A 135,377-nucleotide genomic window follows, 5' to 3' on the forward strand; every position below is an offset into this window, starting at 1 on the left:
ACGCACGCGGTGTTCGTCCACCATAAAGTTCACATGGCGCGAGTTGGGATCAAATCGAGGACCCCACGCACCAGAGGTAAACACTCTACTACTGAGCCACCGCGGCCCTTATAGGTCTAGAATAAAACACATTTGACATTTACAAAACCAAACAAATATAATAGAACTTAAAGTAAAGCATTAAATAAGTGCACACGTAAAAAATCAATAAGTACATAAGATAAATTATTTTTATAAAGTTTACAAGGAAGTCTAAAATTTATATAAACACAATTTAAAGACCAATTAAAAACTGAGCCTCAGACGAATATTGCTAAGCAAATACCTGTAAATATTATGTTTCTTATTGATTCCCATATAAAACGTTTAGAGTTAAATTTTCATATAGAGATTTCATATACTTACTTACACTCCTATCTGTTCAATTTCATGTTAAAAGCAATCATGAGTTTAGAAAATAACTTACTGAGTTGCCGTTTTCTCTTAATTGATTTCCACTCAATTATAATGTGATCTTCACTACTTTCCAGTGACAATAGGAGAGAAAAAAATATGGTGATCGTGAAAAATGTCGAATTCGATATTTCAACGGATTTACATGTTTCATGGCCCCTACATACCGAAAAAGTGATTTCTAAATATCCATCGTCCGTTCGTTCGTCTCACGTAAACATAATCTTTCGCCTAGAGACTATATTGCAAGGATCCCCACATCATGACTAGAGCACATGTCAACACAACACGTGCTATTGTTTGAAAACAGAGCATATCAGACGAGAAGCCGACACGAAAAACTCCGAGGAACGCCGAAAGAAGACGGACCTCACGGAAGGACCCGAAGAGGACAGATAAAAAGCGGACCACCGAGGGACCCAGCATCAGTCGACCAACTGATCGTAACCTATCCTAAACCCTGGAGGCTGCTATGAAGCTAAGAGGTTATCCTAACCTCAACTAATCCCTGGAGGCTGCTATGAAGCTAAGAGGTTATCCTAACCTCAACTAATCCCTGGAGGCTGCTATGAAGCTAAGAGGTTATCCTAACCTCAACTAATCCCTGGAGGCTGCTATGAAGCTAAGAGGTTATCCTAACCACAACTAATTCCTGGTGGCTGCTATGAAGCTAAGGGGATCACCTTGAATACCATACCTTGTGAGGGCTGCTATGAGCGGAGGTTCCTAAAACCAAATCCGCGAGAGTCGCAGAGGCTGCACTGAAGCTAAGGAGTTGTCCGTACAGAACACTATAATCTGTAACCTTGGTCATTGAAGAGATATTTTATTGTTAGAACTTCTGTAGACACAAAAGACTTAATTTTATAATAAAATTGGTGAAGGGATAAATCTCGGTTCATTATTGACTCTACCAAAGTCATTACAATATCTTCTACATATCCCCACCAAATTTAAAACTTACAAGGAACGGACATGAACCTGTCATGCGGACATCCGAATCAAACTTAGTCCATTCGATAAATATAACAAAGCTATATGTATGTAGAAAAAAAATAGGTGTCATGGACAACGGAGTAAGTCCCTGGGTCCCATAAACTAGGTTTTTCATTTTTTCATTTCATTTATTTTCATCCCTAAGTCATACACGATGCTCGAAAGAAGACGAGCGTATGAATCGGACACGTCAGTAAATAAGTAAGATACAAAGAAATAGTAGCTATTACATACATACTAGAAAACAATAACGAGACAAAATATGAGACATGTTATATGAGACAAAATTACACAATACAATCTACAAGCTACATTTAGCAGACTGGCATTCATCTACTGAATAAAAACAATTGCCCAATAGATGATTCTTTTAACTGATTTAAATACATTCATTGACTCAATGTTACGAATATCTTTATATAATGTTGAACCTAAGTATATGGGACCGTTTTGAAACAGTGCTATGTGGTGATTTTGAATGTGGAGAGATGTTCCCTATATCTAGTATTACTGTATGACAGTGAAGGTTTTCTTTATCGGGAAAGAATGTATTAAGATTCTGGCACGTGAAAATTAATAACTGTAATACATAAAGATATGGCAGTGGTAATATTTGTAGTCTTATAAAAAGTGTTTTACATGGTTCGTTTAAGCTTGCATTGGCTACTACTCTAACAACTTTTTTTTTTAATGCGGAAGATTAATTTACTTCTTGAACCATTTCCCCAGAAGATAATGCCGTACATTAACAAAGATTGAAGGATACCAAAATAAATGCTTCTACAGCTATTTATATCCAAAATATTTTTAATAATTTTCAAGGCATAGAAAACATTATTAAGTTTTTGTGCTAACGATATTATGTGGGTATCCCAAGTACGGGTATTACTTATATGGAGACCTAAGAATTTTGTTTAAGTTACATACTTTAAGTCAGAATTCATGAGTGATACATTTATGTCATGAGTATCTTTGTTTCGTAAATGGTGAAAGTTCAAAGCCACCAATTTTTTTGTATTTACTTTTAAACCGTGTAAAGTAAACCATTTTTGTAATTGATTTTATTATTATTATTATTATTATTATTATTATTATTATTATTATTATTATTATTATTATTATTATTATTATTATTATTATTATTATTATTTCCTATTGCAGTGTATCATAATTTTCACCTGTAATGAGAATACTTGTATCATCTGCATATAGCGTTGACTCCACTGAAGTGAGTGAATGTAGTTAGGAAGATCATTAACGTATAGCAGAAAAAGGACAGGTCCCAAAACCGATCCCTGTGGAACACCGCTTAAATTTAGCTTGAAATATGACAAGGAATGACTACGGGATGACGTTTCTTTATCCATGTATATTATTTCGACCGATTGAGTCCGGTTTTCCAGATATGATTTTAACCAGTCATTTACTATTCCGCGTAAGCCATAGGCTTTTATTTCCTCAATTAGCATATTATGGAGTACTAAATCAAAAGCCTTTGACAAATCCAGAAAAATATCTAAACACTTCTTCCCATTATCCAATCCTTCCCGTACCTGTTCAATATATTTATACATTGCTGTAGTTGTTGATTTGTTCTTTTGAAATCCATGCTGTGGCGTAGAAATAATGTACTTGGAAAGAAAAGCAACAAGTATTGAGTCTTGAGATTGGTCTAAAATTATCTACATTTGTTTTTGCGCCTTTCTTATGTAGAGGTTTAATTTTTGCAGACATCGTATACATTACATAAATGTACTAAGTTTTGAACTTGTAGTTCATTCAGGTGTTCCAAAGGGTTCAAGCTTAGGACCTTTACTGTTTTTGTTAGTGCTCTCAACGGGTCGGGTCGGGTTGAAGACCGACCCGACCCGACCCGACTGACCCGAACCGTGATCCGACCTGATTGACCTGACCCGACAACCCGACCCGAGATGACCCGATTGACCCGACCCGATCCGAGTCGGGTCGGGTCGGGTCAACCCGATCCGTTTGAGAGCACTATGGTCACGACACTGGGTGAACGCCAAAATGCACTCCCATTGGGAATTAAACCCGGACCACGTGTACCGAAGTCTTACACGTTAACCACTAGCTAGATCAAGCGGGACATTTGTATATGCATCTTAATGAATATTTGGCACTTTTGAGGTTTGGTTATTTCTTTTTATAACTGATACCAATGTCCGACGTGGGAGAAATTTATTTTTTTCTTGCTTTAGTTCTATGTGACGAAATTTTTATTCAAGGTCAGTGTTCTCACCTGCTTGGACGGCAGGGGGTCTTCTCGGAAGGTAGTAGCAAGAGTCTCTTGGCGGAGACAAAAGGAAATCGTTTAACTACAATGATAAGTGTTGAGGAAACAGGAGAACACCTGTGATTTTTTCCAACCCTTCAACTTTCATTCCAAAATAGGTTCTTATGGTTCCGGGACCCGTGACTCTTTGATTTTTCTTTCTCGGTAATTAAAACGTATTTTACAGTGTACATAGTTGCACGTAAGAAGATACATAATATGAATTTTGTAATTTAAAATTTAAAAATACAGTACGATATTTAATTATAAAGTACTAATTTTATTGCATCACTTTCAGCAACAAATGAAATTCAAACAATTCGCTCCCTGGGTCTTGGTCATCAATACTGCGTCTTATTTTTTGTCTTGCAGTCAAGTCTTGGTCCTGCATTTCGTAGTCTTGGTGGACTTTCATGCTATACAAGAGCCAAGAATGCTCGCCTCATCGGTACAAATGAAGACCAAGTGTGATTTTGATGATGGTCTTTCATGCTATATGGAAAGCAAGAAAATATGCTCATCGCTATTTGGTGATCACCAAAACAAGGCCAAGAGCAAGATTACTATGCAATTCGTCTTGCATATCCAATCTTTATCTTGTTCTTGTATCGATGTCCTTGGGCTTGGTGAAATAAAATGAAATATTCAGTTTAAGGTCCCTCGATTCTGCACCGAGGCTAAGTGATATGGTGACCATGAGAAATGAATGAAATGGTGGAATGAAGAAAGTGAGAGGAAACAAGAGAACCCCGAGAAAACCCACTACACGGCGTTTCTCCACCACAAAACCTACTTAGCACAAGCTGGGATCGAACCATGGACACCATACCCCAGAGATGAATTCTCTACCACTGAGCCACCGCAGCCCTGCTTGGGCTTGGTCGTCCATATCCAATCTTTCTTTTGGCCTTGCTTAAAAACTTCTAGTTTTGTTCTAAACCCAGACTCCATATTGGCGTAGGTATTAATATTACAGTCGATTGGTAAAATCAATCTTCCACATTTACAAATTAAAGTACACACAAGTACAAAAATAAGCATTTACCATAAAAACACTAGCTGCAAGTGTTCAAAATAGATTTATGGCTTCTATAAAATCAATTGAAAATTGCTATTTTTAATTAGGCAGCTTGTGAAAAACAGCAGCTTTCAACTCCAGCGAGTTTAAGCTCAACCTAAACTCAGTTGACCAAAGTGAACTGACCCGACTGAGCCGACAACCCGACCCGAACAACCCGACCCGAGCTGACCCGACTGACCCGACCCGTTTGAGAGCACTAGGTATAATAGAGTGACAAAAGCTGTTATATGCAGATAATCTTACTGCATCATGTGTCCAGAGAGGAACTGCATCAGTTTGTAAAATGACATTAATGCACTTTTTAATTGGTGCAAAATAAACAAACTACGGTTAAATACAGAAAAGTGCAGTGCAATGTATTATACAAGAAAGAAGAAGTACTTCGAATTTGAATACCAATTAAATAGCATACAACTGAAGAGTTGACCGTATAACTGACCTTGGTGTGTCAATAAAATCTCTGGTTCGATACTCATCTGAATTGGATTGTAAATTAGGCTTTTAGAAATCTCGGGTTTGAAATTAGATTTGGATGTGAGCTTAAGAACAGTAATGTCCTTAAAATTCTGTATAATGCATATGTACGTCCAGTAGAGCCATTCAAATCATGTGACAATCAGTTCTATGATTATTAGTATTTAACGAAGTGAGTTGACTTGACTTATAATATTAATATTATTACGATATGATTATATTATTATTTATTTATTCTAATGATACAATGCTACTACTAATACTGACTAAGTTTTTATACGCATTGATATTTTGCATATTGATTTTCAAAAATAAGACAATACTAAAGAATTATTATCTTTTTCGTAAATACTGGATCTAGAGGTGAAGAGACACTTAACAATTGATTTCCTGGAACCTCAGAAATTTTAACAATAGGTTCGGGTGAACGGACTGAATGACACCACTGTGTACATCCCAAGAGTATACGCGGTGTTATTTTGGAACCCATAGTGCCTAAAAAATACGTATACTATCTATAGTGAATTCAATCCAAATTTATGCGTTATTTAATATAGAAGGATACACGAATATGAAAAACATGTTGTCACATAATTATCAGAAATCTCCTATCATGTCACGAACAGGAAAATACGTTCGTGGTCACGAACTTTTCATAAAGTATCATAGTGTACGAATGTATTGGGTATATCACATATTAGAAGAATATATACTTTGGATAATACTGTCCAAATAGGAAATCCTTCAATTACGGTGTTATGCATTAATTGACCAAGCGTCAAAACATGGTTCTGAGATATTGAAGGAAATACAAACATGTTACTATTACGATCCAGTTCTTGGCGCTTGGTCGAATAGCTTTTCCTGAACGTTTAAGCAAAGAGTAGGGTTTCAAACATTTTTTTTTTTACATTATTTACATTGTCTCCTACACACTGATGTAAAAATCTCGAAAATCGGAAAATGGCGCTTGGTCAATTGATGCATAACATCGTCCTAGGCTTAGGCCTATAATTGAAACAATAATTTGAACTTATAATTTAGTATCTAATTTAATTTATGAATTGTAACAATTCTTTTATCAATAACTGTATCACTTGAAACGAAGTGCCTTCCTAGCTTTTAATAGCTGGCTTTGCATAATTTGTATCGAGGATTAAATATATGTTTGTTATGGTTTTGTTAAATAATCGACATCACGTGGCGAATTATTTACTATTCCCTGTGAAAGGCATTGCAAAATCTGCTCATAAAGAATCATTGAGAAATTGCAAGTGAATTAAATAATTACTTACTACCATATATGAGCATAACGTGCGCTCTTAGGCAGAGCAGCTGTTGAAAGCAAGATTCGGACGCGATAATCGCAGTTTCAACGTGTTCTACTTGGTTACCCTATGAGACATTAGAAAACAATAATATTTCTATCATACACAACAAAGCTTGTGTAATATCCCACTTTCACCACAGTGTAGAAGGGTTATTACATTTCGTAGTTTTTACATTTTAGGTTCTGCGTGTTGATGGAGACTTCCACAGTAAAGGATATTATGTTTTCTACTATCCATATCAAACGTACATGCAGAATATGATTCCTTGTACTATTTACTGGATGATATTCAATAAACAACGTGCTAGATATACTTAATTAAAGATTAATTCGGTTACTCTTTTATCAGCCTCTTCATCAATTTACATATTATTATTATTATTATTATTATTATTATTATTATTATTATTATTATTATTATTATTATTAACATACACATATAATCACACTTATTTCAATATTTATTCCATTATTATTATTATATTTATCACTTTATATTGTCAAGGGCTGAATTTAGTAATAAGGCACTAGGATCACATATCAACATATACATGTAGGCATCATCATCCAGCTAAATTATCCATCATACCGCGTTATTAAAATTACTCATTGCACTATCTGATAGTTCAAATTAAATCACAAATATCATATACAAATTACAGTTGGGATAGCGTCGATGTTCGATCCGAGGCTTACAAATTTTAAAGATACATTTCTACACAATGCATGTTAACTTACTCATAAAATGTCTTCTTTACTATGATATTTATCTCAGTTCGTTTATCCAAAAACGATTCGAAAAAATGTAATTTCTTTTAGATTTGGAATGTTTTAAATCATCCCGTACGGACCCCTATCCCTTAAATATTCTCAAGAACAGTTTGTAATGCGTCGCTCAGCTATACAATAGCGGCGCATTACACTTGTTTAGAGTCTTAGTTTACGATACCATGTTATTCAACCACTAAAATTCTAGAGGGTGTTGGGAGGTGTGGTGTGTGAACTATCTCATTTACCAAAGGGATAAAATAGCTGGCGTGAGATCCGGAGAACAGAGTGGCCACGGAAGAAAGCATAGTCTGTTGCATAGCCAATCCGTTTGTGTGTGTAAAAAATATCATTGAAGTGCACTTGCTCATTCCTTTTAAAAGTGTGATGATAGTGGATGGGAGAGCTCCAAAGTGTCGGTAGCGCATCTCAAACTTGTTCAACTGTTTTTCCTGATAGTGAATATTACACTTCTTCAAGGATAATTTGTTCATCAAGGAGACCCATACATTCTTTTCTGAATACTCTATATAACTTGCATATTAATATTTTAGAATAAAAACTGTAATTACGTGTAGGCTTATGTTTGTCATGAAAGACATGAAATTACATGTGTCAAAAAAATTGTACATTTCTATTTGGATTCTTTATTTAGTCTTGTTCATGAAACAGTGCAGAGCTAGAAGAACAACCATTTTTTCTTTCTTTTTTGTTTTGTAAGGCCACAGTTTACCTTCCAACACCCAATTTTTCCTCCCGTACCTCACCTCTTCCATTTTTAGCATAACACGCAACCCGCTCTTGTGTTGCTAGCAACAGAACCCGATACGATCTAGAAGAACGAGAAATGTGTGGGTTCGTTCCACTTGTATCGGAACACCACAGCGCAGCGCAGCTGAAGGCGGGTTGTTCGGTGAAAAAGTCCCTCAGCGTCAAGACGTCGCGTTTCCGTGTTACACCTGGGGGTCACGAAGCACTTGTCTAACTGACAGGATAAAGTGTCATCTTCACGTATTAAAACACTACAAGAAACATACTTCTCTCTTCTACAAGTGTAATTCGGTTTATTTTTAGTTACTTTGTCATATGTTGAGTTTTACGGAGGAGGCAGGAAATTGCTGTAAGTATTTAGTTTATTCATTTTCTTTTTTCTTTCTTTGTCTTTTTTTGTATTTGTTTCTGGACTGAATTCACACCTCGGTCTTTTCCATGGTTAAACTTCGTTTTTACTACAGTTTTTAATAAGAGTAATTAAACTGGTAAATCCCAGTAATTTATTTTTGTATTATGGATGTGGGGACTTGGTGAAACCAGATATAGGCATAATCATTTTAAAAAGTGCTACGCATATTTATTTTAAACTATTTTAACTTTCATCTGCTTGTGTGTATATCCTATTTAGATATACAAGCTAATAATAAGAATGCAAAACAAACAATCAAGTATCTTTTTATGTAATATTTTTGAAGGATCCTAGGATAGTTTTTTCTTGTTTTTTTAATGGAAGCTGTATTGTTTCCTTGTATTTCTGTATTTTTCTCTAATTTGATTAAAGGTGGCACGGTGACTCAGTATTACAGCGCCCCATATGGTGTGAGAGGTTCTTGGTTCGATCCCCGGCCATATTAGTTCGTGGTGGGCAATATCTTTTCTGTATTTTTCCCGAGTTTCTCTCGTTTACTCTCTCATTCTCATTCTACCAATACATTTAGAATTATTCATCTGTCTCCTTTATCATACAGGACAATCGTAAGACATAAAACTAAAAATTTCATTTATGTAGTGTATATAGTAAGATTTACCATACGCTATTTATAAAGGATAAATAATTTGGTTAAATTTCTGTAAATCTCAACTATTTCAGTGTTATAAACTCAGTTGGCTAGACTAATTATTACTTTATTACATGAGCCTGCATAATCCTGGGACGTAAAACTAAAAGATTTCATTTCATTTTACATGATAGATCAGCAGCCTCATTACGTATTAACAGATTCAAAGATTGGTGCGTGGCTGAATGGTAGAGTGTTTACTTATGGTTCCAGCTCACGCTAAGTGGGCTTCGTGGTGGACAACTTGTGTACGTGGGTTTTTTCAGGGTTTTCCTCGTTTCCTTTCAATTTCTTCACTCTACCATTTCTTCATTCTCATAATTACCGTCTCCTTTAGCCTACACTACATAACCGTAGGACGTAAAACTGAAAGTTTTCATTTCATTTTGAAATCGACGCTGTGTCTAATTGACTAATCCCCTCGAGACGAGAAGAGGTATAAGGTTTTCTAATCTCGTCTCATACATTTTGTAGAAGTCTCGTCTTGTTTTGCAAATGAACAAAATTTACGCCCTCTTTGCTTTTCTTAATTTCGCCTAGAAGTTATTATAATCCTTCCGCGTCACGAGAAGTCTACGAAGGGTTGGATAGCCTATACGAGATAACATTTAAACCAGGGATGGCTAATTCCGGAATTTTTACTTTTCGGAATCCGGAAAGTAAAATCGGAAAAATTCCAGAATTCGGAAAATTCTAGATTTCGGGGAAAATCCGGAATTTAGAAGATTCCGATTTCGGAAAAATTTCGGATTTTTTCTCAATTCTGAAATTTTCTAAATTCCGGATTTCGGGAATGAGAAAATTCCGATTCCGGAAAATTTTGGCCATCCCTAATTTAAAGCTTATTTATTATTGTAGTATACTGCGTAATGATTTGAGTATCTCTAAACGTTGATAAATTTTCTTCATTATGTTCTTACAATCATTTTATCAGTTTATAGTTTTGATATTATGAATCATGGAATCATGGGCGGCGATTAGGGGGGGCAAAGGGGGGCAGTTGGCCCCGCACTTTTTTTAAGTAACCAATTAATGTATATAGTTTCATTTGGAAATGTAACGATTTTGTATGTGTTACTGATTAATAGGAATAAATGCTGCCATATAATATTTGCTGTTGCGTGAATACGTATTGGTTGTCTTCCCGTGGAGTAAAGAAAGCTACAGTAATTGAATCACTGATTGGAAAAAGGGAATAAGTGCATCAGACCTAAGTTTTCAAAAACGCTAAAAAACCTTCCAGAGGCGTTGTTTGTACTTGTTGCAAAAAGTGTATAATTGATTACTTGTAGCAAAAGAACTAACAAACACTAAGACAAGAAGGAGAATCTTGTATTGCAGCACTGCAATTGGTTAAATAAGCTTAAAAATGGAAAAAATATTCCCTTTTTCCAATCAATTAGAGTTGGACGCAATTGTAATTGTGTGTAGGGCATGTAATGTGCAGTTTATGATAGAAGGCTATGAAAATATACATGCTGAATACAATGTTGTATGTTAATCTTGGATATACGTATCCGAACTATCACGTATGTTAGGCTTCTAACAGTGTTATTGTCACCGTTCGGTTTTTTTTTTTTTTTTTTTTTTTTTTTTTTTTTTTTTTTTTTGTAAAGCACATGTTATTTGTACAGCAAGAAAAGTAATACTATAGACAGCTGGAAAAACACGTAGCAAAATACGTTGTCAAAATAGAATGACTTTACATAGGGTCCTATCCGTCTGCATCTTCGTCTTCTGCAGTTTCTTGGTCAGTGGTTTTCCATGAACAAATCATCCTATAAAACTTTTTGTATTGGTCAGGTATGCATTTGATGATTTGTGAAGAATCGTTTATCTTTTTCTGATTGATCGGGACTTGCCAATCGTATGCCTTTGACGTCGGCAGTGGAACGTTTGTGACATTACTTTTGAGTAATCGAAAAATATCAGTTCTTAGTTCATTGATAAACTTATGAGCTTGCACATAACCTAGAGATTCTCCTTTATAAACAGAGTCTCTATTTAATTACTTGGAATTTCACTGGTTTGTCCACAATGCTACCTGAAGATTTCTTGTAAAACGGTTACCACCAATGTTTAAAATCTAAGATTTCTTCATTTACACCTTCGTAAACCTGAAATGGAGTATCAGTATTTCTTGCATTCGTAATCATGTGGTTATACTGTGCTGGTAAATAAATGCGATTGTGTCGTTTGAGTTCTCGTTTGATTATAACAAACTTTCGGTCACATGGTAAAAACTGTGACCTCTGACAGGCAAATATTGCTGTATAGTGGTAAATCGTTATGACACGATCACACTGAAAAGCATTAATGTCATTGTATGATTCCAGTTTTGGTATTGTATGATCAGCACTTGTATCACTGAAAACACGTAAATCTGTAACTGATTGGGCCAAATATTTCTCTATAGATTGTGCAATGCGAAGACAATGCGAAGTATCGTAACGTCAGCAGAGGGCTCTAATGGTTGTCTACATACACACAGTCTCACAGTTGTGGTGGTATCCTATAGTGATTGGAAGAAGGAAATAAGAAACGTAGTTATTCCCTGTTTCTAATCAGCCAGATATTTTGTCTTCTACATTGGCCATATAGAGTTGCCCAAACATTCCTATTTTCTACTGAACGATGTAACTATCTCAAAGGAACACATCTGCTATCTCAGGTTAAAATCGCAAAAAATTGTACTTATTCCCTTTTTCCAATCAGTGGTTCAATTGCGTTTTAATCGCCACAGAAAATAACCCCAAAAAATAACCTATTGGAGCACAATTTCAGCATACTTTCATTTCTTCTTACAAGGGCTCGATATGTTAGTGAGCCGCTTTGAAGCTAATCGAAAGAACATTATGCAAAAAAGTAGGGCCTATTTCACAAGTTATTCTTTAATTGCACAAAAATTGACAGTTCCTAAAATGTCTTTTCTTCTTTCTAAAGTAAGGAATATCGATTAAAAAGAGCGTGATAAGAAACAACTTCTACCTTTTCCATTGTTTTGTAGTGTAATATACGAGTGAAGTGGTGTGTTTAAGGATGTACGAGTGTATATACAATAACATTTAGTAAATTGAACATAATTCTAGGTTTTAAGTTTATTTTGTATAACTGAAGTGTGGATTGTAAGTATTGTTGTGTTTTGATGTGTTCCAAGAAAGTGAAATCTGCACCTAATGGCAACGATCATATTTCAAGAAGTTGCAAAAGCAAATATTTCTTTAAATGTCATAGCATATGCTTGTAGTATTTACTGTCTTTCATTTTCTAAGAGTAATAACATACATTTAATAGCATGTGTGGAATTAAATATTAAGTTTTTCATTAATCCTCAGTTTCAATATAACTTTTGCAAAGCAAGCATCATTATTCATTACTATGATTAATATTATCCTTTCTATTTATTTGTTTTGCAAATTTATTAAATAATCTAAACACAATTTTCCAGACAGAATTTTGAGATGTTCATGAGCAAGGAATCAAATCTCTTCTTACACTTTCGTTGTTTAAGAGTACAAAGGGCTAGTATCTACTTGCGTAGTTCTTCTCAATTTACTTAATAAACTATTATATACGATATACGGTATTTTAACTGAAAATATAGTATCCTATTAGTTATACAACCTTTCGTCAAACAAAATGTTAGAAACAACCAGGAAAACTAACATTTATATACAAATATTCAGATCATGTCTTGCCCCCTCACTTTTAACGTCCAACCGCCGCCACTGCATGGAATACTAAAACAGAGATTGATATCTAAAACTTGGGTGAACTAGTGTTGCTCCAAGACTCATGAAATTTCTCATCTCGTCTCGAAAATTAGATAGATACGTCTCCATTCATCTCGTTTATGAGATGAGAATTAAGTAGGGAAAAATTAATTGAAGCTTGTTTAATGTCCTGTTTCAGCACCGACACTATGTGTGACAGGACTTGCTGCATAAAGTTCTTGTGAATTAAAATGAACAAATTGTCGTCGACAATGCATCCGGAGTTCAGTTGAGCACCCTCGTGGCTAAATGGTTAGCGTACGCCTTTGACGCGGGAAACCTGGGTTCAATTCCCGACGAGGGTTCATGTGGTTGGGATTCCACGTTAACTAGTAGATTCCGTCTCATATAGTCTCGCTGCTGAAAGGGGCATTAAACTCAAAATCAACTCAACTCATCACTCCAAAAGGCAAAAACAGATTATAGTCTGTAATACAGAAACACACACATAGGAAACTTCTAGTACAATAAATTGATTTGTTTTGTAATATATAAAACGAGAGAGTGGGAACTAAGTATGCCGCCACTAACATGGAAACTGAATGCCTCTCCATAGGCTCTGGCCTCCTTAGCCTAGGCGTTAATCCGGGTTTATAAGATACAATTAACCTAGAAAGTCTTACTATTTCGTTGTCTTCTTCTTCTGAAATCTTTTTGCATTTAGCTGAATTCGGCTTTACGGATCGCTGACTAGCACCTTTCTCTATCTTGTGTCATATCAACTGAGATACCACATTGCTCCATATCTTCCTTCACACAATCAATCCACTTCTTCTTTGCTCGACCTCGCGCTCGTTTCCCATTCAGTCCTACAGTTACATATCCCCAAGGTCTTCTTCTTATATGCCCTTACACGCGCCTCTGGCGTTGAAAACCCGAGTTCGATTCCTTGTGGGAACTCATATGGTTCGGATTCCGCGTTAAGCTGTAGGTCCACGTCTCATATAGTCTCGCTGCTGAAAGAGACGCTAAACTAAAATTCAAATCAAATCAAATACATGTTCATACCATAGAAGTCTTCTTTCTTGCAGCTTTTCCACTACTGGCCTTTTTCGGATCACTTTATTCGTAATTTTGTCCTTCCGCGTCATTCCACACATCATCCACTGTAACATCATCTCAGCAGTAGGGAACTTATGTTCCTCTCTCTTCTTCATCGTCCAACATTACGGCCCGTATAATATGACACGTCTCACTGTTGTTTTGTGAAGCTTTTCCTTTAAGGTGTATTGGTACCTTATGATCACACAAGACCACTGCCGTTTTTCTCCATTTTGTCCAGCAACTACAAATTCTGCTGTTTACATCTTCCTATATTCCTGCCTTTTCCTACAGTGTTGATAAGGAATATTTGAATTTTTTCGTCATTATCATTTCTTCTTCATCCAGTGTATTCTTGTATATCCGATTATATCTCTGCTGAATGGGCGATGTAGATATTCTGTCTTGGTTTTACTAATTCTAAGCCCTTTGCTCTCCAAATATCTAATTCCTCTTGGCTTCACTCACCAGCAACAACCGTTTTTACCATTCATATTTAATTGAATGGAAGGTAACATTAACCCAAGAACAAGTTTCATTCTTTCTTCAAGTAAGTATTGCTATATTGCTGGGTTTTTATTTGTACGCGTACTTATTCGCGTATATATGCCGCTCCTTTCTGCGGCTTATACATGCTAGGTAGGTAATAAAATGCCCTATACAGATCAAACTATTTATGAGAAGAACTGAATCAATTCTAACGGAAGTTAACAAAACATACCAATATACAAATGATGATTATTTATGAAATTATTATTTATTAGCGAACAATGACTGATATTTTCAGAAAGATATTTGAAACTATCCATGCATCTGATGTACTCGTGCAGGAGTTATCCTGGTAATTGGTTCAATTTATTCAATATATATGTGTAAACAATTCTAAGGACTTGAATCGATTACATCAATTTTTTTAACGCTCACACAGGTTTATAAAATTAGACTAGTTGCGTTTAAAATTAGAGGAAAGGGATTGCATACTATTATGAAGTTGTAATATATGGAAAGTATTTATTTCAGTTTGCAAATAAGACACGGCTTATATAAGGCGAACTTCGAAAAGACAGGAAGAGAAAAATATCCTGTATGCGGTGCAGAAAAATTCTGGGTGAAAAGCGAGGACGACAATTTTTCAAGGAGGGTCCTGAGAGAAAATATTTTGCGTGGGGATTACTATTTCTTTACTGCCCTACATCTATAGTATTTTTCTTAGAATTTCAAGCATTTTCTTATATTTTGTGTTTGGTTTTTGTCTCTTGTCTTAGGCACAAGAGATAAGTTTAAAAAGGAAATAGCTAGATGCTAAATTCTCAAAGCAAACTCTGAGAGACCCGGGTTCTTTTCCTGGCGAGAGCTCATGTGGTTCGGACCTCACGTTAAGCTGTAGGTCCACTCTCATATAGCATCGCTGCTGAAAGGGACGTTAAACTCATATCAATTCAACTCGAAGCAAGCTCGATTACATTCTTATCAAGTTATTTCTTTGAGAATAATGGAATCAGAGTCGTACTTGTTTATGAGCGGTCGTTTGGAGCAGTACAGATTGTAAAGATAGATATATGCCATTTTATGTTAATCCCTACAAGATTGTTCTAAGACTTTTTTCTCGAGCTCTCTCGTTGCTGAAGGGATAGTGTTTTATATTTTAGTACGGGAAACTTGGGTTCGATTCTCAGTAGGAGACCATATGACTCACATCTCACGTGAAGAACTTCATATTCCTTGGTATTGAAAAGTCACTAAATTCCAAACAAACACTAAGAGTTTGGTTTATTTTTAGAAAAACCCTGTTGATGTTTTTCAGAAGCATATTAATCCTAGGCTGGGATTCTTTGAAAGATTGTGTTTAATATGTAATATTTTTTTCTTCGTTCTGTTGAAATAGAACGTCTTTTTTCAGCACCGAGACTTATGAGACGTGGACCTACAGTTTAAAGTGAAATCCGAATTATTATAATGCGTTCAATGTTCTCCCACCCGGAATTGAACCAGGGTACACGTTCACCAACGCGCGCTAACTACTAGACGAACGGATGTTCTAAAGCATGCATTATCCATATTACGATCGAGAGCATGCGTTCAAACAGACACTTGGCACTGCATGCAGATAACATTTAGCAAAACACAATTTATAAAGCAATATCCTTCTTTTTCTCTTTATTTAGGCTTACTTCTGATTTTGCTTTTTTCCTGCTATTTCTATAACCTTTTCGTTGTTTTTTCGTTTTACCTAGCTAGTTTTTCTGTATTATCCCACACCCATGTTTTGAAAGCTTCTAGCTGTTTTTTTTTTTTTTAAATAAATTATTCGTAATATTCATGAGTTTCTTTTCCTTATAGAAAATTACTCCACATGAAACATTTGATGAGCCTTCCTTGTAACTATGATATTTTTAGCTAAGAATGCAAGCGGCTACAGAGAAAAAAATCCGTTAGGAGGTGTTACCTTAAAAAAATCGTTAGTAGGTCTTGAAATGCTATTTTATCTTATATAAACTTAAAAAAGTTCGGAGAAATTTTTTGATCCTCTAGTTATCCCTCAGATATGGTCTTGTGGCCATTGCTTACTTAGCTCAATGAAACGAACAAAACAAAATTAAAGCGTTGAAAAAATGATGACGAAAAGAATTAGGGATTATATTTCTGGGCATTACTAGCATTTATCGCCTATCTAAGGCCGTCTTGTATGAGGGATGAGTCTCTGGACGATCACACTACCCGGAAAAGTGCGGAACAAAGGAAGCGGCATGGGCTCATTATGTTAGATACCATTCCAGCATTTGCCTGGTGTGAATGAGAAAATCCAGGAAAAACTACTTAAGATGGCTGCCCTGATAAAGCTTTTATATCTTTCTGACCAAGTATTCCCACCGGGAATCGAACTCATAACGCTCGCACCAAAGATGAGTAGTATTGTGAAGGCCTGGGGAAAAAACGGAAATTTTGGGAAAAACTGACATTTTCGAATATTTTACTACGTTATACTTTTCAAATGAAAACTATTTTATGTTTACTAGTTTACAGTTATGATAATTGAGTCTTATGTTTCTTGTATTAGAATAGGGAAAATTTGTGGCAACAAATACAGGTGCACCACTCCTTTAAAGTTAGCATCGTGATAGAATGGAGTTATGGCTACAAAATATACTAAAATATATTTCTAGTTAGATTAATTAACATTGACTCATTTAAATTATATTAACCCTTACGATACCAATGTGTTTTCTATAACGTGGCTCGTTGAGCCCATAGAGGAAAATTCATTTTCAAATAAATTCTCAGATGTTTTATTAAATAATCAGTTATAAATGAAATAGTGTCCCCGGTGGATGAGTGATTAAGGTCATCGCCTTGCAATCATGGGTTCAATTCCACAAATGGGAACACAAGTGGTTTGGATCCCACGTTAAACTGTAGGTCCCGTCCTCTGGACGTCATAATCATCCCATGGAAGGAAATGGCAAACTACCATGGGTTCGACTGGGTTATACAAATAGGTTATATTATTTTAGGCTACAAATAGGTTATTTTAGGCTACAATATTCGACTTCAGAATATTAGCACTGAAGCTACGAAAACACTGCAATGCTATAAATCAAAACATCTAACAAACCGTTTAGAGCAAAATCAAGCAGGATTCTTTTCTTAACATACCATTATACAATGTTAATTTTTTCGATTTTTTTTTTTTTTTTTTTTTTTTGTCCACGCAGAGAAGCACAATTCACAATATAATTGGCTGTGGGTTCGACGACCCCCTCCCTTGATACCGAAAGGTTTAATATAGACGCATTTAAATTATATTAAGCAATCTTACGAAGTTCTCGCTTTAAGGCAGGGAAGTATTAAAATAATGGGGCCAGAATCATTTTAATTAATACCAGTATGTTAAATACATATTTTATGAAGATACGTATCTTCCTTGTGCTGTGCAAAATATCCGGAAATTTTGAACCCATTAGATTTTTTTTTTTTTTTTTTTTTGTTCGGAAATATTGGCAAAAAACGGAAAATATAATTTAAAACTATTTCTTAACCTGATGCTAATCTTATTTGCTGTAACATGTCTACAGCATACATACAATGTATTTCGCTAGCGGGAAAAATACTTAAAGCAACAGGTTTTAGTTTTACTTTTTAGTTTTCTGATTTCTCGAATAACTCAAAAAAAAAAAAAAAAAAGAGATGATCAAATTTACACATACACACATACACCGCACAAGTACGTAAATTTGAGCAATGAGAAATATATTAAAGAATTTAACATGTGAAACTTCTGTTAAAGACTAGCAAAATACCGCACGGGGAGAATACATTTTGGACAAAAAGGGCACCAAAACTGTCACCAATGAACTGGGACCCCAAATAACATGAATTCGATACTAATATCTATTAATTTCAATTATTTTTACGTCACCCGCCCCCTTTAGGAGTATTAATGGGGGCTGAATTTTGATTTAAACGACATCGAAGTGCTATTGTTCATCTCAGCGACCTCAAAAACTATGAATTTGGCACATTTTTAATTTTTTTATGTGTCCCCTCTCCCCCACCCCCAAATTACGAGGATGGATTTGAATTTAAACGGCATCGGAAGTGCTACTGTTCATTTCAGCGACCCTAAAAACTATGGATTCGACATTAATATCGGTCATTTTCGATCATTTTTATATAGTCTCCCCTCCTCCACCACCAAGCTGCGTGGATGAATTTGGATTTAAACGGCATCTGGTGAGTCACTGTTCGTCTCAGTGGCCCTTAAAACTATGGCTTCGACACTAATACCGACCATTTTTAGTCATTTTTATACATCTCTCCCTACCCAAGTTGCGGGTCTGAATTTGGATTTAAACGGCATCGGAAGTGCCACTGTTCACCACAGCGGATCTAGAGCATATTCTGGAAAAGTTACGCTGCGTGATTGTGTTCTACGCATCGAGGACGCGTGTATAAATACAAGAGACAACCAAGAGTTGACAGTTCCATATTTTGAGTTCGGAGCGACAAGTGCGAAAGCAAAATATAGTGCGACTAGAGGGTTTTGTGACTATAGCTTCTTAATGAAAATAAAGTGTTTGAGTAGGCCTGGGTAAGACCAGTGCATTCTATTTATTTAGAACCTCGGGTTTTGATTCTGAGTTACGTGTCTTTTGTGTGGATTTGTATAAATATGAAAAAGAAACGAAAGATGGATAAAGAACAAGGGAAATATCAATATTTCGTGATTGAGTCAAATAATAAGACAATGTATCTAATTTGCAATCATTGTGAGACTAAACATTATCAGAATTACTCCAAATTTACAGGAAGCTTACAGTAAGAGAAATATGAATCTTTGAAAAGTGGGTTGAAATCTCACTTGTTGTTTAAGAAGTAAATGCTGAACAAAAAACAACTCATGCTACAGAGGTTTATTCATTCATATTGAGCCGAAGTCAATGTGCAACTGTACCGCACCTGCGCAACTTATCGCCGTGAGATTGCCACAAAGCAAGCAACAGTATCTTGTTAATCACGTAGTAGAGAAGTGTAGTCGAGTGTAGTTTGCTGCCGCCGAAACTGAAAAGATTCTAGAAGGAATTCATTGTGACACCTTTCCGACACGTACGACGGTGTTGTGCGTCGTAGAAATGTGTCAAGTACGTAATTCTCGTGTAGATCGTGTCACTGTGAATTCTATTGTATGGAAATATATGCAGCTCAGAGTCCTGGGCCCACCACACCGACGCAAGCAGTTAGAACCCTCCCCTAAAAGAGTTCATTATTGTGGTCGCTTTCTCGTACAGGGGCAAACTGCATCTCCGAAAAATAGAATGATACATCAAAGTCAATGCTCCGTACTACTAAATTTATGTCCTGACTGAAATGTACCAGCACGAAATTTCAGCATTGTATGGACAAGAAGTGAACCAGATTCAAGGTGACCAGACGTCCCGTTTTAGCCGGGACAGTCCCTTTTTTCCACCGTTTTTTTTCTGATTCTCGAACGGGACGCTTAAATGTCCCGGTTTTAAGTAAAAATGACCTAGGTGTCTCGTAATTATTATTCAAAATATAAATCGCCAATGCAAATTCTCCCTTCCGTACCGCAACTCGTACAAGGTTCAGCCGTGAACTTCTGAATTTTCAAATGGGAATTGAGTATTCGTGGTTCAAGTGAGAATTGAATGGGAATTCTGAGTGTTCAACTAGTTTAAAGAATTGTTGGGTAGAACTTGCAATCGGGAACCATTATTTGTTGTGTGGTACACGCAAAGTTAGAAACGGTGTGTTATCACTCTGACTTGTGTATTTTGTAAATTGAGAACACTGCTGAGCCCCAAAATGCAATCTAGAAGTCAGATATCCCCCCCCCCCCCGTAGCAGACTCGTGTGCGTCCCGTTTTCGCAAGTGAAAATTCTGGTCACCTTGACCAGATTGAACTCACCAAAACAAGAAACAAATATAGCTAAGTCATACGGGAAAAGCTCACTGAGATTCTATCGCCGTGTGAAACAGGAAACTGGAATTTCGGCAATTACCCTCTCTGATACTCCTGCCAAGAGTCCAGATGCCAACCCAATAGACTATCATGCCTTCAGATTCCTCAAGTGACGCCTGTCCCATCTTCGAGTCCGCATCATTACCGGCCTTTGGAAAGCCTGTAAATAGGTCTGGGATGCAATATTCGTGGTTCAGCTGCAACTCATTCATCTGCAATGGAAACTCCTATGCCAGGCAATTGTCAGTAAAGGTGACTGCAGATCAAACACAACCGATGTTGGAAACACGGCATTTCATAGATACGTGGCACATTCAAATTCTGCTCAATATAAGTGACTAAACTTCTGTAGTTTCCGTGTGGCTCATTCGATAGCGAAAAATGGGAAACCACTTACTGACGGTGAATTAATGAAGGATTGCATAATTGCAGCAGCAGAAGAAATGTGTTCGGAAAAAGCTAATTTATTTAAAAAACATTAGTTTGTCAGTAAAGACTGTGTCTCAAGGAGTAGATTATATTGCAGAAAATATAGTAGTAACTCAATTGGCTGATAAAAAAAAAAATCACACTCAGGGTGGTTCTCTCTGACCTTGGATGTGTCAATAGATGTTTCAGATACTGCCTAGCTATCAGTTTTTATTTGAGGGATAGTTTAAAATTATGAAGTGTGTGAAGAGTTTCTCGAAATTCATAGGATTCATGAAACGACCACTGCAGAAGATGCTTTGAAAAGAACTTGAGAATGATGTTCAGAAAAACAATATTCAGTAGAAAAAAAAAAAGTATATCACTATTGATGGTAACAAAAACATGTGTCGAAACAATAAAGGTGTCATTGCTCTCAATCAAAGGCAGTAGAAAATGATTCAAAACCATTAATCGTATGTTTTTGTGCATTAAATACTTGGATGTATCAGAAGTTTTAACGCTAGTCATGTCAGCTGTTACACATGCGCTCAATCATCGTCAATTTCACGAATTTATTGAAGAGATTGAAGAAAATGGTTTACCATATTACGCTGGCTTAGCTGCGGAGAGGTTCTACCGCGATTTTTTTTTTTTTTTTTTTTTAAGGTCCGAACAATAATCGAAATTTTGCGAATGAAAATAATAGTTTTCTGGGTGAGTTACACAACAATGAGTTGTTATGAAAGCATTTTGTACAGAATTAACTAAACATATGGATAGCCTTAATTTAAAATTACAAAGAGAAAATCAGCCTGATTTATACAGTCACATTAAGTCCTTTCGACAAAAATTGTTTTATTTCAATCTCAATTTTTAAAAAATCACGAATTTTAATACATGCCAAACGTTCAATCAGCAAACTGAGACTCAATTTCCAGGAGATTTCGCAATTGAAGCTTTGAATGCTTTAAAAATAAATGTTGAATCTCGTTTTTCAAATTTTGATGCAATTGCAAACAGCATCAAGATTTTTGAAAATTATTTTAAGCCCAACATAGAAGCCCTTGCCCCAAAATGTCAAATGGAAAGGATTTATTTGCAGTGGAGCTATTTTTTTTTTTTTTTTTTAAAGAAAAATATCTAAGTTCATCGTTGCTGGAATTTTATAAGTCTTCCATTCACAAGGTTTGATCAGTTGCATAAATTTGCTCGTAGCATTCTTTCCACTTTTGGAACTACTTATCTGTGTGAAGAAAAAAAACTATCCAAAATGAAATGTACAGGTAAATATTTACAGATCCAAGTTAACTGATGAGCATTTGAAGTCATTGTTGATAATTTCCACTAGTAAACATGATCCACAACAGCAAACAATTGTCAGTGGAAAATTACAGTTACATAAATATCATTAATCATATTATTATAATCTTAATTTCATATGTAAATTATCTATCTTGCTATGTCACTTATTTTAAGTTTTTAAGATACATTTCATATCTTTAATTAGAGATAAATTTTTAATTTCATTATATATGTCAGTTATTGTGCTTCTTAATTGGTCGTATAGAAACATCTCATATTATTTTGTATGATTTACTTAGAAATTTACAATTTAATCAAAATGAACTGTGACGGGCCGGATTGATAATACTTGCGGGTCGTTCTTGGCCGGCGGACCGTAGTTTGGATACCACTAACGAGTAATGTTATTAGAGTCTTATCAAATTCAAAGTCTGTCCTTTGCATTGACGAAAGGACAGATCTTCATATTGCATTTCATAGAGAAAAGAGAAACGCATGAAAAGGTAGTTGATTATACTGTCGTGTCAATTGTACTTAGTAAAATGTTCTATCTTGCTATAATTACATTGCCTGTCGCCTGAAAGCGTAAACACATTAAAATTTCAGACATTAGCTATTCAATTCTTGCTATTTTCCGCTGTCACAAAAGGTACACTACTAATTACCAATTAAATATTCAGTAAAGACTCTTTTTTACACAACATAACGCCTGAAAAGACATATATTGTCTTTTAGAAGTAGATGTACATTTAATCCTTTTATGATACTCGAAGAACACTATCAAATATGTAATATGCAAAATTAAGTTCATATTAGTGATCAAGGGTTGTCGGCAGAAACTATGAGGGATGACCATTTCGCCCCACTCACAAAACGTCTTCATAAGGGAGGTAAATGGGTGCAGTGGTGTACGCAGAATTTCGTCAAGGGGAGTTCAAATATTCAGTTTCGTTTCATTTTAGGACAAGCATTATTTTTGCACATAATCTTAATATAGCAAGTTTTAACTTTTCCATATCTTCCTCAAGGGGCGAGTGTTAAATCCCGAAACCACGTAGCGAACGCCTCTGGGCAGATATCAGTCCTTCAAAAATAACGATGATAAAATAAGGTAACAGCCTGTTCTTTGGCTCTGGATAAGCTTATGTAATTCTCTTTGCATCTCTCATAAATAGCAAATAAATGCTTAATAAAAAATACTGTTTGTCACCTCTCCTTGTTTTACGTTGGTCATAAAGAAGATTGTTCAGAGCACAAGGGAATCAAGTCCAAGAACTAAAGTTTGAGTGAAAAAGAAGTACACGGAAAAGTTTATATAGCATTTTTCTGTTTTTACGTTATAAGACATAGTTACAATATTTGGATATGAATCTCTAAGTTCTGAAGGGAGCTACAGATAGAGATCTTATAGATCAAATGTGTACAAAATGACCAAAAAGCGGACTTGGTTCTCTTGTGCGCTGAATGACTGTATGTAGAGTACATTTACTTGTAAAATAACCTGTAAGTTCGTGCGTCTTGTGTTGTATCAACTGACTATGTATTATCTGCGTAAAGATATTTATTTCATTATCAATAAGTAATAATAATAAAACCTGCTAACAGAAGTTACATTTTAGTGTTTTTATTTAATTAGGCTTATTATAATATAGATTTCTATCCCTTTTATTTTTTCTCGAAGGTTATCCACATTAAATCTAAGTAAGAAAAATATATTTGTTGCTGGCAACGTTGTGTCAGTGGGTTTTCACTGTTTTTCCCGTTTTCTCCCGCATTCTCATTCCACAAATTTTTCATAATGATTTACTTTCATTAATCATCCGTTTTGTTCAGCTTGGGACATACGACTGATAGGTAAAGCTTCCACGAATTACATTTTTTTCTGATTGTGTAATACTTGTTGTTTTATGATAAATTATATATTTATCGGGGATCGTATTACGTATAAACATAGTTCATTTTCGATGTCTGATTAACCTGTTCTAAGGGGGATCTTGAGCTGGGTTAGTCCCCCTTTCAATATCTTCGTCATCGGGATGCTCCTTAGTCTAGTAGTAGCTGAGCAGACGCTGAGATTCGTAAAAGATTTCCACGATGTACTTTTTCTTCTAAAATTGTTCCAAAAATTAAACTCTTCTATAGATGATACGCTTATATTTCTACCTTATGGTATGCTTTTACACCGGTCTAATTTATAAATAAATTTAATATTGTATTCCAGAAATATTTGCCAGTCATAAAATAGCTTACGTGTGTGCCGTATATAATTACCATGACACTTTCCCTAGTGCTAATATTGTTTCATTAAAAATTTAAAAAAAAGGAAGACTAAAAGAAAGAAAGAAAATAAAACTACGTACGGAAACTGTGAAGTCTTTAATCATGCTATATTAGATTTCGTGTCGTCTTTCTTCTTCTGCATGCTAATCATTAAATGCAAAAATAAAGAGCAGACTTTAGAGATAATGTTTGCAAGCTTCATCGAAGCAACTGCGTTCTCTTCCGCATTCTAGCCACGGAAAGTGTAGATAAATTCTAACAGCAAATGTAAATTATTAAATCAAGTGAAATAGACTGTTTATATTGGATTACACAGTCTGTGTATAGTAGAAGTAATATTAACAATAATTTTACTTTGTTATCGCTTATTTCTCGAATCGCCATGTATCTTATACTCTGAATAAAGATCTCACCGTTGGACTAGCGGCTACCGCATATGCCTTTCGTACGCGTGCTTCCGGGATCGATTCCCGGTGGGAGAGCATTGAACGCTTTACGCTGCTTCAAGTCCACCTTAAATCGTAAGTCTACGTCTCATATAGACTTGTTGCTGAACAGGAATTTTAAACTTCAGCAAACTAAGAAACTTGTGTGATTAACACCAATTATGCTAATTCTGGACTTCAATCAAAAAAGAACCACTGTCAGAGCCGATCCATTTTTCATCGAAAGTGATGGTTCGATGCAGTTATTCCTTACACTCAGAGAATTGTATGCCTCTAGAAGACGATTCTTATTGGTTGTTGTCAACTCATGTGACACGCATAAGCTCGACTTTTTTTTATCTTATCGATTGTACAGAGCTTCCGAATGACAGTGTTATATAATATGCCTAACTCCTCTATGATCATATGAACAATTTTCTGACGGTCCGCCTGCACAGTGTCCTGAAGAGTGCTCACGCGGCTCATTTTGCAATACTGTGTCACCGGAACAAAATGTAACCAAATCAACGGCGAATTGTGTGTTCACTTCCCATTCCTGGCTCAAATACTCTGTTAATATTTTTTGCGACTTGCTGGGCACATTATCCCAGCCTGAATTCATAAACAGAAAACACTTGAAATTTTGTGTTCTCCATGATCCACTTTTGTACCATCCCTTTTAAGAATGTACTGCTTCCTGACTCTCGTACCTCAAGCCTTTACTGTATGTGCACAGAGTTTGTGATGCTAAAAGCGTGACTATAGTTCATCCATCCCCTGTTGTGTTCCTGAAGTGAGTTGGCTACGGGCCCGCAGCTAGCACGATTTCTTTAGGGAGGCAGAAGGAATACTTAAAGCTCAATGACAAAAAGGTAAAGGCAAAACACTTTATATATTTATTATTTTTGGCATATATGAAAGAGTTGTATCCTTTTACAAAAGATATGCTACAATGACAAATATTATGGTATTCAAATCCAAGACTACGAAGGTTCATCATTATGTAGGGGAAAGAAAGTACAAATGGTATATAACGTAATTCAATCGCATTTTTTCTTTGGTTACAAGAGAATATATATCTAACAAGAAGCACATTATTTTACGTAGAAACAAGTAAAATGAGTTAAATTGAATTAAATTTGACACATAAAATTGCAAGACTTTCATGCCTAACTTTGAGTTAATTTAAAAAATATCTACAACGTTCTGTTTTAGAGGGAGGAAAATAATTTAGGTCGGACATCGCGACTCTAGCTTCTCCCTAGCTACATCTCTGGTTCCCACACGGTGTCAAAGTGGGCATTTTATTTGCACCAATCTAATATTATTCGCTGTTGTATTATACATCTTGTCACACTGTACTAAACACTTGATGAGAAGTATGAAAAATATATAGGATACAGATACACAAAAGTGCGTTAAGGAGTTTGAATAGAATTAAGAAACACATGTATAATTAAAAACAGCTAAATGCATAATGTATTAATATACGGACAAACACAAAGTACTTTCGCCAACATACGAAAAAATAAGTTTTGAGAAAAGAGAACTTGTGCCCACCCTGTATATCATCGTCACATTATCATCATAGGTATTCTACCATTATTGGAAGATCACTTGCCGCAACTGAGAAGCTTGTATGTTCCACGGTCTTCAGCTAACCTCTTCGTCTTCATCTACATTTTTTCTGTTTTGATATTGTCTATCAATTGTAATCTCCTTCTCCCTATTACTCTCTTTCCTGTCACCATACTCTCTAGCATGTCCCTCATGATACAGTTTCTTCTTAGCCAATGTCCCAACTAGTTTCTCTTCCTCTTCTAAATAATATACAAAACTGATCTTTTGTCCTCCACTATTTCTAACACCCTCCTCTCATTTGTTTTCCGCTCGACTCAAATAATTCTCTCAATTCTTTTCCACACCCACATTTCGAAAGCTTCCAGTCGTTTTCCATCATTTTGCCTAATGTCCATATTTCTGTACAATACTCCACACAAACATTTTATGAGTCTTTTCTTAACTCTTTATTCAATGTCCCACAAAATAGTCTTTTCTTCCTCCTAAAGGCCCCTTTCGCATTTTTATCCTTGCTTTTGTTAAAGGTTCACACTTCATATCATCACTAAAAATACTGCCCAGGTATGAAAAACTAGTCACTTTCTATTTTCTGCTCCACTATTTCTATATTTGACACCAACCGCTTCGTTCCAATCACCATGGCTTTTGTCTTTCTAACATGTATTTTTATCCCATATTCTTTCCTGTATGTATTATGATGAATGTTTAAAATGCATCATATGGTATATTTACAAGTATGTGAATCACTGTCAGGTTTATGTGAATTATTCTTAGGCTTATGTTAATCACTGTTAGGTTTACATAGATCAATGTTAGACTTATGTGGATCAGTGTTAAGTTTGTGTGAATCTTGTTAGACCCTAGGTGAATCACTGTTAGATTTATGTGAATCACTGCTAAGTTTATATGAATCACAGTTAGGTTTATGAGAATCACAGAATTCGAGTCGAGATACACTTTGTAAAATTCGAGACGAGTCGAGACAAACGTATTTCTCGACTCGAATTTTCGAGTTGGGACACGAGTCGAGTGGAGACTGCCCGTAAAAATCTCGACTCGACTCGAATGTCTCGAAAATCTTTCTATAATTCTTAATATTGTTTTGAAGAACGTATTGTCAGAAACAGCCTCTAGTTTGTATAAAACTATTGCTATAAAGTGAACTTCATAAATTCTCTGAATGAGATGGAAGGGTGCGAATCCTTCGTGTTCCAAGGAAACAGCTCTTTGACACCTGTACTGCGGGATGGAGACAAGCTGGCGGCGGCTCAATTATGCTCTGGGGAACATTCACGTGAGCATATGTGTGTCTAGTGGAACTCGAGCAAGACACCATGACGGCCGAGGGATATCACACACTGCTTGCAAACTACGTACAACCCTTCATGACGACCATGTTTCCCAACGGTTGTGACATTTTTCGACAAGATAATGCTCCATATCACAAGGCCAGAAGTGTGATGAAGTGGTTCGAGGAACACAGGGGCGAGTTCAAAGTGATGTGCTGGTCCTCTAACTCGCCGGATCTGAACCCAATCGAAAACATCTGGGATGTGATTGAACGTGACGTCAGAGCGCATCGCTCCCCTCCCCGGAATTTACGGGAATTAGGTGACCTGTGTGTGTACATGTGGTGCTAACTCTCTCCAGCGACCTACCAAGGATCATTCCGTCCATGCCAAGACGCATCGCCGTTGTTATCCGTGCCAAAGGTGGACATTCTGACAATTAGGTAGATAGTCATAATGTTCTGGCTGATGTGTGTGTATATTGTACGGTAACTCGTTTATTTTGTCTCGATTCGAATTTCGAGACGTCTTGTCTCGAATTCGAGTCGAGTCGAGACAGAAACTGTCGAGTCGACACAAGAATCCAGACAGAAACATATTTTCGAGTCGAGACAACATTTTCTCGAGACGAGTCGAGACAGGCTTAAATCTCGACTCGACTCGACTCGTGCGCATCCCTATGAATCACAGTTAGGTTTATGAGAATCACAGGTTTGTGTGAATCACTATTAGGTTTATCTGCGTTACTGTTAGATGTATGTGAATCACTATTAGGCTTTTGGTAATCTGTGTTAGATTTATGTGAATCTCTGTTAGGTTTGTGTAAACTACAGTTTTGTTTTGTGAATAACTGTTACATTTATTTGAATTACTGAGGTTTATGTTAATCACTGTTTTTATGTGAATTACTGTTAGGCTTATGTGAATCACCGTTACGTTTATGTGAATCACTGTTTTTATATGAATGACTATTAAGCCTATATAAATCACTATTACATTAATGTGAATCACAGTTAGGATTATGTGTAACCGTTTGAAGAAGATAAACAACAATAGATATAATATGCTACTTAACTATGGTTGCCAGACGTCCGTATTTTGTACGGATAGCTTGTAATTTAAGACGTATCCGTATTGTACTTTTAAGTAAGTGACAAAATGTCTTTTTTTTTTTTTTTTTTTTTTTTTGGATTCGGTTCCATACAATACATGGTGCAAAGGCCGACATGCAACAATGAGTTTGGACTGTTTATTATATTATAGACAACATTCTTGTCATTTTGTAACCCCCTTTTTTTTAATTGAAAAGATAAAATCTAGTAGTAATAATTACGTAACATGATATAGCATTCATATTTTTCCATAGGAAAGCGTCCGTATTTTTGTATTCAGAAACCTGGCAACCCTATACTTAACAGTTTATTTGCATATGTAGCTCATGTTTCAGAAGAAAACAACTATCAATCATTATTGGCAACGAATGACTCACTTTTTAGCACCATATTTTTTTCAATTTTTCTCTAAAAGTATGCATGGGGTTTTATACTTACTCATATCATTTTGTTCACTTCAATGAGCTCTATCAATTGGTATAATGTCTCATCTTCGGACAATTTTCCCCGTTAAATGCTAATATTGTAAAATTTAAACTAGAAGTCTTGATGATGTGCTTAGTTGTGAATTCTGATATGGGTTTATGGTTAAGTAGTTGCGAATAGGGGAGAGGGGGGACATTGGCACACGGGGCACATATGTACCAGGTAGATATTTTTCCACTGTGAAGAGATAAATAGACAACAGTTTGATGTTGGCAACACTGGTGACAAACGAACATCGTGAGGCACAGCTGATGGATGGACACAGCGTTCTTTTGTCTGTGCAGAAAAAAAAACTTGATTTCTTAGAGCAAAAGTAAGTTTTCACTTATATCTCTGTAAGTTTATATCTGTAATAAGCACTAGATTTTCGAAAACTTATGTATGTTGCATGAAAGTGTAATTCTTTACAAATAATTTCATTTATGTTCAATTGCCCTAACACCGACGTGGAGTAATTTTTCAGTTATAGGAATTAATGATCCTGAAGTTCGGTTGGGGCACATTAGTACACATGCATGTGAGGTTGATTGGTAAGGACCAATGTGCTCTCACTGCTCTGTATCAATCTACCTTTTCCATTTGTAATTATAAAGGTAGACTGCTCTTTGTGCATTTCCCATGTATTACAATTTTCATTGTGATTAACATCAAGTAGAAAAAGTTACCAATAATATAGGTTATCTCTTGTGTGATCGCTTGATATCCGTAATCAAAGCATAAAATAAATTAACCAAAATAATATGGAAAACTTTCCTATTATCATATTTCCGACCTTGCGGAACTATAGATATAGCCGATATACAAAAACTTTCGAATGGAAAATTGTTTAACCATTTAGGAGCAATGATAGGAAAAATGTTAAGATTCTTCCCCAGGCCATAACATGCGAGTGATTTTAATAGGCACATGTCTAACAAAATCAACCTCAAATATATATTTGTACATGGACGCTAAATCCAGCATGTAGTAAGCGTCTTATTTATTGACTTTCAGCAACCTATTTGAAAGTTCTTCGGCGATGTTCTTGAAGCTTTAATATTATAAAGTAACCAAGAAAGTTCTGTCGCTTTTTGTAGGGGTCTGCGTTCAATTGGCCCCTCACACCGTGAGTTGAATGCGAATAAAGATAAGGCGAAGGTCAGTTGTTGGCGTACATATATCCAACATACTACCAGATCGTGGCAGTTCAGTGACATAGTGAACTTGCGTAAGAACACAGTGAACATGGGACCTCCACAGAGGGCCCAAAGGGCGAGTATGGTGTACGAGTTCAAACTGGGGTCAAACGCCACTGTAGTAAGGGAGAATATATGCCAGACCTTTGTTAAGGGTGTCGTGATTACGCGGACAGTGCAACTGCGGTTTAACAAGTTTAAAGACGGTGACGAAACACTGGAAGACGCACCACGTGCCGGAAGACCAATACATATACAAAATGAAGATCTTCAGGCAGCAATTAAGCGAACAGTGGCCTGGAACTGAGACTACAATTCAGTGTGAGGGAAAAAACCGTTCGGCAGCACCTCCATTAACTTGGAAAGCACCACAAGTTAGGTCGATGGATCCCACATGATTGGATCCGGGCCAGAAGGCAACGCGAGCAGATACTTGTATTTCTTTGCTGTCTCGACTGAGGAAGGGTCCATTTTTGGACAGGGTGTTAACATATGATGAGAAGTGGATCCTGTACGAAGCTCCACGGCGCATCATCATTGGTTAGCACCCCATGAACCGGTTCCAAAACAGCCTAAACCAGCACTGCAACAAAAGAAGGTCATCCTGTGTGTTTGGTGGAATGCTCGTGGCATCATGCATCGGGAACTGCTACCAGCTTGTCAGAGCATTAATGCAATTGTGTACTGTCAGCAGTCGGTTTGTAGTCAAGAACAACTCAAAACTCTGGAGCCAGCACATCTGAATCGCAAATGGTCCTCCTGTTACAGGACAACGCTAAGCCCCACGTGGCTAGGATGATCCGGGACACCATTCTATGCCTTGGCTGGGAAACACTACTGCATCCGCCATACTCCCCGGACATTGCACCACCAATTATTACCTATTCTACCGCGATGGAATCCATGGCCTTCCAGAACGTTGGCAGAAGGTCGTCGATGCTAATAAGACTATTTTTGAATTTCCGAAACGTCTTAGGAGACGTATTGATGTTCGAAGGTTGTGGGTGAAAAAGTGACTGAACTTTCTTGGTTACCTTTATAATAACAAAGCTCCGCCTTCTTTGGAGACAAGGGGACACTCGAACCAAAATTATAACATCTTTTCCAGTTAGTAGTTGAGGATGAAAGATTTCAAAATTTTGTAAACTGTAGGTAGCCCTTGGATTATTTGCTTCTATTTTTCCTTATAGAGACAGAAGCTCATTTATAGTACGTTTTTATTTTTGTAAATGGCTTGTGGAACTTTTAAATTTTGATGAGAACACAAGCAAGCATTGGACTTTTTATTTTTTATATTTTTGTAACAGGTTGAACTAGATCTGTTGAATTACTAAAGATTCTTACAAATCTTTACATTCTTTTTATGAAACGTTTTTTATTTTGCATTTTTGCTGCCGTAGGCCTTAAATCTATTGTTAAAATACTTAAGTTTGTGGAAGTTTAATAGAATATTATATCTCAAATTATTTCATGGAAGAATAAAACAAAACAAAAAAATACGTCATCTCTATTATCAAAAAGTCTTTGTGATATTTCACTTTGCTCGTACCAATCTCCCACAAGCCAGTACCAATCTGCCCCTACATGGGGAAGATTGGTACAGATTGCAGACCTTTCGTAAAATGTAATTTACTCCAGGTACGACATTAGTAGAGACAATATTGTACGTTGTATATGTAACTAAAGAATCACAGTTTAAGTAGGAAAAAAAAAATCATGTTTCTCAAGCTGACGATATGTTCTAAAATCTCGGGTAAGTAAAAATCGTACCAATGTCCCCCCCCCCTTTCCCCTACGGATTTTTGACGATAAAAGTTTTTGTACGCTGAAAGCGATTAGCTACTTGTATAAAGGAGGACCTGACAGTGAAGTAAAGAAAGTTCCAAATTGTGAGAGTTTGAGCTGATACACATCATCCAGTTTAGATATGGGGACAGTGTCCGAGGAACAGATTCTTTCTTTGATCTTATTAATATATTGTAATCAGTAGTTATAAATGTACAATTTAAAATTTTAATATTGAATTGATATAGTTTGGAAATATACCGTAGTTTCACATCTGAAACGAAACCCACTGCTGTTTTACATCGAACTAAGACCAAGATCATGGAAACAGCAGCCGTGATACCTAAAGTTACTTACACCGTTTGAAGTATTCGGAACGTGTATGAATTTTTCTCTATGTGAATTTACATTCTTCATTTTTACAAAATTTGAAACTACGTATCTACTATATTAACTTTAATTTATAAATTACGGAAATGAGTTTAAAGCTTGAGAGCAAGCACGGTCACAGAAGAGGTACTAAAAAAGAGTAGGGCACAACTCTTTTCTACACTCATGACTTTGACCGTGAATTTAACATGGTTTATTAACTTCGAGCATGAGGTGACAGAGCTCTTTTAAAAACTGAGGTTAGTCAACCTGGCTTCATTGTCATTTGTTTAATTTTGTTTTAGTTTTATGTCCCAGGATTACACCCTCGACTTTAAAGGAAATGGATGATTAATGAAAGTGATTAGTAGAGAATTGTTGAGAGTAAAAAGGTGGAAGCAAACGAAACTCCAAGAATTACACGGTCTGGGATCGAACCAGGGTTCTCTCAAGCACTGTGCCACGTAGTCACCGTTCCAACTGTTAAAAAGCTCGGAAATGGAATTGATTATCTGTGAGATCCTGTGTATCTTTCTCGTTTCGAACGGCGTCACTTGAAAGTAGGGACATATAATACGCCTTTGTTTCTCTATTTTTTTTCTTTTCTTTTGGTAAAGTTTCGAGACCTTGCTCCAGTGTAAATTTGCATTCTTCTCCAAAGACAAATAAGTTTATATCTTGATGGTAAATGTCAAGTGTAAGGAAACGCTTATCGACCAGACTCCGTTCTGATATCCATCAAGACTTCTCGTCATTAGTATGGAGATCGCGACATATTCGTAATGTCGAGATAACGAATGTTTCCCCAGCTTTTTATAAAAGTTGTGGCACGCTAAATTGTCTTTAGTCGTGTTTCTTTTCTCCCAACGGCTTTCCCTTATAGATTTCCGGGTTGAAATGCTATTGATTTATTAGTCTTAAGAATTACCTTCATCATTATAGTTCTATAGCAGTAGTCACAAACGAAAAAAAAGAAGAAAGAATCAACTTCGCTTGTAAATCCAGTTTTTCTATTTTTTTTTAACAGAATACGGATTAAGTTTTTTTTTCTTGACCTCGTTAAACCTCGTTAAACTCCAAATAAATAAACATAAAAAATGACTACTTAAATGGACTGATTAAGCTGTGAATTAGACGACCGCAGCTTAGCTGAAGTATTAACGTACTTTTTTTTTTTTTTTGTTAAAGTGGAAATTCCTTTGCAATCTCCGCCCTAAGCACAATATTAGTCTATAAGACATAGACGGAGTGCTAAAAAATTCCGAATAAAGCAGACTTTATAAATGGCGTTAAATATGTTTACCCTGTTTTAATTATGAATTTTGAACCTTTATTGTCGAAATTTATGTCTACTGTATTGTTAGAGATGTTTCAAACAAAATAGATAAGAAAAATAGCTTTTATCTTTAACGGAAAATATAGAGCATTCTTCGATGAGTAATTCATTCTTTTCCGTGCGCTGTCTCTTTGCTCCCTTTTAACTAGTGTGATATGTATTAAAGATGACAAAAGAAAAAAAAAAACTAAGGTAATACATGCTTACCAACGACTTCGATAAACGAACTCCCTCGTGTTTTTACGCTTAGGATACATTCCTTTGACCCTAGTTCGATTCCCGATGGAAGTGGTTAGGATCCTTTATTAAATCGTAGATCTACGTCTCACATAGCATTGCTGAAAGCGACGCTAACTCCAAATCAACAAACCAAGACTTCAATTAACGAAAACTATTTTCTCTCTCGGAAGAAATCGTATAATAAAGCAAGTTTTTTTAATAAGTTTATTTGTAGTTTTACAACTGGTACCATTATCTCCTATTTTTTTTCAATCTTTGTTCATCCTTCCTCGGACCCCGTGTCGCCAATAGGCGACATGTGAATTATACATGATGTATACACTGAGTACCCATGTTGCCTATAGGCGACATACACTCAGCGGACAAATGACAAAGATATAAGAAAGAATAACTGAATATTGGCTAACAGGGTATACAACCTAAGGTAACTATAATATTGGAACATAACATTTCTACCCCAAAAAATTGCTGGGACCGAGGAGGTTAAATGATTCTGATAAAACAATCTCTCCGCCTTTTTCTTGTAGAGCATAGGACCTTACTGACAAGTAAACCTTGCGTTTGGGTGAATCGAGTTGCTGACTGAGACACATATGAGAAAGTAGTACTAAATGTGGTCAGTATTTCAGTGAAGTTGTAGGTGCGAAGCTCCAGGGGTTTAGGAGATACAGCTACCAGAACATCACATGGAAATACAGAATAGTCTTCATACAGTTGGAGGTAAAAGCTCTGTAAGACCTCTTGTAACGACAAAAGGTGAATAACAAATATATGGGTATGCATTAGGACTAGGGGGAGTCATATAGTAAGGGTATACCTGACGGCGGCCATCTTGAAATCCGCCATTTTGAATTAAGGTTAAGTTTTTAAAATAGGAATAGGGTCATATGATACATGATTTAAGGCGCAAATTTAATCAGAAGAACAATGGTGACGTTAATGTTGATTTACGCGCAATTGGTAAAAAGTTACAGCGAAATTAAATATTGTTGCAGTATACACAGTGTATGATTCGATGTGCTTTCAATCAGGCTGGATATTTGAATGAAGAACCTGGACGTTGGATCGCTCCTTACGACTACTGCTTTGACGGAATTGTTAACGACAAATGTGTCAAGTGTAACTCGATTGCCTTTGTCAGGTGTGCTCACTGTGAGCAGAGCATTTGTGCAAGTCATGCACTCTTTTCTGAACTACATATTGATTGTACTAATTGAGGACTTTTCTGGAAGAAAGACCCAAGTTCAATTATGACTCAATTCCACTTTGGTCATTTTTCCTTAAATTAGCAACTTGTTTATGCGATAACAAATGCTGGTTAATGACGAAGCAAAAATGGTTATACCGTTGGATTTATGGTAAAATTTGCTATTAATAAGGTGTCAATGTTATGCGCTTTGTTTAAAACTTTTGTCTGATTCAAAATGGCGGATTTGAACATGGCCGCCATTAAGGCAACTCTTACCATAGACCTAATATTTATCCACCTGCTTTTTATTTAATTATTATCATTAACACATAATTTGCAAGGTGGGGTAAAGGACTAATACATTTGCTGCAACAATATTTAATTTCCCTGTAACTTTTTACCAATTGCGCGTAAATCAAAATTAATGTCACCATTGCTCTTCTGATTAAATCTGCGCCTTAAATCATGTATCACATGACCCTATTCCTATTTTAAAAACTTAACCTTAATTCAAAATGGCGGATTTCAAGATGGCCGCCGTCAGGTATACCCTTACTATATGACTTCCCCCTAGTCCTAATATGTACCCATATATTTGTTATTCACCTTTTGTCGATACAAGAGGTCTTACAGAGCTTTTACCTCTAACTGTATGAAGACTATTCTGTACTTCCATGTGATGTTCTGGTAGCTGTATCTCCTAAACCCCTGGAGCTTCGCACCTACAACTTCACTGAAAAACTGACCACATTTAGCACTACTTTCTCATATGTGTCTCAGTCAGCAACTCGATTCACCCAAACGTAAGGTTTACTTGTGAGCAAGGAAGTGTGTGAATGGTATGTAAAAATATTGCAAATGGCGGATTGGTCGATTTTGGTATATAAAAATGTTTCAACTTGTTTGGATGAATTTTTATTTCAAAACTAGAGATAGGCATATGTGTGAGGTTTTTAAAAGCTTACAGATATACCGAGTGTATCAAAAGTTCTGGGACTTAAGCCAACTTCATTACGGGTAAAAATATGAAAAAAAAAAATCAAAATAAAGATAGGGAAGTTGTTGGAAAGGGTTATTTTTTAATCTAAAACGGTGGAAGTTTTCCAACTACATCAGCTATTTGGGTTCCGCATTGGCAAGACGTCCTGTTAAATGGAGAATAAATATTGCCAGTTCAGCCAGCAGGATGTTCCTTTGAGTTCTCAGTATATCAACAATATAGCATTGTTGGAAAAGGATTTGAGGTGTTATAGGTTCCCTCGCGCAACAATGTGTGCGTTCATCGTGTTATTTTTCCGTGCTTTACGTTCTGTTTAAACAGCCTGCTGAACCGGATTTTTTTTTTTTTTTTTATTTAACATAGAGCGCCTCACCAGTGTGGAACCCAAACAGCTGGTAGGGTCTACAATTGGGAAAAAATCACTCATTTTAGACTGAACTTTCCTCTCTCTCTCTCTTTCCCTTTCCATTTCTTCGTATCTCTACTCATAACGGAGTTAGCCTATGGTTCTGGACTTTTGATACACCCGGTATATAAGTAGAGATAACACTTTTTGTGCGATATAATCGCCAGCAAAAGTACGGACCTCTACCTTACATCTTGTTTTAGAGACGTAGGTACACAATTAGCGTCTTGCTTAGTGCTTAGAAAGCTGGTGGTTCGAATCTGGCGGCAGGTCATTCTAACTGAAGTTATTCAAGGGTTTTGACTCTCACCTCGTGAAAAATGCTACAACGATACATTTGAGTATAGACCCTAACCGACTTTCTCCTGAGTTTTCTTTCCATTTACTGTTGTTAATGTTTCTAGTGTAAAATGTCATCGTAGTTCTATCTGGAACTTGTTGAAATCTACAAATAAAATAATTAATTTCGTAAGAAATAAACTAAGTAATAATAGTGTGATTGCTAGTAGTAATAGTGTGGTTTTCAGTAGCTTGCAGAAAATTATACGTTATAAACTCAAATTCTTCGAGCTATTATATAAGTACTTCTAAGTGTTTGAGGATGCACGAAAATCAATTGACGATAACCTTAGATTCAGTCATCTATCCATTTCAAACCCAGGCGATGAAATTGCTAAAGATCGTGAATCAGTCTGATCACGATTGACTAATGCTTGCATATGTAATGGAAAAATGTCAGATGCGTCAGCAAGTTAAATTTTCTTCAGAAAAAATGTTTTTTTTTTTTTCACTAGGAAGGGAAATTACTGTATATCTTTCCTTAGTGGTGCTTATTTATGATCTTTATTGTTGGGTGACACGATTTGATAGTTGGGCTGTAAATGGAGACCAAAAAATAGCACAAATTGGCTGGAAACCGCAATAAGTCGACCAAAATAGTTCCTAATTGGACCCCGCGTCTCTTAAGGTCGACCCTGATTCTATCTATCCGTGACTCTGATTGTCTGGCTGTGTTCGTCCGGGAGACACAAAATCTGAAGAACTACTTTTTGGATCCCATTAATTTTGGTCAGAATGTAGAGCGTCCAAAGTTAGGAATGCACATACAGTATTAATTTTTATAAATAAGATATAAAAATGATTGCTTGTTTGTTTGTTTGATATAAAAAATCCTCTCCGTTGGCTTGGCATACTTCAAACTAGGCCTAATATTATCGGAGATACCATAGTTTGGAGGAGATCGTAGGCTATATACAGGGTGTCCAATATACAATGCAACCCGGAATTTGGGATAGTAGAACCTTTTTAACCTGAAGCGATACACAAATAATGGCTATACCGAAATGAAGCCTTGTTCATGCATATATATTTTTAAACTACGAAGCAACGATTGAAGTACACTAGGAACCACACAGTGTTGTCAGATGTAACCAAAGTTTGTTTTTTTGTTTTTTTGTTTTTTGGAAAACATGTAAATTGACTCATAACTCATACGTGTGGATGTTCTGTCATTAATTTTCAGTTTGCCTAGTTGAAGTACGATGAGGCTTCTGTAAGGGGGACTAATCGGATGAGGCCTCTGTAAGGGGGAACTAGGAAAATCGTAGTTTTCATGAATTAACACTCTGAATTGGCAACTCTGCTGATGTTTCAGTGCATCAGAAGGTGTGTTAAAGGTCTGTCTACATTATGCAATTCCTGAAAAGAACGAAAAAGAAACTTTGAAATTATCATGATAAAACTGTTACTTACATGCACCCGGTAACACTGCTACTACCATGCAATGAGTTATCAGCTCTACAAAAGATGCTGGAAGTACCCATTGTTTTGATTCAAACACATGTTCACACGTTTCGCCATGTTGGCAACAACTTTACAAAGAGTAGAAATGTTAATGTTCTCAATGGTACTGCGAATGTTCGTTTCCAGGTCTTGTATAGTTCGAGGATTGTACTTCTATACCTCTTGCTTTAAGTAACCCCATAGAAATGAATAGCAGCGTTGCCGGGTGCATGGCTATTTATTTTATTCAATTCTTTAGTTTGGACAGGTCGATTCCTTACCTTTTTGACAGGGGCAAGGACTAAGGCTCTTCGTTATTGCTCTGCTCAGTTCTTTATTTTCAGATGTTGTGTATGAAGATTATTTTTCTCTGCAACTATTCAGCTATATAAAATAAAATGAAAAGAGAAGAACTTCCTTCACAACTTATTCCAAATTCTTATTATGAAAATAACTTAATTCAAAGTTTGCTGTCTGTATGTATTCTTTGTATGCAGAGCTTTTTTGTTTTTTGTTTTTTGTCCTGTGCTGACACCTAACAACATATCCACATAACTTTTACTTATCAACAACTATTACGTCGAGCCATATGCCTGACAAACCATATATTCTAGGAATTAATTGTAAATCAATATGGAACTTCCCTTGTGTATATATAGTTTCATACCACAATGTGTGTTTAAGGTCAGTTGACGAAAGGTACATACAATACAAAGAAACAAGGAAACAAAAAAAAAAAAAAAAAAAAACACTATATTTTGACTAATATGCAAATGTAATATAACCTAGTTTATTTTTTCTTCCTCAAATTATCCTCGAATACCTCGAATAGCACGTAATTACACAGGTTATATACAATGATAACACACAATGAAATATTGAGTAACCACGATTTAAAGTATACAATGAAAGAAAAATAACATTTTGTAATCAGAAGAAATAAAAAGTAAGAGAGGAAAATCTGAAAGAACAATTTTCTTGATTTAAATGCATTCACTTTCACTATTAATTTTTCATAGTATCCTAAAATAACATCTGCTTATAAATTAGATGAATTAGCAAGCAAATAACATGAAGGATAATGAAGTTCTATTTTCTTTAATTCTTTTATGAAGATAAAAAAATAATGAAAGCACAAGTACCGTTAAATAACAAGAAATAATGCAACATAATTTGCATTTATTATGACGCTTAAGATGTATGATGTTTCTTCATTGCTCTATTAGTGTCAGAAAATTTGTGTTTGCTACGTGTAAACATTACCTATTAAAAAATCAGGTAAGTAAAATATGCTTTATTGTACTTCTATTTTCTGTTAGTTTTCGGGACAGGCGCATTACATATTTACGCTTAGATTAGAGTTGCTAACTTTGAAAAATAAAATTGTTGGCATCCGCTTATAATCCTCAAGACATAAAGAATAACTGTACTTTAAATCTTGAAATATTTAGTTGAGACTGACAACAGTACTGATCAGTCGGAAAAATATCGATTAGTTGGCAGCCCTAGCGTAGATGAGTGTATCTGGAGCTGAAGAAACGTTCTGACTCTTTCTTCATATACGAGTGTTTTAGATATACTACTAAAGATAACTCAATTGTTCCCTATAGGTTCTACATCAACTTGACCCTTCTCTTCCCATTTGCCCCCGTGAGTGCGCATTGGAAACATAGCCCCTTATCGTTAAGTCTTGATGTTTTATTAACTCATATCGTGTGGTAATGTTTCATTTTACATAACATATTATTTACCATTTTTGTAGTTATGCGTGAAGCTGCTGCTACAACACACTAAAATTTAAGCATATAAAGTCGCTTTACTCATCGTATTGAAATGAAATGAAATCTTTCAGTTTAACGATCCACGATTATGCCCTTTAGGCTGAGGGTTACGATGATTAAAGCAAGTGAGTAATGATGAAAAAATTGGTGGAATAAGAAAGTGGAAGGAACCCCGAGAAAACCCACGGACACGATGTTGTCCACCACAAACTTAATGGGCCGGGGATCGAACCAGGGACCCCACGCACCAGAAGTAAGCGGTCTACTACCATGTTCCCCTACTAATAGTAAACATAGGATTAGTGTGACATATAGATCTACTTAGGACTAGCCTAACAAGTAACAGCAGCGAGTTTATCATATTTCTCAAAATTGCAAATTTTTGGAGTCACGAATCTAAGTTTCACGAGTTCAGATATTTTTATTTCATTTTACTTATTTATTTATTCGTAGAAAAATTCCAACTACAGTGTAATTTCACAACTCAATACAACTAATTTCTGAAGTTAGATTACATCCTGTAATTATACCATTCTATTAATAATAAACTAAAGATTTTTATTTCGTCATTCTCCTATTTCTTCAAGTGTTTCATTTTGTTAACGATCAAAATAATTAATAGTATTTGTATAGTTATTTAGATAATGTTATTTTTATGCTTTCAATTCAGACAACCTTCACTTCAATTTAATGCAATAAATTCAATTCCCTGACAACAAAATCAATCATTTCTGTCGAAACAACTGAATAGTAAAGGATGAATTGTTAAAAATATCGGATAGCGTACATCATCGTTTTGAGAAACAAAAATTCTATAGAGTATTATTATTTGTAGAGAAGTTCAGATTTAGTTCAACATTTTAATCTGCTTACAGCAGAAAGTTTTCAGATTTTGATTAGAAAAGAATTATTATAGAGCGCACACAAAAATCGTTTTTTTTTTGTGTGTGTGTTTGTTTGTTTAATCTCAATATTTCAAATATGAGATCGCTAGTTTGCATTTTTACGTAAATCATAAGAATATAGCATTAAACTAGCAGTTTGAGAAACAGAATCTTATTGGTTAAACTTCTCCATGATTTTGGAACATTAGTTTCATGGATTTGTAGCCGGTATTTACGGCTACGTTTATCAAAACTTACAAGTTTTATATGTGATTTTTTTTTTTTTTTACAAACTAGGATAATAGGAAATAAGTCATTTGAATATACTAGAGCTGTTCTCTCTGGAAAAATATATTACAGTAGACAAATGAATACAGTTCTTTCTTTAAAAAGCTTTTTTCTTTTTCTTTTTACCTATTCTAACTAGTTTTACAATGAGGCCATTGCCTTTTGTGAAACAGACACATAAGAGACAAAAACTACTAGAAGTCTACAGGTTAGTATTACTGTTCCACGAATGTTATAGTAGACAGTGAACTATTTTTAACATGAAAAAATCTTATAGTTTTACGTCCCACGAATATACCAGTTAGTATTTTAAAAATGTTTTGGATGGTTATAGCTATACCAAGAATATTCTATGAAACTGAAATATTAATTTGAAAAGGTGTTGTGTAGGTATATTGAAAAGAAATGTGAATTTGGAAGCACTCGGTAGCGTCATTGTATAAGACTTTATTGCCTCCACTGGCTCGTCTATACTTTACATGGCAACAATGAGTTAATCTACTTTTAATAAAATATCAAACTAGAATCTAGTTTTCTTTGGCATCTGTGTATGTGGACATGGTAATCCGGAACTGTTTGAGATGCAAAAAGGAAGTGTGCGTGAAGTCAAACGATTTGATACTGAGCTTAAAGCCGTAAGCGTGACAAAGATATGAATTTATTTTAAATCCGAAAAGACCTCTGTCCTATTTGTAGGATGCAAATTAGCATAAAAGTGTTACTGCTTCTGTTCTTCGATAGCACGTAAATTCAGAAAAATGAAGAATTATTTGTAATCAGAGAGTTGGGTAGATAGGTCAAGTGATGTGATATATTGATATGAAAGCACTAATTTGACTGCGTTTAAAGTTCAAAAACCCACTTCCTACTTTTCTGTTTCTGTTACAATTTAGCAAAACCATGTTTGTTTTCATTACAAATAAATATAAAGAATTCTAAAAATGCTTTCGCGATGCATGTAGCCATGGGCGCCAGCAGGATTTCTTCCAAGGGGGGGCAAGATATATATATATATATACACGTGTATCAGAGCCTAAATTTCCGGTGGCCAATGGCGACTAAAAATTTCTAGCTGGCGACCAGTGTTCAGTAGAAATTGTTTCTCCCTAAACTCACAGGACTGTGCAGTTTCTGTTTCGCACGAAAATAATTGTCACTGGCTGAGAGAAAACACCGAACGTGAAGTCTTCATAAGGTTGTAATTCACTCCTCCTTTCCTGCCCTCAGAGTATCTTAGCAGAGTGGGTAGAATATAAACTTTGTTTTCTTCACTGACGTTGAATCAGACACTGAAAAAGATTTACAGTGAAAACTTGATTACGAGTTTCCCAAATCTGCTTCTAATTGTCACATTTTGTGCAGTTTTACCTGTGAGTATGCTTTATTCTTCATGTGTGAGAGGCTTCGGGCGTCTCAACAGAGTTAAGATTGCCTACAGGAATTCACTGAAGACCGACACTGGATGATTTGCTGACAATTTCCATCAATAATCCTTCATTTAAGGCCTTTGATCCGAGAACTCAATCGACAACTGATACTTCAGTGCAGACAGAGAAAGGGCGTTACACAAACGTGATATTTTAAAGATAATTTTTGAATATGTATATGAATTGTCCAATTCAAAATTGATTATCCTGAATCTATTTGTCTGGTTTTGAAATTTTATGCCCTGATGCAAATCTCTTTCTTTGTCAAAACAAAGTATGCCTTGGGAGGGGGGAGGGGACCTCTCATAATTTGTACGTGATAGATACTGACGACCATCATTTTTGGATTGGCGAGTGCGTTTGACTGAAATTTTGCGCTCTGCATATATCCCACTCTCCGTCACACAATCACGTTAAGAGACGTGTGCGCATAATACTTCATATCAAATTGAACAATTATTTTAGCACATAGTATAACTTCACGTTTGCAAAAGAAACAACAAAGGGTGAAATAATCTTTTCAACTCAACTGACTGATACTATCATTCGAACTACTTTGCCATTGCATTCATCAGGCTGAATATAATCATTACTGAAAAAATGTAAAACATCACACGGAGGAAGGGAATAGGTTAAAATCTTGGGGATGGGCTCGACAAAATTTTGTTACTCCTAATCATTTATTTGAATGTTGATTTTAAAAGCATGCTTTTGTCACCAGAAGAGTCTATAAATGTTAACCTCGTTCGAAAATTCAGGGAGGGGCAATTGCCCTCTCTTGCCCCCCTCTGTGGGCGCCCATGCATGTAGCTTACACAACTATGGAACCGAATAGTGGAAAGTATTACTGTTGGCTCAATTTTAATAAACTATATTTCAGTAATTGTATTTAAAATCTTTAAAGGTTACTCGAATTTATATACAATCCTCAAATAACTTAATTTTACTTGAGAGTACACAAAAACAAAATTACGCCAAAGGAAAGCTTGACGCACAGATATGTGTCATATGATACTCTTCATTTTCTGAGTAAAATCAAAGGACAAGTGTGTAATAATAATAATAATAATAATAATAATAATAATAATAATAATAATAATAATAATAATAATAATAATAATAATAATAATAATAATAATAATAATACATATTCTGTCACTATTTGATGTTGCTTGTGAGCTTAGAATCCCTTAATTACGCCATTTTTTTTTATTTTGACGTAAGAATCGCATTTTCTTTCTACCTAGGTAATATGTTGAACAATTTCAACCTTCTTCCTTTCTCAATCTTTTACCTCATACCTTCTCAAATAATAGTTTAATCGATTTATTTTCTTCTTTCTAACCGCTTCCACAACTCGTCTATTTTTTCTAACTTGTGCTGGTGACACTTCTTCAGGAGCGCACCCACGAGGATCCACTGGTTGCGGACCCCCCAAACTTCCTTAACTGAACATATATTTTTACACTGTCTCAATAAAATTATACTTGTTTAACAGAGAAATGATTGATGTGGTATGAAAATTTGATCTTATACATCGTCTGTCTATCTCTTTCTCTCTTATATATATATATATATATATATATATATATATATATTAGGGTGGTCCTTAATTACATGGCGAAATTCTTTTTCCGAATTTCTTTGCTCCCAACCCCTAAATTGGTTCCATGTCGGACCCAATTTATCCATGAAAAAAATGGGCTCAATCGAAGAATATTTAACCGACCCCCAAGCGACCTAAAGTTTGAATGCATATCCAATATGTCAATATATAGGAAAAATCTGGAATAAACCCTTCTTATTTTAAAGCGGCTGAAGGGAATGGGACCAAATCTTGGATATAGGGATTAGAAGTAATCCACATCTGACCCTGAGAAATAGCATGATGGCGGCCATTTTGAAGTCCGCAATTTTGTATTCGGACCCAAATTTTAAATGGAAATGATGTTTTGTGACATCCCTTTTGGGTAACCTTTCATTATAAAAACATATCTTCCTATATTTTCAACTTATCTCTGGTCATTTAATTCTTTTTAGCTTTGAAATAATAGTTTATTATCTTTCAATATTGTTTTTTTTTTCTTTATAGGTTACTGAAATATTAATAAACTATTACATACATGTAACAAGGAAATAATTATATATGTTGTTATATAATTACATCCCGTTGAAATACACACCAGCCTATATTGAAATTATTTATATGAAACGAAATTACATAAATAATATAATGAATGTTTAAAATGATAAAAGAAGCTGAAGGCTGTGGATAATTAGCCAAATTTCACTGCATCATTAAGCCAATTTTTTAGCATCTGGATACTTTTTTCTGTGTTCACTGACTACCTGCAATATGTATTATTTCTCTTTTTCGTTCTTTGTTAAAATGTTCCCGTATTCTTGTACCAGTTTCACACCTCTCTCTGCAACATCATTCACCACCACAATGTTTTTTAATATATTCAACCCACGTTGAAAGTTCACATCTTCTTTCCAAGTAGATGGGCATGTTTGCAAAAAATGTGTATTTATCGAAAATCTTGAGAAACGTCTTCGAATCTGTAGAAACGAAGTCTGAGAATTCTTTTTCTCTGAAGCTGTTGACTTCTGCACTATTTATAGAGTATCGCTTTATTTGGTTTCGTGCATCACATTCTTCTGTACTCCCCTTTATATTAAGGACCATTTTTTCTTTCACATGTTGTGGCATTTCATCATCAAAGAATGCAAATGCCGCAGTTTCTGGTTTAAAATTTTGTGCCTGAATCCAAGATGGTGGACGTAAAGATATGCCTCATTTCGTTCACTACTCAGTATCAGGTATGGATCTACTTCTACAACCTCTATCCAAGACATGATTCCTTTCCCTCAGCCATTTTTAAGTTACAAGAGTTTATTACAAACTTTTGTCATATACTATACATTGTAAATGCATTCAGATGTTTAGGTCGCTTGGGGGTCGGTTAAATATTCTTTGATTGAGCCCAATTTTTTTCACAGATTAATTTGGTCCGACATGGAACCAATTTAGGGGTTGGGAGCTCCCAAAGAAATTAGGAAATCGAAAATTAAGGACCACCCTAATATATATATATATATATATATATATATATATATATATATATATATATATATATATATACTGTAGAGGTCTTAGCTTAGGAAAACTACCCACTCAGTTGCCTGCGGGCCATGATAGAGTGAGGATCGCGGTCAGTGTGGTCAGTTCATTAGTCATATCGAAAACAAAGATGCATCGTTTAAAGAAACAACATTACGCGATCAAATTTTGCGTCAAATTAAAAAAAAAAAAAATCCGGCGTTGAAACGTTCCATATGGTCAAAGAAGCCTTCGGTGAAGAAGGCGTCACAAGCTATGATATACTGTTGCAGAAAATGTTCCGGAGAACGTCAAGGACAATCAAAGCGCTGGAAGTCCGTCAAGATCACAAATTAATGAAAATGTGGGAAACGAAAAGTGAGGCGAATCGATACCTCGTGTCAGAATGATAGAAGACACGTTTAATCTACCGAAACCTGTTGTTCATCGAATTCTGACAGAGAATTTGCACGTGAGAAAGGTGTATGTGCAAGATCATTGCTAAGGATTGTCTGGTGGACAGAAGAAAATCTGTGTGTTTATTTCGTGTGAATTGTTGGAAATTTGTGAAAGTGAGACTCAGTTTATAGACAATGTGGTAACTAGCGACGAGACATGGGTGTTCTAATACGATGCAGGCCTGTACATCCCAGACCTGGCACCACCGGCCTTTTCGTGTTTCCAAGAACCAACAGGAGCTTGAACAGATATCATTTTGGAACGATGGGAGGATTTAAAGCGGCTTCGACGCGTTGTTTGAAGAAGGCTTTCATCGCCGATTTCCAGAAGGCGTGCCGGGAGTAGCAACAACTCTAGCAGCGGTGTGTCTATATACAAGGGTGTCACTTTGGAGAATTTTAGTTGTTTGTATTTTGATCTCTAATAAATCTGTTTTCCTCAATTTTTTCTCGATATTTTTGGGACAGACCTTGTATTTCAAACATTCCCAGTTACTTTTCATTACTCTTTCGTAATGTCGACATATATACTCCACGTTGCACAATGCGCCACATGTGCATGAAAGCATCTCATAACTTTTTTTCATTCTTCACTTAACTTTTCTTTTCTTTCTTTAATCAATCACAAGGAAGAGTACAAAACTCACCCATTATTAACCGAGCTTGATATGGTGGTAGAACTTGAACCATTTAGTGTGCGTATGAAATATTTTCCTACGAAAATCTTTGGTTCCCAAGTCATTGACCACCACAAAGCTGGGATTTGGACTTAAAAACAAATTTTCGGGAAGAAAGGCCCTAATATCTTTATATATATTTATATCTATATCTATCTATCTATCTATCTATCTATCTATCTATCTATCTATCTATCTATCTATCTATCTATCTATCTATCTATCTATCTATCTATCTATCTATCTATCTATCTATATATTCCCATGTGACATTTCTAATTGTACTTTTGTTAGGTTAGATGGTAGAGCACCCTACGGCTGAACCTCGCCTCATGAATAAAGGCATTTTCAATTAAATTAAATTAATTGCTCTTCAGATTGAAGTGTAACATCCCTTTCAGCACTTAGGCTATATAAGATGTGGTAACCACATAAGCTACCACCGGGAAGAAGAATTAGAGAAAAATACACGGAATGAATGATTATGATTTAACAAACCTCTTAAACGCTAATTTCGAGTTAAATTCAATGAATACTTATAATAAAGATTTTAGCTATAAACTCAACTAAAGATTTTATAAACTTTTTTTTAATTCTTCCCTATAAACTATCTATCAATTACTCTAAGTAAATAAGTGACTTCTGTTGTGCTCTTTTTCGTCATAAACTAGTCTTTAAACTAGTGGTGGGCACAAAAACCGGTTTTTGAAAATTTTCAAAAAAAAAACGGTTTCGGCTTTTCACCGAAACCGGTTCGGTTTTTCACCTGATCCGGTTTCGGTTTTCTTCAAAAACGATTCCGTTTTTTTTTTCAAAATTTGTTCTATTTCTGACGAATGGTGTTTCGTTGTTCTCCGGAAACCGAATCCATTTCCACAGAAATAGTCTTATGTGTTTTCGAAAAGTTTTCACCGAAACCAGTTTCGGTGAAAACCAAACCGGTTTTGGAGAAAACCGAAATGTTGGTTATTCGGGTTTCGGTTTTTATAGAAACCGGTTTTCGGTTTTTATAAAAACCGGTTTTGCCCATCCCTACTTTAAACCCAGGCTTGGCTTCGTCAACATAGGAAATTCAGTGCCACCAAATGGAAATGAAAATCGGAACATGGCGAAAGCAAGTCGCACATGCTAAGAATCAGAAACATGGCTAGTATTTGAGTGTTCCAAAACGGTGAAGGAAACCTGACTTCGTTCTTTAAAGAGAGTTTTTCTTCAGATCTAATAAAGGCTAAAGAAAATAATTTGAATCTTAGAGCCTTTATAATATACTAGCAGAATAGCTCTTCGCACGGAAAGAATACGTTTCGTTTTGGACATAAAGGGCTGAATTTGGATTTAAACAACATTGGAAGTGTCACTGTTCATCTCAGTGACCCTGGAAATTATGGATTCGGCACTAATATCGGCCATTTTCAATCATTTTTATATAGAAAAAATATATATATCTTCCCCTCCCCAATTTGCGGGGCTGAATTTGGATTTAAATGGCATCATAAATGTCACTGTTCATCTCAGTGACCCCAAAACTATGGTTTCAACACTGATGTGGGTCATTTTGGATCATTTTTAAACATCTCCCCCTCCTCCTTCCCTAAGTTGCACCCTCAAATTGAAATGACAAAAACCATCCCAGGCCCGAACCTCATATGGCAAATTTGATCAAGATCGGTCTCATCGTTCAAGAGTTATTAAGTCACAAACAGTCACTTTTATTTTTGTATACGTATAGATACATTTAACACAAGAAAAGAACAACGAGAACGTTTAAACATGCCTGCATAGAACCGTAAGACTTCATTCTCTTTATTGCAGTTTCTTTTCTAATATACTGTTCATTTACATAATATGCGTTCTTGACTTTCACTTAAAGAGCAAATTTACTTTCAGTAAGTTTCATTCAAAAGAAATTTCACTGCGCAGAACATTCTACCGGTAGAATACAACCCATTTGAATAATAGTTGCCTTGTAAGGTGGGTAATCTCATCGATAAAGTGACATTTTACAACGGCATACGATTTCTATTGTCAAGCATTTAAAAAAGCTATTGACTTCAATTTTTTGAAATGAGAAATTTTCATTTTTTTTATTATTTAGACAAAGAAATTGGGCCATAGAGAAAAGGGCTTCTTTCATATAATATATTCCTCTTTCTTGACTGACTGAAGGTCGCTTCTATAAAACCGCGAAAATGTCACTAAAAGGTGAGTTGCAGATGAGTTATGGATCGCTGCTCTTTGGTGGCCAACCAATTCCTAAGTTTGTTTGTGTTAGCAGTATGGTCTTTCAGGATTCTTGTTTGTCACAGTTTCTCGTTTCTTTTTAGTACTCATCTCTCAATCATTTCTTATCAAGTCATATTAGAAAAACTTGTATCATACCTCTTTAAAGAGTAAATTCTATATTGTTAGCGTTTAACGAAAAAAAAAAAGTCCAAAGATGAGACAAACCAATCCATAGATACTGAGCTGAATAAAGTTATAAAGATGAGTGTAAATCTTCATGCGTAGTTTACGAGAAAATAAAAAGAACGCACTTACGGTGCTATAAAACGAAATGAACACACAAAAACATAATACTAATAAGAACCGTTAGTGGGAGAAGGTGAAGAGTTCTGTAATTTGACATATAAAATTGCCATATATTATAGTGAACTGTAGATCACCTTCTAAACTTTAAAACTGTCATAATGACATATTTGATAGTTCAAGAAAGTAAGTGAAGCACTGATACCAAGAACTGGACATTTTAGAATCCGTAACTTTTATGAAGAAAAGGAAGCCTGAGTTGAATTTATTTAAAAACATAATCTTAATAGCTCAGAACATGTTTTTTCTTTCTTAAAAAAAAAAACAGATGTGGCTTGAGGCTTTTACAATGTTTTTATGTTTTTTATTTTCTTTTTTTAAAATCTAATCTATGAATGTGAATTTTAGACTTTCCGATATTTTATATCAACTTTGAGTTGCTCGTATTTTTCGTCCTTCCTTGATTTTACCCCTAAAAATCAAGGATACTATATATATATATAATATATATATATATATATATATATATATATATATATATATATATATATATATATATATATATATATATATATATATATATATATATCATCCAATCTGGTTAAAACTTGATTTGTTATACAAACTTGTGAAATATCACGGTATACAGGGTTTTGGTTCCCGAGTATCAAATGTGGGATTCACTGAAATTTCGAAAAATAAATAAATAAATAAATAAAAGTAATGAACACAACCTTTTTCCGTAATTGGGAAACTGACGCTTACATCATATGTAACATATTACACTGTCGTTTATTTTTGTCTTGTTTACAAGTTGCATTTTCAGTGTCTACTTTCTCAGCACCAAAACTTGCTTGGAAAATAAAATACTTATGATCTGAATTTTGAGATGGAATACTTGGATGCAGCCTCTAACAATGGTTTTATTAAAGAAAGAACACATAAGTTGGTTCCTAAGACACTAACCAATTAACAACTTGAGAAGACAATATATGCTCATACAAATATGAGAACCAAAGTTTCAAAATATAACGCAAGAAAATATTGCACAAAATTGCCAAGGGAATATTGAAATGTACTGTAATTTTAGTCGCAAAGAATAGAGATACTTAATGCTTTCAACTGATGCCGCTATACTTCTTCTGGAAAAGATTCAGTAATCTCAAACTCGCTTTAAACCCGCCAATCAAAAAAATAGCAACTTATACTTGATATTCTTATCCAGTTTGATGTATTCATACACAGAATGGAATTATGATTTTCAACTTGTAATGTTGCACTTACAAATGCCAATATAATATATTGTAAAATACCATTAATTGAGATGTACAGCAGAACATTTTTCAACTTAGTGGGAATCTTAAGATAATCGTGTGTACTACATAGGCGAAATTTCCGTTCGCCAGGGCGCCATTGGCGACCAAACAGTTTGGTGACAGGTATTTGGCAATTACTTTGTATGCCAAATGACGTCCAAATTCTCTAATCTGGCTACTGGATTCACGTCAGACCTGAAATTTCGTGTCCTGATGTATGCCTTTACTTAAGGTTCAGCCCTCAGATATCAACAAATGTATGTAAGAGAGAGATTTATCCCACTTGTCATTTTGATAAAACGGAGTACTATTTTGAAATCAGGTAATAATAATTAGAGATGCAAAAAAGCCGGCTTTTTTGAATTGATGTTTTTTTTTCACATAAAAAGCCGGCTTTTTTGAAAAAAAAACACGAGAATTTTGGAAATTTTGGCTTTTTTCATTTTCATGATTTTTCTATCCAAATAGCTTTCTTATAGTATATTCTATAGTTAGATAAGAATTCCATGACCTGAATGCCATATTTAGCTCTGTAATTCACCATCAAGATGGCTGGAGCACATATTTTACTAATTAAAGCTAACATGAAGAATGTAGTATTTGAGGGCAATTTTACAGGCTATTTAACTTTATTTTAGCTTTTGAGTTATCGACATTTTTTCTTCTCTAGATCATTTTAGTTTGTCATCCGTGTTTCATTTCTAAGAGCTTAGTACTCTAGCTTCTAGCACAAAAGTTAAACTTACGTTTTTCTGTATATCCGTCAAAGCATAAGTTTTTCAATATGTCCGTCAAACCGTACTTCTACATTTCTGTTATAATGTAGTTGTGTAATGATTTAGCAATAATTTTACAGATACAACCTTGAATACCGATTTATACAAATAATCAATAGCGGATTTAGAAAAGTACTTTGGGAGGGGTTTCTCTGATTGTTTCGTTTTCTAAAAAGTCCTAATTTTATTTGGGAGGTGCTTGAAGTTTATGAGTACAGGCATAACTAATGTTTCGTTTCGTTTATATGTTTAGCAATAATCTTCCGGATACAACCTTGAAGATCATTTTATACTGAGAATCAGTGGCGAATTTAAAAAAGTGTTTTGGGAGGGGTTTTCTTACTACTAATGTTTAGTTTTTCTAAACATTCGTACTTTTTATTTGACGGGAGCTTATGAGTAAAGTCATAACTAATGGATATTTCGTTCGTTTTAGACATTCCGCAACTTTGGGGAACAGGCTTCAGTCCGAAAGACCGATCCTCTAACCTTCGCAAAACCGTCACTGCTGGTAATTAGTAATAATAACGATTTAGAAACAATAAGAAAGGAAGTAGGCCAACTCCTACACTCCTACTCGGCCAGTACACGCACTATTTCTACATTCACAGATGGAATGAAGGAAGGCTTTGTCAGAATGGTCGAATGCTGGGTTGAATCCCGGACTTTCCGATAGAAGCGCAAAAGCCAACCACTCAGTCATGTTTGTTGTGCAGTTGTATTTAGCTTAACTTAAATATATTCCGTAGTCCTTTTTTCTGGGGGAGTTCCGTAATGATATGTTGAATCACTCTTGTTAAAAATTCAGAAAACTTGAGGACTGGGTAGACCGTGATGGTGGTCAAGGGCGTCCATGTTGTGGTTTCCAAGTAGGGGCAAGTATAAGCGACGTTTCAAAAATAGTTTCAAATTTTGCTGTAACTAATGTAAAAATTCTATTGGATTTTCAATATTCTGAAGTGCATTTTCCTCTAGGGGGGGGCGAGCGCCCCCTTGACCCCCCCTGATGGGCGCCCTTAATGGTGGTTATAAAAAACTTGACTGTAGAATTTCAAGAATATAAAGAACCAAAAGTTCCAGATGTGCAGCCTTTAATTGCATCATATAAATCTAAGTATTTCTCTTATGTTTTATTTTAATTTTATTTTGTTTCATAAAGAGGGTATGGGATATTTTGAAGTAAAAATACTACATACAATTTTGCTAGTTATTTGTATATTTTTTTTAAAAAGAAGTTTTTACTCTTAGGGTTGGCTCGTTTACACCAGTTTTTTTTTAAATAACTGGTTTAAACTAAAAAAATAAAAAGAATAAAAATGCGAATCGTGTGAACTTCATGGTGACGTTTCCATATGTCAAACCATCTGCATTAGTCTTATTTCCTTTTCACCTTTTAATCAAGGTGCCCCATGTTCAGTTCTCGGTCGAACCACAACCCTTCTTTCATGTGTAAACCAAGTACTCTTTCGGATGTCACTTTAAGCGAAAGTCTTCTCCTTGATAACCTCGGTATTACGTAAGGATGTTAAGCCTAAACATACGAAACGAAAGCAAATTATATATTTCTGGATGCCTGTTGTTTTATAGAGAAGTCAAGGTTGCTTAAATATATTGATTGAAATTGGTAAAATTTATCGATTGCCTACGTACAGTAGTTTCCAACATTAGCTTGGATTGGACTTTCAATGATATCTACATACTAAATTTGTAATTTAATACCTCGGTTTTAGCGTACTGATTATAATACGTTGACCTTTAAATTTTACGTGCAAATTAAATTTTACAGGATTTTCCTGTTATTGTTTTACATTTAAAAGAATGACGGGATTTTCCCGATGGCTAGGGCGGGAGTTTCTCAATTTAAGAAATTTACTGACCGGACTTCTTTAAGCTTATGGGACCTCTTCCAGCATAACCCCGTTGTTGCATAATAACACCAAGGCGAAACAAACTTATTTCTGTGAATATCTAATATAAATACATAAAGCAAAATATCTAAATTAAAAAACCTGGTTTAAAACCCAAAAAAGCCTGGTTTAAATTGCCCACCAAAAACGGGTTTTTGGCATTTTCAGAGACAACCATGGTTCTTGCCAACTCTGCTTACTTCTGTATATAGTAGGATAATATTTTTTATTATATACATTGGTTAATCCTTTGGAATTCATAATGTAAAAATGTTGAAGTAAAATTGTTTAAAATATCTTTTCGAAATTCATGGCTTATTTTCGATGTTTTATATTATTATCGGCATCAACCACTAATTAAATGACTTTTTGTGTTAGAGAGAAGCGAAACAAAGTTTGCTTTATCAATTTAAAGCAGAATTTTGAAAAAAAGCCCAAAATTTCCCAAGCAAAAAAGCGAAGCAGAAAAAACCGAGTTTTTTTCCAAAAAAGCCGTTTTTTCCGAGCCCTTGCATCTCTAATAATAATAATAATAATAATAATAATAATAATAATAATAATAATAATAATAATAATAATAATAATAATAATAATAATAATAATAATAATAATAACCTTTAGAGCAGGGCGCAAAATTTCAAAGTCAGACGCACTCGCCGATCCAAAAAATGATGGTCGCCAGTATCTCTCACGTACAAATTATGAGAGATCAGATCTCCCCCAACGGCCTTTGGTTTGACAAAGAAAGAAATTACATCAGGGCATAAAATTTCAAAACCAGACAATTAGATTCAGGATAATCAATTTTAAATTGGACAGTTCATATATATGATAGAAAAATATTTTACCTTAAGACTTCACGTTTGTGTAACGCTCTCTCTGCACTGAAGTACCAGCTGTCGATTGCAGTTTTCGGATCAAAGCTCTTAAGTGAAGGACCATTGATGGAAATTGTCAGCAAATCATCCACTGTGTCAGTCTTCAGTGAATTACTGTAAGCAGTCTTCTTGAGACTGTTGAAGCTTCTCTCACATAAAGCAGACTCACAGATAAAACTGTACAAAAATGTGACAGTTGGAAGCAAATTTGGGAATCTCGTACTGAAATTTTCACTGTAAATATTTTTCAGTATCTGATTCAACGTCAATGAGGGTGGGAAAGGAGGGGCGAATTACAACGTTGTGAAGACTCACTTTCCATGTCCGTTGTGAAGACTTCACATTCCGTGTTTTCTCTCTCACTCAGTGACAAATATTTTCGTGCGAAACAGAAACTGCGCAGCCCTGTGAGTTTAAGCAGAAACCATCCCTAGTAAACACTGGTCGTCAATTCTAAATTTCTAGTCGCCAATGGCGACCGGAAATTTTGCGCCCTGCTTTAGAGGATGGCCAGGGATTTAGAAAAAAAAATCGTAGACCTTCAAGTTAGCGGCCCTAGTAACTCTGTTAATTGTCACAGGGACATGAAGGATACCTCGTTCGAAAGCTTATGGAGCACAGATTCCAAAGAAGTAACTTTTATGCCCTCGTTTCAAACCCGTAGAAGAAGAAAAGAAGAAAATGAAAAATGAAAAATTAATATTTTCATGTAAACTTTTTTTTTTTTAACTTTTCTGGGACTCTAGCAACCCTGTTCGCCGCAGTACGTCGAAAAAAAAAAGTCTGACACGTAGCTTAGACATTGGGTACAATCATATAAAAATAGAAGATCGTAGGCCCAATAGCAAGGAAGATAAAAATTCGGAGCCTCATACCTCCGATAGTCACCCTGTATAGTTTTTGTTATTGGACTGTGGTTTAGCCTCATGTTGGCAACCCTAGCGACGACCTAATTGTCCCAGAGACATGAACTATGGCTTGTTGGAAAGCGTATGGAACACAGATGCTAATGAGAATACTTTTGTGCTCCGCGGGGCAGACCCGTAGAAGACGAAGAAGAAAATCGAAAAATTATATATATATATATATATATATATATATATATATATATATATATATATATATATATATATATACACGTGTGTGTGTGTTTTTACTTTCTTGAGACCCTGGCAACTGGGGCGGATCCAGGACCGACTTCTGGGGGGAGGCAGTGGGTTATCATATTGCTACTCTTAAGGACTCCAAACTTTGGGATGGGTTTTATTTATATATGTAAAATAAGAAAGTTTCCTCTTCTGGGGGGGGGGGCGATTGCCCCGATCCCCCCCTGGATCCGCCCCTGCCTGGCAATACTGTTATTGGTTGTAGGTTTCAAACAAGGGCACAAAAGTTACCTCGCTAGAATCGTTGTTCCATAAGCTTTCCAACGAGGTATAGTTCATGTCCCTGGGACAATTAGGGGCGTCGCTGCGGCTGCCAAAATAAGGGCAATCACAATCCATCGAAAAATATATACAGGATGACACGTAATTACGAAGTCAAATTTTTTCTCCCTTGCTATTGAACTTATACCCTTCATTTTTTATATGATTGCACCCAATGTCTGTCCTATATGTTAACAGTTTTCCTTGCGTAGGATAATGACCAATGTTGCCAGAGTCCCAGAAACGTCAAAAGACATGTATTTTTCTTCTTTTTATTTCTTCTTCTTGTTTTTCTTCTTCCACACGTTTAGAACAGAGAGTCACAAAAGTTACCTCTTTGGAATCGTTGTTCCATAAGTTTTCCAACGAGGTATAGTTCATGTCGCTGGGGCAATTAGGGGCGTCACTAGGGCTGCCAACATGAGACTAGACCACAGACCGTACAAAGAAAATACAGGTGACTATAGTAGCTACGAGGTCCCGAAATTTTATCTGCCTCTAAACTGGATCTACGTCCTTTCTTTTATATAAGTTCATTGCGTCGAATATGCGCCCCGGGGGAAATGCAAACTTCGTAAGAAAACGGACGGCATGTGGCAGAAGCTCATATGTTGAGTTGTTCTTAACAGACAGGAGGACGTTCATACCGTTGGTATGTGTTGCTGCACAAAAAGGACAATTTCGCTCACAACTACATTTATGTTGTTGACAATTTATTGCATGAATGTGTCTGTGTGGCATTAAAAAAGTGCCTGATGTAATATTGAGTGTTTGTGTATTGTGCTTTAGGAGAGAAAGAAAAGTAAACAGAATTGCGACTGCGGCAGCCGTCGTGAAAGCAATTCATGGTTTACACAGGGAGCTAGCAATTTTTGGAGCAGCGTGCTAGTCTGGCTGCAAGGCGACATATATATATATATATATATATATATATATATATATATATATATATATATATATATATATATATATATATATATATATATATATATATATATATATATATATATATATATATATATATATATATGTGTGTGTGTGTGTGTGTGTACTGTATTTGGGGAAATACGCGCCCTGCTATTTTGGGGAAAACGTACACCCTGTAGAACAATAAGATATATTTGCATATAGAACTGCAAGACGACTACATTTGTAAGCAGTACGGGAGGTGGAATTAACCTTAAAAATCCACTAATAACTTTTTTTAAAGGTAGATTTCAAAAGAAATGCTACCTATTACAGTCGTGACCATATTACGACTTCCGGAAAATTTCTAGGTAAATTTTCGTTTTGTGGTACCAGACCTCCCTAGACCTCAAAATGGGTTGCATAACGTGAGTAGCACTTAAATCTATATGTTTTTGTAGTATAGTCAAAGAGATAAATCTGCAACTGTTGGTACGGCACTCAACGCTTTTCGTGCAGTTGGTACTTTTTCGTTAAACGCAGATGCTGTTCCTGCATATGCTTACAATCCATCTGCGGGTTTACAATCTTCAACAGAAGAAGACAATCGCGAATGCCATCAGGAGAGCCAGCTTGTACGAAATGTGAATAATAAGAATGCACTATTGCCTCTAACTGAATAAAACATGTTATGCAGCTTCATGTGTTTTCGATGACAACAGCTTCACATCTCAACGGCTATTGCCAACCGTGTCATTGAACCCATTGCTACACAGTGACACATCATCTCCTGCTACTACGGGAAGAAAACAGGGACCCCCTGTGTTGGCATGCTCAAATGTCTTGTGGTGGCTAAGTAACCCTCAGGGGGAGATAGGTTTTCAGGAGCAGCGTGAGAATACACTTAACTCATCTATCCTGTGTCAAAAGCTGACAATGTTTGCTAGTTGTTGGTGCAGGATAACAACTTACCGGCGGAGGTGAGGCCTTGGTCATCCTCCGAAATGGGCGACTAACTCGTGCCATTGGATCTGGGAGAGTACGTGTGACTTCATCACGTTCTCAGTGAGATAGGTAGTCGTGAACTGCCGCCCCTACCGGCAGAGGTGAGCCCTTGGGTATTCTCCAAAAATGGCAACTAGGTCGTGCTCTTGGGTCCGGGAGATAAGTCTACGTCGTACCCAAGACGTATGAAAGAGTGGGTAGCTGGTGTGTGCAAAGTGTGGGCGGATCCAGCGCCCTACCGGGAGGATGATGTAGGTACTGACCTCAAAGAGCGTGTAGTTTGTGCTCTTGGGTCCGGGATGGGATACTTAGTATCCTAACGCAGAGTCGTACCTCAGGAGCGCTAAGGGAGTGGGCTAACTCCTTTGTCCCAGTGTTTCGGTGTTGCCACTGGGTGCAGGAGCCACGACCCTACCAGGGGAGCCGCCGCTCCCAAATGGCCATCGTCTTTAAAGGTAGATAGTCTACATCAGCCATGGGGTTTGGTAATATACAGTTACCTCTACCATAGCTAGAGGTAGTTCCGTTTTGTTTGAACGGCCCTACCGAAGGAAGGGTGTGGGTGTCCCTTCTAATGGTGGTCTACATGTACCATTGGGATTCTAACAAGTACCTTTGCTACAACGTGTACGTGGTACCTAAACATGTAAAAGATAGGTAGCACCGTATTGTTTGGGCGGGCCTACCAGGGGAGACATGGCTCCAAAATGACAATGTTTGCCTTGAGCAAATGATCTACATCAGTCATTGGCTCTGGTAATACGGTGTACCTCTACCGTAATTAGCGAAAGTCCCGTATTGCTTGGACGACCCTACTGGGGAAAAGGAGTGTCGGCTTCCTGCCTGCTGGGGAACTGAACGGAGGTGGGGGAGGGGCCAATCCCAGGTATCTGGGCAACGATTCTGATCTTGCAGAAGGGAGGAAGCTTAGTAGGATATGGGTGGACACCAAACTCAAATGGTGACTTAACACGTACCTTTGGGTCCGGGATGAGATACAGAGATCTCGACGTGTGCGTGGTACCTCTATACGACAAGGCGGTTGCCAGTTAAACGATAGAGGTATGCAGGACCGGGATCGAACAAGTCCCTCGGGCATGCCTGGGGCCCCTGGAATTGGGTTGGACTCTGCCGGGCTGTGGTCATACCGTGGGATTCGGTACCATACGGGAACTAATCCCAGGGGTAAAGAAAGCAAGAAATGAAAAATAGGAAAGTTACAAACACGAAAAAATATTGCAGGACAAGGCCATTCATCACTGGAAATTCATAACAAAAGAAATTATTGTGGTGTCTGTAATGGATACTTTTACACAGAAGAAAACGGACAAGAATGGATACAGTGTATCAGATGCGCACTCTGTTATCATGTTTCGTGTGTATCTGCCCAAGACATGGTCTCCTTAGTCTGTGATCAGTGCCACAAATAAGATAGTTTTACTTCTTGTTATAGTGTTTTGTTTGTAACTGTTCAATTCATGTTATACCAACACAAGAGTTTGTAGACAGTTCAGGTGCTCCACTCGTATATTAGAAGTTATAATACTTGAAAGAAGGATTTTGAACTACGTTTATGATTTATTAATACAGAGAAAATACTTCAGTGGTAACAAATGATCGTTTTTGTGTTACAAAGAGAAAACATTAAATTTACGTTTCCTTTCATGAAAGTTTCTTCATAATTTTTTGGTATTTCTATAATATAAGTTTCCAGTATTGCTTCAGTGTATGATTCATAATGTGGTTCTATATCAAGGTGTCAGATATTTGATGTATTGCTTACCAGTAGTTTTACATTTTGGTTGGGAAACGTAATTACACACGGTGCGCATATTACCCCAGCCTCGGGAAATGTGCGCACTTTCCACCCTTTGGTATATTTTGGTGTATCATGCCTTTTTTAAACATATTTTTTCATGCTTCCTAATGATATTATTTATGGAGGTGTTAAGCTTCGCAACTGTATACTGATTTTCGGATTCCTTGTTTCCATCTGTGCCATTTTATCCTTAGCAGGCGCATATTCGACGCAATGACCTTATATATATATATATATATATATATATATATATATATATATATATATATATATATATATATATATATAATTTTACCCAATATCAGATTTTTTCCTGCGTACGACAAAAAGCAGAGTTGCTAGAGACCCAGCGAGGTCAAATATGTGGGTTTCCTTTGTTTAGAAAAAACACTGAAAAAAAGGTAAATTCAATACTCCCCTCATTCAACCCTCCGCAAGCCGAAGAGACATATACAGGGTATCACTAGTTAGTATGTTTGTTTATCTCTATTGATATCAATTATTATGCTTGCGGCTCCTTTGGGGGGGAGTAACAAATACAGAATAGGGGAGGGTAAACTAAAAATACCCAACTTTCTCCATTGTCCCTTCTCCGCTGTACCCTCCACATGGATGAAATGCACATCACTGGAAAATTTAATTCTTTTCTGAAGAGATTGACGCCTAAATCATCTCTCTACGTTAATCTGGAGCTGAGTTACACAGGTTTAAGCTGCTGTCTCTGTATCAGAGACAGCCGCCCTCTAAAGGATACTACTACTACTACTACTAGTTGTAATAATAATAATAATAATAATAATAATAATAATAATAATAATAATAATAATAATAATAATGTCACTAAAGTAGATTCCTGCAAAGTATACGTGGTAGGCTACCCCCTTCCCATTTGGCTACTGCCATCACTATGGTACAGGGGCGTAAATAAGGGCCCCGCAGACACCGCATTGCGGGTGGGTCCCAAGGCATTAGGGGGCCCGAAATCATGAAATGGGATCCCATCGCACGCTGTCTGCGGGAGGCCCCCCAAGCTTTCAGTTAACGCCACTGCTATGGTACTCTACCTGGAATTCATTCAGCACTTCCATTTTATAAAATTGAATATCACACGGGCAAGCCTAATTCGATTCCTGCAACTGATTCGATTCATCTTGACTGGACTTTTCTCAAGAGTTTTATTCACAAAGTCTCACAGCAGGTCGATTTTCTTTCAAATTTTCTTTTTATCATTCTTAATCAATGTTGCAAGTGTAAAAAATAACTGTAACCATTATTAAATAAATAATACTGCTTTTTTATAATGCAATTTATTGAGGCCATACATTTTAAAGTATTTTCTCCTAGTATATAAAGTATACTACCTTTCTGAGAATAAAAATATGGTATGGTCAGTAGCGTATTTAAGAATTAGTTTCGTAGGGGGGGGGGCGGCTTTGCTAACTTTATTCTTGGAAATGTGAAAATTCTGAAAAATATTCGAATAAAATTTCGGGGTGGGGGGCTTAACCCGGAATTCCCCTCTTAAATACACCACTGGGTATGGTATTATTTATCTGTACTTTTTTCCAAATACAAAGTTAGGAAAAACAAAACCTTTGTATAACACTGAAAATTATATTTGACAAACATTATATGTAAATCTAAGATCATATAGTAATTTACATTTATATGATTGCCCATATTTTACATGCAAAAACTGCAATCAAATTACCTAGGTATATTAGTCACTACAGCAGAGAACAAATTTGAAATAACTTAAACGCAATCATTATTACATGAATGGAACCCTTGTTCTTTCTTTATTTCCCCCTTAAATAAATTACTTTCAAGTACACTAATGAAGGTTGAAAATGAAAAAGGAAAATTCCGGATGATGTATGGGTGCCGGTATGATGATTTATGATGTTAATGTTACACCCGTTTGTTGAAAAGTGAAGAAGATGGATTTTTATGCCATAATGGGCGAGAATCAAAGAAAACAAAAACGAAATGATATTACACCTAAAAAGAGATTCAGAAAACAAACCAGAAGTAGGTCAATAGTCTTGAAACGATTCAATTTCATTTGGTTGACCACTTCTCGTTGAACAAATGCTTTCTTTGCTGTCATTTAATATAATGTCTTTTACGATACCATGAAGCAGGAAGGTACTCCACCCTTTTAGATGGATATAATCAAGCACGCAAATCGGATTATTTTGAAGCTTTATAAATTGTATATACTTTTATAATTTTGTGCCAGAATAGGTATAAAATTATTCTTGTATCTTGAAATACACAATGTCTATAAAATAATAAAGAAATAATAAAGTTGATGTTAGTTTTGAGACAGATGACTAGGCGAAAATACGTTTCTGATATATATATGGGAGGAGCAAGAGGATTTGATTTCATATACACAAGCGCATGATTTAAGTTCAGTAGTCATGTCAATCACCAAGCTTAAGTAAAGTACTTGGCCACCACGCTTTTAAGATTTTAATCTTTTCGAACTCTTAACTTTAGGCTACATAAAAAAGTGTACTTTATCCAGGATAAAAAAAAAACGAACAAACTAGACTACTTGAAAGAACGAATTGCAAAATTTGTTTCATTTGTTATACCGACAGTTCTTTGTTATATACATGAATGAAATATCATTGTTATCGTAACTGCAGGACGAAGGATGTCGAATAGACAATCAGAATATATGTACGTTATTATTATTATTATTATTATTATTATTATTATTATTATTATTATTATTATTATTATTATTATTATTATTATTATTATTATTATTATGTATGCATCATGATTTGTCCTCCAACTGTAACCACATCGATATTTTACGGATACTTTGTACATATACTGTGAATACTGCTTTTGACTCGATAAGTGATTATAACGCTACCATTAACAACTCTAAGAACGTTACGACAGCGCTGAATTTAGTAAGACTATTTTACAAGAGTAATAAGATAGCCTATCACAAGAGGACAAGTGAGTTTCAAAATCTTAATTTCCAATTTCGTATTCATAAAATGATCAAATTGAAGAAATATTGGAAAGGTTTAAAATGAATTTTTGAACATTGTTTGCATTTGGGTCGACCTTGATTTCTATCGTTTCACTTTAATTGAAACGCAAGTCCTAAAATGGGAAAAACAGCCTAAAATTTCCAGAAAGAATAACGGCTTCACTGCAGTTTTTAAACATAGTCAGCACTTAGTTCATGTTGGCTTTTCTTCGTTTCACTTCGATTAAAAATACATATCGTAAGGGGAAAATGGAAGTTCAGACATTCGTTTCAAATATTTTCCGTAAACCTACTGTTCCCGTGCGAAAAAATGGCATTTCAACAGGACTTATATTTAGAGCTGCATATTTATTTGTTTGCCCTTTATATAAATTCGCACCTTTGGAATGATATACTTTTAGGCAACTGTAGGGATGAGAACGAAGGCTATTTGTAATTTTAACAGTGCGTACTCTAAGAGGGGAGGTTGTTCAATATTTATAAAGTAGGACAATGGTTCCCAACCCTTTTTGACTGACAACACAATTTACTAAATGCCTACAACATCGCTACATGCTTGTTAAAAAATTTTAATAATAATATACGTTCTAGTAATGTAACTTTATAAATTTCTATAAAGTAGTAACTGTACGTAGTACTGACTGTGAGCATTTTTACTGTCGCTCGAGGAATTGGCTAGTATAGTCTATCTGAAAAATGATTTCAACAAATTATAAAATGTTTCATGATTTTTAAATTCCGACATCGCGACATATCCTATGGGACTGCGTGAGACACTAGTGTGTCGCGACACACCAGTTGGAAACCACTGGAGTAGAGTATCCCAACAGCTCCTGAAGTTAGACAACCCAAATGACTGTACTGTGTTTCGGGTTGCATACTGTTCCTGGAAACTTCTTATCTGAGCTATAAAGTATGTTTTGTTGAATTTAACTGTTATGCTTTGTAAAGTAATTTTTAAAAAAGCTACTTAAGCTTTAAATAAAACAGTTTTAACCTTGATGCCCTGTAAAACTTGAAAGACGTCGACCTTGCTGTAGACTAATGGAGACTGTAGGAATTTTGCGTGGGTATATTGTATAACAGCATGTAGAAATGCATGAAAGGAAAACAAAACGAATTAGATAAAAATTCAATTTTCAATGTCTTACAAGAGGAAGAGGGAAGAAATATTAATAAATGAAACTGGGTGTGTAGCAGAAAAAGAATTTTCAATAACATTGAAAGATTTCGTGCAAGAGACATGGAAGCCTACTGTCTTTTCTATGTCCGTATTTCATTTCAACAACCGATTAACAAGAGCTGTAAAATTAGATCTTCTTCTCCACTCTGTTGGTGGTGGTTTCATTGGCCACCTCCTAAGTCTGAGAGTTGAAACCTCTGACGTCACGCAACACCTTCTGTGGAGTCACGGAAGGTTCCGGTCAAATGCCCGGAAAGAGTTAAGGAAGCCAAACACGCCACGTTCATACATACGTATATAAATGTATATGCAGTAGATATTAAAAGAACTCGAATACAGTTTTTATTTGTTTGTTTGTATGTTTTTTTTCTGTTTCAAATGAAAAATAAAAGATGCTTCTTGAATTGAAAGAATTTCCATACTACATAAGCATTATGTAAATTCAAGGACTTTGAAGACGACAAACAAACAAACACACATACATACATAAAATGCAGTATGAAAGGAGGCTTGGGTTGAGAATGCTATTACACACCAATGCTGTGTCCTTGATACTTGACAAGAACAATCATGTAAATCAATATACACGCAATATTAGCTTCTGACGGTCAGTTTTTATTAGACATGCTCTCTGTCCAATTTTGTATTGGGTTTCCCAAAGTTTAGATGTAGCACGTCTATAACCTGTTCGTGTTGTTCCGGGTTTGATCACCGGATAAGACTGCATGTTGATCGATACAAATCTCAGTTTATTAAACTAATCCACATGCAGCCTAAGCATTGGAAAAGGATGTGAAACTCCAAACAAATAAACAAACCAAATCAATATGTATTTTTGAATTCAATTATCGGCTATCTATTAGTTTAACAAAAACAATCTGACGGAATTTTACCCCTAATATTCGTCCACACATATGAGTAAGCAATTTATTATTATTATTATTATTATTATTATTATTATTATTATTATTATTATTATTATTATTATTATTATTATTATTATTATTATTATTATAGGTCAGTTAGGCTAAATCAGACTGATGACTAATGAAATGAATATGATGGTGAAACTAATTTTTGTGCTTTCCCACGGGGAATCGAACGCAGAACCTCGAATTCCGAATATACATATGCTGGCCAATAGGCTAATGGTGAATTCTCTACTTTCAAATTTACCAAAACATTATGTGCGAGTATATACCATGTGTTTCTAATAAAATGTGCAGTGCTTATAAATCAGACACGGCTAAAGAAAAGCATGAAACAAAATGTAAAAAAATATTAAAGGGGAAATAGAATCGAGTGTTTTGTTCAGTCCACAAGACCCCACATGGCATGGGATCCTAGTGTCACCCGGAAATTTTAAGTAACAGCGTATATAATTAAAAAGGTTACGAAAAACAAGCGAGTTTTGTAGAGAGGTTATGTGAGGAGATTAGTTCATTACCGTAGGACATAGAAACTTGTCAAATTGCTGTAAATTATACTCGTATATAAGTAATGGAGGAATAATTATGATGATGATAATTTTAAAAACAAATTTACCTCGCAATGGAATGAAGTAGATAGAATACAGATATCTTAATTGAACTCAATCATTAGATTATGTAGGAGCTATGAATTTCTGTCGTAAAGAAAGCAAAGTCGTACTCCCGAATTAGCTTGCCATTCTGTCTGTGGAGCTAGGAGAAAACAAGGAATTCGGAAATCTCGCGATGCACGCAATACTCCCCAGTCACCATTTTATCCAATCCGATAGGTTGATGGGAAAATTAGCAAAAGAAAAAGGATTGATATGCAGCTAGGGCGCCATAATTAGCTTTACCTTCCGCCTCTCTTTCTAACCCACCAAATAGTACAAAAACTACTATCGAGATGTTCGTATTGTTTTAGTCATACCACTTAAAATTCGGAATGATGTCTTGCATATAGTATTCTGGTAGTTCTTCATTCATTAATTTTCCTGTATAGTGCCTTTGCCGAGGATATCACTTCAGCTTCAGGAAATGCATATTATATTAATTAGAAGTTATTGTCTTATACCGTAAACAGCCATTCATATCGGTGATGAAACTTTGACTTCAGCCTTTACCTCGCAACATCTCCTTTCAGGGCTCCGTGATTTATTTCTTACTCTCCCGCATATATGTTCTACTTAGAACCCAGGATGAAATGATTCTGATATTATTTATCGGGAGATAAAACTAATAATAATAATAATAATAATAATAATAATAATAATAATAATAATAAGGCCGTAATCGTGGGACGTTAAAGTTTCACTTCATTTAAAAGTTAAGAAGCACGCAATATGAGACTACAGTACACTTTGATACATTACCATTAAAAGGCTGCCGGCCTCTACTCTTACTTTTACAGTTTATATTGTCAACATTTTTTAAATATTTATTTTTATCTTACATTTATATTCTTTACTTTTTAAATATTACATTAATTTTAGATTTCGGTCTTGGAATAACAGCCATACCAAAACATTATTTTCTCTCATCACTCTCTCCTTTAGTGTTTTTTTTTTTTTTTTTTTTTTTTTGCGACTGTAAACCTACTTTTGGGCCATCCTGTATATAAAAATAATATTGATCCAGCACCCCTTCTAATTATAATTCCTTCTGTCATTATCTCGTATATTCTATCTCTTATTCGCTAATTCTTATAAGGTTTCTTATGAGTCTTCGAATTTTTAAATCTATCTTAATCTTCTTTAACACACAAATGAAAAATCCAAGTTGACTAGGACAAATACCTTCACTTAATCAACATATTTACATACATTTTTCTCTCCTTCTCTGAAAGACTTTTATCCATTGGAATTGAGCTAATTGCATTTTTAGTATTCTGTACACTTTCTTCTTCTTAATCTAATATTCTTCCCATTTCTTCGGTCACATAATTTTCCGCTCAGCAATCAAAGGAAAATATTTGCTTCATGCGATATGAGGTAGTCATAATATACTTAACGAAGCTATTACTCCATAAAATGTCTTTTTTTTTTTAACCCTCTTCTGTTTTCATATTTTTAGTTATAAGTCAGAAGTTCTTTCTTAATTTATTCTCGTGTATTATTAATGAATTGTGTACGATATCTACTCCAGTTGTCATTCGATTTGCATCTCGCTTAGGACTATCTCGATCACACACTTTAATATACTACACCGCTTGTTACAATAACTTCACTCATTCTGTTTCCCTCTTCAATGCTTAGATCATAAGAACGATTCTTATTTTAATAGCATTCTAGATTGTACACCTTCCAGCTGCCTAATCTTCTCTTTCCTTACTTATGATCTTTTCATATTATTATAATTATTCTTCATTGTTTTCTTCCTGTTTTCATCGGTACTTCTACACATTTGTTCGAATTTCCTTGCTCTTTATAGTTTTCATATGTCATTACGTTTATATCTATAGTACAATTCTCAGGCGTTGTCATTTCACAGTTTCATTTCCTATACATGTTTTTTTCTTCTACCGTATTACTTTGTTTCCAGATCTTTCTTTCCCTCGTTTTCTTAAGCTGGATCGCTAGTCACCTTTAGGGTAAAATTTTCTCACTAGATGGCAGAGCTCATTGCGATACATGCGATGTTGCCACATGAGTTACGGATGAAAAAGTGTTTAGACACGGCCGCATTTTATACATGATTTACAACAAAGAGAAATGAGAGCTTTTATTTCCATTTTACTCAATACTGCCTGCTTTAAAATTTGAATTAATTACATTCTTTGATCAAAAGTGATTTTTAACTTATGAAACGTTATGTATACCTCTCAAACTAGATGACTTTACGGTGCAGATTAAGAATGCCTATACTAATACAAAATCCTTACATAAATTTCATCTTTTGGACAAAACAGACCCTCAGTACGCTCAAAAATGGTGATTTATAAGCCTAGTTGTAATCCTTGGTGCAAAACTTACCTCTACTTTAAAGATTTAATATATCATGGCTAAGATCCCCTTGTTTTTTGGTCAAAGAGCAACTCAATTTGCATTTAGGGGGAAATCATATCATTTCTATGGTAATAGTTTCTTGGAAAACGGCAGTTAAACGTTATACATTTATTTATAATTAGATGCCTCTACGGTGCAGATTAAGGATATGTGTACAAATACAAAATCATTACCTAGGTAGATAGAACAAAACATATTCTTAGTAGGTTCAAAAATGTTATTTTATAGGTGAAGTTGCAATCCTTGGAGCAGCTGTAGTTTAGGGGCTTAAATATCATGGTTAACATTCCAGCGTTTTTTTGGGCAAAATACGACTCAAACTGCATTTAGGGGTAACGAAAACTACTTGCATGGTAAAATTTTCTTTGCAAATTACAAAGATATACGTTTATCTATAACTAGATGTCCAAATACCATAATAAGTATCCAAATACAAAACCATTAAACAAATCCGATCTTTTCAACAAAACAGAGCTAGTTCAAGCGTGGTATTTTGTCAGTTGTATTCCCGTGCGGGTATTTTGTAAGTTGTGTTCCCCAGTGCATATATTTTGTAAGTTGAATGCCTTAGTGTAACTTTACTTTAGATGGCATAATCAACAGGCCCGTATCCAGAGGGGTCTAGGCGGGCCGGGTCCCCCTAAAATTTTCACCGTAGGCTTGCAAATGAATTATAATATTGTTGGATCGAGCCCCCTCTAACTTCAGCCGAGCCCCCCTACAATTTTGGAGTGGCTACCGGGATGATAATCATTATGGCTAAAATTCCAGAGTTTTCTGGACCAAACATGGCTACGTTAAATGAAAACTATCACCAACTTTTACTAGGTTGCTTACTTACATACAGATTTGTTCCACAATCCATGTGGAATAAGGAAACTGAGATAGGGCTTTATGCAGAGTCGTATTGATGCATGATTAGCGTCATACTAAAAGCCTGACTACTGCAGGATACATATGTTAGTCGAACTCTTTAGTAATCACGCGTCAGAATGACTCTGCATAAGTTCCCAGAGCGAGTAAAACTACGTTATTAGCACGGGTGTTAGGGTGCCGAAGGCGCTATTTGAAATTTTCTAGTTTAATATTCCACGATTAAAGTCTGAATCTAAAAGGAGCAGTGATGATGATTATCGAAATGGTGGACTGAAGGAAATGGGAAAACACCGAGAAAATCCACGCACACTATGGATCCTACAGAAAGTCTTCCTGGCGAAAAGTGGGATGGAACCAGCGATCTCGTTCTCCAAAGGTGATCTACCTACCAAGCTATTTACAGCTAATTTTATTAAAATCTACTAGTATATTTGAATCACTGATTGGAAAAAGGGAATAAGTGCATCAGACCTAAGTTTTCAATAACGCTAAAAAACCTTCTAGAGGCGTTGTTTGTATTTGTTGCAAAAAGTGTATAATTGATTACTTGTAGCAAAACAACTAACAAACACTAAGACAACAAGAAGAATCTTGTATTGCAGCCCTGGAATTGGTTAGAAAAGCTTAAAAATGGAAAAGATATTCCCTTTTTCCAATCAATTAAAGTTGGGTGCAATTGTAATTGTGTGGAGGGTATGTAATGTGCAGTTTGATAGAAAGCTATGAAAATGTACATGTTGAATGCAGTGTTGTATGTTAATCTTGGATATATGTATTCGAAATATCACGCATATTAGGCTTCTAACACTTTTATTGTCACCGTTCGTTTTTCTGTACAGCACATGTTATTCGTACAGCAAGAAAAGTAATACAATAGACAACTGAACAAAATACGTAGCAAAATACGTTGTCACAGTAGAATGGGTTTACATAGGGTCCTATCCGTCTGCATCTTCTTCTTCTACAGTTTCTTGATCAGTGGTTTTCCATGAACAAATCATCCTATAAAACTGTTTGTATTGGTCAGGTATGTATTTGATGATTTGTGAAGAATCGTTGATCTTTTTCTGATTGATCGAGACTTGCCAATCGTATGCCTTTGACGTTGGCAGTGCAACGTTTGTGACATTACTTTTGAGTAATCGAAAAATATCAGTTCTTAGTCCATTGATAAACTTATGAGCTTGGACATAACCTGGAGATTCTGCTTTGTAAACAGTGTCTCTATTTACTTACTTGAAATTTCACTGTTTTGTCCACAATGCTACCTGAAGATTTCTAAAGCGGTTACCACCAATGTTTAAAATCTAAGATTTCTTCATTGACAACTTCGTAAACCTGAAATGGAGGATCAGTATTTGTTGCATTCGTAATCATGTGGTTATACTGTGCTGGTAAATAAATGCGATTGTGTCGTTTGAGTTCTGGTTTGATTACAGCAAAATTTCGGTCACATGGTAAAAACTGTGTCCTCTGACAGGAAAATATTGGTGTATAGTGGGAACCGTTGTGATACGGTCAGGCTGAAAAGCATTCATGTCATTGAATGATTGCAGTTTTGACCACCACTTGTATCACTGAAAACATGTAAATCTGTAACTGATTGGAGCAAAAAGTTCTCCATAGATTGTGCAATCCAAAAAGAAGGCGAAGTATCGTAACGAAAGCAGAGGGCTCTGGTGGTTGTCTACTTACACACAGTCTCACAGTTGTGGTCGTGTCCTGTAGTGACTGTAAGAAGGAAATAAGAAACGTAGTTATTCCCTTTTTCTAATCAGCAAGAGATTTTGCCTTCTACATTGGTCACATAGAGTTGCCCAAACATTCCAATTTTCTACTCAACGATGCAACTATCTTAAAGGAACACATCTGCTATTTCAGGTTAAAATCGCAAAAAATTGTACTTATTCCCTTTTTCCAATCAGTGGTTCATTTAACCTACTTCATTTCTCCATGTGTTTTGCAATTATTTGCTTTTGAACCTTGATTGCTGTACTTCATATACCACATGATCTTCAACAATAATAAGCTCATTTATGAATTCTGTGATTCTTGTTTATAGTGGCATATATTCAAAATAATTTCACGCTATATTTTAGTACTGGTTCATACTTGATACTATGCACACCTGAAGATAATAACAGTTCCGAATAAGAACACTTTTATCCAGAAACACCCGCAGGATTTTCCCAAGGTCGGGGAAGGGGCAAAAGCCCGACATACATTGATGCGCATAACGCATGATGCAAAACAGTTATTATTCAGGCATATTGCATATCTTTGTGGACTACATTAAATAGGTCTATATTAAATATTCTAGTAGGTGTAACCAAATACAGTATAATGTTCCTTCATGTGTATTTCTGGGTAAAAACGTTTTGAAACAACCAAACACCTTTCGAAAATACAGGGTAAAGCGATTGTCCGCTTGCCTCCGCTGCGGACGCTCATGGCTTGATCGTTGACAGAGCATACGAGTCTATTGTTTTACTCAATGGTGTCATTCACCTAGTTCGCCCGAACCGGTTAGTAAAATTTCTCAGGTTTTTGGAACCGGTTGTTAAAATCGTATCTTCACTCCCATATCCGGTACTTACGGAAACAACAATTTTCTAGTGTTACGAGGTGTCAAAAAACCTTTAAAACTTAAAAAAAGGAAAATATTGAGAGAGCATGGAACAAATGAATTTCATTTTTCTACATAATCCACTCTACGCTCAATATAAGTTTCCCATTACTTCCAAAGTGTCCCAATGCCTCTAAAGATTTTTTTTTTTTTTTGGATTGGATACGCAATCAGTCGTACACCATTCGCTGCACCTCTTCATCAGATTGGCAACTTCTTTATCTTTAATGCCTTTCACCACTGAGGCGAGATTCTGTACGAAAGGAGGATGAAATGAAGATTTTCAATGATTGCAGCCATTGCACAGGCAGTAATACGAGGGCGAGTATTGTTATGTTATAGAAGAAATTTGTTTTCAGAAGTCCGTATTACTTCGTATAGTGAGTTTAGGACCTTTTTGGAGATCGGAATACAAGATATTATTGACTATGCGTTCCCTATGCTGTAACACTCCAAAATGTCACCCTTTTGGTCCCAAAAGAAAGTATTAACTTTCCTGTAGATGGTTGTGTCCGATAATGGATACTGCCATTGCATGCTCGCTTTCTTACTTCCGGAATGTGGTAGTGCACCCATGTTTCATATCCAGTAACGAATCTCTTCTGAAAGTCACTACCTTCTCGTTTACGGCGTAGGAAAATCTCGTGACACATCAACACATTGCTGCTTCAGTTCGTCTATCAACTGGCGTGATACCATCCTGACACACACATTCCGAAATCTAAGTACAGCGTGGATAATATTAGAGATTGAACAGTGACTTATGCCAATGATTGTAGCTACTTCATCCAGTCATTCTGCATTGCTCCTTCTCACACTTCCAATTTACGTAGAGCAAAACGATAAGCGATAGCAAGAAATTATTTGTTGATATAGATTCAGCGTCCCAAGCATGGGTTCCATCTCCGCTCCTTATTCTTATGTTGAAACCGCAAGCGGTAAACGTATCACTTACAAATCGGAATTCACGGACAATATTCGTCAGAATATTGGATCAATAAGAGCTAGACATAGATCACTCACTTCTGGTGGGTCAGGTTTTTGGCTGGATCCCAGCTCGCGCCAAGTGAGCTTTGTGGTGGACAAACCATGAGTGGAGTTTCTTCCGGGTCCCTCCCTTTCTTTCATTCAACCATTTCATTCGTTGTCATCATCACCTTCTATCTTTCCTTCGAAGCACAATGATAGGACGTTACAGAAAAAACATTCATGTCTCTCGATTATGCCATATAGGTTAAACGAGACGGTGATGATAAGAATGAATTAAATGATAGAATGAGAAAGTAGGAGCACAAAGAGAAACTCTGAGAAAATCCACACACACGCATGGTGTGTGTCCACCAAAAAGCTCACCTGGATAAGCTGGGATCGAACCAGTGACCCCGCACACAAGATGTCAATGCTCTATCACAAAGTCACTGCAGCTCCGGAGTAGAAAAAGGATTTCTACATGAGTGGTTGTGTTTCTCAAGTGAAGCTATAGGGTCTGAATACTTTCGTTTCATTAAAAAAAAAAAAAAAAAAAAAAAAAAAAACAAGCTTTACAGTTTTATGAATTTTTAAGTACTAAGTAGAGAAGGTCGCGGGATATTACTCTGACTTCGTTTCGATATTATGCTCAGTCGACGCCTTTTTACATATGAAACAATTAGGCAACCGGAAAAATCCTCGATCGCAAGCGTGTTCGAATTATGAGCGTTAAAAGTTCAAAATGGAACAGATTTTGCAGAAAGTTTGAAGAACCATTTCTTGAGATAGACTCTTCAGTTTTGATATCAGGGAATTCTCCTGGATACCCAACCCAGTACGGTATGTATTTTGCAAGGTAAAGGCAATTATTTGGAATGGTGCGAAGGGTAATGGCGTCTTACACCATGCAAATTGCCTCCCATTTGACATACTGGGCCAACCAGTGGTAAAAGTGGATCTGAAAGGATGGGAGGACGGTAGGTAGCGGCCGCATGATGCCACGCCGTTCCCCTGCTTATCTATACCCATTATAGTTTTTTCGGAACTGGGGGACGCTTTAACTTGTTTCGAGGTGGGGGTACGGCGTCCGTGCATTCTTCTTCACTTTTACCCCTGGGGCCAATAGGCTAATAAAATGTATTTGATACTCCTATTCGACCATATTGTTACTCAAATATCTATTTCCTGTGTGGCCACCTTCAAATTGAACAATCACATTTGTCTTGGGAACGGTTTGCCAGCCGTGCAAAATTCAATGAAGAACGACGTGATATTCATAATTAAACTTGTGATGATCTATATTTTTTGTTCTTCCCAGGCCCGTATCCCTGGGGGTCTAGGGGGCCGGGCTCCGCGGGCTCCCCCTACATTTTTACTGCTCCCCTAAAATTTTCACGATAAGCTTGCAAATGAACTATAATATGGTTGGATCGGCACCCCTAACTTCTACCGCTCCCCCGCATTTTTGGACTGACTACTGGCCTAGTTCTTCCCCTTCTGTAGCTAGGTCCAAACAGCTCGAGCAGCGCCAGACAGGCTTGCCCTGTCGCGGTACTCCGAATCCTGTCGGCCTATGCTTATGCATCGCAGAATACGGTGTTCTAATACATCATCGCTAGCCATGTGCTTAGTTTTCAGCAATTAGAATGTCGATTATGGGGAAATATTGGTCAAACTAAAGGAAATATTTTAAGATATTCAACGAGAAAATAGACCAAAAAATTTAAAGAAGGAAAAAATGGTTAGCCGGAATGTGCGCTCTAAGTTGTGAACTATTGACTTTTATTCTCGAGAAAACCGCTGTTTCAATACATCACCTCTAGCCGATTGTTTGTTTTTTGGTCACATTTCTTGCGAAATACCGTAAAATATTGTCTGAAGTTTGGCCACTATTTTCAAACAATCGCCATTGAAATCCGTTGAAAATTTTAAAAAATGGCTAGCGATGAAATATTGAAACACCGTCTTCCACAATGAATACCATCATGCCCATAGGTTTTCTCGGGGTACTTCTGTTTCCTCCCTTCTTCTCATTCCATTAATTCTTCCATCATCATTCACCTGCCTTAATCATCGTCTTCCTTAGCTTAAAAGGTATAATCATCGGATTTAAACTGAAATATTTCATTTTTTCCACAATGCACAGAGGCCGGCTGGGTTGAGTGTTGCGTTGAAGTTACTCCCGCGACAAAGCGTTTCGGAGACACATGTCATTGTTTAATGTTTAGATGGCCACACAGAAAGTTACATTTGAATGACAATACAGTTGGTTTCAAATAAATTTTATTAGACTATTTATCCGGTGTGCCAAATAGGATGCAATTTGCAAGTTGTAAGACGCCATTACCCTTCATCCCTTTCCCAATAAGTTCCCTTATCTTGCAAAATGCGTACGTTTTGACCTCACCATTCCGTCGAGTACCCAAGAAAACACCCCAGTACCAAAAATGAAGCGTGTATCTTAAAAAATGGTTTATTCAAACTTTTTTCAAAATCTGTTCAATTTTGAAATTTTAACGTCCATAATTCGAACAAGCTTGCGATCGAGGATTTCTCCGGTTGCCTAATTGTTTCATAAGTAAAAAGGAGTCGACTGAGCATAGTATCAAAATGAAGTCAGAGTAACACCCCACGACCTTCCCTAGTAAGTGGAATTAATTACTATTTTCCACTAACGGGTTCAGACACTAATGGGTATGTATGAAAGCTCAGAAACATATATATTTTTTTTCAAGAAGATATAATATTTTACCTAACCAAAATGAGTTCCAGAAAAAATAAAGAAAGAAAGAAAGAGAAGAAAAAAAGAAAAGAAAGAACACATATTACATATTTAACGTTCAAAATGATCGTCAAAATAAACTATCTTCGTATCACACGTGTGTATAATATTTACGTGGAAACAAACAGTTAAAAAATTGAAAAGCGCTTAGCTGTTTCTTCGAATTATTCTCCCTTCCTCTTCGCTTCCCTTGGCTCTTCGATCTTTTACTTTGAGTTGGATTCTTCTTTTTTGTGTATGATTCCTTCCGTTGCCCCATTTTCCACTTTTATTATTTGTAATAGTTTTGTCACAGTTCACAGGTTCCGCCTCTGGACTTCAAACGCTAACAAGGAATTGCCCTACTACTGTGACTGCAACAGTACACATGTAAGTTTGGCAACGAAGCATTATGGCGTCCTGCGTAAGCATGAGATTCAGCCGCTAAAACTATTTCCGTAAACACAAAATAATATTTGGATAAAATGTAAAACATAACACGAAAAACGGTAATATAATATTCATGTTCCGTAATGAGACAACTACTTGTAAAATAATTTATGCTCATAAGTAAAAATTTCGTAAAACTGAGCACAGGAGTAGCAAAATCTAACAGCAAGCGCCATCTTGCGTACTCATCTTAAAACTGATCAAGTTTTCCTCTTATATTTTACTTTTTTAGCTAACAGAATACATAAGCACAGAAAATAGTATCTCATGTTGTAGCTGACGCATAACTCTATTTTATAGTGCAATACTTATAATATGTGCCATTTCTTTACGCGTTGGTTAAGGCAATAAACTAATGCGTATACTGACTTCCGGGTAGTGATCCACCTTAAAAGCAGAAACACAATGGAGAATGGAGGAGAATGTGACTCAAGAGAGCAAGTGTTGGCAGTATACGTGCGGTCATGGATCTGCTAGTAGTATTCCAGCAAAACCATCGACTACACTATATTTTTGGCCTGTCACAGTTGTATTTTACCAACTTCAAGTTTTCTATCAGCTCTTTTCCTTCTTATTGACAAGGTATTTTACCAACTTCGAGTTATGTCAGCTCGTTTCCCTGTTATTGAGAAGGTATTTTACCAACTTCAACTTATCTGCCAGCTCCTTTTCCTCTTATTGAGAAACAAACTGTGATGTCACATGACATTCAGTCGGAAAAGACTGCTCTAAAACCTATTACAAACAAAGTTTGAAATGTTTCTCCATCCCACTAGTTCTTCTCGTCCTATTTCTTCGAATTTCCTAAAGAATCCATTTCCTAATTTCTTCACCTTTCAACTTTTCAGTATACAACTTATTGCTCCCTACTTCTTCTAACTACATTCTTTCAGTTGGATATCTACTCCAGTCCAGTCTACACAATATTGTAGTCTGTGAAGAAAACCGGATGCAAGAGCAAAAGAAATTTTCTTCTGCGTTCACTGTTTTTAAAACTATTTTGAAACTTTTTTTTTTGTGAATCAATATAATTCATTCTTATTTTCTTTAAACAGAAAAGAATTATACATTTTAAACATATTTGTTCGTAATTTTGACGCTTATGAGGGGAGCTATTCGCCCCAACTTAAATCCAGAGCTGGTGAAATGAAAGAATCAGAAAATAAAACAACAAAAAGCAGAAACATGAAATCTTTAGATTGGAGCATTTCATACTTACAGACTTACGTACATTTTAGAAAAAAAAAATCAAAACAAAAATAGGAATTACTACTAACAAATAGACAGGCTACGAGTGATTGAAACGTAGTGTATACAAAGATTAATGAATAACACTGTCGGAAACTGATCAATCTACTTTCATTGAATGTGAACCTCCTATGGAGCTGGTAATGAAATTCGCCATTTTGTCGTTCTCTAGAGCATGTCTTGGGACTTGGCAGAATGTCAATAAAGTAATAAATGAATTTGTTTTGTTCTTGTTGTATTTACTTTGCTGAATGACTCATACATTTGTGTGTTCTTTGTGTGAATTGTAGATAGAAATGCACGATTAAGAAAACTCATATGTGTCTTTCTATTGTTTTACATTTTTATTCCGAATGTTTCATGATTAATGTCTTTTATTCACAATGTTCAAGAAAGAAAGAATGCAATAATTTTTTGGGGATATAAACTTTCGATATGTATCATATACAATTGATAATTACAATAGAGTCTGCAAGGTAAAGAGAAAACCTCGAAAACCCCACCACAAGCTCAGATTACCTGAAATCGAACCAGAAAATATTTTCACCAGAGATGAGCGGCCTACAACTAAGTCTTTACGTAGTTTTGAATATTGGTTCTTCATGACATTATGCTGCTATTATGAGGTTCTCAATCATCTGTTGCATGGGTGTGTAGTTCTTAAAGTAACTTACGTATCTTCAACGTACTTAAAAAGTTCGTTACTAAATTCTCTATGTCTGTGTGTCTGTTTGTCTGTCCGTCTGTCTGTCATTTGCGAATTTTTCAATTTTGAGCTCTCCATTCGATAGAGCATCAAAAACTATCTGACAAAGTGATGGAATTTTTCTCTTCACTCTTACCGTTCTCGAGATATTGACCCAAAAGTTTCCGATTATTTCGGGAGATTTAACAAGACATTCTCAAGAACCGTAAATCATAGAGAGATCGCATTGGTGTTGATCACCTAAGAGGATAATGAACATTTTGGTACCAAATAGTAACCGGTGGTCACTGGCCAATTGGCCCCCGTTCTCCACATATTGGGGAAAAAAAGTTCAGATTTCCGAAGATTTAAGGAGCCATATCTCGGGAATCGTCAGTCATAGAGAGATGATATTTTGCGAATTTTTCAATTTTGAGCCCCCCATTTTGAGCATGTGTCTTCATAAAGCAATATATTGCAGTACGTTTTAACAGCACTCTTAACAAAATATGTGGAAAAAAAAATAATGGGCCTACTCAAGGAAATTATAAATGGATAGATATATTACTAGAATTGTTTAATGAGTATAATGATAAACTACGCGGAACAATTGGTATAAAGCCTGTAGAAGTTAATAAAAAAAATATTTGTTTTTAAGTTCGTTCTGGCAATGCTATTGGAGCTTTCTCAACTGGTTGTATTTTGAATTTATTTGGTAAATGTAACCTGACTGAAGACTTCCTTTCTTCCTTCAAACTTAGCTATAAATTGATTATTGATCATACGTGGGACTCCGACCTGTTTCACTCAACATCCATTTAATCCATATTCAGATGAACTATAATTTGCTTTTGCATACATTGTTCAGAAACACCAAGTTCCTAACATTTTATTATTCAATCCCTGTTTCATTCATAATCTTTAAAATAGAAGTTGAAAATATTCTTTTTAAAAATAGAAATACTTCAGATCCCGTACTACAAGTATTCACAGAATATGTAGGAGGGCATGATTCTATATCAGAAAGAAATACAGAATGGTATTATGGTACTGTTAACTCTACAATACCAATTGTATATACAAGTAAGTTTATGTAGTAAATAATAATGATAGGAACGCAGATGGAATTCAAGTTTAGCTTTTTACTGAGCATATGCAAACAATTTCGTAGTTGTATGCTATAAATATGAGACTAGAAAACCAGTGCACTCGGATTTGTGGCTCATAGCGTGCCTTGTATTAAGCAAACAGTATTGGAAAAAAGATTTGAAAAAAAAAAAAAAAGGAAAGAGACATGTATAACTCACTGCACGCAATGTAAACCAACATGAAGACCAATTTGCACTTGTCAATTTTACATGAAACAGAAAACGAAACTAATTTGGAAAGTGGTTTAGCATAAAAATACGCTGGTTTTCTCGTAGGTTGTTTAAGACTATTCTATTACAATAATTTTAAATATGTGACATACGAACAGCATGGGCAAACATCATGCTAAGCGCCACTTCCAGTGAAATTGTGTTATTAAGTGGAATGGGCAGGGATTTAACTAGAGAAAAGTATGTAAATAGTTTAATTTCAGAAGTGTACCTGCAGACGACCAGGAGCGGATCCAGGGGGCGATCGCCCCCTCCAGAAGAGGAAACTTTCTTATTTTATATATATAAATAAAACCCATCCCAAAGTTTGGAGCCCTTAAAAGTAGCAGTATGATAACCCCCCCCCAGAAGTCGGTCCTGGATCCGCCCCTGCAGACGACAGGGAAGCTTATTCGATATTAGGGATGGCCATTTCCGGAAAAAGAGTTTTCCGATTTCCGGAAATCACATTTTCCGCTTTCCGTTTTTCCGGAAATTTTCCGTTTTCCGTTTTTCCGGAAAATTTTCCGTCTTCCGTTTTCAATTTTCCGGTTTCCGGAAAAAATATTTTCTGTTTTCCGTTTTTGCGGAAAATGTGGCCATCCCTATTCGGTTTGTGTCATGCGTTGAATTGTGTGGGAATGTTGAGCCTCCTTTCCTATTTTACTCTAGTTAGAAAATGCGGCAGACTATTAGGTTTCCCCGAGTCATTTATATCAATTTTCCAAATGTTTCAATATTGCTTTGCACTCAGAGTCGTACGCAAGAAGTGAAATCTCGGTGTTCCAATTTCAACATCTTTCCTTTCAGAACTTGAAAAATGATTTAAAATGAAATAGTTATACAGTAAATCATGTTTCCACATAGTTGAAACATTTCCAGGACTGGATTAACATATCTGGAGGCCCAGGGCTAGAAAATATATGTGGCCTCTGCTGATTTCACCTAATAACTTACATTTCTGTGAAAGTACAGTAGGAAAGTTAAGGGAATAAGTTTCATATTTTTGGTCATATTTTATTTTATGGTGACGATTGTATCTTCATGATACTTTTTAGTTAGCCAGTTGAGATTTTGAACAGTGTGAAGGCCCCTGTTCACCTGGAGGCCCGGGGCTATAGCTCCCCTAAGCCCCTCCCTTAATCCGGCCCTGAATATATCAGATGAAATGTTTATCCAACTTTTATATCTATTCAAGCAACCAGTTTCGTCAAGAAAGAGTATTGTGGAGATGTTAGTAAATCTCCAACTTACAATATTCAATATATGTTACAACTAGTGATCATAGGAGACAAGAATTGAGATCGTGTCGTCTCGAAAGTGTTTCGAAAGTAATGCCCCGTCTGGACAAATGTGTTTCAATTGGAAAAGCTCTTTTTAGTCTCGTATTCCATGTCAAAAATTTTGTTTTGTCACGTGGGCAACCCTACTTAAAACAAAATGCTTACTTAAAATTATATATAAATACAAAATTTCCCTTATGTACACTCATGTCCAAAATGATTGTCGCATATCTATAACTGTATTCTTGTAAGAATATAATTTGATAATGATTTTGCTGGGTACTTTTAATACTGATACTATGTGTATAATCGGGAAATGTATATTTGTGGTAAATTTCATAGAAAAAGAATTATAAATACGAAAATTAGAATGAGTAAAACAAAATGTTGCTAAATGTACAAGAAAGTTTTATTTTCGTTGTATTGTTCTTATTTACTGCTCTTTTGACATGAAATTTGCCACATACATGTCTTCTCCGATTATACACATATTAACATTATAAGAAATACCGGAAGAATTCGTTATCAAATTATCATCCTACAGCAACATATTTATAGACATGCGACACTAATTTTGGACATGAGTGTACACTATAGTTTTAAATATTTTCAATTCTATACTCTTTATTTTCTATATTGAATAGCAGGGCACCTTTTTTTCCTGAAATTTGTTTTTAGTTTTAAGTCTCACTATTAATACTTTTTAGGTAAAGGAGACGGATGATTGATCAAAGTGAACGATAATGAAGTACAGTAATTAGTAAAATGTGAACGTGGGAGGAAAAGGACAATCCTGAGAAAACTAACGGACACGATGTTGTCCACCACGAACTCGCTTGACTTGGGATCGAACCAGGGACTTATAAGACCAGAGGAAACTAATCTACTATTAAGCCACTGTTTCCCTTTATGCTCTTCATTGAAACCACTTAACCAATGCTCTTTGAAATTTATTGATTGGCTGTAAAATATACTTAAATGGAGCTCATATTATTATTTTAAAAATTAAACTAATATTTATAGGCGTAGTGAGATTACGAATGACACTGGAGAAGTAAATCAATTAATATGCGTATTTTTCTAGTCTTATGTAGTTTACTGAAGTGATCTTTCGCCATTTGATTAACTCAAGTGGCATTAGCGTGTGTGTGTATTCAGGGCCGGCCTTAGGTGGTGCGGAGCTCCAGGTTTAGAACTAACTTGCACCAAGGTTTATAGAACCAATATATATATATATATATATATATATATATATATATATATATATATATATATATATATATATATATATATATATATATATATATATATATATATATATATATATATATATATATATATATATATATATATCGGGTGTTGCAAAATAAGTGTTACAACTCTTGGGAGGTGATTCCTGCCATTGAGACAAGAAAAAAAGTTCTCTTGAACTTTCGGCTATCGGACATAGTTTCGGATCTACAAGGTACCGAAAGCATGGGAAAATGACTTTCGGACGCCAATAGTTCGGAAACTATCCAACATAAATAGGGCGGGTAAAAAATTCCCTGAAGAAGTCATACCTGCTCTATTGAATTTTGCATGTTTCACAATCCTACCATGCACGCGCAAGGGATTCCCCAAAGAAACGTAGGGAGTCCCGGATAATCTGCCAAGTGAAACTTGGTCTAAATGAATATGAATTGATAGGCTTTCCACCAGGTAACAATAATTCGTTTGTATTAAGTCGATATCTGGAACAAATACAAAATGGCGGACACCTTCATGCCCGTTGTGTATGGTTGCATAATCGCCAGGTACGGATGCCGGCCAACAGTGACGTTCTGAGTATTAAGTGTAGCGAATTTGTACTTAAATGCTCTAGAAAGACATCTGGAATGTCGGTAGAGCATAACAGATGAAGCAGGGTGATTCACATGTGTGGAAACACTTAACGAAAAGTGCCCAGAAATGCACTCATATTCAGTAAACGTGAGTTCAAATCGTCGGAAATGTAAGGATTAGCGTCAAAAACATGAAAGCCATTGCCAATTCACCAATAATATTTCCTCAAACCGATGCAATATTATGTGCACTGTTGCATACCAATAAGGATGCAACAACTGAGGCCAAGTTGAAATTGTACAATTGGACTCACTAAGAAACTGGTTAAACTAAATGAATGTCACTAGTGGGATCGCATGATCGATATTGAAATGTGGCCAATGTGTGTGTTGATATCAACATGTAGCTAATGGACAAATGTCAACCTGTCACACTACTGCTGGGACACCGCCTCACGTGCGAAAAACTAGGAAAATAACATTGTATATTCTGCTATTACATCTGGGGCACCTTTTGGTAGAACGTAACTAGAACACATTTGTATCAATGTCCCTCTTTGTTTGGGACATTGTCCCACAGTCGACACATATGAAAAGAAATCTTTTAATGCATGGTTCAAATTCTGATAGAGCATGAAAATAACAAACTTGTATCATGTCCCACGTCTTCTGGGACATATGACGTACTCGAAATATAGGAAAATACCTCCAGAAATTTGTATCTTACACACGTGCACATGCCAAGACAAAGACAAAAATGAACCGTTTTGGCACATTTAACACTACAGCTGGAACACCATACATATGGAAAATAATAAATGAACACAGAGAAAGTGAGGCTCCTTCGAACCTGAGGGCTAGAGTGCTCGCTTTTGCTCGCGTGGTCGCAGTTTCCAATCCTACTGGCAGCCCACGGCCTCAGATTCAAGACCCGACTAGTTATTTTCCTATTTTTCGCACGTGGAAGGTGTCCCAGCAGTAGTGGGACATGTTGACATTTGTCCATTAGCTACATGTTGATATCAACACACACATTGGCCACATTTCAATATCGATCATACGATCCCACTAGTGACATTCATTTAGTTTACCCAGTTTCTTAGTGAGTCTAATTGAACAATTTCAACTTGGCTTCAGTTGTTGCATCCTTATTGGTATGCAACCGTGCACATAATATTGCATCGGTTTGAGGGAATATTATTGGTAAATTGGCAATAGCTTTCATGTTCTTGACGCTAATCCTTACATTTCCGACGATTTGAACTCACGTTTACTGAATATGAGTGCATTTCTGGGCACTTTTCGTTAAGTGTTTCCACACATGTGAATCACCCTGCTTCATCTGTTATGCTCTACCGACATTCCAGATGTCTTTCTAGAGCATTTGAATACAAATTCGCTACACTTAATACTCAAAACGTCACTGTTGGCCGGCATCCGTACCTGGCGATTATGCAACCATACACAACGGGCATGAAGGTGTCCGCCATTTTGTATTTGTTCCAGATATCGACTTAATACAAACGAATTATTGTTACCTGGTGGAAAGCCTATCAATTCATATTCATTTAGACCAAGTTTCACTTGGCAGATTATCCGGGACTCCCTACGTTTCTTTGGGGAATCCCTTGCGCGTGCATGTTAGGATTGTGAAACATGCAAAATTCAATAGAGCAGGTATGACTTCTTCAGGGAATTTTTTACCTGCCCTCTTTATGTTGGATAGTTTCCGAACTATTGGCGTCCGAAAGTCATTTTCCCACGCTTTCGGCACCTTGTAGATCCGAAACTATGTCCGATAGCCGAAAGTTCAAGAGAACTTTTTTTCTTGTCTCAATAGCAGGAATCACCTCCCAAGAGTCCCTGGATAAAATGGGCTTCAATCATACATATAGTGCTCTCCCTGCTGGTCTAGTGGTTAGAGCCATTCCGTTTATAATGTTTTTCCATCTGCAAAATGTTTTGGTGAAGACGTGAAAAAATTCACCTTGTTCATTGCTTATAGCAGCCAATTTTTCAGATAAATAACAAATGGAAATGTAGACATTGAATGAATTTTAAAATACATATGCCTTGCATTGCAATTTTTCAAGAAAATTCTGTACCAGTATTTCATAGTTTTCTTCTCTTACAAGTAAACAAACCTACCGATGTCGAAATCTAGCTTCTTGACCAAACTTGGCAGAGAGCTGTGGAATATCAAGACAAGCGTAAGTAAAATTTAAAGTACTTCCGCCCATAAAGACGGCCACAGTGGTCAAAATACCTGATTGATCCGAATGAGCCGTAACAATGTGTTTCAAGTTTGAAAATTTAATTTTATTTGTAAAACGGGTAAAGGGATGAAAAACAAAAACACATTAACCGACACCGGGAGGAAGTAGACATCTATTGAGGATATGCTTATCATGGCCGCCATCTTGAAGTCTTCCATCTTGTATCTAGCTCGACTTTTTAAATAGAAAGGGGGTCATGTAATATATCGAATTGGGCTAGAATTTTACGAAAAATACAATGGTGAAGTCTATGTTTCCTGAAGTTTATATGTGTAAGACATAGCGAAACGCACATTGAGATGAATTCGTTGGCTCAAAGATTTCTTAACAGCTGTATCTTTTTGAAAATAATTCAAGTCAGGAAAACCTAATGTACGCTAGTGAGAACATCGTAGGTAGCTACTTATGAAAAGTACAATCAGCTTGAAATCATTATCGACTGCAAACAAAATGAAATGGTGATGAGACGATCATAAATCTTAAGGAACTAATAGAAGATGGATGACATATTTTCCATTGGATTATTCGAGTTAGAAGACAAACATTCATGAGAAGTCACTTATTCAGTACGCACTAGTATACTTTCGGTTTTCCTGACTTTTTTTTTTAATACATCCACGGGATTTTTCGCAGGAGAGGGCAAAGTTTGTCATCTGGTTTTGTGTTTTAAATATAGCTATAATAAGAGAAAGGATATGCAAAGAAGTCTCACTGAGGCTGATTTATTTGATACCATTCTGTATTCACGATAGTATCACATGTCATAATTAGTAAGAACTCCAGGAATTTTACTTAATGGGGTATTCAAAATAAAAGAGGGTGTGCACCCAGAATAATGGTATACATTTTTATACAAACTGAATGAAAACTATTTTTATGCCTAGGGGTGTGTGTAAGGAAATTTGGGGAAGTTTAAGAGTGTTGGGGGTGTACAGAATACTCAATGGACATAATATATGTTTTTACAACAGAAGTTGTAATAAAAATATAAAGAAACTACTCCAGCATTAAATTCAGAAAATATTTTAATACAAATTAAAATTTAATACAAACTATTCACTTACATGTTAGCAAGAGGCCATACCCTCCCTTGTGGAGTCCCCGGATGTACCTGTATTACAATATGATGGTTTGCGTTCTTACTTTGTAATCAAAAGGCTCTGCTTCGAATGTGATGGCTATCTATCCTGACGGAAGTCTTCCAGAGTTTCTCACAGTTTCACTAGGTAAATCCCTATCTATAGGCCCTGGTTGACTTTCTCCACTAACTTTCTTCTTCTTTTTCTATTATTATTATTATTATTATTATTATTATTATTATTATTATTATTATTATTATTATTATTATTATTATTATTATTATTATTATTATTATTATTATGGATTTTGTTATCAACTTCATTATTATTTTTTTATTACATAATTTCACATTAGAAATATTCGTGTTATTTTCTAGGCCGGGTTGGAACGACCGATCTTGTATCAGCTTCGTGCACAAACATCTATTCTCGACTATTTCCGCATTTACTGGTAAAGTTTACATGTTGATTTATGGAGAAAAACAGTGAGTGAAGTCTGGTATTCGCGTATTTCGATTAAAAAAAAAAAAAAAAAAAAACATTGTCTGACATATAAAATGTAAATCAATGTTTAGATACTCCAGGTATTATCTATAATAATTTCTTGACAGAAAAAGACTTGATAAAATGTTTCGTATATAGTCTGAATCAGTGGTAACCTTGTTTTTCGGAATTAAATTCAAGAACAACATTCAGCGTTAAATGAAAAAAAATCGTATGGTTTTCTCCTTTCTGCACTGTTGGCAATGGAAGAATGCCCATATTAAGTCCTTTCAGTGGCGGCGATTGGATGTTAAAAGTGGGGGGGACAAGACATGATCTGATATTTGTATATCAATGTTAGTTTTCCTGGTTGTTTCTAACACTTTATTTGACGAAAGGTTGTGTAACTAATAGGATACCGTATATCGTATTTCATATTTTATTAAGTAAATTGACAAGAGCAACGCAAGTAGGTACTAGCCCTTTGCAAATCTTAAACAACGAAACTGTAAGAAGAGATTTGATTCCTTACTCATGAACATCTTAAAGTCCTGTCTGGAAAATTGTGTGATCAGATTATTTAATATCAAATTTACAAAACAAATAAATAGAAAGGATAATATTAATCATAGTAATGGATAATGAGGATTGTTTTATAGAAGTTATATTGAAACTGGTTATTAATAAACAACTTATATTTTTAATTCCACACATGCCATTAAATGTATGTTATTACTGTTAGAAAATGAAAGACAGCAAATACTACAAGTAGTGTATGTGCTACGACCTTTAAAGAAATACGCAATTGCTTATTAATTGCTTTCAATTGCAATTAAAACACAATTCCTGTAGCTTTCTTAACTCCACAGGAAGACAAATAACCAATACGTACTCACGCAACGGCAGATATTATATGGCACCATTATTTTCTGTTATGAGCCAGTAATACATTCAAAAACTTTACATCTCAAAATGAAACTATACACTCTAAGGCAGCCTTTCCCAACCTTTTTCAACTTGCGGCACACTACAGGTGCAACTTGAATTCTCGCGGCACACCCATATATATATATATATATATATATATATATATATATATATATATATATATATATATATATATATATATATATATATATATATATATATATATATATATATATATAATTACTATTATTATTTCTAAATATAAAATACCGTGGTATTTTAATGTGATTACTGATCTCCTTCTTACAGAGAAGAAAGCTCGATCACTGATTTTCCCCCGTGGTAAATCATTATGCTTATTTTTCATTCTAATTTTAATAGGAAACAATTGCAATGAAATATCGGACTCGGGTTTCTAAAAATCCACTTTCTTTTTCGAAAACTGTATCTAACCTTTAACTAAGAGGGAAGGTCACTAAATAACGAACCAACAAACAAATCTCCTATACTTTAAAACCACAAATGTAGGTAATTTGTATGCATGTTTGCTTTGTTGAATTTATTGAATGATATGTTAAAATTTCAAGTTACGAAATAGTTTGCAACAATAAAGAAGGAATAATGGTCATGACAATGATAAATACGTTTTTCAACATTAAAAATGTACAGAAAAGTAACACAGTATGAAACTTAAAATTTTAGATTTATAGTAGAGGTCATAGTAATGTGAAATACAAATATATATTTTCCCCTATGTCTTGCAATTTGGATCCTATAGAATTAATAATTTGTTTCGATTTCCTCGCGGCACACCAGCGGCCATTTCGCGGCACACCAGTGTGCCACGGCACACCGGTTGGGAAACGCTGCTCTAAGGGGTCACTTCAAAAAGTAGTAGTGCAACTGCCTCCTGTTGTCCCCCCCAATCGCCGCCCATGAGTCCTTTACTTCTAATTTAATTAATTAATTCTAATATTGAACAAAAATATCGAAAATTTGTTTGCCAGTGGTTTTTCCTCCTGTTAGAGCCTTCAAAAATTTCAAATCTGTGAAGCAAAGACATTTTCGTTTTGGATAAAACATCTTTTACAAGACACGCTTTTCTGTTGTTAATGCTGTTGCTGCATGTAACTGTATAGCGTTATAAGCTATATTTCAGCTTACCCCGCGTTACATATATGTAACACTGGGATTTTACTTCTTTACATGGAATGAAATGATTTTTTGCTGCTAATACCCACTGTAATAGATCTGTAACAGTTCACTTAACACCATCTAGTGGATTTTGGTGCATATGATCCCGGGTTTGATTCCCGGTACGAGAGCCCATTTCACAACCATTCACTTTCATCAGTTATCCGTCTCCTCTAGCCTAAACCAGCGTTTCTCAACCTTTTCATTTATGGAGCCCTTTCACGTCCAAAATAAAATGGCGGAACCCACGAAAATATTATTTAATTATTCGACAATTTATAATAGTAATACCAATCGTTTGACGATAATACTAAGTGACCCATTTAAATTCTAACCCTCTTGTAATATTCAGATTTCATATAGTTAGTTTCAAATGTTCATAGGTCAGGCACTAACTGGCCTTGACACATGAGAAAAGAAGATTATACAGAAAGGATAAAGATTCGGTTTATTCCCGGGTGGGGGGTGGAACCCGGGAGGGGGCGGGGTGCACTGATTGCAATGACTCGTTATGCAAAACTTTCACTAGGCAGCTAGCAAAACAAACATTGCAGTGACGATTGTCCAGGTATCGCCCAGTGGGGATCCAGAAAGGGGGCGTGGGGCTCGCGCGCCTCTCCATGAGAAGTAAAATATATAAATTAGTCCCTAATAAAGAGCTTGTTTAAAGGCTGTGTAAAAAAAGTTTTAAAATTTCTCCCAAAAGGAAGATTCTGAGTGCATTCTCCACTCATTGTAGATAATGTCTGCGTTTCCAGTTCATGGTAATCCCGGATTCTTTCGTCTTGAACAGCATGGCTTTTCTCAATGCCGCCCCCAGAAGGGCGGAGATAAATACGTATTATGAAGCACTGCAGTCCACATTTTTAGTTAGCAAATCAAATATCGAAAAATGTTTCCCCTGCACTCCACCCCCCTCAAAAATTCCTGGATCCGCCCCCGGTATCGGCTGTTGCCAATTAACTGCTAATAGTCATAGCGTAACTTTTGAAATGTTTTAAAACGTTGTTTGCACAAGGAACAGTTTTCCGTATTATTTTCTTTCGCCCTTGTGCCCTTTTACTGTGCACCCTGGAGCAACTGCTCCACTCGTTCCATTGTAGTTACGCCACTGGTCCTACCCCGCAGTGAGTTATAAATTGATCATAATATAACAAGGGATGGTAATAGCGTAATGACATAACAGATACTGTTATCCAAATGGACATTGCACTTCTATTTCCTTTGCCATTGTACTCCGTTCATCAACAAAAATGTATATTTTTGCAAAACTGAACTTTTGAAGAATTCATCCTGTTTCTTACATAATATTAATCTACTTCCAGATTCTACATCCACTCCGGATGTCGCAACTTGAAGGCGAACAAGCTGGCAGAGGATGAAAAAGGAAAAGAATTACACGGGCTCCAAAGGCAATAACAACAAAATCGAAGGGTATATAGAGCGAGTCATCAAGATGGACTCCAAAGCGGACACACCCGCTAGTGTGTCGACACCAGTTCAACAGCAAGATGGTGGACTTTATGTACCTACTGGAACGCTTCCTGGAAGTGTAGCAGATCCTGTGACTAGACATGAGTTATTAGATGCTGTGGAAGATGGAAATGTGGAACATGTTCAACAATTGCTTTCGTCTGGAATTGATACTAACGCCATCTGTGATGACAAAGGACGGTGGCCTTTACACATAGCTGCTTCAAAAGGATCCACGGAAATGGTTTGTAGATATTCTTCTTATTTAATTGTTCGTTGATTTTAAAGTCTTGTTATAGCTGTATGTGTAGTCTAAAAGTGTGTTGACACGTAACGTTGTTTGCTGGCAGAATCAGCTCATTAGGTAAAGTATATAAAGCCCGATCTCATACACAGTTATAAACGAAAATAAATTAAAAGATTTTGTTTTGCATTCAAGCGAACAAAAATTCCATATATTTCGAAAGAAAAAGTTTTTCTTTTGATATTGCACAACGATTTTGATAAACTTGCATGCTAACTTTTATTTAAGAGGTTCCAATTCTGAATGTAGGCGAGTCTTCAATTTCACCTTATCGGAAACATTCATGTGAGCCTCGACAATACACACCATGACAGCAGATGGAAATCCTGTTGTTGGAATTACTCCTTAGTGTTGAGTTTCTCTTCACAAGGATTTATTCCTCGCTGAACCGAGTGTATTAGTGTAAAGGATGCTTCCATTGAAAAATAAACGTATTTGCATGAAGTAAATTAATATTTAATGCGTCATCCTGAGGACTTCTCAAACGACTCTCTTATATACGTATAAAATTGATTGGCAATTCGTTCATGAGTAAATATAGAAAACAGAGGATAATCAAGTGAAGATGTATATGAAACATTTAATTGGGTAAAACAGTTTTTTTAAGTGACTTTTAGCAGTTCGAGAAATAAACACAAAAACGAGTATAGATTAAAGAAGTGTTTTTTAAATGCTTGGTAATTTAACAGTCGTGCTATCTTCAATTCAATTCGAGATGAAAGATGTAAACTGTTTGCTGTTGGCTTATAATTTTATGTTTGGTTATAGTTACTACAGTATACAAATTATTTTATTCGTTTTCACTATCGCCTCGTTTAACTATTTTATTGTGCCTATAGTTACCAGTGGAAATCGTATCTTCATTCATTTCAGTTCGTCCTCGGAGGTGAATTTGAGTGATGACGTTATACTAACTACATATAACGAAGTCATGTGTGGATTTGTGCGAAATGTACAGAGAAAAACCCTTTAAATTTTCTGTAATATCGACATTGAAGATTGTCATGTTCCTTTCATGGCTCTCAAATTCAACTCTGCCTTAAGTGTCGCTCCAGGGATTGTTCGCATATCTTATGATATATTGCGCAACGGCTCAATAGATACAAAGCTTGCACTACTGGAGTTGCTTAATCGCACCTGGTCGAATGAAACGTTCCTGCCTCGATGGCGTAGAACTCTGGAGCTTCCAATTTTGAAACCAGAGAATAACCATCACGAGGTACAGACCTATTCTACGAGCTGCGTGTGTAAACTTTTTGAACCCATGGGAGCAAGCGTCTTGTTTGGTATCTAGAATCAAACTTTCTGTTGAGCAAGTTTTAATGTGGCTTTTGCTTCTTTCGATTCACTATAAAAATCTTGATACGAGTAACCTTGAAAGCCTGGTTCAAAGAAGTTCTTCCACCGTCAAACTTGTTGCTATATTTTATGGATTTGGAAAAGGCTTATAACACAACTTGACGTTATGTAATTTTAGAACATACATAAGAAATTTATGTATCCAGGCGACCAATCTTTAACTCAAGTATTAACATAGAAATAGCACTCCAAAATTAGCTCTATTACCATGATATTGTACCATATAAACAACGCATACAGAATACATATTTAGTGATATAAGATTAAAATACTCGCACTAACCTGATCTAGCCTAATAGTATACCATACCCTAACCTAACCTACTCCACTAGTGGTCTCAGGTTTGATTCCCGGTGGGACCTCGGTCAAAAAGATGTAACAGTTTATTCAGGTCACAATCCTGAGTGAGATCTTTCCCCGGTCGTCTCACACCAGGCAAATAACACGATGGTACCTAACAAACAGGCCTTAGACACCTTGCTTTCATCCTTCCACCTTCTCCAGATAATGTACTCGCGGAGGAACATTATCCCTCATACGTGACTTGCTTAAGGCCGTAGATGTGAGTAACGCCAAGAAATGTGTATACATAAATAAATTAATCAAACTACACTACCCTAATCTATTCTACCATGAACAACTGTTTTCACGGATATCAGTTTGTCGGATATTATTATTCAATACGTATTTATTTGCGCATACAAGAAAATAATATTCTAGAACATATTAACTCAATATTTAAAATAAAATAATTGATAAAAAATAATTTTTAAATCATTTTTGGACCTCTCATTTCCTATCTGCACGGAATATAATACACTAAGCAGGGTACGAAATCCTGGGGTGCAGGATACGAAATTCCTCACCTATTATTTCTGAAAGATTCCACGCATCTAACAGCTTACTGAGCGGATAAATAAAGTGACACAAAAATGTCAAAAGTTGGTAAATTACAAAGGGTATTCAATAAGTTTTGCACAGATGGGTATAATATTTTTATTAGCTGCTATAAGATGATTACATTTTTAGTAATCAGACTTTGATTCTTTGGCTTCAAAATGGTAACAATTGTTTCCTATTGTTCACAAGTAAACCACAATGGACACTGAAGTAGACATCAGGACCCGATAACGGTCGGTAATGACATTCCTGTTCAAAACCGGTGATAAATCAGCAACATCAATTCGTAGGACGTTGCTTCCGCGGTATGAGGATCAAACGCTGGACAACGCCAGTATCCAACGTTGGTTGCAGCAGTTTAAAAAACGTACTTTCCAGATTAAGCCAAAAAATCATGGCTTCCTTTTCCTGGAATCAGTATGGTATCATTTTCAGAGACTTCTTAGAACATGGATTCACAATTAACAAGCAACGTCACTGTTTGTCACTGGATAAGGCATGATGTGCTCTCCAGTGTCGGCCTGGAGCTATCAGAGCTAGGTGGAGATGGAAACTTAGAGGGACGTTTCATGGACAAATTTATGTAAATATTTTGGCTTTTATAATGACTTTTTAATTTGTTCACACTATTAAGCATACACAGTTACACACGGAACGACTAGGACGAACTACCGTAAATGTTGCATAGCACAGAATAATATTATAATTACAGCCAACAAAGTTTTGACTGCAGGATCGATAAATTAGCATAGTGTACTTATTCCAATAAAACAGAAGGAAAAAATACCATTAGCTACAATTGCATGACTATATTAAATTTCTATTTCGCTTCCAATAACATCATAATCTACAGGAAAATTCTGATATTCAGTAATTTTCCAGTAGACTTTGTCCCAAAAGTGATCTTAGTTTTGATTTAATGATCTTCAACTTAAAAAAATAAGCGTTCACAAGCTACCGGGTTGGTTGGAAGAGCCATATCATATTTGTACACACAATATAGATTATTACAAGTGCTTTCATTTAAAGTCAGCTTATGCAAGAATGTAAACGCATCGTGTATATAACTCTGGATTCAGCTGATCCTGATCTTCTGTTCCATTCGTCTTCATTTCCAGAATCAAGTGGGCACTGAACCACATCAAAGTCACTAGTAGAAGTACCCTTCATACTCTTGAAGTAATCTTTGTAATGACCGACAAATTATTTGAGTTCGCGTGACAGGGTTTCTTTACACACGCCTGTGTTTTCTGCTAATGCTTTCAGGTCATCATCTGGTAATCCATTTTTCTTTATTTCTTCAAATCTTTTTGGATCCAAAGAGGCACAATCTTCATTAATTGTTCACTTGGAACAAACCTCTCCTCAACACTTGTAAAAGCAGTCACAAATTCTGTAGAAGGTTTCTACTTGGAATTTCATCCACTTGGCTTTTTCTTGCAAAGATGAATCTTCTTCAGAGCAGTTTTCATCAAAGAGCGTTTCTTATTTTACATCGACTCCTTTTTCGTTGCAAAATCAACTTCCATCCTGAGCTGAAGTTCGTTTCCATTCCGTTCCCTGTTTTAACGTGTTAACGTTTCCATAGAGGTGAGAAAATGTCTCTGAGTGATTTTAAAGTTGTTGCTAGTGTTTGGTTCATTTTCCAATCCATTAAGTAGTCCATCTTTGGGGTTAAATTCCAAAGTTGGGCGTCCGTTTCCAGCGAAATTTTTAAAATTTACAGGAAAGATATGGATAATTTGATCGTTTGTGTGCTTGATAACATATAAGAGTCTCGAAAAACCTGTTTATTTGTTATATATAAGCGGTTATAAACATGGGACTATACGGCGAGCGGAGGGAACTACTTGGCGCAAGGTAACCGAACAGTTGCATTGTGGGAAAGAAACTTGCATTTATGTTATCAACATGGCGAATGTACAAGGGCAATGAACTAGCAGTTTTAACATTTGTGAAGCAATACGTTGATAACGAGCAAAATCTTTTAAAAGTTTGTGAAGAGCACGGATTAATGAACCTAATAACAAATTGCAGAAAGTGTGGAAAGAAGATAACAGCGAAAAAACTTGACGAAAGCGGACGCCCAACTTCGGAATATATGCCCATCTTTGGGACAGTGGGTAATTTGAAGTTAGTGTTGTAGGTTCAAATAAATCTCTGTAAAGAGCTTCTGTTATTAGAATTTCGAATTTCAACCATTTGTCTCGTAAACTTCTGCTCTGGCTGCTTTGCTCTCTTTGCACCAAATGTGCACTGCATATATTTTAAATTATAAATAAATATTAGGCTATTGAGCCTTACCTTCAATATAAAATCCAAATATCCTGTCGCTCTAGCAAAATTTTAAACGTTAAATTTACATCGCTGTCACAATACAAAAGCAAACGTGTAAGGTCCATATATTTATTTAGTATATTCAGGGTTACACTTTAGCCCACAGTTCGAATAAATATAATCTAGTCTACTACCGTTTTCTGAAATTTACTTGAACACACCATCTTGATATTACCTTTTTATTATAACTCGTAATGAATTAAACATTTACACCTTTTAAATAACATACATGTTGATTCTACAAGATTGATCTTCTGTTATATATTATGTTTCTCGTTTCTATGACGACCAATAACACATATCGTCAGATTACCATGTTAACAAAATATCAATAATAATATCAGAAAATAATTAATTTTTACTTCTTTTCATATTTTCTTCTTCTTCTAACTAGCATGTGCATATTTCAATAGCACATATTGCCCGTAAATACAAGAAATGATATTTAAGATTACAGTTAAGATACACAATATCGCTATGAACGGTTGATAAAGCTTCGAACCATGGGAGAAACTTTTCTTGTAAAACATCACACCCTATGAAATATTTCTTTACTCTTTACAAGGGCTGCTTAAAAAATGAAATTTTCAGATTGAAGAACTTAATAACTCATAAGAATTATGTTACTTTTCGAGTACATACTGTCAGAGATCCATTTATTTTCGTTCTGCTGACAATTTTGAACAACAAGAAAGAACATCTCTCGTTCCTCTGACTACAGATAATCTAATAAGAAGAAGGTACGGATCAAATACTTGTTTATCGTTGTTTTGTGGAACATTAACGTATACTAATTGCTTCTCCAATCAGGATGTTTGTACGAGAAGAGAAATTCTTCGAATGATTTGTAAAGGCAATGTTCGAATTTCAAGTATATTCTGTGAACGATCCATTTATATTCGTTCTGGTGACAATTTTGAATAAGAAGAAGGAATCTCTCTCGTGCCTCTAATTACTAATAATGTAATGAGAAGAAGGTAAGGATCAAATACTTGTTTATCGTTGTGTTACAGAACATTATCGTATACTAATTGCTTCTCCACGTAGGATGTTTGTACGAGAAAAGAAATTCTTCGAATGATTTGTAAAGACAATGTTCGAATTTCAAGTATATTCTGTGAACGATCCATTTATATTCGTTCTGCTGACAATTTTGAACAACGAGAAGGAATCTCTTTCGTGCCTCTAACTATAACCTAATAGAAGGAATCTCCGAAGCAAATACTTCTTCATCGTTCTATTGTGAAGCATCCAAGAATTCTAATTGGTTCCTTCCTCTTGAAGCCTGTTTAAATAGCGGATTATTTGGTTTAAACCAATCGTTACTCTTTAATAACCTTACAACATTCTACTTGAAACCAAATATCGATAAAAGGAGAATACTGTACAAAGAAGGAATAAAATCACGACGCATAGGAGAGTTAGTTCGTTATTTGATAGCAAAGATGCTGTTACTACAACAGAGGCAGATAATAATTGTGAATGCATAGATAATTTGAGTGAATTGGTTGAGGAAAAGACACGTTGGCTAAAGATATTCATTCCCGTCTTAATCAAGGGAAATTTAGGCAAATTTTCCATTTAAAGGTAGACAATTGGAATGAAAATGAGCGTTCGATGGAAAACTTATTAGCAAGTATTCGCGACTATCCATTTTCGTTAGGAGCGAAACATGGCAGGTTTCCACAAGATAGTTTTGAAGACGAAATATGTGATACACCAATTAAATTGTCTGATAATTTTAAGAATAAAGTGACGACAGCATATCTTCGAGTTGAAAAAAATGATTACAAAATCGTTTGATAAGTTTATCAAGCAATATCAGTTAGATTATAGTGCAGCAATATTAAGAATACTCCATTTGTTAAGGAACCGAATTCAAAAGAATCTAAAATATGTGGTTCAGAAACTGAAGGAAGAAATTTCTGCAATAGAAGAAGACTACATTATTGCAAATAAAATCAAAACTGAAACCACAAACAACAAAATAAAGTGCTTTGAACAATATTACAGAAAGTATCTGCAGAAGTCACTTCAACCATTTAAAACAAGTTGGAAACAGAATTTTTTTTTTTTGATATCTTCGAGAAGGCTCAGAAAAAGTCTCTTCCGTTTTTATCTCATTTCTAGTTCCTTTAGTGAAGGCACTTAGTCCCGCAGCAATATGGATTGTTGTTGTTCTTGTACTTAGCATCATCTTCGCTATTTAGGTATTCGGCTCCAATAGTTTGAGCCTAAATTTCCTGTTGATCTACTTATGTGTGGCGCATACATTTTACGTGTATTTTTAAACATAAAAAGTTTTAAACAATTAATATTGGTTTTGGAACTTTTGCTCCCTGATTGAGTATAAATCCAGTGGTTTTATTTCATCACTATAAGTGTTATCGCACAAGAGTAACTGCAGCTTGCAAGAAAATTCAAAGATTTCAGCTCATCATCCGGACATTCAGGGCCAGTCCTACAATATCCTGATATTCTTTCTGATTACTATCAGTCAGAATTAGATATCAGGAAGTTGTCAGTTACTTTAACCCGTGGTTCGTTCTACAATATACTGTGCCTGATATATACTCTGTCAGTTAACACGAAGCAAGGTTTTAACGGACCATTTGATTGGTTGGTTTTCTGTTGATCATACTGAAAACAATTGAAACGTCAAATTTATAACTAAAATTTATAACGTTAATTTCGTTATATATTACACTCCATTTTATAATACTACACGTAATAACACAATCTGAGCTTTTAATTAATTTATTTATTTGATATTCCACCTCTAAAAATATGTAAATTAGATTTTTTTTATTAATTAAAACTGTTGTTTATTACACAAGTAAGGCATGTACTACAACTGTTTATATACAAATGAACATCATTATTTAAAATATATTATTCCTATGACGACAACATCTTCTGCATGTCTGCAAGCAGGTCTGCAAGTTAATCCTTCTAAGTGCGAACTGTTCTTCACGTCGGGTAAATCAGATCCAATTATAGAAGCCCAGTTTCAGAATTTGTTGCCTGGAATTCGGACAACACAAGCTCACGAGCTATCGTTATTAGGAACACCACTACTTGAAGATAGCTATGAAAGTTATTTTGAAGACCATTTGAACAGTTTAAAAATGATGACACATAGATTAAAAGGACTGCCATCACATATAGCCTTCTTTCTCCTAAAAAATTGTCTAGGTGTTCCCAAATTAACTTACTTTTTGCGAACCACTCCGATATGGCTTCTCCCATCAAAAATTCTTCAGTTGGATAACTCCCTGAAAACATCTTTACAAACAATAATAAATCAAGTTTTAAATGAAAGTCAATGGGCTCAGGCAAGTTTACCAATACGATTCGGTGGTTTAAATATTCGAAGAGCATCCGATTTGAGCCTTCCTGCGTATCTGTCTTCTTGCTGTGGGGTGTTGTCACTAGTCTCCAACATTTTGAAAATTTCAGTTGACGAAGTGAAAATCCCTCATCTGTCAGAAGCATTGGAATTATGGAAAGGCATCTATAACAATACCATTCCGGAGGCCAAGGAATCACAAAGGAAATGGGATGAAATCCTACTAAACGAGATAGCTGGGAAGGAGGTAATTTCACAAAATAGTTTTGACGTTGCTCGCCTAAAAGCACTTCAGAAAAAAGAGTCTGGCGCCTGGTTACAAGCTACACCTTCCAAAAACATCGGAACTTTTTTAGACGATAATATTTTCAAAATATGTGTAGCATTACGCTTGGGACTAAATGTTTGCCACCCATTCACATGTGCGTGTCAAGATCGAGTGGACGAGAAAGGTTTACATGCTTTGAGCTGCATTAGAAGTGGTGGTAGAATTACACGACACACGGAATTAAACCAAATAATCAAACGAGCACTCGCCAGCATCTATGTTCCTAGCATCATTGAGCCACAAGGATTGTATCGAAATGATGGTAAAAGACCGGACGGAGTAACTTTAATCCCTTGGAAAATGGGCCAGAGTCTTGTATGGGATGTAACATGTGTTGATACTTTCGCTCCTTCATACATAACACTAACATGTGAGGAAGCAGGAAATGCAGCAGAAGCAGCGGTTAAACGTAAACATACAAAGTACTCCAGATTGAAAGAAGACCATCTTTTTGTTGCCTTTGCTACAGAAACGATGGGAGTTTTTAGCAAAGAAGCCAGTGAATTTTTGAATGAGTTAGGATCAACTTTAATTAAGAAGTCAGGCGACCCAAGAAGCAAACACTATTTAATACAACGAATAAGCCTAGCAATACAGAGAGGAAATGCAGTCAGCATTTTAAAATCCTTCCCATCAGCACAAGAGCTGGATGAAATTTTTTACTTAAAATAAGTAGTATAAACATGGTGATGGACAGCGATTTGCTTTCTAAGTTTATTTAGTAAATCCGTTCTATTTCCCTTTATATTTCTTCGCTGGGATGATATTCTTATTTCAATTTTTTATCACTAATTCCGAAAAGATTTGCCTAAGATATTGAACTTAGACGGACTTCTTTCTTTTTAAAAAAATTATAGTGCTAAACTGTGGTCTCCAGTTCCTGTTCTGTGTTCTGGTAACATTGAATGTGTTTGTCGTTGTCGAAAATGGAGTGCTAGGTGTAGAAATGTAGCTTATTTCTTAGAGACCAATCATAACATTTATTTTAATCATCTTGTAACTCTAAACAATTAGCTTAATTCCTTATTTTCTTGTATACTTCTATTAATTGTTACTGATATTCTATCATTTACTACGATATTGTTGATTTGCTGCATGGAGATATTACATATTAATATCTGAAAACTTAAGGAAAAGAACTGTAAATTTTAATTCGTCATTGTGTTAATTGTTGTCGTCATAGGAATAATATATTTTAAATAATGATGTTCATTTGTATGTAAATTAGATTAATAATTTAGATATGTTTTTATATATCATTCAATTTCAATAATTAAACTATATTTTATATAGAATATATTTCTTCATCTTCTAACTACACAAATTACATGGCGCTTATGTGCGGGCACTTGTAGCCAACGGGTACTACTTATCGTTATAAATAGTCATATATTCGAGCTAAAATGGTCTTCTAGGCCTCGCTATATATTGAACAATCTCCTCATCGTCCTCGGACACCATCAACAATTCTTCGATTTCGTCCATGATTCACTACACGACAACTAACAAGTAGCTGATAGCTGTTAACAGGCAATTGAACTTCCTGTCAAAGTACCAACCAGCTGATAGGGTTTATCAGCCACCTGATTGTTATCAGGACATTGTAGAACACTTATCGGAAAAATGTCAGGAGGATATTTATATCAGACAGATATCAGAAGATGGTAGGATTGGCCCTCAGTGACGTTTTTAGGTTCAAAGCTTTCATCGATTGAGCTCAAATTTGTCGATGATTAATTAATTATATATTTTGGACTCAAAGTGCTTTCCAAACATGTGCTCCCTCTGATAGAGCGGAAATTATTCAATTCATTTATAAAGAAGAAGAAAAAACAGTATTGTGTTCTCTACTGACAATATGCCTTCACTTTCAAATAGTAACATATCTGGAACTTCATATTATTCTACCTTGGTGATATTACGATTTTATACATTGGAGATATCCGTGGACCTAGATTAATTTCATGATTCTGCCTCAAGGTGAATGATTCATTCATTATTAAATAAATAAATCTGAAACAAATTTCAAATAGAGTTGTATAATGATGCTATTTATTCCGCAGAGAAAAAGAAAAATGTTAATAAACATTTTGATAACTATTTTACTGAAGAACATTTCTTCATTTATTGTAACATATTGGAAACTTCACAATGCTTTTCCTGCTAACAGAAAAGAAAGAAAAATAGTTCATCCGTTGTTTAATGTATTTAACATAATATTTCAGGCTAGAAATGTTTAAAATGCTTATATAACCAAGATAACTTTACTTCATCAACTTCAGGATTTTTGAATTAGATGATGGATATTTGCAAATAATCTCAAATTTAAGTATTTTAATCAGTGCACAGTTGATTCAACATGTTCTTAGGAAAAGTGTCGTCAAACTATTAGTTAGTATTTCCTTGTACCTTTCCTTCGTTTTCACTTTTCGAAATATTAAATATACCGTTCAAAACAAATTTTGTTCCGTAACATCAGTTGTGAGTGCAGTCGCCACTAAAGCACAGTGTCTTCACAACATCTCATTTTCTGACAAATATTGTTATTTGTAAAAATGTCAGTTCGGAGAAGGACGACGGAAATGAATATAAACCCAAAGTATTTATATAATATACGATACAATCCAATGTTCAAACAATTACAATTTCAATCTGATAGCTTGTGCGTGGGTCCAGCACACACGTGTTTTGTCTGGAGTAGTACCGCGAGAAGGAGATTTATGCAGTACTTAGAAAATGGAGTATAAACTAACAAATACTGAGATATAGGAAGGCAATTTCTCCTAACGAGAAACTGTTGCTTTCAAAGGACATCTAACTACACGTGTTTAAGCAATAATAAAAAAGACAATTATACATTGTGACAATCAGGCAGTAAACTAAGCGACGTGACCACACCATAATACAGGGTGTCCGGAATGGGACTGACGGTTTTTAAAAATGAAGTTTTAATATGATCAGAGATACAGAAAAAAATGCATTTTAAAGGAAAACTCAAAAAGTTTATTTGGTCTTACTTACAAGTCATTCTAACTCAGTGTAACTCCACGTGAGCTCCATTTGTAACTCTTACAATATCTAGCCTGAACTCAATCTCTCTCCACAAATTCTGTAACATCTGAGGTGTTACTAAAGCAATCGCATTTCTAATACGGTTCTTCAGTTCATCAAGGTTACGCATTTTTTCACCAGAATACACAAGGTCTTTCACATACCCCACAGGAAGAAGTCCAGGGGGTAACATCGGAAGAGCGTGGAGGCCACCTAATTGGCGCATCACGGCCTATCCAAGGGCAGGAAATTCAGTATCAAGGTACTCCCTCACTTGTAGGCTTCAATGTGGCGGGGCACCATCCAATTGAAATATCACTTGAGGTTGCAAATGCTGTAACTGGGGAACAGCAAAGTGTTGAAGCATGTCCAAGAACATATTTCCTGTTATGATTTGCTATACGAAAAAGAAGGAGCCTATAACTGCATTATGTGTTAAAGCACACTATACATTCAATTTGGGACTGTCTCTATAATGTTCTATGTACGCATGCGGATTCTCTGATTCCCATATCCTAACATTGTGTATGTTAATACAGCCAGAAAAGTGAAAAGTGGCCTCATCAGAGAAAACAACGTTCAATAGGAAATTATGGTCATAATCAATCCTGTCCAGAATTTCAGTAGCAAATGCTGCTCTCTGTGGCTTATCGTTGGGCTTAATTTCTTGCAACAATTGCACCTTATATGCGCGAAAACGTGATCGTTTGTGTACCACATCGTGCACTGTTGACTTTGGAATTGCCAATTGCCTGCTCGCTGCGCGAATTGACTTCCTGGGGCTAGGTGAAAAACACTCTTTTATTGCCTCCGCATTTTCTTCTGACACGCCCAATTTACCACCGCTGTGTTGTTTCACTCCCCGTCGATAAAAAATGATCCTTCCACGCCTGGATACTGTTGCGTGATGGAGGATCCTTGTGGTAAACATGTCGAAAAGTTCTGTTGAACTTGAGCAACACTTATTGTCTCTGCAAACGACCACACGCGACTTTTCGACTGCTGACATCATTTCTGTTTATCGGCGATACTAGCGCCGTCACCGATAGTTGTTCAAGTATGAAAATTTGGTGAACAAAACTTTGAGTTTTCCTTCAATATGAATGTTCTTTTTCTTCTGTATCTCTGACCATATTAAAACTATACACTTTTAAAAACCGTCAGTCCCATTCCGGACACTCTGTATAACAGATGTTTTGTCTACATAATTTCGAAGGACAGAACAACGTGTTAGTTCGACGCTGGATGCAATTATAGGTGAGGAATATTTCGGACCGATGATTTAAAAGGATCTACAAAGCGTTGAACTGGTATCTGGGATGTCTTTATGTCAGTTTCCATTGACTTAAATACCAAAACACGTCTAAAATGGGCATGTAGACAACATTGGCGGGATGTTGAGTGGGTGGTCGTTTATTCTTATGAGTCCTCCTTTACTTCCTCTACACCGATAACCGTATATGCGTTTAACGCTATGATAATGAATGCATTCTTCCAGTACACTGTGGCAGTAGAAAACAATAGTTGTGATAGTTTGGAGAGCCACAGGGTACAATACACAGTCTTCGCTGCTACGTCTTGATGATATATCCTCACCACTGACCGCTACATTACGACAGTTCCATAGGCATATGCCGTATTCTACCTTGGAACAACTCGGAACGTCATATTTCAGCAGGACAATTCCTAACCACATATTCACATGTGATAAGATTCTGTAAGAACTATAGTTGATGCTCCTTTCCTGGCCTCCTGGCACTACTTGCAACATACATATGTATAAGATTTGATACCATGCGAATTTATCAAGGTTAGAATTATACACTTTTGTACACAGAAACCTAGATTTCCTTCCAGAGATTAAGTTCAAAAAGTTGAACCTACATTCTTGCGTCCTGTTGGTCTTTTTACAAGATAAGTCAATTTTCCCTTCATTCTGTTACGGTGCAACATGCATATTCTTTAACAGAAATATACTATCTGGATATTGCTACCAAGTAAATATACAAATGGTATGCAGAAAACAAAATGACAAAAAAAAAAGGAGATAAAAGTAAAAAGACTGACATACTGCATGGTGGTTCAGATCCTGTCCATAAAATGTACTTTATTTTCAGCGGACTTAAAAAGTTCGTTATTGAATTCTCTCTCTCTCTCTCTTTCTCTCTCCGTGTGTGTGTGTGAGTGTGTATGCATGTATGTATGTTATTCGTGAATTTTTCAATTTTGAGCCCTCCATTCGATAGAACATCAAAAACTATCTGAGAAGGTGATGGAATTTTTCGCGTCACACTTACCGTTCCCGAGATATTGGACAAAAAATTCCGATTTCGGGAGATTTAAGGAGCTATATCTCGGGAACCGTAAGTCACAGAGAGATCATGTTACTGTTGATGAAAGCCTAAGAGGATAGTGAACATTTTGGTACCAAATAGTAACCGGTGACCACTTGCTAACTGGCGACCGTTCCAAAGATATTGGCCACAAAAGTTCGGATTTCGGGAGATTTAAGGAGACATATCTCTGGAACCGTAAATCACACAGATGATATTTTGCGATTTTTTTTCATTTTTGAGCATATGTCTTCGTAAAACAACACATTGTAGAACGTTTTAACAGGTTTGCTCCTGCGTGTAAACAGAATACTTTTCTTATCACTCCCGATTACACGGTTCCAGAAGTTTTGTGACTTGTTGATGTGTGTCTTTGCGAATTTTTAGCGAGCATGTATATGTGCATCTGTTAGATTAACCTGCAAAGCAGAACAAATAATATGAGTACAGTTACAAGTCTCTGCACTGCATTAGAGACTCAAAGTTGTTTTCAGGTTTGTTGCAGCAGCGAACGGATTTACTGCGTTAGCTTCAATAAATCGAGACACTTACGTCTTTCGTTGACACTTGCGGTGTACTCAGATTCGCTTTAGTTTGTAATTCTTGTTCCCCTTCTGCTTCGAATCGTTACTGTTTTAATATCCAGACTCATGGCTCGAGCAACTTACTTTTCAGGCATTCCAGCTTCCATATGCAATTATTCTTCCTTAAATATATATTCTGAACTGGTTTAATAATGAATCTGCATTTTATTGACGAGGAACATATATGTATCAATGAAAGAAGCTTGTATCACAGGTATGCATTATAGTACATTAGAACATATATATTAAACTAAACATTGTTCGGCGTAGCTCTAAACTGCGATAAACAAAGCCACATGAAACTAAATCTCGCTGATTTGCTGTTGTCCTACCGACGCTTATACTCCTCCGCAAAATAGTTCATGTGATTGGATTATTACTTTTACTATGAAGCTTCATATAAAACTGCAACATTATTATAAATGACAAAAATATAATACGGATGATCTAATAATACTGCAATCGAGTGTGGTTAATGAAACAATAGATATAAACACTAAGCATGCGCAGTAATTATGGCGCCAACTTAACTGTGGACGGGTGTTCTGCTTTTAAAGTCTGAAAGATGACTGGCATGAATCCCGGTTCCACGAGTGTTGTCGTGAAACACCAACAAGGCAAACCTTTACTCACAAAGCAACAATTGTTTACGAGCGAAATTCAAACACTTTTTTAAAAAAATCTTTCGAGTTTTTTTTTCTTTCTTTTCTGCTGCTGCTTAAGTATGTGGACAACACGAGACAGTATTGTCAACATCCACGTGTATAATTTGCTCCTCCCCGTGGGGAATGGGAGTGATACATCACTAGCCAATCGCATTTGTGACAAGCGGAAGGATACAAATATTTTGTTTATCGGAGTTTAGAGCTTACGCTGAACAGGGAATAGATCTACTGTGTGTTTCAGATGTAAAGCATCATGGGCAATAGCCAATGGTGCGCAATATTATTCCGCGCGGTGTTGCCGGATCATGGACTCCCCTTTCCCTTCTCGCTCTTCCTCCAGTTGAGATTATGACACATACATTGGCAACATTATACGCAATGTAAATATACCATTCCAGCAAACTCAAGAATTTTGACTGTGCATCCTAGAAGTATCTATAGCAATTAAATTACTTACCTATTAACTTTTCCAGTGGATATGCTAAACACTCGTCTTCAACACTACTTTCACTATCGTCTATGTCGTTAATATTTCGTCATTGTCTGAATCTGTCTTGTAAATTTATTATCATGGTCTAAAAAAAATGTAAACACAAAAAATAATTCTTCGAGCCTGATTTCGTAGCACTTTATTTATTTATTTATTTATTTTTAAAAAGAAAGCTCCGCACTTGTACTCGGTTTGCTTAAAGACATTGTCAACTATAATTTTGGAGAAGAAACGAACTACCACGAAAGAAAGTAACCCAGATTCTGATGAATTCTGTTTATGCTAGAAGAGAAGTTATTAAGTACGTTCCAACACAACTAGCACCTTTGTTTCCTTCTCAGTTTTCATAACAAATGACATTCTTGGGCTTGGTCTAGGTCACACAAAAACAATCCGTCTGATTCCTAAGCAAGTCCATATGATCAAGTTTGTTTTGGGTTACGATAATTTACACCATTCAGACGCTTGGTGCTTTTGAATCCCTGCTGGAGGAGGAAAGAGGGAATAAGTGGTCACATATATGTAAGGTAGTGAAACGTGAAGGGAAAAAAAACATACTGTCGAATAAGGAAGAATTTATCCCGAAGTAAATTTCAAAACAATATTACGAACTTCCCATACTTTGTTCTTACGAAGTTAGGCATATTATATATATAAATGAATCAGATTCCAAAGGCGTGTAGCCACGGGGAAAAAGGGGGCCCTGTCTTTCCAAACTATTTCCAACTCCAAAATGAGGTTCGTGGTATGTGTTTAATAAACTTATTTAATAGTTAATGCAAATGAGGGACGTTTATAATAAAATATAAAAATTTTAAAAAATCAAACATCATCAATACGGTTTCTGTACCTAATTAAACAACTAAAATTAACCATATGCTTTATATTCTCATTTCCCTAACTGGGAACACACCGTATGAACTCTATTAGATTATTGCATAATAATATCTGAGTTGATATTTTTTCGAGTTTTTTCCCTTTACTATTTTAACCCATATAAATACAAAGTCAGATAAACAGACTGCTATAAACAGCATTTGTTTTCTTATGAATAGCTTATTGATTCATCTACAATCCGGTTTTGAACTCAATACTGTCAAGATCTGTCTTTTGATAAGGTAGCATCGTGAAAATATAACACGTGTATAGTATGTATGGTGAGTTAAAATGCTTTCATATTCTGAAAGAGATTATTTGTTCTCTTTTAAATGTGTGAAAAGCTTTCCTCCCCGTGAAAGTAATGTTCCCCTAGAACAACCTGCTGATTACACCCATGATTATTCTGTAATAAAAGTTGAGTTCTATTTCCAAATTGAAGAAAAATCCACTGGAAATTAGACGCGGGACTCATCGCTCGTTTTACTAATTGTTTTATATGGAAACCTTTAAAAGCGTGTATCATAACAACCAGTTGACATAAAAAGATGTAATTTTCAGGTATGTGTTCGTAATTCTTTTCTCTATTTCGTAAAGTGAGCAGTTGATGTACTAATACAATATTTCTAATAAGCGCCTCTGGTATTGTCAAGATTCGCAGTAGCGCGAGAAGTCAGCGTGCAGGACTGCTTGTCGCGAATCGTCAACACCGCTCAAAGCCAATTGGACGCCGCGTGAAGCCAACTCAAGGCCATGCCGCTTATCATTTGAAATCTGCAATAAACTCCGTCCCTAATGTATACTCTTAAACAGAAAGCAATGTGAAAACATGTTCATTCTAGAGACTAATTCTTTAATATCTCGAGCATGGGGAATCATTGTGGAAGAAAATAAGTAATCATTAAGCTGTATCAGTACTAGCAGAAATGTCCGTTCGTAGCACAGGCAGAATAACGTGTAATAAATATAAAATTGGAAATTTGAATATTTTAGAAGTTGATTACTGTATGCTCTTCGGTACACAATATGTTCATTAAAAATACGTGATTCACACTTTTAGTCTAAGATTTGGAATTTTCGAAAACGGTAAATCACGTATTATTAATGAACATATTGTGTACCGAAAGTGGCGCATTTACGATTTTGTTTCGGGAGGGGCTTTGCTAACTTTTGGGGGGGGGGTGCTTTGCCTGAAAGTGTGAAAATTCTGCAAGATATTTAATATACTTTACTCTAGTAAGTTAAATTTCGGGGGGGGGGCTTAAACCCGAAAGGCCCCCTAAATACACCACTGTCCCTAACTTAAATAAATTCCCATATTGGGTAATTTCTTTATAAAGAGAGAGAAATTTGAATAATTTAGAAGTTTGCTCTTTTCATTTTTAGGAGTGGAGTTCTTGAAAATGTTGAAATGTGTATTCCTTTACTTTTAGCTAAGAATTTATACATGCTGAATTTCACACCTCCACTTTAAGCGACTCTTCTGAATTAGCATTTTCTGTATAAAGGAAGGGCAATTTGGATATTGCATGTGATTCCTATAATCACTTTCCGGTTCCGCGGTTGTATGATATATATATATATATATATATATATATATATATATATATATATATATATATATATATATATATATATATATATATATATATATACAGGAACGTACGCAGGGGGTAGGTCCTGGAGGTCTGGACCCCCCGAAATAAATTCCTGCGTACGCTACTATATATATATATATATATATATATATACTGATTTTAATATCTTGTTTCTTTTAAGCTCAAAAGAAAAAAAAAACTTTACGTGTGATGGTATAATGAGAAACCAAATCCCTTTAGTTCGTCGTAGTCAACAGAACAGAGTATGTTTTCATTGCTATTCTATTTTTCATTGAACTAGGTAGCCAATACGGACAGGCACCAGTCAACAATATTACTAATTGAAATTTATTTGAACTAAAGCATTCTTATAGCTATATATGACAGTGGACTACAACCTGATTTACCGAATTGTTCCTTAGCTTTGGTCGGTCATGTTTGCTTTGCGTTTATCAATTGTTATTAATATGTTTTCGCGCATATTATGCATAGGGCGATTCTTTATAGGGTTCACAACTTCAATCAGTTATAATTATTTATTGGTACCACATACAGACTTGGTTTATATGTCATTTTACTGCAAAGCACTTAAAGTTTGACTCGCGTAGTGATTAGTTGCGGAGTTGACCACTTTCGGCGCCACCAGTCAGTCGTTGAAAATGGAGACTTTCACTGGTGCGGAAAGAGTTATACTCTTTCCAGCCTTAGAAAAAAGTAGATGTAAACAAACCCACCTGACTACCAGTTTGTCGATGACCAGTGATTGGTTGTTGGTCTCAGTGCACTAGTATCCTACCGCAATATAATCCCTACTAAAATAATAATTTCAAATAAAAATATCTGAATTTATCCTACAGTTTGTGATAATAAACGCAATATATATAATATTTAACAACAGATGTAGCTTTATTTCAACCTCACCCGTATCTGGACATATAGTATTTACTGCGCATGCGTATGCGTTCACGCGCCTTCCCCACTCATTTAAAATTATTGTAGAATGCAAAGTTTCATGGCGACGATGTGTGGCAATAACCCATTTTCGTCTCGTGTTATAAAGCACTAAAGAAGACAACAGGAATAAGAGACAATCTCGTTTATATAAGGATTTAAGAAAATATATATCTCCAACATAGCAGTAGTCAGTGTCAGTCCGTTAATTATTTACCAACAAACTGTAGCATTATAGTCTGGAATTTATGCGACGACGGTAAGTAAGCAGACGATCTTGCTGTTCACGTCTCTCTGGTTTGAAGAAACGAAATCAACAACGAGTGTACAGCGTAAGTTTCGCGTACAATACAGCAAGGAACCACCCCGCAGACCAACAGCGTACAAATGACACCCGACATTTGTTGAAACAGGTTGACGATGTAGTGAAAGCAGTTCCCGTTACTCACTCGTGACTGACGATGTAGTGAAAGCAGTTAGGGAGACTTTTGTTCGCAATCCTCGAAAATCTACACGACGTGCATCACAAGAAACTGGTATCCCTCAGACCACTGTTTGACGTGTATTGCTTAGACGTTTGTCCATAAAGCCATACAGACTGTCCTTTGTTCAAGCACTGACAAGGAGACTTACGGAAGTGTCACTCACCGATTTGAATGAAACTTTCCACACTTGTAGAACATCGAAAAATAATCGACATGTATTTTTTTTTTTTTTTTTGGCAATGGTGAAGATTTAAGGGTAGAAACCACCCTTTGAAAGTTAGGGGCGGTCTCCAAGCATGGACAGAAAACAATCATTTAATATAGAAGAAAACATACTGCCAGGAAGGGGGGTAGGACAACTGATTCAGAATCTAACGTCAAAATTACAACATTCAAAATGGCGGATCCAATATAGTGATTACAATTACAAAATGTCTTCTGGTTCGAAATTCTCTGCACTTAGTCAAGAACAATTATAGTTGGCAGAGGTTACTACGAGAAGGTTGCAAACCGATTTGAAATCCTTTTCTATTGATTCGAAACCCCCATATTTTAACGAAATATTTTATTAAAGTGAGTCTCTACACCTCTCCCTAGAGTCCCTTTGCCTCTCACTATGTCAGAACTTAACTTATCCTCAATTGTTATAATTATGAATTTATTGAGAAAACGCTTCACAGAAATGATATTTGGTTAAAAAAGAAGTGTGTGATGCATAAACATTGTTTACACCAAGCTCACCTTATTACAGCAATAACTGACAAATCGCAAAATGTAGCACAATCTTCTAAACTGTTTTTGTATCACACATATCTAATAACATTTGCAAACTTGGGAGAAGAAAACTGATTATGAATCAGTGATTGGGATCTAAATTATATTAGCTATTATGGAGATGAAAATTTATGTTATAATTGTAGAGGACAATATCAGTAAAATGTCTCAAGAAGTTTTTCCACGGTCTAAAGACGAACACATCAAGAGGCTGAATTCTACCAGTTGTTAGTGCCGAATGGTTTCTATTTTGAGGTACTCTTTTGTTCGCAAAATAGGTTGAAAAGTTGATGAATTGTGACCACTCCACGAATGTAATAACAAAATGGACTTTGCATTAGACGCTGGGAAAAAAACCTCTTGAAACCATGATCTCACAAGACCTGATGTTAATTTTCCCGAATTTGATGCTTTCACAAGGACATTTTCAGATTAAAAGAGATTGTTTTGGGTTATAGGGTTGTGTTCCATTATTTTCCTGCAAAATAATTAACAACGGTGATAACAGAACACACCATTTTCAGAAATTAAAGACTGTATGGTGTAGCTGTGAGTCATAGGTTTATTGACTGTGCCACACTTTCTAATGTTTGTGTCTCTGTAAACGCTATAGTGAGAGGTGCAGAGACTCACTTTAATCAATCATGCCATTAAAATGAGTACAGAAAGGTCTTTCAAATTGGTCTGCAACCTCCTCGCAGTAATCTCTGCCAACTATAATTGTTTTTGACTAACTGGAAAGAAGTTCAAACCAGAAGACATTTTGTAATTGTAATAACTATATTGGATCCGCCATTTTGAATTTTGTAATTTTGACGTCAGATTCTGAACCAGCTGTCCTAAACCCCCTTGCAGTATGCATTATTCTAAATTAAATGGTTGTTTTCGGTCTATTCTAAGAGACCACCCGTAACGTTCAAAGGGTGGTTTCCACCCTTAAATCTTCACCATTGCCGAAACAAAAAAATACGTGTCGATTATTTTTCGATGTTCTACAAGTGCGCAAAGTTTCATTCAAATCGGTGAGTGACACTTCTGTAAGTCTTCTTGTGAGTGAAGCGGATAAACATACCCGACATGAATTCTGTGTTACTATGTTGGATCACATTAGTGGTGACGAGTCTTTGTTGAACAATGTGGTATTCAGTGACGAATCAACTTTTCACCTTTCCGCCCGAGTCAACACACACAATTGTCGTATTAGGGGCACGGAAAATCTACATGCGCACGTGGAGCTGGTTCGTGACAGCCCCGAAGTGAACGTGTTTTGCACTGTTTCCAGAGCAAAAGTATATGGATCATTCTTCTTTGCTGAGAGCACCATCACCGGCATCACCTATCTTGATATGCTCCAGAACTTCCTTGTCTTAAGTTGTTCCACAGTTAGATGAAGATGACCACGATGGCCGCTTATTTTGGCAACAAGATGGTGCCCCGCCGCACTACCTGATAGGGAATTTTTTGATAAGCGTTTCCGAGAAGTTGTGGTGGACCAATTGCCTGGCCGCCACGATCTCCAGATTACACGCCATTTAACTTATTTCTGTACGGGTTTGTGAAAGATAAGGTGTACACCCCTCCCCTACCTGATAATGTTAATGAACTGAAACATCTCATCACAACAGCCATCGCGGATGTTATCCCCAAAATGCTGGCTACTATTTGGCAGGAAATCGACTTTCATTAGGATGTGTCCAGAATGACCGCAGGTGCACACATTGAGCCATAATGGATTTGTCGAAAAAAAAAGCTTGCAGTGTTTTGCAGTACAATGCCATATAAACCAAGTCTGTATGTGGTTCCAATAAAGAATTATAACTGAAGTTCTAAACCCTATAAAGAATCACCCTGTATTATTCGTGGAATTTAAGTTTGTTTAAGTTCGTTCCGTAGAGAGTAGCTGTGCATTTAAGGGTACTACGTTGAATTTGAATCCAGTGGGTGGAATTTTTTTTATTTATAGTTGAGTTAATAGGGGGGAAATGTTGAAACGGGCTTTTGGTAAAGAGATTGGAACAATCTACAATCGCGCAAAAAAAAAAAAGTTACATGCATTTTAAATCCAGGAAGTAACTTAAAATACTATTTACGCATGATAGGAAATTTTCAATTGTTATATCTACAAATATACGCGCTGAATAACATTGCACTAAAACGAAAATAGCCGAGTAGAAGAAGATGAAATGCACCACTCTCACCTTCCTTCTAGTTGCCGTAAGAGGATGTTCCACATTAATTTATAGATTGATTGTTTTGAGGTTCGGACACTGATAGGTAAACTCCCACAGTAAAAACAGTAGCTTTTGCCTTTTATCAGATGTACACTCATGTCCAAAATGATTGTCGCATATCTATAATTGTCTTCTTGTAAGAATATAATTTGATAATGATTTTGCAGGGTACTTTTAATACTGATACTATGTGTATAATTCGGAAATGTATATTTGTGGTAAATTTCATAAGAAAAGAATTATAAATGCTAAAATTAGAATGAGTAAAACAAAATGAACAAGAAAGTTTTATTTTAGTTTTATTGTTCTTATTTATTGCTCTTTTGACATGAAATTTGCCACATACATGCCTTTGCCGATTACACACTTACCAATATTATAAGAAATACCGGGCGAATTCATTATCAAATTATATTTCTACAACATATTTATAGACATGCGTCAATAATTTTGGACATGAGTGTACATAAACTCGACCAGCAGTAATCAAACTGCAAGGTATATAAAATAACAGGTAGCCCCAGTTCGCTATTGGCGTTCTGATTCGCTCCCTGTCCGTGACGTCATGTGGAGGTATCGGTGAAGATTTTTTTCGCTTGCTTGCTTGTTACACTTCGCGCTTTACTCGTAAAACTAGATTCAAAACAATATAATTATGAACTTCCTTTTCTTTATAAATGCAAAGAATGGATTTTTTGTACTCGAATATAGTTTAATAAATAAATAAACATCGTCAATAATGATTAATTATCTATACAAATAAAAATGAATAATTTTTAGTACATGAGTTGACCTGGCCTAAGTAAGACTTTTATCACATTACTTTGATTAAAGGGCGAATCCTAAGTGGGTAGAAGGGGTTCAAAATTTGTGCCTAAAATATAGTATCTCACGAGCCTGTCTAGTTCAAAATATAAACCTCGGTATATAGACTTCCCATTAAACTTAAGGGAAAACATACATTGTTTTTGAAAATTTCCGTTTTAAGGGGAAGAAGGAGCATTTTCTGTTCATATAAATAAAAATCATTGTAACAATATTTGATGGTTAACTCCTCCTCGACCAACATTAATGATTTTGGTATTTTCATGCACCCAGGCCTAACTTAGGACATTACCATATTTTCGGTTCGGGCGTAAGAGAAGATAGGAAGGAGACGACAAATAATCGAAAACAGCCAAAATTGGTGTCCGGTCCATAATTTTCGTGCTCACTGAAAAGAATAATGTCCCTCCTGATACAATTGAAATCCATATTCATCCTCTTTGGGCTTGGGAAAGGGATGACATTATGAATTTTTGTCATTGCACTTTCATTGAAAAATGAATTCTAAGGGGGAAGGAGTTAAAATACTTTCCGTAAATCTATCCTCAGCGAGAGAACATTTCAGGTAGTAAAATACATAAAGCAAACATAATTCAAAATATTCAGAGGTTCCGGGTATGTAATAACAATTTAGGTTGTTAGAATAGGTTAGGTTACGTAACAAATCTAATCTACCCTAACCTAACATAACCGAACCTAACCTAATTTAATATGGTTAGATTATGTTGGAAATTTAACCTAATCTATTGTATTTAATGTGTATTAACCAAACTGTCAGATATCGTCACTGCAAAATATTTCATTTACATTACTAATATTCATTTATTACTCTTAATACAACACAATTTACATTATGTATTACAGATTACAAGTTGCACAGATATCTATAGGATAGTATACATAAATGAAAGAACCACCTTTCACAGGGGGAAATTTGTAGTTATTTGTCCTACACTTTATCGTTCGATTTCTCGGAATTTAGTTTTTGTGGCTTAGCCCCCTTTCTCGGTCAGTCCTTCAATTAGGGCCTATAAGAATAATGGTAAGAATGCACTTTGAGCAGAACAAGTGATTTTGTCATAGGATGTGGCATTAAATGCGGGATAAGGAATAAAAGCAATGTGATTTGTACGTAACGATGCGGTTAGGCAAGATTAGGTTAGGTTATAGATTAGGTAAGTTACGTTAGGTTACGTTGAGTTCGGTTCGTAATAGATTCCTATGGATGCTCTGCTCAAAGTGCACTTTTGCCAGAATAATGATTCAGATACTCAACAAAACTTAAGAATATCATTTAAACTAAATAATATATGAGAGTAAACATCTATATTCTCGTTGGTATCCCCTTCCACTTCGCTTTACGTACATAAACTCCTTAAGTTTCAGACCCTCAGAAACAAATGTCAATAAAAGTAAAATCAATTATTGTTGTTACGCACTTGTTTTTCAACTTGACTAGTGTCTAGTTTATATTTCCCGATGTCAGTTTGGTTTCAAAACGAGAGAATAGCGTCAGATCTTAAATACTTCTTTAGAGGCAAACCTAGAAGCTAATTTTTCAAATTCCTTTGATAATCCTGTGGTGAAAAGTGAGCAGAACATATTCGTGCGTTATCCACATTAAAAGTGTTCTTTCGCTTCCAGCAGGATATCCGTCTTCTTCGAAGTTCATCATTTTTAGGGAATCGATGGAATATTATTTCATTTGTATTGCTTCCTCTGTTATTACAATGAGCTACTGCACAATTAAGATAGTTTTTTGCTCATCTTGAAACAGTAGCGTAATTGTTTATGCTGTATTTCACTCGTTCTGTTGAAAAATACCGCGATACCTCCATGTGACGTCACCGGCCGCAAAGTATTCTGGGAAAATGATAGCGGAACAGCTGAACCGAGAGTCCCCTGATCAAACTGTGCATTGTCAACTAGATGATGTAGTATTTAGGGAAACAACATACGAATATCTATACAATGATTTAATTGAGAATTATTCTGCACGTTCTTAACAAACTTTTTGTTTCAAATTTCATATTACAACTACCACATATTCTTCACATATAATCATAATCTTATTTACCCATATTTGTATTCAATTTTCATATTTCGTTATATTATTATTACCATTATAATGCACAATTCGTCGAAGCTGTGCTAGTAAACTCAAAATTAACTTATCAAATATATAATATACAATATATAATATATATTGAAGTATATAATATCATACCGAAGATAAGTAAACGCTTTCTATTGTGGGATGTGAGCTAGTAGCTTTTTTCTTGGGCGAGTAAAATTTTGTTGCTTATTTGCATCCCTGCTGTAAACTGTACATCCCATCTTTTCTTTACAACTGTCGATTCGAAAATTTTATGGACTTCCAGGAGATTTTAAATTTTTATATCATCTGATACAGCGCGGTATCCCATTCTTTAAAATAGTCTGTAATGCAACGGCTCAGGTATAGTGATGTGAGGTGGAAAATTTTCCGCTATAATTTTCCGGAAAATTTTCCGCTATAATTTTCCGGAAAATTTTCCGTTCTAAAAAATATCAGTAATCAAGTAACAATTCCTCAGCAATCATAAAATTGGTTGAATTCATGTATAGAAATGTTAAAAATTGAAAAATCGTTTAAAGAATCTAAAAATTTTCATGGCTCAGACAATTTTCAATACTACGTAGGAACAAGTGAAACAATTTTTCATGAATCGAAATATTTTCTGTCTTATATGGAAAAATTGAAGAACTTTTTATGATTTGGAAAATTTTCATCATTTTGAAGCAAAAAGTAAAACAACTTTTCGTGAATCGGAAAGTTTTATTGCTCTATAGAAACAAGTGAAAGGAATTTTCATAGATCGGAAAATTTTCATCACGATGTAGAAACAAGTGGAAAAAACTTTTCGTAAGCCGGATAATTTGGGATATTATGTATAGTGATGTTAGATGGAAAATTTTCCATTATATTTAACTGCACATCAGTGATGAAAATTTTCCGGAAAATTTTCCGATTCATAAAAACATACTCCACTTATTCCTACATCGTTGTTTAGCCGTGATGTGAGGTGGAAAATTTTCTTCTATATTTATCCGGAAAATTTTCCGTTCTTAACAAATATCAGTGATCAAGCATCAATTCCTCAGTATTCATAAAATTGATTTAATTCATGTATAGAAATGTTAAAAAGTGAAAGATCGTTTAAAGAATCTGAAGAAGAAATTTTCATGGCTCAGACAATTTTCAGTACCATGTAGGAAGAAGTGAAACAATTTTTCATGAATCGAAAAATTGTCAGTTCTGTACAGGGGTGAAAATTTTCCGGAAAATTTTGAAACGGAAACTTTTCCAATTCATAAAAACATACTCCACTTATTCCTACATGGTTGTTTAAGCGTAAAATTTATTGGTAATAAATATTGTCTTAAAAAGTTCCATGAAGTGAAAATCTAACGATTCTTTATTTCAAGAATGTTTCACAAACTTCAATGCGTTCTTCCCTCAGAATCCACCTTTGATTATACAATATTAGATTTCGTCAGTTTAATACGCATAAGACGGTTTTCTCATAGCTTTACTACTTTTATAGATTTATATACAGCAACATTTATAAATACGTAGATATAATATAAAGTGCCTACTGTAAATTTTTGACTACCCAAAATTCGAGTTTAAGTAACTCATGAAAGCAAACACTGACCATTTTCAGGAAATAAACATTTATTTATTCATATATTCATTCAGAACAGAAAGTGAAATATAAATAATAAGGAAGATGATTTTGTAGTTGTTCTTCCAATAAAATAATAAAAGAAACATAAAAAGCTGCATTATTAGCGCTGCGTTCTAAAAGCAAGAAGTAATTCATTTTAATTTATAAAATAAAAATATATTTCTTATATATATATATATATATATATATATATATATATATATATATATATATATATATATATATATATATATGTATAGTACTTGTATATGTATATGTATATGTATACATACTTGTATATGTATATGTATATATATATATGTACATATATGTATATGTACTTGTTCTATGGAATCGTCATTATTTCTAATACATTTTATATATAATAATGGTAGTTTTACAATACAAATATCTGCTCTAAGATGTAGATTATACAAAATTCCAATATTGAAATTATGATTTACGAGTGTTAAACACAATAAAATCATTTTTTCTTATTTTCTGTTACAAAAATAATCTTCATAAGGAACTTTTATGTAGTTATTTCATTATATAGGTGAAGAAATAGTGGAATTTTCTGCTTCTGAAATTGATAAATTCACAAAGGTTTCCTTTCAATTTCTTGTTACATTTTAAATATTGGAATGAGATATTTGTTCTCTACGAACTCGATGTATATTCCCTGCACTTTACACACACACGCACACAGAGAGAGAGAGAGAGAGAGAGAGAGAGAGAGAGAAAGAAAGAAAGAAAGAAAGAGAGAGAGAGAGAAATGCTGTATATTTTTACTTCCCAATTTCAAATATTACAAAATTTTCTGGTTTGAATTTTAGAGCTGAATGTGCAGTTAAATATAGTGGAAAATTTTCCACCTAACATCACTATATTAGGTGGAAAATCCAAATATCCAAAATTGTCCAGATTATGAAAAGTTTTTTCATCTGTTTCTTCATCGTGATGAAAATTTTCCGATTCATGAAAATTCCTTTCACTTGCTTTTACAGAGCAATAAAACTTTCTGATTCACGAAAAGTTGTTTTACTTTTTCCTTCAAAATGATGAAAATTTTCCGACTCATAAAAAATTCAACTTTTCCATACAGGACAGAAAATACTTCGATTCATGAAAAATTGTTTCACTTGTTCCTACATAGTACTGAAAATTGTGTGAGCCATGAAAATTTTCAGATTCTTTAAACGATCTTTCACTTTTTAACATTTCTATACATGATTTCAATCAGTTTTTTGAATACTGAGGAAATGTTACTTGATCACTGATATTTGTTAAGAATGGAAATTTTCCGCAAAAATATAGAAGAAAATTTTCCGCCTCACATCACGGCTAAACAACGATGTAGGAATAAGTGGAGTATGTTTTTATGAATCGGAAAATATTCCGTTTCAAAATTTTCCAGAAAATTTTCATCACTGTACAGGACAAACAATTTTTCGATTCATGAATATGTTTCACTTGTTCCTACACAGTACTGAAAGTTGTCTGAGTCATGAAAATTTTCATTCTTTAAATGATCTTTCACTTTTTAACATTTCTATACATGAATTAAATCAATTTTATGAATACTGAGGGATTGTTACTTGATCACTGATATTTGTTAAGAACGGAAGATTTTCCGGAAAAATATAGAAGAAAATTTTCCACCTCACATCACGGCTAAACAACGATGTAGGAATAAGTGGAGTATGTTTTTATAAATCGGAAAATTTTCCGGAAAATTTTCATTACTGCTCAGGTATATCATATCTGAGCCTTTACAAGGACATTTGAGGAAATTAACCCAGGGAAAACGGTTGACAAATTTTGAGCTGTTATAGATGAATTGCAAAAAATCAATTATTAACATGCAACATAAATAGAGGAGCTACTAAATAAGTTAATTCAAGAAAGTTAGTATGTAAAGACGGCAAACTTTGAAAGAAGTGGAAATAGGAATTGTGAAGAATATATCAAAATGCCCCTTGTTATGGTTGAATCAGAGTAATTATAACTTTTTCATATTTGATTGATTAATACATTTCTTATTGTTGATTCTATTTATATAGTAAGAAAATAAAAGTCTGGTTTTAAAAAAGAAGCGGATAAAGGTAGAATGTTACTGGTCATAGGGTCGGTGGTTCGAAGCCACTTTTGGGAAGATTTTTTTTATAACTTACACATATGTTTATTTACTTATATTTGATTTTGTAGATATACTACTCAGAAAGAGAGAGCATTGGCAGAATAGTAGGACTCAAAATTATGGATCGCTGGTTAGATCCGCCAGCTATCTGCTGCTGTCTTCCTAATCGGAATGTTTATGGCTTATGTTAGATCCAAGCTCTTAATCAATACTAGATGTATCCACTCCTGCTTCCTTTTAAGTCATACGTAAACCAATCAATTCAAATAATAACAATAAAAAAGAATTGAATGCGCCTTTTTTAAGACGAAGATAATATATTGAAGTGAAAGATTTTAATAAAATTTGTAATATTTCTTTTGTTACAGGTAACCCTTCTTCTGCAACATGGATCTCTGGTAGATCAACCTGATACTCTCGGTGGGAGAACGGCTTTACATTTAGCGTCCGCTGCTGCAGTGGACACTGTGGAAGCACTGTTAGCACATGGTGCCACAGTTAATGTGAGAAATAAATTTGGTTACAATCCACTACACTTCGCAGCTGCTGCAGGTACATTTACTAGCTAATATTTTGTATATACAGAGAAGTCAGATGAAATGTTTAGAATTCAAATGCGAAACTTACTCGCTTGTGAAGTCAAAATTGTTTTTCTTTTTTTCTTTTCTTTTCTTTTCTTTTCTTTTTCTTTTTTTTTAAATGACAATCATCACTTCATTTCCTAAATAATAAGAGTAGCAAATGTCTAATATCTGTACGAATTATGTTTTATTATTATTATTATTATTATTATTATTATTATTATTATTATTATTATTATTATTATTATTATTATTATTATTATTATTATTATTATTATTGTAGCGTAGTAGAAGTTTAAAGTCTTGGTAATTGTGATGCCATAATTGCACTCACAATTTTCAGCGGTGTAAGCATACTCTCTAACTTTGTGGTATTATTGATTGTCTTTGCTTTAGCCACAAACTTCTGGAAAGTGCTGTAGAGCGTAACACAGCACAATATGTCCACGTTGTCCCATATTCTACATCTGTCCCGGGATATTCGAGCTCCAGTAAACACTTTAAGTATAATGAAAATATTCCCGGGATTTCCCTTGAATTTCAACGGTATATACCTGTCACGGAACAATGTTTAGATCTCCAAAAGCCTTCTTGTGATTATCCCACAGAAAGTCCAAAAACTCCCCATAGGAAGTCCTGTTTCCGGACATAAGCGAACAGTTGGTTTTTACAGAATCCTAACGGGACCTCCACTGAGAACAATGGGACATCCCATGGACATTTCAATATTGAAACATGCAGTCTTGGGAAGTAACGTAACGCAAGTAACGCGTTACTTGTAACGCGTTACTTTTTAAGTAACGTTTCCTAGTAACGCGTTACATTTTTTCCAAAGTAACTGTAACGGTAACGCGTTACAAATTTTTAAGTAACGTACCTAGTTTGCGTTACTTTTTTCGCGTTACATTTTGGATGAGTAACTACAATATATGTATTTTTTTTTTCGAAAACAAATGTTTCTTTCCTGTAAGTGAATTTCTCAGAATGAAACAATCGAGCATGAACTACGTATGTCAATGACCGACAGAGAAACAGATAAGTTCGTAGTGCCACTTGCTGTTTTTTGAAGATGAGGACAGCCTTAGTAAAATCACGTGTACTGATTGCAAGCACCTGGAAGATTTAGTCGTAGATCTTGACTGCTCCAAATCAATACATTCAGTGAGCGAACTAAGAGTGCAATGATACCGGTAGTCTATTTTACTTTGATTGGTGTTGTTTTTTTAAAGATGGAGAACGAAAATATTTTACCATTCGAACATTTAAAAAAAATATTTTTTCTTAAGAGCTGAGGATGATGGTGGATAGAATTTAAAAGTAAAGTGTCTGAAGTGCCCCGGCGGAAAATATTTATCAACAACTAGGGTGCCATAATTAAGGGCCAAATATGAGTAAACTGTGTTCTGATGAGTAGGCCTACTTTATTACTAGAAAATAGTTTGCTGATGGTATGTAATATTGGAGTTCTTTCAGATCAGTTTGCTTATCCTAGAGTCCCGTTGATTATAGAGTTTGAAACTAGCTTTAAAAAGCATGTATCGATTTTAGAGTTACTGACAAGTTTTGATTCACTCCCAGTTCATGTGTTCTCATTTTATTAGTTGTAGTGTAGTGTTTCTCTATATTCTGTACTAGCAGCGTTCACCCCGCTTCGCTGCGGTCACCCCGGAACGCAATAAACTTTGTTACTTAGATAATTTTTACTTTTTCGCTTTCAAGTGATATGATAAAAACCATAGAAGATTGCAGTAAATGTTAACATTATATCGCCTGTCATTTATGTTAACCCGCCGAGTGACACGGTCATGCGGGTTGCATATAAATACGTTTATTTTTACCTATGATGAACTAACAAAGGATTTGTACGTTATGGACACTTGAATAGTCAATTATCTCAAGACACTGGTAATTAAAAATTAAAGTGATATGATAAAAACCATCTAGGGTCCAAATCCTAATAACCCCCCAAAAATGAAAGAAATTGGTTCAGCCGTATTAGCGTGATGAGGGAACAAAGGATTTGTGCGTTCTCTTTTATATATAAGATTTTTAATTTTACATAACATTGTTATTATTATATAATTAGTTCAGCAGAATAATAATAAGCAACTATTTTTTCTAACGCATAGGGATGAGCACGAGTCGAGCTAAAACTCGACTCGACTTGAATTCAAGTCGAGTTTCGAGTCAAGTCAAAGGTAATATCCTCGAGTCGTGTTCCGAGCCGATTCAGTTTTTCGCGTCGAGTTTCGAGTCCAGTCGAGTTTGATAAATGGCTCGTTCGTTTTAACTCACCTTGAAATTATGGCCTGATTACACTGGGAAACGAAAGCCATGAGAAATGTAAGCTAAACAGTAATATGGAATACTTTTAGTGTTGCTCACGAGAGGGGACACTGCTCGCATCTCGTCTCGTCTCGATAGCGAGACCACAAGAGATTTTTTATAACAAGCTCAGCTCGGCTCGGCTCAACTGAGAAGATGGCTCGAGCTGGCTTGGTAGAGATGAGCCATCTGCTCGGTTCGGCTCAACTGAGCGAGGGCTCTAACCGAGTCGGTTGAGTGAACTGTTGGCTCGGCTCACTTCTGTGAGCCGAGCTGCTTGAGTCGTTGACCATTTTAAACCCGGGCCGAGCAGTTTCGAAGATATTTGGCCAGTGCCCTATAACTTTTAACAGTGTTTGGCTCGAGCCCGAATACTCAACCTAGACTCTCAACCCAAATTAAGAAGCTCGTGAACAATGTCCTTGACTCCTAGACTTCACGACTACCGAGGTTGGCAATCAACTAGCTTTTTAGTATTCAAACACGAACCGCCTATCTTTCATTTTTATATACGGTGTTGTAATAATTAATAATAAAATAATAATATAAGTTGTAGTAGTAGTAGTGCCATTGATAATAATTATACTGTCTATGTAATATACTTGAAGAATATACCCTATACTCGAAACTACACACCGGATTTGGCTTGACTCGACTCGAAACTCGACTCCAATTCGAGTCGATTTGGAGGAAATTTTTCGAGTCGAGTTCTCTGGTCGAGCTCAAGCTCAAAGATGTCTGTATCTAGTCGAATCGAGTTTCAAAGAAAAGTCGCTCGAACTCGCTCGTGTCCACCTCTACCAGTAACGCAGTATGGCATTTTATCAATGTTACATTATATGAAAATGTTCATATATCAAGTAAAAATTTGTCCTTGCATTTACATAAAGCGATTCAGAACGTGCAATAATAATAATAATAATAATAATAATAATAATAATAATAATAATAATAATAATAATAATAATAATAATAATAATAATAATAATAATAATAATAGCTTTAGTAATAGTAGTACGGAAAATTGAAGTCATAATTTTTTTCACATTTTTAAAGTTTCGGACTTAAAAGTAACGCGTTACTTTCGAAGTAAAGTAACAGTTACTTTTTGGGGGCAAGTAACGCGTTACTAACGCGTTACACTTTAAGAGAAAGTAAAGTAACTTGTAACGCGTTACATTTTTACAAGTAACTTACCCAACACTGGAAACATGTCCTTTCGACATCCAAGTGTCGTCTCTATGCTAAATGGGGTACGATGTACGCATTAATACGGACTTCAGATTTCCTACTCAAATCCTGTCATTTGTCTGTATCAATTTAGGCTATCAAATTATATATATATATATATATATATATATATATATATATATATATATATATATATATATATATATATATATATATATATATATATATATATATATATATATATATATATATATATATATATATATATCTTGATGATTTATTTAAATCCTTAAGCGAATCCCGTTATTTTGAATTCATCCAAATGTAACATTCAAATCTATCAGTGAGTATATGAGTATGTCAGTTTAGCATTGTACCTAGGTTCAAATTATAGTATTACGGTTAAAATCAAGTTTAAAAGTCATTATACAAATATTTTTATTGAAATTGAAATTAAATCATGTTAAAATGTTCAGACCTACCGAGAATGGAACTTGGATATTCTGCTTTAAAATCCAATGCGTTAAGCACTCGTCCTATGTTAATCAGTTCCTTAAATTTACACAAAAGCTAGTAAAATCCTTTATGTAAGTCTAGACGAATCACTACGTCTTTATGAACAGATGAACATTGGTTAATTAATTCATTTGCCTATCAAATTTTATTGTTTACGCAACTGTTATTGCAGTTCTACTAGTGCTTTAATTTTATTAATAATCACTGCAAACGCTATCATTTCATAGATTCAACGTGTCTTACACAAGTTATTATGACATGAAAGAAAATATGACTTGTACACAAAACACGTTGCAAGATGACATAATTTCCAATTATTCAACGCAAAACTCAGTCGTATCGGACTGTAAACAAAGCTTAGTATGGAACAGAGAATCACTTTAGACAAAATAAATTTGAAGTAACGTACGAAACGCCCTTCCCCGCTGGTCTAGTGGCTAGCACGTCCGCCTTTGGTGTACGGGGTCCCGGGTTCGATTTCCGGTGGGAGAGCCTTTGAAATTTTAACTGTCCTGGATATATGTGTTCCTGTCACAGTCCAGTTTCCCTGTCACATTTGATAAAGGTTAAAGAAACCTTGTATACGAGGAAACTCGGGTTACTCAGGAACTGAGGTATCATCGTTTTTTCTTTTCTTTTTTTTTTTTTTTTTTTTTAAAAAAAGTAGTCGATGGGTTTCGGTACATAACTTGTTAATCATGTGTTTGTGTATTCAAATCCGTACAAGATTTTTTTTTTTTTTTTTGCTCCTAACCTACCCGAAAACTAGGAACACTTCTTAGAAAAACTCTTTATCGATTTTTTCTTTACAAATCCGAATAAGAAACAGTATTTGCCCAATTTTAAATGTAAAATGCTACAGCTGAAAACAGAGTATTAAGTATCTTCAGTATTCTATTATTATTCTCTCAAGATCGAGAGGGATCAGATCGATTCTTGATAGGAGACAATGTGGTTCGGATCACACGTTGAGTTGTGGGTTTACGTCTCAAATAGGCCCACTGCTGAAAGTGACTCTAAACACTTATTAACCATCTATTATCCTCTGAGTAGTAACATAAAATCATTCCGCAATGTTTTCTTAACAAATAGAACAACAATTCGTTTCTTTCTTGTCATACATTGTGAAATGGCAAAATCATGACGTTTGTAGAAATGAATGAAGAAATATTCATATTATTCTTATTATAATTACAGTGTTAATACAGATTTCCGCGGGAGGAAGATCCTTAACTCTAATTAAAACTCGAGTGCTGTTTCGTATTGCACTTCAAAGCCCCCTCTTATAAAAAAAATACTGATGGAAAGGGATATTAAATCCCAATTAATTTATTAATCAACGTAGCAACAAATATACCACGTGTGTCGTAGAAAAATAAGAGTAATATCGAGTATTCGTAATTAGGACTTGGTAATATTAGGTTTCTAGAAAGAATTGAGTATTTGAACGTCAAAATTGAGAAGACATTTTATTTAAAAATAACATTATGAAACCATGTACGCACTATTTTATTCGATGATCTTCCATTCTTCAGGCTACACGATAGTCCCATCACTTTAGAACTTCTGTTGTTTTTGGTTTAAAATAAAAATGTGACAGGTAATTTTTACCGACTTCGTCTCAAACTAACTTAAATCCACTTAGAGAACTCCTAAGAAAACAAAACAAATGATAGCCTTACCGTGCCAGGTCCAGGGTATACGCTAGATGCATTAATACCTCCCAGCTAAGTCCCTACAAACTTCTGATGGGTCGTTAAAGATGTATGAGGTCTGGGGTTGTCAATGTGGTAGACAACACCCTTTCTGTTGACCAGTTATGGCCGTTTTTATTGATTTGCTAAATACACTCCCACTGGTTGTCAACAGTAGAAGTATGAGCCTATTGTTTTGCTTGGCGGCAGCAGCTCGTGATGTACGCTGTCCTTCCAATCCCATCAAACGCACAGCATGACCTTCATGAACGTGGAGCAATTCCTCACTTCAACCATGATCGTTTTCGCACATTGTTGTAGGTTATCCGCTTTTTGTCACTCATGAGTAACTGCTATACAAATGGCTCCAGTTTGTTACGATTCAGTAGGGATTCGTAGATAGAAATTCGACTGAGTAAATGTTTTCAAGTCAGATCGTCTGACACTAAAGCATCGAGTTTTTGTAGAAAAGCTTTCTGAAAATGGTTTAAAACTGTTTGGTGATGGATGATTAGGTCATTAGTAATGTTATGGCTTCTACACATCAATCTTGCTCGACTTTTGAGAGAATGTCACTTACTTTCTCTGTGATTTTCGCCCACTACGAGTACCACTTTGAACATCGAAATTTTGAGAACGAAAACAACTGATCCATATTTTGACTGTTGCAGTTTAACTATATATCTTTCCTATCAAGAGCATAAATTTCTTCATGAATCTTCGAACAACTTGCGTCTTTATCAGAATAAAATTATAAAATATAGAGAAGTTGTTCAGGAGGTTCACACATCTTCACGCCGCAATACTTATGACTGATTATAAAAATTTCAAAATATTTTTCACGTGTACTATCTTCAACTGTCAGCTGTCAAATGGCGGTTAGGCCTGACCCACTTCGACTCATACCTTAGAATTCATTTACTAACATAATCTCGTGCCTAAATGCTCAATACTTTTTAGACTACCGGATTTTTTTCTTTCTTTTTACCATTCAATGTTGTAGACACTTGAATTCCAAAATTAAAATCTCGCAAATGGACAAAACCGTTTTCGCACAAAAATTATTTACTCGACGGCAATGGACGGTTTTATCACAATTTTGCAAAGTAGTTTAACAAATAAAAATCTAAATTGAATATTGTTGTAACGAGAAACCTGAGCTATATTTTAGGGCATCTGATATCAATGACTCAGTGGCGGCTAATGTTAGTGTTGCAGCGTTGCGCAACCACCAAAGTATTTCAAGAAAAAAATATTATTATCAATAGTAGTAAAGAACAGAAAAATACTTTTTAATACTCGCATATATACACTTTAAATAACATATTTTTTACTTCTGTAACTATCCGTTTTAAAAAGCGAAAAATAATCCGTCTAATTTATATTGTGTTGCAGCGAGCATACAACGACCAGATTCCTTCAGCGCGGCAATTGGAGCGAATGTTAAGTCTCCTTTCCCCTATCTCAGAAGTTAAAGGGACTGGTCGTTGCAGTGCTTCTGCAACACAGCATGGTTTCCAGTGCCCGAGAAGGTTTTTCGCGCTAAATAAGATTTCTGCATTTTATTTCACTAGAAATTAAGAAATGGAATTTGTTTTTATGCATTCATATTTTTAAATTACAGGACCATACTGAAGCAAATCAATATAATGACAATTAAAAAAAAGTGATTGCAGAATTACAAAATAAGAAAGAAAATATCTAGTAGAGCAGAAAACAAATGAAAGTAGATCCGCATTTACAAGTTAGTTCTTAGCTTATATTAATAATGAAGGCTTCTTCCACAGTACTTTGTGATTCAAATATTAATAAGTCAGTATGTAGAATCGCCCCCTCCCTCTGTGGATAGCCTAATATTTTAGTATATACCTATTTCTTTTATAAAATACGTATATTTTCTACTCTTGATAATTTCCACATAAAACTGTATAATGGGGAACGTCACATTAAATTTGGGACTAGTTAGCAATGCTCAGGGGCGTAGCCACGAGGGGTCCACCGGGTCCGCACCTCTCAAAATTTTGAAACGACTAACATATGTAGACTTTCTTAACGAACTATACTTGTTTAACAGAGAAACAATTGATGTAGGTTAAATATTTTATTTTACGCCTCATCATGTACTCTCTCTTTTCTTAAAAACAATCGTTCTATCATATTTTTGCTAAGAATATAGGTGACAGTTATTACTTATCGTCTTTTCGGATGCAGAATAAGAAAGGTATATATTGCATAGACGTATCGAACCCCTCCCAACACACATTTCTGGGTGTAGAACTGGCAGTGCTCTTTGTTTTGATGTTCTTCTACTTTTACCTTCTGTTAGGTATTCATGCTGATCCTACATCTGGCGGGTTTCGAGGTTTCCTTTCCAGAACATATGACATTGATAAGCATTGTTTCGCCTTATGTGGAAGTATATTGTGTTCACCGTGCATTGCGTAACAACCAAGACGGATGATTTGGAATGTAGTTTTTTCTTTTACGCACATGTGTGTGTGTTGATGTATGAATATGTGACATTCGGAATTCATATACCAGCACCTCTTTTTGTATTACTGTTTTGGTTTTTATTTATTAGATTTAATTTTATTGTGTGTGCTTTAATTCTGTAAAATAACCTACAAATTCTGAATGAATTATATACCGTGACTTCTGTAAATAACTTACAAAAAACATTGACCAGCTTTCAACTGAGGAAAAACTTGCAATTAAGGCTTAGACAAAAAAAATAAATAAATAAATAAATAAAAAGAAGAAGAAAGAAAGAAAAGAAAAGGACAATTCAGGAGAGTGTTCGAAAAAAAATCCAGTTTTAATTTACAGGATGTTTTATGGCAGTAATATTGTTTGCACTAGATACATTTCCTCAATTTATTTTAAATTTTCCTGGATAAACTGTGAATAAAGTGTGTTCAATGGACATTTTTTATAACACTAATCTCTGTTACAAACTCTCTTCAGTCAACGCTGAAAAGGAATTCGGATCACAGTTAGGGACTGAGTTTGCTAGAATCAATCGTTCGCAATAATCTAGAAAAAATATTTAGTGAATCTACAAAGCTTCTGAATTTAATATTAACTAAACTTATGGCGTCAGCAAAAGACGAAAAATATTTTTCTACATGAAAAAGAATTGACACTTTCAAGGAATTGAATGTCCCAAGAAAGGTTATCACCATTGGCTATGCTTTCTATCGAAAAAAGACCTGACAATAAGAATACCAGAGTTCAACCAGCATCTATTAGACAGATTTACTCCAATCAAAGAGAGAAGAATGAACTTACTAATTAATTATGGTGATTAATCGGATAAAATATTATGCATTATTTATTTTTAAAAGAACAGAATTTTATTTTATTTTACATGTCACATAGCATTTGCATCTAAAATTATGCTGATTAGTCAATGAGTCAACTTTATATCTTCTGTCTCTTATCGTTCGTACTGCAACACCCGAAACCACAATCCACCGTCCGCTACTGCAATGACTCCCAATTAGTAAATTCCCTGGAAAAAGACACATTTCTTCTCCGGTACGGTCAAATGTCTTTCTGCTGAGCTTTCAGTGTTGAAACTGTTGAAACCAGAGGATAAGACCTCCACCACTGAGCTACAGTTCCCTCCCTTTATTTTTATATAAAGATAACCAAGAAAGCTCTGTTGTTTTTTGTGGAGGTCCGTCTTCCATTGGCCCTCACACCGTGAGTTGAATGCAAATGGAGATAAGGCGAAGGTCAGTTGTCAGGTGGGTCAGTCGGTATATCTAACATACTACCTGGTTGTGGCAGTTCAGTTACATCGTGAACTTGCGTGAGGACAGAGTGAACATGGGACCTCCACAGAGCGTCATAAGGGCATATATGCTATGAGTTCAAACTGGGGTCAAACGCCGGTGCAGGACGGAAGATATGCAAGGTGAGGGGGTCGTGACTACGCGGACAGTGCAGCTGTGGTTTAACAAGTTTGAGGACAGTAACGAAACACTCGAAGACGCACCACGTGCCGTAAGAACAACACATGTACCAAATGAAGATCTTCGGGCAGCAATTGAGACGAACAGTGGCCAGACATGTGAGGAATTGTGACTACAATTCAGTGTGAGTGAAGAAACCATTCGGCAGCACCTCCATCAATTTGGGAAGCACTACAAGTTGGGTCGATGTGTCCCACATGATTTGACTCCGCGCCAGAAGGCAACGCAAGCAGACACCTGTGTTTCTTTGCCGTCTCGTCTGAGGAAGGAGCTATTTCTGGACAGGATGTTGGCGTGTGATGAGAACTGAGTCCTGTACGTATCTCCACGGCGCCGTCACCATTGGTTAACATCCCATCAACCGGTTCGAAAACAGCCGAAAACACCACTGCACCAGAAGAAGGTCCTCCTGTATATTTGGTGGACTGCTCGCGGCATCCTTCATCGGGATCTGCTACCAGCTAGTCGGAGTGTCAATGCAACTGTGTACTCTCAGCAGCTGAGTCGTGTTCAAGAAAAACTCAAAACTCCGGAGCCATCACTTCTGAATCGCAAAGGGGTCCTCCTGTTGCAGGACAACACTAAGCCCCACGTGGCTAGGATGACCCGAGACACCATTCTACGCCTTGGAAAGGAAATACTATTGCATCCGCCATACTCCCCGGATATTGCAGTGTCCAGTTATCACCTATTCCATTCCTTGGACAATCACTTTAGAGGACACCAGTTCAAATCCCTAGTAGAGGTACAAAATGCACTTGATACCTTCTTCGCTTCATGGCCCACCAAGTTCTACTGCGATGGAATCCATGGCCTTCCAGAACGTTGGAAGAAGGTCGTTGCTGCTGATGGGGGGGACTATTTTTGATCTTCCTGGTACGTCTTAGGTGACATATCGATGTTCAAAGGTGGTGGGTAAAAAAGCGACAGAACTTTCTTGGTTACTTTTATAATCATTTACGTATTAGTGGTAATCGTAATACTTCGATTAAAGTTATGGATGTGGTATTTGATATGTTTTAATATTATTAGTAACATTAACATTCTCTGATTACAGGACAGGCTGGAGTCTGTCGTTTGTTAGCTGAATCGAATTGTGATGTGACAGCTCGTGACAAAGAAAGCTTAACTCCACTTCACGTCGCTAGTCGAGCAGGAGATGTATGGTGTGTTGAAGTAAGTTGATGCATGTATTTTATCCACAAACCTCTCTAATAATAAAAAATCTGAATTCCATCTGTATTATTTCTACCGTACCTTTAGCTTTAATTTTATCGTAATTAATTATTTTCTTGTATTAATAAAACAAAACTGACCGAAACGACAAACATACAGTATTTAAGTGGCATATAACTTTTAATTATCTGTGTCTCAGTTATTTATACTACTTTCATTTTTTGTTGTATTTTTAATAATGGCTGCTCTTCGTACTGGCTACTCTTCGTAACGGCATCTGGCAAAACAAAGGTGGATGTACGTCGTAACGCTCAATGAAGCATGGATTTACCTTTCCGACTGCGGCAAACCGAGAGCCATCATGTACCGAGAGAAAGGCGCCAAGAACTTCAGAAGGTGGGTCCGTGTTTGTAAAGAATACTTCCCATAAGGGTTCATGGTCGTTACTGGCTACTGTTAGCGAGGTAAACTGAAGATTCGTAGGGTGCCGAAGAACTGCAAAATAAATTCACAGTATTTTCAGGAGCAGATCATGCGGCCGATCTAGGAGCATGAGATCCCAACAATGTACGGAAATGACGCCAATCTGGTGCGCATTCGCATGGACAAAGCCTCATCACATACCTCACGATCGTCCCTTGCATTCTACAGGGAGATGAAGAAGGCAAGTGGTATACAGGTGATACCTTTCAATGAGGTACCTGTTAAATCTCTAGATGCAAGTCCTATGGACTATTGTGGATTTGGATTGCTAAAGCGGGCTTTGGGAAAACGGCGTGGAAGAACTTCGGAAAGCTATGCAAAGGGAATGGGACAAGATTCACCTCCCAGTTCTTCAGAGAAGCCTATTACAGTGAAAATTACGCTATCGGGATATTGTTAGGAACCAAGGGAAACACAGCGAGCACTTACGGACCTGGCGCCATGGATTCTTCTAAATTTTTAGGTAAGTCGAAATTAGCCAAATATAGACTGAACAACCTCTGTATATTCCGTGTTTATTAGCTCCCGGCGTAAGTATACGGCAGCTTATATCGTTTTCACATTAAGCCACTGAGTTGCGCCACCGCTTATGAAGCATTGCTTTGCTTTGAATAGACTTTCCTTCATGCTTTCCAATGGTCTGCTTTAATATCTTGTTTCAGCAAAACTTTTTTTTAAAAAAAGTAAAATCTATATCTATATCTATCTATCTATATATGTATATATATATATATATATATATATATATATATATATATATATATATATATATATATATATATATATATATATATATATATATATATATATATATATTGTAAAACTTTGTGTCATATAGGTATAGGTAGAGCGTTAATAAAAAGAGTGTTCGGAATCGACTCCCACTACCGGCTTTTATTATAAAAGTTTCACTATAAAAGTATTTTTATAAAATACTTTACAAATAATCTCTCTAAGGTCGCAGACAGGATCTCTACAGAGCCTCGTAGCAGGCTAAGCAGAGGGGTATTAAGGATCCAATGCTCCGTAGCAAGCAAAGGCGGGTTAAGTGGCCAACAGAGCCCCGTAGCAGGCTATGCGGCTGAGGTTAGGATTCCCAGAGCCCCGTAGCAGGCTAAGCCAGGAGATAGGATAGGCGTAGTCCTGTAGTAGAGTAGAGGCCTGGGGTTAGGTTACTCCTAATGTTCCGTGGCAAACACTAGGAGGGTCACCAGAAAACTGATACAGAATTGCCGTCGTCCAACCAATTTAAAGGGTTCCTTGGGTGACAGTGGCGTTGCTGCTCCGTGGTTGTCTGCTGCTCCGAGGGAGGGGCTGGAAGCCGTCGTCTGCAAGTGATTGTAGATCCATCTGGTTTGAAATCCTCTTGCCAAACCACGTGGTGGTGTTTGTAAACACTGGCGTGTGGAATTGTTTATACACTACATCACGTGGGACATTACAATATATATATATATATATATATATATATATATATATATATATATATATATATATATATATATATATATATATATAGATAGATAGATAGATAGATAGATAGATAGATAGATAGAGAGAGAGAGAGAGAGATTTTGCTATATATTTTTCAAAAGTTTTGCTGAAACAAGATATTAAAACAGACTGATGGTAACCAAAGACAATAAGACCAATGGAAAGCATAAAAGAAAGTCTATGCAATGTTTCATGAAAATCGGGTAATCTTTAGGAAATTTATGACCAACATGCTTTCATAGAATGAAGTAAATTCACCCACTTCCCTTTCTAATTTCTAATTCAAACAACACGAGTAAATCTAGAATCTCAAGCAAAAGACACATTATTTTTCGTTAAAGTCAGAGAATGTGAAATTTTCGCGAAACGTAGTGCGTAACACTCGTGGAAGGGGATAATAAATTCAATCTATCATTATTGATCGATTTCTACTCTAGACAGTAGAAACGATTAAGAAATTGTTGTTGAGTTGATTTTGAGTTTAACGTCCCGTTCAGCAGCGAGGCTATATGAGACGTGGACCTACTAATTAACGTGGACTCCGAACCACTTGAGCTCCCGCCGGGAATCGAACCCGGGTAAGAAATTGTAGAAGTTTAAAAAATCGAGAGGAAGGAAAAGTAACTCCTTCGTAATTGGATGATTTAAACCTCAAAATGTGGAAATTGTAAGAAAATATACACCATATTAATCAAAATCAGATGACTTTAACAAAAGTTATCGTGGAACATTAAAAAAAATGTAAGAAGGAAGTAAATTCATTCGCTTATTCTCCACTGCATGAACTTCTGAATCACTAAAGTTTTCTTTTGATAATTTTTAAATTTTATGAGCTCCTTCGTGATTAGCGTACACCCTTTCAGCGCAGTAGACTAGGGTTCGATTCCCGGTGAGAGCTCAAGTGGTTCGGATTCCATTAACTTGTAGGTCCATGTCTCATATAACCTTGGTACTGAACAGGATGCTGAACTCAGATCTACAAACTTTGTAAATTTTAAGTGTATACTATTTTAGTAGTAGAATCTCAAAAGACGGAGTTATACTGTTATTTATACCGTAAAGCACTCTCAAATATCTCTAAACATTTTTTTTTCAAAACAATTGTCGGAGTTTCGTCGTTGTTGCATTAGATCTGGGTGGTGCATTATATCCACTAATCGGAATAAAATTAAGGAAACATTTATGAAATTGAATTTAGGTGGAACATACATACAAATGTACGGCACTATTAGACTTCCAAACTATGCTACGCGTAAATGTCGGAAGTCTTATAGAACTGCTATGTTCATCTGTCTAGGGCAGCGTTTCCCAACCGGTGTGCCGCGGCACAGTGGTGTGCTGCGAATGGGTCGCTGGTGTGCCGCGAGGAAATCGGAACAAAATTATTAATTCTATAACAATCAAATTGCAAGACATACACAAAAAGGTATATTTATATTTCAAATTACTAGGCCTACTATGAATCTAAAATTTAAAGTTTCATACTGTGTTACTTTTCTGTAGAACATTTTTCTGTACATTTCTAATTTTGAAAAAAAAAGTGTTATCATTGTTATGACCATTATTGCTTCTTTATTGTTGCAGACTATTTCGTAACTTGAAATTTTAAAATATTATTCAATCCTTCCGGCAAAGTAAACATGCATACGAATTACCTATATTTGTGTTTTAAAAGTAAAAGAGGTTCGTTTGTTCGTTCGTTATTTAGTGATCCTCCTTCTTAATGAAAGGTTGGATACAGTTTTCGAAAAAAAATGTATTTTTAACAACTTGAGCCCTATATCTAATTGTAATTGTTTTCTATTTTTAAATTAAAATGAAAAATAAGCATAATGATTTACCACGGGGAAATAACAGTGGTCTAGCTTTCTTCTCTGAGAGAAGGATGTCAGTAATCAGAAAAAAAATACTACAGTATTTTATATTTTCAAATAATAATAATAATAATAATAATAATAATAATAATAATAATAATAATAATAATAATAATATGTGTGCCGCGAGAATTCAAGTTACCCTGGTGTGCCGCAAGTTGAAAAAGGTTGGGAAACGCTGGTCTAGGGTCTGTCGACAAGTATCAGAGCAAAAACGGTGAGAGATGTCGAGAAGCGGCTTTTTTTTTTTTATCGATTGAGCGTCCCAAGAATATATTCCATCTCCTCCCTTAACCCTCTATTCAAACTGGAAATGGTTGAAATTTTCTAGTACTTCCGGTTTCAATATGGATTGGGGACAAAAACTGTAAGATATATCGAGGATCGTTTTTTTTTTGGTATCAATTCTCCGTTTGAGAATAGGCTCCATTTCCTGCACTAACCTTTTATTAAAATCGGAAGTGGCAGATTTCAATAGTTTCCGGTTTCAATGTCGACCACCATAGAACAAAAACGGTAATAAGTAACAACAAGTAGTTCTTTCTGTAATCGACTCAGCGTCTCAAGAAAAAATGAAATGAAATGAAATCTTTCTGTTTAGCGTCTCACGATTAAACCCTTTAGGCTAAGGGATACAGATGATTAAGGCAAGTGAATGATGATGGAAGAAGTAATGGAATGAAAATGGGGAGGAAACTGAAGTATCCCGAGAAAACTCGCGGACACAATGTTGTCCACTATAAGCCTACTTTGCCGAGAAACGAACCAGGGACCTAACACACCAGAACTAAGTTTGATTTCCAGTTCACTTCAGTTTCCTCCCCATTTTCGTTCCATCACTTCTTCCATCATCATTCTTTGCCTTAATCATCGTCTCCCTTAGCCTAACGGGTTTAATCGTGGGACTTTGACTGAAATATTTCATTTCATTTCATCAAAAGAATGTTGATTGATTCATTTCAAAATGTTACAAGTATTTTTATGCATTTGTACTTTCTAACTGAATTCAGTTAAGATCTACGTATTTCTATATATAATGCTATCCATATTAATACCTCACTGTTATTATTAATAATAATAAACATTATAACTAAGCTTGCATAATGTAAGATACACCAGTATATCTAATATACACTGCTCCACAAAACTTAAGCAACTCGAAGAAAGTGGCAGAAAATACAACGACACGAACACTGAACCAAGTATAATGAACAACCAGAG

General features: G+C 35.5%; 2 protein-coding genes across 2 annotated transcripts in view; both read left to right on the forward strand.

Moving 5' to 3' along the window:
- Window positions 1-8,259: 8,259 nt before the first annotated feature.
- Window positions 8,260-119,473, forward strand: LOC145666597 (ankyrin repeat domain-containing protein 46-like). The gene is made up of 3 exons (XM_081734003.1): window positions 8,260-8,515; window positions 89,408-89,799; window positions 119,214-119,473. Exons 2-3 carry the CDS (start codon window positions 89,461-89,463, stop codon window positions 119,412-119,414), a joined length of 540 nt encoding a protein of 179 aa, XP_081590129.1. The 5' UTR covers window positions 8,260-8,515; window positions 89,408-89,460; the 3' UTR covers window positions 119,415-119,473.
- A 10,465-nt stretch (window positions 119,474-129,938) lies between these two features.
- LOC145664695 (transient receptor potential channel pyrexia-like) overlaps window positions 129,939-135,377 on the forward strand; it is a 17,451-nt gene continuing 12,012 nt past the window's right edge. The window contains exons 1-2 of the mRNA XM_081731594.1: window positions 129,939-130,005; window positions 130,187-130,305. Coding sequence (XP_081587720.1) covers window positions 129,939-130,005; window positions 130,187-130,305 — 186 coding nt within the window. The remainder of the gene's footprint in view (window positions 130,006-130,186; window positions 130,306-135,377) is intronic.

The sequence above is a fragment of the Thermobia domestica genome, chromosome 1 (assembly GCF_964235325.1).
Source record: "Thermobia domestica chromosome 1, izTheDome1.hap1.1, whole genome shotgun sequence".
Classification (NCBI taxonomy): Eukaryota; Metazoa; Arthropoda; class Insecta; order Zygentoma; family Lepismatidae; genus Thermobia; species Thermobia domestica.

Bases quoted from the DNA above. Each gene is read 5' to 3' on its own strand.
- LOC145666597 (XM_081734003.1), top strand. From the start codon at position 89,461: ATGAAAAAGGAAAAGAATTACACGGGCTCCAAAGGCAATAACAACAAA. The intron at 89,800-119,213 runs GTTTGTAGATAT...CTTTTGTTACAG, and splicing joins CAAAAGGATCCACGGAAATG to GTAACCCTTCTTCTGCAACA.